At 36.1% G+C, this 144,179-nt stretch overlaps 2 protein-coding genes and 1 long non-coding RNA gene across 8 annotated transcripts in view; 1 reads left to right on the plus strand and 2 right to left on the minus strand.

Annotated features, from left to right (window-relative positions):
* Positions 1-39,743: 39,743 nt before the first annotated feature.
* Positions 39,744-72,846, minus strand: rdh8a (retinol dehydrogenase 8a). Of its 2 annotated transcripts, NM_200707.1 has the most exons (6): positions 72,526-72,713; positions 59,221-59,382; positions 49,439-49,618; positions 49,180-49,273; positions 44,704-44,887; positions 39,745-40,517 (listed from the first exon to the last, which is right to left on the minus strand). In NM_200707.1, the coding sequence occupies exons 1-6, from the start codon at positions 72,632-72,634 to the stop codon at positions 40,290-40,292; spliced, it is 957 nt and encodes a 318-aa protein (NP_957001.1). In that variant the 5' UTR covers positions 72,635-72,713; the 3' UTR covers positions 39,745-40,289. The 2 variants fall into 2 exon arrangements, with proteins under 2 accessions (XP_021324955.2, NP_957001.1); XM_021469280.3 differs by lacking the exon at positions 59,221-59,382 and having other exon boundaries at positions 39,744-40,517; positions 72,526-72,846.
* A 24,064-nt stretch (positions 72,847-96,910) lies between these two features.
* LOC141381298 (uncharacterized) lies at positions 96,911-99,749 on the minus strand. Its single transcript, XR_012401243.1, has 6 exons — positions 99,690-99,749; positions 99,264-99,369; positions 98,174-98,303; positions 97,911-97,996; positions 97,569-97,611; positions 96,911-97,471 (listed from the first exon to the last, which is right to left on the minus strand). It is a non-coding gene; the product is annotated as an uncharacterized lncRNA (long non-coding RNA).
* A 34,769-nt stretch (positions 99,750-134,518) lies between these two features.
* The window catches only part of col5a3a (collagen, type V, alpha 3a), a 148,082-nt gene continuing 138,421 nt past the window's right edge, over positions 134,519-144,179 (plus strand). For 4 of the 5 annotated variants that reach the window (XM_068215533.2, XM_068215535.2, XM_021469216.3 and 1 more), the window contains exon 1: positions 134,519-134,800. In XM_068215533.2, coding sequence (XP_068071634.2) covers positions 134,722-134,800 — 79 coding nt within the window. In that variant the 5' untranslated portion in view covers positions 134,519-134,721. 5 annotated transcript variants of the gene reach the window in all.

Consider the following 144,179-nt stretch of genomic DNA (forward strand, 5'->3'; position numbering starts at 1 on the left):
TGGCACAAGACCCTCTTACTGTTTATGACTAATAATATTGGTCACACTCATTTTTATGGTCTCTAATTCAGTGCATATGCCTGTTCACATCAGTCAAATCCATTCCACTTGAGGAAATGAAATACTCAATTGCTGCAGCCTTGATTTCCACACCACTTCTTCCTCAAATCCTTTTTCAGTTGGCTCATTCAGAATCCAAATAAATCAAACTTCACTCTACTCCTTCAACACAAGCTAAACAAATGAATTTGGGAGGCACATATGCAAACTGTTGTAAATCCTACAGCGTTGGTTGATTTGGGTGTAAATACCTTCAAATTAAAGCTGACTGTCTGCAGTTAAAGCACATGTTGTTTGTTTCATTTTTGAATGCATTGTGTTGTATTAGAGCCAAAATGTTAGAATTGTGTCTATGGACCTACTGCTGTAACTAAATATTTATATATACATCAATCAGTATATACATTGCTCAGCATATATAAGTACATCCCTAACAAATCTATCTTTTAAATTCATATTTTGAATGGGAAGTTATATAATAATATTCATTTTCAAAATGGGCTGTACGTAGTATGTTCTTGACCCTTACTTAAACTTGAAAAAATGGTGTCAGTGTCGCTTTAAATTACAACTGCAACTTCAGTTTCTTTTTCTAAAGCAGTTTTCCCATGTTTCCACTTTTATTTGCAGATGTTAGACTTTGACGAAATGAACTTGAGATTAACATGTCAAAGAAGGCGGAGCTTCAGAGCCACACTTACCTATGACATAATCAGCATGGATCAACGGTAGTTCGAAGGTGTTTACCAGCTGGAGTGAACTTTTCCGGTAAGAGCGCTCCCGAAGTCAACTGCGTTTTTAGGTGTAAATGACGTCACTCATGTTTCGTTTTTGCTTATTCAAGGGTCTTTAATGCAAGCCATGGTGGTGGCTAAAAGACTAGTGCTTGACAATTGGAAAGCACCATTATACCTCTCATTCCAGAACTAGATTTCTGACAAGATTTATGTTATTCAGATGGAAAGACTCAGGTTCTTAAGGACTAGCTCCATAAGAAAATATTTGGCTACTTGGGGTTGTTTCTTGATTTATTTGACAAATCCAAATCTCAAGAGCATTCCAGGGACCCCTCTGAGGTTTAAGATGTATATCGCCTCTAGTTTTGATCGTATGTTTTGTGACTGATGCGTTTTTGTCGTTGTTGTTGTTTCTTTTCTTTTTTGTTTTCTTTTATATTGTCCTTTGCATGTCTAAAGTGCAAGCAAATATATATATATATATGTGTGTGTGTGTGTGTGTGTGTGTGTGTGTGTGTGTGTGTGTGTGTGTGTGTGTGTGTGTGTGTATCTATATATGTATGTATATATTTGTATGTATATATATATATATGTATATATGTATGTATATATATTGTTACGACCCCTTCGCTTCAATCGCAACTTAAAAGAGCTCAGACAACAAAAGGATATATATGCAACTTATTTATTATACAACTAATGGAACAACAAATCACGAAACAAACAAATGTCTAGGGATAAATAAAGAAGATAACTAACTTTAACTACATGTATGAATAATGCCAAACGAAACCATAAGGTTAAAGAGATGGTCTTGATATGAGGACGGCCAAGTAGCCACACCATCCCCCAGAAGCCAGCACATCACTCTTATTTATATTATCTAAACCAATTGGTGAGCAAGCAGGCAACCAATCAGGATCTGCCACATCCAAACTGGAATCCTGGGGTCGTCACTATATATATATATATATATATATATATATATATATATATATATATATATATATATATATATATATTTATATATATATATTTTTATATATATATATATATATATATATATATATATATATATATATATATATATATATATATATATATATATATATATATGTATGTATGTATGTATGAAGCCAAATCTGGAGCTTTTCTAACAAAATACTTTACAATAACGGTCCAAAAATTTGTACAGCCAAATTTATATGTCATAGAAAAAATAAAGAGAAGCAGAAAAGTAAAAAAAAAAATGTAGTTAAAATTTTATTGGTTGTATTTTATTTGTGCAATATTTTGCCAAAATTGTTAATTGTATTATCTTTAAATTTTCAAATGTATTTGGTGACCTAAATATTATTTTAATAAATATATCTGTTTAATAAATATGGTTTGTTTAAACGCACCATGTACGTAGTATGTTCTTGACCCTTATTTAAACTTGAACAAATAGTGTCTGTGTCACTTTAAATTACAACTGCAACTTCAGTTTCTTTTTCTTTCCCATGTTTACATTTTTATTTTCAGACGTCAGACTTCGACAAAATGAACCAGAGATTAACACGTCAAAGAAGGCGGAGCTTCAGAGCCACACCTACCTATGACATAATCAGCATGGATCAACGGTAGTTTGAAGATGTTTACCAGCTGGAGTGAACTTTTCCGGTAAGAGCGCTCCCGAAGTCAACTTCGTTTTGAGTTGTAAATGACGTCACACGTTTCGATTTTGCTTTTCATTTATCCAATGTATACCAGGAGCCTGTAGGTTACTTTAAATGTGCTGTTTAAACATTGATGACAGTACATAGGTGTAGATATTTCACATGCTAGTACAATGATGTTACACTTCGTCATCAACATATTAGTGAAGTGAGTTGATATGCGCCATGTTGACGGTTTGCATCATTCAATCGTGCACTGATTTGATTGAGAACCTGTTGGTATTGTGGATGTGTGAAGTACACTCCCAGACTCTGGAAAACTCACTCAACCTGATCTGTGTTTGTCAAGCCTCCAGATTGTGGAAAACGATTACGAAAACATACTTGTTTATAGGCCACCATGTCTACCCACAGACATAAAGCAAACAAAATGATTGTATATGTCTGTAACAAATACGCTTCTCACACTCTCTTCACAGCTTCTGGCACTTTCCATGAATACAGTGCACTTCGGTGTCTCGTTTCAGTTTGTTTTTAGACCGTTAAGGGGCATACCTTTTTTTGTTGTTGTGAGAACTATTTAATAATTTTGATATATTATCTAGCACTGCTTTAAATGCTGGTTTTGGCCCGTGTCCACCGATTGCAGTGATAATTTTAACATTGAAAATTGGTTAATATTTTAAAAATCTGATTAAATATATATATATTTTAAATAATCAAAATACATTTTGGAAGTAATTTGATTTGATTTATTTATTTATTTTGAAAAGACAAATCATACACAAAACAATTCTTTTAACAAATTATATTTCAACATGGTTGAAACGGAGCGGGATAAAGCACAAGCGTATTATTTTCCCCACCCCATTACTACACACTTCATTCGCCTATTACTTGTCTTTTTTTGTTCTTATCTCTTATTTTTACATGAGACCCATTTTATCCTTTTAGCATCTTTAACATATTATATATTTGATTCCATTTGTACATTTACATTTAGAACATAGACCCAAACAATACATAGTATTGCAAACAGCCATTAATTATATTTTTATCATACCTTTCTCATTTTGGTCTTTTAAATATCCTCTATTAATCATTATATTAATTTAATAATATATATTTATACAAGTTTTTGAATTGATTAATATCCTGACATTGAGAATGTGACTTTTCCATAATTTCACACCATATGCAGACATACACAAATTTTTTTAAAAAGTTTTCCTTGTTTTCAACCTCTTAAGATTTCTTCTCTCAGATTATATCCTCCTTGTTTTTCTTCAAAACACTTTTGTATGTGTTTCAGAAGTAATTTATTCCTAGCTTTAAACATGAATTTTGCTGTTTTAAATTTAACCAAATTATTGAACTTGAGTATCTGAATGCTTCAGATACCCCACTTTTATATTATTCTAAATACTTTTTTTTTCTGTATTGTACATAGGGATCATAAGCTAGATTTACATGTATTCCCCCAAATTTTCACACAATAACTGATATATGACAACATAAGTGTGTTATATAAAATCTTGCTTTATACCCTATTGCTACAGTTTTGAGTAATTTTGATATCACATTATTTATTTGTGATTTTCAACTAATTTTGTGATCCAATGCAACACCAAGAAACTTAATTGCATATATTCTTTCTATAACTTCACTATTAATATTTAAATCTATATTATGACTACTTTTTTATTTTCCAAATAACATGACCTTTGTTTTACTTAAATTTAATGAAAATTTGTTTACCACAATTTCAATTTATTAATTTCTGTTTTAATTAACTCCATAAGTTTTAGTTAATTACTATTGAGTCAGATCAGTCTTAATAATAATAAATTTTGTAAATAATAATTAATTCGTCCACAACACAATTCACGTTTACAAAATCAAATTTGTAAATTTAAAACACAATTCGTAAATACACAAATCCAATTAATCAATTCAGAACATGATTTGTAATTACATATACAGTATATCCAATACGTCAATTTAAAACACGATTTGTAAATACACTAATCTAACTCGTAAATTCAAAACATGATTTGTAAATACACAAATCCAATTTATCAATTCAAAACGCGATTTGTAAATACACATTCAGTTTGTCAGTTCAAAACACGATTCGTAAATACACATGCAAATCGTTAATTCAAAACATGATTCATAAATGCACAAATCCAATTCGTCAGTTCAAAGCACGATTTGTAAATATCAAGTCAATTTGTAAATTTAAAACACATTTGTAAATGCTCAAATCCAACTCGTAAATTCAAGACATGATTTGTAAATACACAAAGCCAGTTCGTAAATTTAAAACACAATTTAAAAGTACACAAATACAATTCATAAATTCAAAATAAGATTTAAAAATTCACAAATCCAATTCATAAATTCAAAACACGATCCGTAAATACACAAATCCAATTTGTGAATTAAAAACATGATTCAAAAACAGACAAATCAAATTCATAAAATCAAAGATGATTAAAAAATACACAAATCTAATTCGTAAACTCAAAACACAACTTGTAAATGCACAAATCCAATTTATTAAATCAAACACAGTTCAAAAATATACAATTCCAATTCATAGATTCAAAACAAGATTCATAAATACACAAATCTAATTCAGAAAATTCAAAACGTGATTCGTAAATACACAAATCCAATTTGTAAATTCAAAACAATTCATAATATGCACAAAACCAATTCATTTGGTGAAAATATCCCTGCTTTTTACTTGTGAATTCATAAATTGTGTGTTGTATTCATGAATTGAATTTACAAATTGGTTTTGTGTATTTACGAGTCGTGTTTAAATGTACAAATTCTGGAAACGTGAATCGTTCTGTGCATTTAGGACTTTCATTTTGTAAATGTATTATTTTTGAGACAGATCTGGCTCCATAAATTATCCCCAGAACAAAAGATTCTTGCATCATCCGCAAATAAAATAATCTTAAACAACTTTGTTATCTCACACAAATCATTAATGTAAATCATAAACAATATTGAGCCTAAAACTGATCCTTTTGGTGTGCCACACTCAACCTTAAGCTCAAATTTAGTAGCTTATCCTCTTGGCTACTTTTAAAGAGTTTGTTGTTATTTGACTTTCATCTGAAAGTAAAAACGTAAAGACTCTCCATTCCCAAGCAGGTCCTCTTTCAGATAGGATTCAGGTCCATGACTCACCGAGGAAGGCTTTACATCATGGGCCCCAGCACTGTTAGCCGGCTGCTTTAATTGCTTCTCTTGTGTGCCACTGCCAAGTTGGATCCCTACAGTGTGAAAAAAGAGGCCAGAACAGCATCAGTCCCGAAGGCTTGTTTGACTGTTCTTAGCCAGTTGGGCTAATCCCGTGTTCTTGGCTTATGGGACCTTTAGAAGGTTTAAGAGTGCTGGCATGTAGCGAGATCTGTCAGTCTGCTGGACTATAGGAGAGCTGTGGTTAATTTGTTTGAGAGGAACGGACCGCTGCAGAGGGAGGACAGCCTTTTGTGGCTGTTTTAAAGCTGAGTATGGTTGGTTGTTTTAATAGAAGGAGGGGGGGGGGGGGGGTAAAACTTGTACAACTCTCCTACAGTTAAACAGATGAGTTTTATAATTTTTTAATCCATTTATCCAACGTCCGGGTCTGTCTTTTAGCTTAGCTTTGCATACATCATTAACCAGATTAGACTATTAGCATCTTACCCAAATATTAAAAAAATAAAAAAAGTTGACTTGACTGGTACATTGTGTACCAAGTCTGGCAGAAAATAAAATAAAAAAAAGTTTCCATTTTCTAGTTATTTTCGTAAACAGTATATTGGGAATGATATGCATTCAGGCGTAATAATCAAGGAGCTTCGCTGCAGCAGGCGCAACGATATTATGCAGCCCCTAAAAAATAGTGCATAGCTAGATTGTCTGAATGGATTAAAAAATTGTATTTTATTTACAATTACAAGAAACCGATAGCAACAATCCGTTTAAGTTCAAAAACTAATCCTAATGAGTATTGTGAACTTAATCCATTTGAGTAAACAAAGCGATTTGAGCACAGTAAAAGCCAATAAATGAAGAGAACTAAAACCAACTGAGGACTATAAAACCCAATACGTTAAGGCAACTCAAACCATTTGAGTTAAAAAACCTAATCAATATGAGTACTGTGAACTCCATTTAGGTTAAAGTAATGAGGTATTTAATGAACTCATTACCCTCAACACTGAGTGCAAAACTCTTTTCAAATAAGTAGAATTAACCTTCAGTCAATTTTGAGTGAGCTACACTCATCTCAGTTGATAAAGTTGACTGTTGGGTTTTACAGTGTATGAAAGCACTGATGCATTGTATGTTCTCTAAAGCTCTCGTCAGAGTGTTTTTGCAGTATTTGCACACAGTTTGTGTTTGGCGCACTTCACAGCTGTCATTTCACTCTGGCTCACCGCTGATGTGCAGGTAAAGCGAGTTTGCGTCTGTAAACACAGCGCCCCCTCTGTTCAAAACATGTATCGCAAATGTGTTTAACATGATTTTCAACCGGCTCACGGTGAAACGTTACATGCCTTACTGTAAAAGTCTTCCTAACAGTTAAACTCCAGTGGAGTAGTAAATCAAGCTTATTTCCAAAGAAAGTGGAGTGTTGCTTTAAAGTTGTGAGTCATTGAAAAGAAGAAGAGGAAGCTGTGTGGTTGATTGTAATTACAAACTTATATCTAACAGTTTCATGTGGGTGAGTAGTGAAGCGGCACTGAGCTGTTGTATTGCGGTTGATCTGTGATATATGGTTTAATTTGTGTGTGTGTGTGTGCTATCCTGCAGTTTTTTGGCTTCATCCATAGCCCACAACCCTGGGAGAGTCTACCTCTCGTTCCAAGATTACTCAACTGTGCCAGAGCATGTCAAAGCATAAACTGCTACAGTAATGGCCCATGGATGAGCGTATTATTGAGCAAGCAAACTTCACTCTTTCACAACTGCTTGTGTGTGTGTGTGTGTGTGAACATTCAGGTTTCATGGTCGCCGTGCTCTTTCCAAACACCCTGTAAAGTCAGTATGGAGTGATGAGTGTGTCGGTGTGTGTACAGACTTGTAAGTATCATGTGCTCGCGTGTTGTGATTAAAGGTGCCGGTAAAGTGATGGAGGACGGATGACGGATAACGGTGAGGCCCGGCCAGTTTTTCTGGTTCCCTGTTTGGGACTCAGGCAGTCAAGCGACGGCTTGCCCTCTGCGCTCCTCCCAGAGCCTGGGAACGAGCTCACCGCTGTGCCTCTGCCTCTCCACTCACACTTGGGAGCCTTTCCCATCCATTTCATGTTTGTTATTTTCCTGTGTGGACTTGTGTGTTGCAAAGAAAGAAAAAAGGGGGAAAAAAAGCAGGGGGGGCGGGCGAGGGAAAGGAAGGGGGTTGTAAAAAAAGATGAAGTGCTCTTATATTTCCTAAACAATATTCTGAGAAAAAAGCTTTTTAAGATGCATGAATATTCGTCTTTTCTGTGGTAAAGGGAACTGACGTGAAGTATTTGTTTAATGTCACTGGAACAAACTCTGACATTGTGCTTCTGCTACACAGGCCTTTGCCAGGACATGCAGTGCTTGGCTTTTTGTTTTGTCACTGTCCTTGAGGCCGTTCATCACATTTAGATTTATATTTTCAGGGAAAAGTTCGGCCGTAAATGAATATTCTGTCATCGTTTATGCGCCCTCATGTTGTTCCAGACCCGTATATATGGCTTTCTTTGTTCGCTGAAACACAAAAGGAGACATTCTGGAGAATGTTTCGGTCTTTGTTTATAATGCAGTTACGATTATTAGGAACTGGAAATTTCACGCTTCAAAGAACAGCCAAAAAACACCCATGCTGTATATCAGATATACAGATGAAGTCAGAATTATTAACCCCCTGTTTATTTTTTTCCCCAATTTCTGTTTATCGGAGAGAAGATTTTTTTCAGCTAATTTCCAAACATAATAGTTTTAATAACTTATTTCTAATAACTGATTTATTTTATCTTTGCCATGATGACAGTACATAATATTTGACTAGATGTTTTTCAAGAGACTTCTATACAGCTTAAAGTGTCATTTAAAGGCTTCACAGGGTTAATTGGGTTAACTATTCAGGTTAGGATAATTAGGCAAGTTATTGTATAACGATAATTTTTTTTGTAGACTATCGAAAATATATATAGCTTAAAGGGGCTAGTAATTTTGTCCTTAAAATGGTGCTTAAAAAATTTAAAACTACTTTAATTCAAGCCAAAATAAAACAAATAAGACTTTCTCCAGAAGAAAAAATATTTTCAGACATACTGTGAAAATTTCCTTGCTCTGTTAAACTGAATTTGGGAAATATAAAAAAAAAAATCAAAAATCAAAGGGGGGCTAATAATTCTGGCTTTAACTGTATGTATGGGTTTTATAAGGAATGATATGAACCTGTCTGTGACCTGTAATCCAAGTTTAATATCTTTATCTTTTTGGTTTGTAGAGCTGTATGCTTTTATTTTGTATGCAAATTAATAAATATGGTAACACTTTAGTTTAAGTATACCAAATCTCACTATTAATAAGTGGCTTGCAGGGGCAGACTTCGTGACTATAGATTTTTTCTCTGTATTTTTTAAAAATAATGTCCATGTTAAAAAGTATTTAAATACAGCTGAAGTCAGAATTATTAGCCCCCCTGTTTATTCCCCCCAATTTCTGTTTAACAGAGAGATTTTTTTCAACACATTTCTAAACATGATAGTTTTAATAACTCATTTCTAATAACTGAATTATTTAATTTTTTCCATGATGACAGTAAATAATATTTGACTTAATATTTTTCAAGGTACTAGTATTCAGCTTAAAGTGACATTTAAAGGCTTAACTGGGTTAATTATATATGCTGCCCTTAGGAACTATAATGAGAAAGTTTAGAATTAGATGTCATTGCTATGCAGATGACACACAGCTTAACATACCTATCCAAAACAATGATAGCTCAAGCCTCAAGAGATTAGAAGATTGTCTTCGCAAAATCAAACTCTGGCTCATCGACAAATTTATGCTTTTGAAGATAAAACCCGAGATAATCTTTTTGGTCCTCCACAGCATTCTAGCAAACCACCTACTGATCTTGGTGTATTAAACTGTTACCTCGCCTCAGAAGTTAAAAACCTTGAGTTTCTACTAGACAGTAGTCTAAAACTTGACAAACTAATCAGTAAGTTCAAGTTAAAAGTTTACTTGAAATCCTAAAAATAAACTAAATATAAGTTTGTCTATCACTCAGGACCATTTAAGCACACGTTCAGAAGCCTGAGAACACAGTGCAAAAGTCAAATAAGCTTGAGGATCTTTGCATACTTTTTGAAGCTCAGTCCATTTATTTTACTTGGATAGTACAGTCATTACATTCCTCATGACTTTCAGAAAGTTCATAAAGATTTATAGTTTGTGGAAGCTCCTCTTTATATTTATATAAACTGAGTTTGTTTCAGGTAAAAACTCCTCTTTTTCTCCAAAATTACAATGTATCTCACAACTGTAAATTTATAACTCAGAATAAAGTTATACAAGATATTATGTCAGTGATTTTACAATTAAGAAACTTTCTTTGTATTGTGAAAAGCCTAAATTCACAAGTATGAGACATTTAGTCACAATTCAAAAAAGAAACTTTATAATTACTATAATAACTATGTAAAGAATTTTTCAAAAAGTTTACCTTGCAATTCTGAGAAGAAAAAAAAAAACTCACATTTTAGAGAAAAGGGTCTCTTTTTAGGCTAGCAATATTTCTGATTTAAAATTATCTTTTTTTTTGCAAAAACATAAATAAAAAACAGATTTGAATACAATATTTATTTTAGATCAAAATATTTATGATCCCTTTTGTTTTCACACCTCTAGTTTGAAAAAAGTCAGGAAAGTGGGGGAGTCCAGCTTTGTTTAGGTGAGAGTGTTGAGTGGCGAAAGAGGGAAGGGTTTGCATAAGAAGGGGAGTTCCATTACTTGCATTGGCTGATTTTCATGGAGGCAACACCAACACAGACTCAGGGGAGATAGAGAGTGACTAGGTTTACATGGACATCAGTAATCAAATTATTTGCCTTAACCTGAATAAGACAATAATATGATTAATGTTTACATGAGTTGCTTATTGGATGTTCCTTTCATGATCACGTTTTACATGTTATAGCACACAGATCGATTAACATCACTCCGTCACCACACTATTCATATTTACTCCAGAGTTTCGCGTAATTTCGAGTTCCATTCTTTATTTGTCAACTTTAAATGCAGTTTGGCACTTTCATTCAGGAACATTGTATGCATGCCCTTGTGACAAACAAGATAACGGGGAACTGCTGGAAGAGTGTATTTTTAATGTAATTTTTGATACAGCACACCGAATGGGAGAAACAAAAACCCTCCGCGATTTTACAGTAACTTAGATGCAGAGACTCAATAGGTGCAGATAATAGCGTCAAACAGCCATGTGTGTTTAGACTATCCTGTCACAAAATGCGGCAAAAACCATGCGCTGCGAAAATACTACATGACGGTAATAGTTAGATTAAGGTGTTTACATTTGGAGAGCAGCATTTAAAGCACATCCTTCAGTCCAAAATATTGTAGTGAAATTAACGTACTGTTAACTTTTGATTAGGTGTAATGTGAAGTGAACGCTGACAATAGGGTGCGGATCCAAAAGCAGGTTTATTATGCCGAGAATGGTCAGGCAGGCAACAGTAAATACAGGAGAAAACAAATGTACAGAATCATAGCCAGTAAACAGGCATCATACAGGAATAAACAAACAAAACTAAGCTATGGTCTTACACGGCAGGGCAAAACAAGGAAAATGCATCGTAATATTTACTATACAGTTCAACACAGGGATGGGCAAACTTGATCCTCGAGGGCCGGTGTCCCTGCAGAGTTTTGTTCCAACACTAGTCAAACACACCTGAACAAACTAATCAGTGTCTTCAAGATCACTTGAACTCTATAGGGAGGTCTGTTTGAATAGGGTTGCAGCTAAACTATGCAGGACACTGGCCCTCCAGGATCAAGTTTGCCCACACCAGGTTTAACAAGACTCAGCAACATCTTTGTGTTTGTGTGTTGACTTTATAGTCCATATAATCAGTTTGTGAGTGGCTTCAGCTGTGTGTGTTTGCAATCAGAGAGGATCCAGGCCAGGTGTGTGAGTGGTGCATGACTGGATAATGTAGTTCTTTTGCTGGCAGATTTGTAGTTCTCCAGAGATCTGCACTGGCTGGATCGCTGGTTATTGTGACACTAAGGTATGCCTTTAAAAATGAAAGAGTACTGCTGAGAATACTAACCAACTTTGCCATCTGAATTTTGACCGCACACCTACCAAATCTGTAGAGACAGAACAATCAACACAATTTGGATCTGCATCTTTTCATAAAAGAAGACGATAGGCAAATCTGGATTTCACCATTTCTAGATGTGGAAAGCTCTCAGGTTAAAAAAGTTCCTTACAAACATATTTTTATTGCATGTTAGCAGACCACTGTAATCCACACATGTGAGTACAGCTGTGCTCTCAAAGCAGGGAAATGGAAACTAATCCTTTGTTTCAGCACTTTTATAAACGCAACACTGACAACCCATGTCTCCAAACTATTTTTCTTCCACTTGGTTTAATTACGGTTGGCAACACAATGTGGCGTCTCTTAGCCATCTTCGTCTTCAAAGCTATTATGCATATTAATAAATTGCACATCATTCACAATAGAGCGGGCTGATTGGTTCGAACGTAGTCTTTCTCATGAACTAATGACAAAAACTCAAAGGCATCACATTCTACTGGCTGGTTTAGACATCCTGTTTCCACGCTAGAATTTTACTTTTTTTTATAATTTATATTTTAGGGGTTTTCACCTTTTTATTGGACAGGACAGTAGAGAGAATTGACAGGAAAATCTGGAGAGCAGAGAGAGGGGAAGATTAGCATAGGACCCTAAAGCGGGAATTGAACATGACTAAAATGTAAACTCGGGTTACCATGAACACCGGAGTACATGTGTCGGTGCACTTTTCACTACGCCATGGCTGTGACTGTAATGCCTCGAGTTCACTTAAGGAAGGCACAGGCTCGCAAGATTATCAGATATATAAATTTATTTTAATTAATCAGAAGGAAGAACACTGGAAGGACACGGGGTGAAGACAAGCAACAAACGAGACATCAACAGAGAGAATACCGGACAATGAATAAACTAAATGAAGGGGTATATATATACAGGAACATAATGGCACTTATTGTACACAGGGAATAAACACAGGTGAAGGTGATGAACTTTTACAAGTGGCGGGAACTGGAACAAAGGAGCACATGTGAAAGGTCACATGATGAAAACAAACGCTTAAGGAAGACTGGGTGTGAGTGACGTAGCTTTAAAATTTCTTTTCAAACTGGAAGAACAAATTTGTTCAAAATAACAAAAAATAACCAATTTTCACTTTTTTGTGTAAAATATATGTGTCCTAATAGTGTTTTTAGCAATGTGGGACACATGTATGACTGTCAACATCTCAAAAAAAAAAAAAAAAAGAAAGTGTTTTGTGACCGTTTAAACTATTAAATCTGAAACTTTATATTGTTGCCCTTGTGTTGGTTTAATTGCTTCTAAGACACTGTGATCAAGCACATTTGCTGGATGATTCAACATAAATAACTGCACAACGAAGCCAAAAAGCCACTATATTTCTACACTTGATATAGTTTAGTTATCTGATGACACTTTGTTCCAGTCACTGAACGGAAGGGTGAGTCTCAGGACTTCTCAGCAGGCAGATTTGTCATCTGGAGGTGTGACATTGAACCAGAAAGCATCTGTTGTCCAACCCGTGAAATGCCAGCGTGGAGTGTTTGTGAGGGGGAAATCGATGGAGCTGAGTGGCCTCTCTGTGTGTTCACGCTGCGCCCGAGGGCTCGGTCTGCACGTACAGTATGTGTTGTGTCAGCAGTGGGTTTTGTATGTTTGAGAGAGTGGGCATGCGTTGGAGAGAGTGGGGCTTGACCCCTGACCCCCCCGGATTATGCTTTAGCCTCAGGAGATGAGGAATACAGGGTCTTCTTGCCAGCCTCCCCACGCCCTGCACCGAGCCACATTCCGAGGGACACTTTTCCCACCAAAACTCGAACACACAACTCTATTCTTTCCTGGCAGAAGACCAGGAAAAGTGGGTGTTCACATGAGAGGATTCAGCATTCTGCTCATGCTGCTGGTGACCCCACATGTGAGGCCACAAGCCAGTTCACCCAGCAGGCCCACTGCCAGGGAACACACACTGGACTCTGTCACACACCAATCAGACCCACATCTGTGTGTATAATATATATATATATATATATATATATATATATATATATATATATATATATATATATATATATATATATATATATATATATATATGTGTGTGTGTAATGTTAGATAACTAAATTAGCATATTAGAAAACTAAATTATCTAATATGCAAATTTTATTTTTTTCATGGTGATTGATTGATCATAATTATGTGTTGACAGTGTGTGTATAATGAAAAATATCCAAACATGATCGTAAATCATGAGCAATGTCACAGAACAAGCAGAATCTGTACAATCAGACATCAGGCCACGCCCACACATGCTGCTGTATTTGCAAATTAAGACATTGCTCTGAGCGAGTTCTACTCAGACCTGTAAACAGGTAGAACCAAAAATAAGGTATAGTCAAAATATCAGATCTGTGCTTTAAGACTTGCAGTGTAAGCACAGCCGCGTGTTTTAATCATATGTAAATGGTCTTTATTCAATCTTTATAAATCTTTCCATGGGAGATATTCAACTTCACATTCATGTTCATCAAACCACTCTACCAGTCTTGCTGCGTGTATTGGTGCATTATCCTCCTGATACACAACACTGTCTGTTTGAACCAATAGGTGCATATGAAGAGTTCAGATGCAAAATCAAAAAATCAGACCTCTTTTCTTGTAAATGAGCATTTTCTATTAGGCTCCTGTAATTAGGTTTAGAGGTTTCATTTTATATTCAATGATAAGATTATTAGCTACACTTTAGACAATTCTTTGGTTTTTAACAAGGTAGATTTTCTTTTGCATCAAAACCAGCTAAATCCACTTGTGCTTTTATGCAAAAACCTCTAAACCCACCTATTGGGATGAGACAGTGTAATTAGCTGAAAAATCGCTAAAACATTACACCACCTAAAATTTAAAATGTAAAATCTGTCAAGTAAGTGGCGGTTCTTCCGCTATGATAAACCAGGAAAAAAAACAGAAGGAAAATAAATAAATGAAATCTGTCAAGTAAGTGCATTAATAAATAACATTGAAACTGACATTAAATCTTAACATTCTGTTGTCATTTCTGATATTTGAGATTATTACACACAATTTTCTATAATAACAATGTGATTTTTTTGTTTGTTTAATTGTTGCAAATTTATTACAAATAAAAAAAGCTGAAAATCACATGTACATAAGTATTCATATGAATGTCGTGAAGCTCTAAATTGAGCTCGGGTACATTCTGTTTCCACTGATAATTCTTGAGATGTTTCAGAAGCTTAATTGGAGTTCACCTGTGGTAAATTCAGTTGATTGGACATGATTTGAAAGGGCATACACCTGTCTATATAAGGTCCCAGGGTTGACGGTGCATGTCAAAGCACAAACCAAGCATGAAGACAAAGGAATTGTCTGTAGACCCCAGAGAGAGGATTGTCTCGAGGCACAAGGCTGGGGAAGGTTAAAAAAAAAATTTCTGCTGCTTTTAAAGTGTCAATGAAAGATGTTTGGAACCACCAGGACTCTTTCTAGGGCTGGCCGGCCAACCTAAGCTGAGTGATCGAGGGAGAAGAACCTTAGTCAAGGAAGTGATCAATAACCCAATGGTCACTCTGTCTGAGCTCCAGCGTTCTACTGTGCAGAGGAGAACCTTAAGGACAAGAGAAGGATCAACAATCTGTCAGCAATCCAGCAATCAGGCTTTTGTGGTAGAGTGGCCACTCTCGCCTGAAATTTACTAAAAGGCAGTTGAAGGACTCTCAGACGATAAGAAACTAAATTCTCTGGTCTGATGAGACTAAAATTGAACTCTTTGGAATGAATGCCTTGAATGAGTTACTTTTAGAGAAAACCAGGCACGGCTCATCATCAGGCTAATACTATCCCATGACCCACAGCACACTGTCAAAATGTCAAAGGAGTGGCTTCACAACAACTCCGTGAATGTCTTTAAGGGGTCCAGCCAGAGCCCAGACCTAAATTCTATTGAACACCTTTAGCGAGATCTAAAAATGACTTTACACCATCGCCTTCCATCTAACCTGATAGAGCTTGAGAGGTATTGCAAAGATGAATGGATAAATATTCCCAAAGACAGGTGTGGCAAGCTTGTGGCATCATATTCTAAAAGACTTGAGGCTGTAATTGCTGGCAAAAGTGCATCAACAAAGTATTGAGCAAAGGCTGTGTATACTTGTGTACATGTGATTTTTCAGGTTTGTTTTATTTTTTATAAATTTTCACACACACACACACACACACACACACACACACACACACACACACACACACACACACACACACACACACACACACACACACACACACACACACACATATATATATATGTATATATATATATATATATATATATATATATATATATATATTTATATATGTATATATATATATATATATATATATATATTTTTTTTTTTTCAATTTAATAAAATTTAAAATGTTTACATAAATCTTTCTAACATACATTTATTTTAAGAGTAAAACATGTTTTGTTTAGACAGCTTTTTTGCAGTGTTAAAACCTTTCCAAATCTCAGATATCTGATAGTCAGACTCTATCTTGTGAACTGAGAACCAGTTTGAAACGTCGCATTACAGTGGAAATTTACTGCAAAGAAGCAGGAAACTTTCTCAACACTGTCTAGCAAAAACAAGATATAAAAGATATGCCATTCGTGATCGTTTCTTTCCAGTGGAAACACCCACACATGGATTTTGGACTTAATGTGGTATGTCTACAAACGAGAGAAGATTTCCTGTTGTCATTCATATATTTGTGAGAGATATGTTTTTGCTTTTGTAGGTTTTGTAAGATAAGACTTAAGCCGGATTGAGACTACTCAATATCTTTTGACTCAGATGATGCAATTTTGGCTCGTTTTATTGTGCCATGGACAAGAAACACACACTGCTGCCTTATTAATCACCACTTGATGTCTTTATTGACATACATGATGTCATTAAGAAGTCAGAACTACTGACTGTTTCCGAAACAAGAGTGTAAACAACAAATGGCTTGTTTCTGTGCTCCTATTGGTCAAGATTACACGTGTGGCTATGGAGGATTGAAAAATGAAGCATGCTAATATTTTTGTTGGTACGTTGTGGAGCATAGAAACAGCTCTGGTTGTCAGAAAACTATTGATTCTTCCATCCCTATGCCCATTGTCGTTTATGAGTCACTGTGTTACTCTATGCCAAATGGATTGTGCCAAAAATGAGGCTGATATCATGTATTCCGAACCTGGCAGATGTTTGGCTTTCTGTTGTTCTTCAACAAAGGCAGGAAATGACCTTCACAGATAAATGGCTCTGGTCCCTGTAGAACAGCTGTAAGAGTTTCTGGACAAAATAAATAAGACAGAGTGTTGTTTAGATCACTAACAGAATGACAACACCGTCTGCAGCGCACAGAGAAGATGATAGAATGGAGGGGAATCTGAGAAGGCAAAAATCAAGCTAGTAAGTGGAAAAATAGGGGATTTTATGAGGCAAGATGTAATGGTGATATATTTAACCCTTGTGCTTTAACATGGAAGATGATACAAAGACAATAATGTCCATATACAAAATGAAAAAGAACAGAAAACTATCCTATCATATTTGTACTTTTGAGTCTACTAGCATCAGCGATTCAGTTTATTTCCAAAGTTTTATTCTTCTTCGTAATTTAATACTTTTTAAAATTACTTTTTACTTAATGCCACTGTTGTTGTTGTTTTTTTAAAACAAGTCCCACTTTATATTAATATGCCTTAATTACTGTGTACTTACATTAAAACTAATCATTTGGTACATTCTGTACTTACTTACTTTCTGTACAGGTTCTTAAATGGTACATCTGTAATTACATTTATAATTACGTTGTTGACTAGGGATGTAACGGTATCAGAATTTCACGGTACGATAATACCTCGGTATGGATGGCACGGTACAGTATTTATTGAATAATTAACAGGAAAAACAAAACTAATGAAAAGACTCGAAAAAAATGTCAAAAGTGTTTATTTACCTTAGCACTGAACATATCAATGACATACATATTAGCCATCTATCTGTAAGTTTCGAACAGGAACTTCAATTTTTCAATTTTAATAACAAAAAACTATTAAACCGTATAAAAAAAAAGTTTCGATTTAGTATTGTTGAAAACTCATCACATTCAACATTTAATCACTCACTCACTTAGATAGAGATGGGTTTAAAGGAAAATTATCATATAACTATAATCTGGTAAAAGCTGGGATCTCTGGGCATGTCCCCTGCAACAGAAAAAAAAACCTCTCATTTGGGACTGAGGTTTCTGGGACAGAGAGATATGATTTAACCAAGGTTGACAGCAGTGGGTAATGTTGTGCATTGTCTTTCCACCACTTGAGAGGACAAGCCATGAGTGAGATAGAGGTCTCTTTGCGGTACAAGTCAATGTCTGCATCAATCTAACAAGTGTGCTGTGTTCTGCAGTCCCCATGACTGTTTTTAGTCGTATTCCCCGACTTATATTTCACCACAGTCTGGCAGTGCCTGCATACTGTTTTTTTTCTTTGTCTGTAACCTTTTCTCCTTTTTCGTATCTTTTTAGAAAGAAACCAACAAGCTTCCACACATCCGATTTAAAACTCACTTTAGGTTCGATCATTTCCAGCTCTTTTTCTTCCCCGTTACTAGCAACACACTCCATTTCCGCATTACTAGATCTGTAGTGACAACAGACCGCAAAGGATGATGGCCACGCCTAGGCTGATGGGAATTGTAGTTCCCGCTACCTTCCGTTCACTTCATTTGCTTTAAGCAAATTTTTCTCAGAAATATAGTTTTATTGAGTCATGCGCCTACGGTAATATTGAAACAAATTACTATTGCGGTATGATATATTTACAATATTTTACAATATTGTTACATCCCTATTGTTGACCCGTCTTAACCCACGTAAACCCATATCACCCATAAACCAGATCCCACCTTAATAGAATCGTAAGTGTTGTTAAAAAAATATAAACAAAGTAAGCATAATGTAGTTATATGTTATAATAGAGTGGAAAACTATGACATCACCTTGTAGGCGAATCGGCAGCTAGCATAAAACTGGTTCCCTCGATAAAATCCCTATGGGATTTTCCCATAGGCTTTTCGAAGATTCAAATTAAGCTCTGTGTTCAAACACTTGATTACGCTTACACGTTTTGTCCAGCCGGATAATCCTCACATGAAAATACAACTTGAGCACTTTTTTTGGATCTTTAATGCAAACCAAGAATTGAAAAGCTAACATTAGGCTGTAAATGGACTACAGAGCCCTCGGCGCGCTCGCCTGTGACGTCAGCACCACCCTGCTACAGACAACTTATCAAGCTTATTTTTAGAAATATGGTCCATGACAAAGATTTAATCTCTCTGTTTATTATATTAAAATGCACTCTATATATTATAAACAAATAAATATGCAAAAACACATAGACCTACGTGCATTTTGGACCGTTTTTATGTAGGAAATACATCTGTTATGCTTTACGGTTGTTGTAAAAGTTGTATAAACTGTATGTATAAATGTGCATAGTATTATCATCAGATATATTTAAATAAGTGTATCGCTCGCGTGCACAACGCCTGCTTATCTTAACAGACGACAGAAATGAGGCGTGAGGAACAAGTCTATCAAATTCCTGCAAGTTCCATCACGGACACAGAGTATGTACACAATATATCTTTTCATGTCAAGAAGTACAGCGAAAAGCAGCCCATACAGTTACATCTGCTATACATTTTATGGAGGAGTGTAAATATTGCAGTTAAAATAGAGTTACATGTGTTCAGATGTAGAAATAAATGAAGAAAAATCACTTGATCTCCTTAAAATGACAGTATTTTTACACATTTATTCACACGTTTGCATTACTGAGAGCAGGAAAGAGACAGGCTGCACTGGTAAGTACTATCTTCTTAATATCGTTTAATAAAATAAATGATCAACAAATTAATCTGTCTTGACAGTCTCTACATGTGAAGGCATTATCTATACACAATATAAATTCCCAATTAGAAAAACACTACAAACTATAAATAGACTATTTATGAAAATACTTAAATCACAGACAAATTTAAATGTCTAACACAAGCAAGCTGCGGTCCAGACTAGCTAAGCTTGATGACGTGTAATGTCTCCGACACTGCTTGCAGTCCCATTTAGCAACTTCATAGCATCTGTCTTTTTAAAGAAGCATAACCAATTTAAAAACTCAAGAGTCTGATGTAACTGACATGTTTTATGTCGTAGAACAAAACGTGAAAGTATCTTGAGTTTGTGTTTGCCACAAACCTTATGTAAGCAATTTTACTTAAGCGATTTTAAACCCCATAAAAAAAAAAACATTTATTTTGGGACGAGGGAACCGGAACTGCTAAAATGTTAACTCGCTTTCAAGTTTTTGCATACAAATTTACGTCATAGTTCCTCCACTCTATTAAATACCACCTGTGCTTCATTTGTGAATTACGAGGTCCCGAAACAGATTGGGCTAGTGAATCCGACATGTTACCTGAGGATGGAGACGTGTCGCGCATGAAAGTGGAAGAGGAGGGTGAGGCATAGGATTGCGGAGGGGTGTCGCGGACGAAAATGAACAGGGTTGGGGAGTCGGGGAAGAAAGTGATCGGTAAAATGAGGTGCCAGACCAGATTTCTGAGGTGTCGGTGTTTGTGTTTCGGCACAAATAAGCCCTGGATACCACTTAATACATAGTGGAACCAAAAAAAAAAAATCAATAAAATAAATAATTTTCCAAATACTAAAGGCTTAAATATTTGGAAGCTAATACTCTCTTTGATAAGAAACAACATAAATTTTCATTAATATTGGGATTATTATGTTTTTTGTGTGGGCAGACTATTCATAAACAAACTTCTTCTTGCTTTTTGTTATTTAAAAGCATAAATAGAAATACAAAATCAAAACATGAATCTCATAATATGGAAAACTTCTAATTTACGGATGTTTTTTTGCACTGTAGCACTGAAATGTAATCCACCTCCAGTACACCGACAACAGGATCATCCTCTTAGATGATCAAGGATCTCTGAACACTGAAGAGTGTCAGGCTACAAAGGGCCCAAACAAATCATATATACTTTGGGCCCTATCATACACCCAACACAATAAGGTACAAGATGTGTTTGGTGCGATTTGTTGCTAATTTTAGACCCGTGCAACCCAAATTTTTACATTTAGCACCATGTTGTTTAGATGGCAAATCTATTTCTAGAAAGGAGGTGTGTCTAGGCGTAATGTTGGCGCATTGTGTAACTGAAATAGACCGAGCCATTGACCAAAGAAAAGCTGGTCTAAAGAGCAGCGCAGAGCATGTTAGTTATGCACCTATGCATGTGTAAGTGCGTACACATTGCTTAATACACACAGGATGTACAGCAATACACAAATATCTTTACATATGAAAAACAATGGAATAAAGGAGTAAAAAGTAAAAGTAAAGAGTAAGTAAAGAGGCCGAATGGAAGAGGCTCGTTCTTGGCTCGCGTGCTGCAGATGGTCTGTTTAACTGTTTTCTCGCTAGTGAAGCAGTCAGCTTTCCCACTTAAAAGTCCGCCATGTACAGTAAATAGAAAATGTGCCATGGCACAACGCAACTGAGTCGTAAAGGGAATGGGAGATGATTGGTTTAATGCACATTAGGCTCCAACCACAGCCAAACCTGTGTGTGCGTGTATATCTACAGTATGTCTGAAAGTCAAGATCAGCTCACTGAGGCATGTTTGTGTTCTGATTAGGCCAGTTTTATGTGGCAAAGACATAAAAAACAATCTGGAAAGAGAAAATGAATAATGTCTGTTCACATTGTAGTGATAGTGCTTTTAAAATCTGAATGGAGCTATACTCTGTGTGTAAAAAAGTATTTTAATGCAAACTTTTTTTGCTTAAAAAATGTATCTTGGTAAAGCTTAAATGTTGGTTCCCCAGCCTGTTTATAGATTCTGAGTGAGGAATATTGGATTGATTTTAAGAATCCACTGGCAATAAATGGATGCACTGAAATTAAAGAAGCAATGATGGGAGTTGAGAGAAAGAGAGAGAGAGACTTTGAGAGAGAAAAGAGAGAGAGAGACTTTGAGCTTAGAGTTTTGGCACATGTTCACATAGACTCTGGATGTTTGCCTGCACAGCCTTGGAAAATGTCAAAGACACACCTAAAAGAATTAATGTGCTGTCCAGGGAAATTATTCTCTACATCAGTAGACCTCTTTTTCCTATTACAAATATCTGGATAGCTTTACAACACAATGCATGGAGTTGAAAACCAACATTTTCCACATTCCACAGAATGTCATACATGTTTTTGTGGACGTTTTATGTAAACATTTACTTATTTTTTATCGTAAGATTAAAATAACTTTAACACCAAACTGGTTTGAGTTACTTTTTTTTTTTTGTTGAACATAAAAGAAGATATTTTGAACAATGTTAGAACCTGGTAACCACTTGAAAAACAAGTATACCATGAAATAAGTGGTTGTTTTTTCCAGCATTCTTCAGTAAATCTTTCGTTGTGTTCAATAGAAAAGAAACTCAACACAAAATAGGTCTTTGACAGCTGATGTGTGAGAAAATGTCCATTGTTGTTGAACTATCCTTTTAAATGTAATAAAATCAGCTGTCAGTCAATTAATATTATGCTTCTTGATGTCGTGAATTGGTCACATGATCCTCCATCATTCTATTCTTCATTTTTTAAATATTATTTCTGTTATTATATAACCATCAATTTGATTTAAAAGAACAGAACTTTGAATTCGTTTGAAAGAGTTGTAAGGAAAACTTTTTATAACCATAATAACAAACCTGGTGAAGCAGTGGCGCAGTAGGTAGTGCTGTTGCCTCACAGCAAGAAGTTCGCTGGGTCACTGGTTCGAGCCACGGCTTAGTTGGCGTTTCTGTGTGGAGTTTGCATGTTCTCCCTGCATTTGCGTGGGTTTCCTCCGGTCGCCCCGGTTTCCCCCACAGTCCAAAGACATGCGGTACAGGGGAATTGGATAGGCTAAATTGTCCATAGTGTATGAGTGTGTGTGTGTAAATGTGTGTGTGGGTGTTTCCCAGAGATGGGTTGCGGCTGGAAGGGCATCTGCTGTGTAAAAACTTGCTGGATAAGTTGGCGGTTCATTCCACTGTGGCAAACACAGATTAATAAAGGAACTTAGCCGACAAGAAAATGAAGGAATTAACAAACCTTGTACAAAGTTTTGTACCAAAGTGTAAACCTCACTATTTGGAAACAAGCCAAAAAAACAAACCTTGTCAAATCTCCCACATTGGCTCCACAAGTAAAATTAAAACTTGTTTCTGCTGTCCAAATACAGATAAAATATTTATGAATGGGGTTTCAAAGCTGTAATTATTTTCTACATTGTAAAAATTCCATTCAATGTATGGTAATAAGGCAGCTGTGCACGAATTTTATCTTTAAAATATGGTAGAAACCTTAAAAAGGTGTGTAAAATTTTTACATTTTATAGTAAACTACCATATTTATTTTATTTACAGTGTAATACACTAGTGCATGGCTATTTAATTAGTTTGGCATGGGGGCAGGTTCATGAAAAGCATCCCAAACGAAGGGCTGGAGAGATATGACTTGCTATATAAGTGATGACACTACATATAAGAGCCCATATGCTGTATTTGTGCTCATAAAGACACACACGTTGGCTTTTTCTACATTTAAATGTTAATATATTGTGTTTTAAAACAACTGCATTGTCCAATTGACTTTTTAATTTTTACAAACATTCAAAATGTTGTATTTCGCACAACAAAAGCAGTGCATTGCTGAAGTAGGCTTCTTCTACATTCAGACACATTCATACATTATGTTTTGAACAGCATAACATTAGTGATGCAACATTATAGATTTTGGTTGTACGATATAGTCTGAAGAATAATCGTGCTTTCATGGTTATCACGTCTAATGGAGTTTAGAACAACAAGCTTTATATTAGGGAAGTAGCTATTTATGGTTGTGTTTTTGTCTGTGTAGCAAAGATGCAGTGTGTAGATGTTAGTATTTCAAAACACTAGTGCAGGGCTATTCAATTGGCGGCCTGAAGCAGTTTGTTCCGGCCCTCCAAATAGTGTGACCAAGACATCAAAAATTAATTTAGTTCAGTCGAAAAACAGCCGCTGTGGTTATGAAGTGACGTGCGTCTGTTCAAATGAGCTGCAGAGGCTGCGCAGAGTGTTAGTCACCATAAGCGAGTGGTGCGGACAGCCGAAAACAATATGTTTTGTAGAAAATGCCTTTTGTACATTGCACTATAATCGTTAATAGGGATGCAACAATTAGCTGATTTCACTATTAACTGTGCTTTATTTCGTCACAGTTAATTAGTCGTAAGGCTTCTCTCAGCCGCATTTCTGTTGCACGGAAAAGTTATGACAAGTTGCCAACTGTGCGCTAGTTTAAAGTTCCAAGTATGTATGTACACCGAGGCTATTACACGCGCACACCGGATTAACTATAGCAGCGGCCGTTACCATATCACGTCTTTTCCGCTTGCAAGTTTGTTAATTCCAATGTAGGTGTTGATAAGAAAATCACAAGATGAACCAATGCTCATTACAAACATTTTTCCATGAGTAGAGACACATACTAATACACACTACCTGACAAAAGCCTTGTCGCCTATCCAAGTTTTAGGAACAGCAAATAATAACTTGACTTCTAGTTTTTTAGATCATTTAGATCAGAAATAATGTCCAGTATAGAATATAAGTCTTGGTGCAGGGGTAAAAGAATTAATATTGTGTATGACTCCCATGAGCTTGGAGGACTGCAGCCATACAGCTCTGCAATGACTCAAATAACTTAATAATAAAGTCATCTGGAATGGCATAGAAAGCGTTCTTGCAGGACTCCCAGAGTTCATCAAGACTCTTTGGATTCATCTTCAATGTCCCCTTCTTAATCTTACCCTGGACAAGCTCAATAATGTTTATATCTGGTGATTGGGCTGGCCAATCCTGGAGCACCTTGACCTTTTTTGCTTTCAGGAACTTTGATGTGGAGAAGTATGAGAAGGAACACTACCCTGCTGAAGAATTTGCCCTCTCCTGTGGTTTGTGATGTAATGGGCTGCACAAATGTCTTGGTACCTCAAACTGTTGATGTTGCCATCCACTCTGCAGATCTCTCGCATGCCCCCACACTGAATGTAACCCCAAACCATGACTTGTCCTTCACCAAACTTGACAGATTTCTGTGAGAATCTCAGGTCCATGCGGGATCCGATAGATCTTCTGCAGTATTTGTGATGATTGGGATGTAGTTCAACTCATTCATTTGAAAAATCTATCTTCTGCCACTTTTCCAAATGATGAATCAGAAGTCAAGTTATTATTTATTGCTTTTACTCCTGGGATCGACGACAAGACTTTTGTCAGTAGTGTATATATATATAAGGCTAGTGTCATTCACACAACTACTAAATTCCATTATGGAAGCACATGTGAAACTAACATAATGCTACAAACATTATTTAGCAAATTTAGATGTAACATAAAACTCGAAGGTAACACTTTACAATAAGGTTCATTAGTTATTGCATTTACTAACATGAACTTATCATGAACAACACTTGTACAGCATTTATTAATCATAATCGAACATTTACTAATGCATTATTAACATCCAAGTCCATGCTTGTTAACATTAGTTAATGAACCATGAGTTAACATGAACTAACAATGAACTACTGTATTTTCATTAACTAACGTTAACTAACATGAACAAATACAGTAGTAAATGTATTGTTCATTGTTTGCTCATTTTAGTAAATGCATTAGTTAACATTAACTAATGAACCTTATTGTAAAGTGTGACCAACTCGAATGTGCATCACTGACGAAAAACGACTAAAAAGAACCAAGTTTTTAAAAAAAAATCCTAAAAAGTAAAATGTCATGCAGGGAACTCTGAAAAGTCAATTGATTATTGATAAAAATTGATAAAAAACTGATTGAAAGTCAATCTGATTATTAATATGATATCAATTGTATCGATTAATATCAATATGATTATTATTTGATAAAAAGTCAATATTATTATTCACTGTACAGATTATAATGTTGAAATGCTGTGTTAACCAAATTACAAATTTTAACTGCAGCATTTCTTACAGTTTTCAAGATCCTGCTCTGTAAAAAAAACTAAAATCTGGTAATTAATAGTTCATTTTAATTTAATTTAATTTTTCTTAATTAATAATTAAAAACCCTGTCATATAAGTGTTTTCTGTTTATTTATGGTTGTGAATTGCATTATGGAACCTTGATCTCTGCTCTATTGACTCTTAATGTTGACAATTCAACTCTACAGTTACTTTTATTGATGCGTTATTTTACACTGACTTATTGAGCAATAACAGAAAATGAACTGGCAGTTTAATACAAGGTTTTTGTACCATAATATAGACCATCAACTCAGACAACATACCACTTTAAACTATTAAAAAAAAAGTAAAAGTCACTTTGTCAAACTTTTCAGCGTTTAAAGTTGTTGGAAGAAAGATCTAGGTCCTATAATGTTATTTAAAAGCATAAATAGAAAAACAAAATCAAAACATGAATCTCAAAATATGGAAAACTTCTAATTTACGGATGTTTTTTTGCACTGTAGCACTGAAATGTAATCCACCTCCAGTACACCGACAACAGGATCATCCTCTCAGATGATCAAGGATCTCTGAACTCTGAAGAGTGTCAGGCTACAAAGGGCCCAAAGCAGTTGGAACAACTAAAAGATTCTGTGAAACCTGCAAATTTGATAATCATGTGAAAAAACAACAATAACTGGCTTAATGCTCTACAAGAGAAAATCACAGAACATCCTGTCTTGTGTTTCCTCATATTTAGTTAAAAACTGACAGACAAACTAGTGCAACTAAGTGTGATGCTGGGCTGCTTTTATATGACATTTGTAAAGGGAGGATTAAAAACAAATTATACCATTCCCAGAGGGGGGAGCAGAGGAACAAGAAACTGTTTTTCACTAAAGAGTAGTTGTGGGATGAAGGAATGTGTCCCGTCTGAGAAAAGAAAAAAAACTACAGGTGAATAAAAGTGGGAAGAAAGAGCGAGGTGTTGAGTAGGGAGGGTTATTGGCAGAGCCTGTGGTTTGGATGATCACCAGGAGCAAGAAGAGAGCCAATAATTACCTTGAGTAGAAAAGACAGGAGAGAGAGAGAGATGTTGTGTCCCAATCAGCAGACTATCCTGATTTGTATTGGAAATTAGAATTAGTATATCCCAAATGAAAGTACATTCACCGGCCACTTTATTAGGTACACCTGTCCAACTGCTCGTTAGCACAAGTTTCTAATCAGAAAATTACTTGGCAGCAACTCAATTCATTTAGGCATGTAGACATGGTCAAGACGATCTGCTGCAGTTCAAACCGAGCATCAGAATGGGGAAGAAAGGTGATTTAAGTGACTTTGAATGTGGCATGGTTGTTGGTGCCAGATGGGCTGGTCTGAGTATTTCAGAAACTGCTGACCTACTGGGATTTTCACACACAACCATCTCTAGGGTTGACAGAGAATGGTCCGAAAAAAAAGAATATATCCAGTGAGCAATGAGTTGACTGGACTCAAATGGCCTCCACAGTCACCAGAACTCAATCCAATAGAGCGCATTTGGAAAGTGGTGAAACATCATCATACATGTGCAGCCGACAAATCTGCGGCAACTGCGTGATGCTATCATGTCAATATGGACCAAAATCTCTGAGGAATATTTCCAGTACCTTGTTGAATCTATGCCACGAAGGATTAAAGCAGTTCTGAGGGCAAAAGTGGGTCCAAGCCATTGCTAGTAAGGTGTACCTAATAAAGTGGCCGGTGAGTGTATGTATAATGTGTAAAATGAGTAGGCTATTCCATAGTTAGTTACCTGTAAGGTCAAAATCTCTGGTAGAAGTTTGAAGTGCAGATCTGTCCATACTCCAAACAGTATTGCCCACAATACATTGAGCGTTGAATGTGATTTAGAGGTCTAGAGGGGATACAGCTGCAGATATGGACATCAATATTGCATAATCTTTGTGACACTGTACAACAACAATTACTATTTTTTTGTTTCTATGAATGGGCTCTTTTCAAATTTCCAGGTTTCTTAGTATCGGAAGTCGTCATAGTTAAAGCACAGTGAATTGGAGAGTGCAACAAATTAGTTTTCACAATCCTATCTTCTAAAGTAATAAAAAAAAACTCCACAATTGTGTTATCAAGACTTTAAGAAAAAGAAAAAATTGTGTAAGACTGGTAACGGCAGCCAGAAGAGAGAACATCGTCAAATTTACTGTCCTTCCAATAGATGCTATGTTTAAAACACCTCGCACTAGTGGTAATTCGTTTTTTGTTATTCTTATATAATACATACAGACATACATACATACATAATTACATACAAAAATGTTCGTACATTTAAAAATGATATATAAAATAAAAACGTTCAAGGATTTGAAGTGCTTCATAACAGTCTTGTGAAAAGGGTCCATACATTGTGCCTTGAACTTGAATTCAATAAAACTACAAATATGAATATAAAAAGGGTGAACCGAAGGGATCCAACTGCAGATACACAAATTTTTATAACATAATCTTTGTGATACTTTACAACAATAATTACTATTTCTATCTTCCTATGAATTATACATTTAGTGTTGGGATCAGGGTAGACATTAATAAAACCAGGGCAACAACTGTGTTAAGAAACTACAAACATGGCGTGAAAAGCAGAGAAGCTTCGGTAAAGATGTTTGAATAACTTTAAAATAATACAGTGCCTAAAGAAAACTATTATGACCTGTGAAAATCTATACATTTACTCACATTATACCCTGGAAAAGAAATGAGATAAAGTTGTAGAAAGGCACAGGGTAGAGAAGGCTAAACTATTTAAAGGCTGGAAAAGTTATTTGGAATGTGCTTTGATTTCAAATAAAGTAACTACTTCAGTAAAGTGTATGATAATTGATATGATATGAAGTGAGGATTTTTTATGATATGAAGTGTATGATGACTGATATGTAGGGCCAGACGGAATCTGCTGACATTTTTTGCTATTTCAGCAACCTGCGGTCTGTGTGGGTCCTAATGCCCCAATATAGTGACGGGGACTCTATACTGCCCAGCGAGTGCCGTCTTTCGGATGAGACGTTAAACCAAGGTCCCGACTCTCTGAGGTCGTTAAAAATCCCAGGATGTCCTTCGAAAAAGAGTCATTGTTGTTAAACTATCCCCAATTTGGGCCAAATTTGCCCACTGGTCTCTGTCCATTATGGCCTCCTAACCCTCCCCATATCATAATTGGCTTCATCACTCTGTCTCCTCTCCACCAATCAGCTGGTGTGTGGTCTGGCACAAAATGGCTGCCGTCGTGTAATCCAGGTGGATGCTGCACACTGGTGGTGGATGAGAAGATCCCCCCATTGTGTAAAGCACTTTGAGTGCCCAGAAAAGCGCTATATAAATGTAAAGAATTATTAATTATTATTATTATATTTCATAAGCATTAGCAATGTGAACTTTTTTTTAAAAAGACCTGTTTGGCTTATGAATGCATAAAACACCTGCAGTGATTTCTCTGCCCACACATTGCAAATTAAAACCCAGTTAAATCTCTAATATGTAAGGAAATTAATTATAAAAGGAATTTGGAGAATGTGACAAGATGATTGACAGGGCGTGTAACTAAGCAACATAACGGTCCATTAATGTCGATTTCATGCTCTTCTGTTACACACTCAAAAAGTAGTTCTTTACAAAAAATACATACTTTTAGGATATAGTGTTAGTACAGTGTTAATGTTTTTGTATTTACACAGTACATTACCTGACAAATGTCTTGTTGTCGATCCCAGTTGTAAAAGCAACAAATAATAAGCTGACTTCTTGTTGATCATTTGGAAAAGTGTCAGAAGGTAGATTTTTCGGTTGCATCCCAATCATCACAAATACTGCAAAATTCCTATTGGAACCCACATGGACCCAAGATTTCTACAGAATTCAGTCAAGTTTGGTGAAGGAAAAATCATGGTTTGGGGTTATATTATTGCAAGAGATCTGCAGTGTGCACGGCAACATCAACAGCCGGAAGTATCAAGACATTTGTGCTGCCCATTACATTACAAACCACAGGAAAGGGCAAATTCTTCAGCAGGATAGCGCTCCTTCTCATACTTCAGCATCCACATCAAAGTTCCTAAGAGCAAAGAAGGTCAAGGTGCTCAAGGATTGGCCAGCCCAGTCACCAGAAATGAATTTTATTAAGCATGTCTGGGGTAAGATGGAGGAGGCATTAAAGATGAATGTAAAGAATCTTGATGAACTCTGGGAGTCCTGCAAGAATGCTTTCTTTGCCATTCCAGATGACTTTATGAAGTTGTTGGAGTCATTGCAGAAATGTTAGGATGCAGCCCTGCGAGCTCATAGGAGTCATACACCAAATTAATTCTTTTTGAACTGCAGCATGACTTTATCCTCTATATACTGTACATTATTTCTGTTAAGTGACAAGACTTTTGTTTAAGCAAAGTAAGATCTTACTGTCCTAATTAAATCATTAAAAATCAAGGCATGGTCATGCTTTATTTTAGTAAAATAAGTGTAATCTAGGGGCCTTTGCTTTTCAAATGAGCCACTTCTAATACCAAATGATCAACTAGAAGTCAAGTTATTATTTGTTGTTTCTAAATAAATTTTGTCAGGTAGTTTATTTAACTATAATACAAACAGTATTTTACTATTGTAGGAAAGCTATAGTGTTACTGTATTTTAAATTTGCTTTGTGAACATTACTGTATATTTTACAGAAAAGATAAACATACAATTCTGTAGCTACATATACAGCAAGATAAATGGGGCTGTAAATACAGTATTTTGCTGAAATTGATTTACAATAATTTACTGGCAAAGTGCTGGCAGTAAAATTACTGTAGATTGTACGGGAAAATGTTAATAGTGTAGGCAAATTGGGATGCAGCAAGAGAAACTTAAAATCCAGTGAAAACACAATCTCTGCCTGTTACCTGCATGCACAGTTGAGCCCAGCGGATTAGTGCAGTTTCGTTTTTTGACACCACTCTCCTCCTCTTCCTTTCATCCCGGGATTGGCCGTAAAAGCATAGGGGTTTATCGGAGTCTATGTTGTCTGTGGGTGGGTTGGGTTGAAGGCTTGGTTTTAGGGTCTGCATTAAATTCAGGGGTATCGTATGTCGTCTCGGCTGGGTGGCAGCGGTTTACTTGTACTCGTCACCCAAGCCTGGCACAATCACCGAGGTCTGATGAGGTTAATTGTAGAACAGAAGATGGAGTCTTTTTAATCAGGGTCATCTGAACCCCCGGAAGTTTTCGGTTTGCAGAAATCCCTGGGGAAGCGAAACGAACAACTGGTGTTTAATGACATTAAAACTTTTATACACACTTGCCAGATGAGACGGTTGGTAGCGGTAGATGAGGGATCGCACAGAAGGATCCAACAGTGAGCTCTGAAAACATGTTTGTTTATTTCTTGTTGATTTCTGTGTTGTTTAGCAGGCATGCGGAGAGAGAGACAAGAGATAGCTCTGGGTGCTTTACTAGCCCATTGTTTACACTGGCACAGGCTGTGCTTGAGCCAGCGGATACTCTGTAATGAGTGCCAGGTGTTGTGCTAACCTCAAAATAATCATTTTCCTAATCAAAAAATCATTTTCCTAATGTAGAGGAAATTTCTAAACATCCTAGAACAAGACCTGAAATTAAGGCTTAATTACAATTTAAGTGATGTCCATGCTTAAAGCACTAAAAAGCATTGGACCAATAGGGGCAGAAAAATAAACTTAGTTTTTCCCCTTTAAACTGTTTATTTTTCTTATTCTGCTGGCAAATTGTATCTTGTTTGAAGTATAGACCTCATTTTTATCACTTCTCTGAAGACAACACTTAAGGGAGGGAGTCAAGGCATGTTGTCATTCACTCATACTGATGTTGTTGTAAACTTATTAGACTTTTATTTATTATCTAAATATTCCAAAACATCTTCCATGTTTTGTTTTAGACCAAATGGTTCTAGGTGAAGGTTTACAAACTAATTTTGAGAGGAGCACATGATTTGATTGTGTGCTGGTTTTCAATCCGTAATTATTAGAAAGCCAATCGGATTAATCCAAACTCACTATAAATAGCCCATCTAGTATTACTACCTTATCTTTGTTTTTTGATCCCCCTATCCACCCCGTCTCCCCCTTTTCCTCCTTTACCAAGGGGAACTCTTGAGAACTACCTGATCTTTTACCCTCTTACTTGCTCATCGACTCTTGCTAACTTGCTAATATTATCAAGCAATATCTATGTGTGATCTTTAAAATGGTAAAAGGTTTCTTTAGCTTGTTAAAATCCCAGAACCCTAAAATAAAAACCAACTCCTCCTTTCCTGTTGTTAACAACAATTGTTAACAATCAACATTCATTCATTCATTTTCTTTTTGGCTTACTCCCGTTAATCTGGGGTCGCCACAGTGGAATGAATCGCTAACTTATGTTTTACGCAGCAGATGCCCTTCCAGCTGCAACCCATCACTGATTAACAGTCATACACCATGGACAAATTTAGCTTACCCAATTCACCTGTACTTCATGTCTTTGGACTTTCCCGGAGGAAACCCACACGAACGCTGGGAGAACATGCAAACTCCAAACAGAAATCCCTACTGACCCAGCCGAGGATCAAACCAGTGACCCTCTTGCTGTGAGGCGACAGCACTACCTACTGCGCCATTGCATCACCCGTCAAATTAACATAAAATGCATAACAAAATTACCCAACAGTATGTGCCAATTTGGGTACTTTATTTATTTTTTATTTATGTTAACTTAGTTTAAAAGTCTTTGCAAGTGTAGATATTCAACAACAATTGTGGAAAAATCCATCTAGATTCTAGAAGAACAACCATATTAGTAGCACGGCCAGTATGGTCGAGTGTAAAGATGGACAAAACACATGGAGTTTGATAAAAGGCACCTGAAGGACTCTCAGACCATGAGAATTCTCTGGACTGATGAAACGGAGATTTAACTTTCTCTAGACAAAACCAAGCACCACTCACCACCTGGCCAATGCCATCTCCACGGTAAAGTATGGAGGATCAGCATCAGCTGTGAGGATGCTGAAAAAAGTGTTGAATGCAGAACTCATTCATTCATTTTCTTGTCGGCTTAGTCCCTTTATTAATCCGGGGTCGCCACAGCGGAATGAACTGCCAACTTATCCAGCAAGTTTTTATGCAGCGGATGCCCTCCCAGCCGCAACCCATCTCTGGGAAACATCCACACACATTCACACACACACACACACACACACACAACGGACAATTGAACCTACCCAATTCACTAGTATGGCATGTCTTTGGACTTTGGGGGAAAACCGGAGCACCCGGAGGAAACCCACGCGAAGGCAGGGAGAACATGCAAACTCCACATAGAAACACCTACTGAGCCAAGGTTCGAACCAGCGACCCTGCGACCTTCTTGCTGTGAGGCGTCAGCACTACCTACTGCGCCACTGCATCGCCTGAATGTAGAACTGTTGCAAACAATTTATTTGTGTTGAATTAAAACAAATTAAATTTAATAATGTTTAACTTGATGTGTCTGTTTAAATTCAGCCCAAATAATATGTTATAATAAAATCAACAACCTTGTAAATCCAAGGAATCATCTTTGAATAATTTTTTCCAGTGTGCGAGCCCAGCCCTAACTCCATGAACATCTCTGGAGAGATCGTAAAATGGTTGTGCACCAACACTCCATCCATCCAACCTGCTGGAGTTTGAGAGGTACTGCAAGAGAAATGGGAGAAACTGGACAAACTTGGTGTGCAAATATTGTAGCATATTTAAGAAGACTCGAGACTGTAATTAGTGCCAAAGGTGCTTCAACAAAGTATTATACATACTATGTTGAAGCACCTTTAGCACCAATTAAAGTAGCAAAGTCTGCGTATATATTTTCAAAATTGACATTTTTTATAAATTTGCAAAGATATTAAACAAACATCTTTCACATTTTCACATTGAAAAATGATTAATCTACCAATCTACTGCAGCACAAAAGTTTTAAAAAAGAAAGAAAAGAGAGGGTTGTGAATTTCTGGGTGCACTGTCTTACTAAGATAAGGGTTTATCAATTTGCCTGACTTTAAAAGTATAACTGGAAAAAAAATCCAGGTGTTATTTTCAAATGGAAGATGTAACTGTCTAAAACGTCTTGGAGGGATGGTGTCCTGCATAGTTTAGCTCCAACTTTCTTCAATACACCTGCCTAAAAGTTTCTGTTATACCAAGAAAGAGCTTGATTAGCTGGTTTAAGTGTGTCTGAATGGGGTTGGAACTAAAGTCTCCAGGTCACTGGCTCTCCAGGACTAAATTTGGGCACCCCTGGTCTAAAATGTAACATCAAGACCATTAGGGATTAGTGTGCCTTTTGGAAATGTGTCATACATGTAAAGAATTAGGTATACATTGAGGTTTAAAACTCCCAAGATGTATAACGATTCTTTACAGTGTTTAATACAATAAAACCAACATTTGATAAAATATTTTAAAAAATATTACAATTTGGAAAAAAACAACATAAGGTTAGCACTGTCGCCTTACAGCAAAAAGTTCGCTGCTTTGAGTCCCGGCTGGGTCAGTTGGCATTTCTGTTTGGAGTTTGCATGTACTCCTCATGTTGGCATGGGTTTCCTCGGGGGCTCTGGTTACCCCACAGTCCAAAGACATGCGGTATAGGTGAATTGGTAGACAAACATGGCCGTGTGTGTGTGGTTGTTTCTCAATTCCAAGAACGCGAAGAACGGACTTGTGTTCTTGTGAAGACCAGTCTTGCCAAATGTCCTCGGAAGAACGAACTTGGGAGACCATGACAACAGAGAACGTGTTCTGTGAAAAATGAGATGCTGTGTTGTTCCTGAGGGTTACATGACCTTCACATGTTTTAAATGAAAAATTATATAAACATTACAGCATTCATACAACCATTTTTTGTTTTCCCCTTTTCAAAATATATATTATGCATAAAAACATTATAAATATACGTTGCACAATATAAATAAAACAGATGAATTTCAGCAAACAAACACCCTTAATGTGTTTATTCCGTTATTAAGATGTCCATAGTAATGTTTATATTCACTTAGGGAAGAGATTCAGAGGGAATATTCATTTAGGGAAACTCCTGAGATAAATAAGTGATATCTCTGAACTTTAACAATAAATCTAAATAAAATGCTGCGATTCCCACCTCCAGTCGCAATGACTTCTGGGACTTCTAGAGCGAGATCGGAGCTCAAGTCTGCATCGGTGCGTCCTCAATACCAAGAACACATCCGGGAAGTTTCACGCATCCTCCGTTCTTGCGGTCTTAAGTATTTAAACTGAACCTTGGCAGCTGATGATGAAGTTACACAAGAACACGAGGACGCAAGACCCCTGAAGAACGTATATTGAGAAACAGCCTGTCTGAGAGTGTTTGAATGTTTCCTAGTACTGGGTTGCAGCTAGAAGGCCATCTGCTTTGTAAAACACATGCTGGATAAGTTGGCCGAATAAAGGGACTAAGCCGAAGGAAAATGAATGAATGATAAAGCTGTAATGGTGGTAATTTTGAACACCTTTGAAACTCAAGTTACCCTAGGAATCATTCTCAAATTATGCTATAACTCAACCGTCAGGTTTTACTCCAACATTAGAGTTACAGTATTGCCATCATTAAATCAAGAGGAGATTAAACCAAATACAAATTCTGACATGTATAGTAATATTTTAGTTTTTAGCACAATAGAATACATTTTTAAAAGAGAAAATAGTGTATCTTATTAGTAGTCTCAAACTTTAAGACCTCAAAGTACTCCAATATGCAACATGTCATCCCCCTCCTATTTTTTTTAAATGAAAACGCCAACTTTAGCCTACTTTTTGGTATAATGACTGAATAGAGACAGCCGCATCACAATAGCAGCATCAGGAAACCACCTGTAAGACAACCTTAACGAAAACATGAACTGGTTATTGATCCGTCAGCATCTGGGCACAGCCCACACCACACTGGCGGCCTTTCATTTCTCCAGCGGCCCTTCAAAAGAGCAGCTCTCTTGAGATGAGCATGATGAGAGCGTCTAGACGACTGCTGTTCTTGCAGAGCTCCTGAGGCCAGAGACTTGCAGACGACCTTCAGACAATTTGTGCCTCTCCCCGGCAGGCTGAGCTTGTTTTAGGGCTGAACCAGAGACGACCGAGGCTATGGACAGACCAGATGTTGCCGGAATGTGTCAGACAACCAGCACGCCAAAGATAATAGCCTACGCACTCTCACTGTTCCAAGTCTCAAACATCTCAGGCATACAAACGACGCCTGCTCTGAAATATGTATGATTGAACTTGCTGTTGTTTTGCTCATGTGAAAGTTGCGAGCTGTTCCCATAGCTCAGTCCGAACCCTTGCAAGACAATACTGCAGCTGATTATGTCATAACTGCTTTGCGACTCCACAATAGCCCGATAAGAATAAAGGTCTTGTTTAACGAGATTTGTAACTCTTGCAATCGCTCAATTAGTAAAGAGGTCCCCTATTGAATGCTCTCGTTTTCCAAAATCAGACACATCCCACAAGTCCGCAGCACTCCCCAACCCCCTGCGCTCCATGGCCCACATCCCGTCCAAAGATTCGGGACACACAGCGGCTCCTTCCTCCCCCTCTGGACTGCCTTCCATTTCCCTTTTGATTGTGATTGACAGATTCTTTGTCCCATTGTACTGAGCTGTCGCCTCTGATGAAGACACACAAGCACACATATGCATGTATTGGAACGCACGCTCCCGCTTGCGCACCTTGGACTTGTTGCATGGGACGGCATTGGTTCTACATGAATGTCCTTGCATTTGTCTGTGATGGGTATGTTTGCCGCCATGTGGAAAAGCAAGGACCTGTTTGCACGATTCCGGAGGATGGCTGGACGGACTCTGCGCAGCCCATCTGCAGGCTGCGCCTTGCTGAGGTGGTGCGGCTGAGAGGGACAGCTGGTGGGGGAGGCGAAAGGGATGCTCAATGTTGTCTGGAGAGGTTGTCATTAACACAGCTCCTCAGGGATGGGAACCAGGTCACATTCTCTCACTCCGCACAAAGCAGTGTGTGTGTGAGAGGGCTGGGGGTGCGAAGGGAGGGTGGCGGATGGGGACTAGGCCATGACCTCTTTATATCCATCAACATATCATTGGCCGGTTGTGCGCTGTCCAATCTGCAGTGCGTCGGAATGTACTCATGCACTCGTTTGGCCCCTCTTGCTGTCTCCGTCACTACTATCTCCTTCAAGTATTGCTCGTCTTTTTCAGGTTCTGGGTTTTGCCATTTCTTAGTTTTTGTTTGTGTAAAAATAGCTTGGCTATATAACTAAAACAGCACACATGGCCAAGGGTGTCTGGTACTCTGTATAATAATGAATAAACATGCTTAGTGGTTCTGTCTTATTTCGAAGGCTGTGACCTTCGGAGGTTGCATTTGTTGGCTTCATACATGTACTGTATACATGTGAGATTGTCTCATTTCAGAAAAGTAATCATTATAGAATGCACTTTTATTACCTTGTGAAATTATTGTATGCTTTTTTTCCTGATTCTTTGGAATAAGCCTTTAAAGATAGACACAGCAAATGTTATCCACATGGACTTTAACTCTGCTGACTTTGGGACCTAACTTGATTTACTTCTACCCAACAAACACTTGTTGCATCTAAATTCATACATCAATAAGAGGAAGTCAGGGGTGCAATGTCCAGATCAGAGCTGATCTCCATTGTGCAGGTTTCAAAAAAGCCTTTTCTAGGACAGAGGTGAGTCCAGAATGGGTAATAACCTTTATTTACTAAACTCAGCAAGTTTTGACACCCCTGATTAAGCGGTTTAGCCCTAATCGAACTATCTTGTGTGTCTATACTTGTAAATCAATCTTAAAAGCAAATGTTATATATATTTTAAGTGTGTTTGGTTAGAAATTGAGCTGAGCTCTGCAGGACAGTGGCCCTAGGGTCAGAGTTGCCCACTCCTGCTGTGGGACTTGATTAGGTTGATCGTATGCATTTAATTAGGTTTGAGACTAAACTCTATTGGGCAGTGGCCCTCCAGGTGCATCCCTGGGTTAAGTACTTTAAGTGCCAGGAAAAAAAGTGGTGTGCCCAACAGAGCCTGCTTTCTTTTGAGTTTCTTTTCCTTCACTTTGTCAGTTGGCGAAGGTTTTTTCCTTGCCACTGTCACCACTGGTTTGCTTGGTTTGGGACTTGTAGAGCTGCACATTAATGGATTTGCTCTCCAGTGTTTGAACATTCAGCAATGAAATTTAAACCACACTGAACTGAACTAAACTAAACTCTGAAAACTGGATTTTCATAGAACTTCTATGTTAGCAGGTTAGACACAGTCCACATTGTAAAAGCGCTATAAACCTGAATTCACTTAATACTTACTATAAAAAATTATTAAGGATCATGGGTTCTCAACTTGTACCTTCCCAATTTAGCTACAACCCTAATCAAACATACTCGATCCAGTTCAAGTAATCTTTAGAATTACTATAAATTTAATTGGAGCAAAACTCTTCAGAAAAGCAGACTTAAAGTTGAAAACGGCTGCTCTGTAGAGTATGAATGTTTAATATGAATTTGGTCCAAAAGTACATTTGCCATGTTACCTACAGTACCAGTGTTGTGCTGTGCTATGCTGTGTACTGTGTTCTCGTGTACTGTATTTCACTTACAAGGGACACATATTTGTATATAGCCATGGTTATTTTCTCAAATGTAAGTCTACAGATCTAGGCAGCCACACAACGTCATATGACATTAATAATAGGTTAGATTTAGGTTGCCAGCGTCTAAGGAATATGTTATTTTGGCATCCAAATTTGACATGAAATGACATTGATCTTTGGTTGATTTTAGGTAGGGTTGGAAATTGACCAAAATCCAACATTAGATCAACATCTTAACCAAGGGTGTTAAATCCAGTTCCTGGAGGGCTGCAGCTCTGCACAATTTAGCTTAAACTCTAATTAAACACACCCGATCAAACTAATTGAGTCCTTCAAGCGTGTTTGGAACCTACAGGTAAGTGTGTTGAAGCAGGGTTGGAACTAAACTCTGCAGAGCTGCGGCCCTCCAGGAACTGGAAATGACACCTGTGTCTTAAACCAATGTCAGATTGACTTCAAAAACTGACAATAATTCCTTAGGTATGGCAATCAAAATCCAATGTCTGATAGACGTCATGTTGGTAACGTCCACACATAATCAAGCTGTAACATTATTAGAGGTTGATATTTGTGTTGAAACTAAAATGCAACGTCTGTCGGATGTCGGACATTGACATCAGCCTGACGTTGGGTTCTGACGTCAACCTGATTTTCATTTTTAAACAACGTAAGGGGGACAACGTCAATCTGACGTCATGTTGATGTCCTGTGCCTGCTGGGATGAATCAAGTATCCTTGAAAGCAGCCTTTGATTCTCACCCTATCTGCTTTGAAAGCATCAAGTTTAGACTAACCTCCAGTTACCCACAAATCATTGTGCAAAAATTGAGAGCAAAAGAAATGTCCAGCATAAAAAAAAAAACATATCCAGCCTTCCAGTTGTGAAACACCCATTGTAATAAACGAGACCAGAGATCCCATATTATTCCTGTGTGCCAATGCATTAATCTGCTGATGTATTCTGTCGCCCTCTGGTGGTTACCGGTGGTAACAAATTTTTCAGTTTCTTTCTAAACTTAAGACTCCCAAGGAGCTAATAAATTATTTCAAAACAAGAAAATGAAACCACAATTAGAATATGAGTCATATAATCAATAAAAAAATGTCAAACTATACTTTAATACACACCCAGGCTTCAGCAAATTGATCGCATGAGTTATTCAGTTTCCGAATCAACACTTCTTTAAATAGAGCTTCGAGACCACCTAAAATGTTCAAGTTAATATTAAAAAAAGACTTAAAAAGAAAAACAAAATAACCAAATAAAACATCAGATGCATTCCAATGTGAATCATTAGTACAAAAAAGGCAGCTATGTGATTACTTCTCACTTAAATCATGAACATCATAAGCATCACAATTAGCTTTTGAACTGGTCTGTCATTTTGCACTGTTTGATTCCATTTATCATTGTTAAGCACATGTAAAATATTTCATCATGATAATAACTTAACCAGCCTACTGGTTTTACAGTAACTGAGATGTTTAGATGAACAGCGGCATTCACACTAACACAATACATGCACGCTGTCCTTCTGAAAAGAGATATTGTGTGTTAATGGTGGAAAACTCTGTTGAGGTTTTGCGTTCTCCAGTTTGTAGAGTCCTGATTTAACTGAGGGAAATTTGACTCGCTGCTGCCCTCTTCAGTCTGGAGATATGGTGCGTCTGCGCAGGCAGTTGCATGTCAGGCATTTGAGGATGCTCATGGATATGTGCATCAGTGAGCCGAAGTTAAAGAGCAGGTTGTAGAAGGTTTGCACTGACAGACCTCCAGTTTCATCCGCATATTTCATTGCTACAATAGGCGTGTAGAGGCTGTTGGTCAGGTTGCGGAATCTTGGCTGGCTGGTTTCAATCACTTTCTTGGTGCACTGGTGAATAATGGCAACAGATTTAGTGTTTACACACACTCACAAAATGTACAGATATTTAAATAGATTTAAGACTAGAAGCACAGAGTGGGACATGTTTCTGGATCAACATCTACAGTTTGTTGATCCTGGAACAACATTTCAATCAGCCGATCAGAATTAAAAAATAAGATTATGTTCAGTTTAGGCTTACAATTAAGGTCAGACCCGTAGCCAGGAGGGGTTCGAGTGGTTCAAAAGAACCAAAATTTGTGCCATTCATGAGCTTATTTGTCCTATTTTGACTGCTATGTCATCCCAAAAGTGAAAATAACCCATCGCAAAGGCTTTAAGACCAAGCCGAATTCTGTGTTGGCTATCATGACTTAAGTTAATCTGTTTTGACCAATGCAAACAAGTATTTTCAACATCCAGCTGTGCAAGAAAACACACAATCTTTCATAAGTGGGTCATCTATTACTACTATATTGTTTAAAAATAGAGAAAACAGTTTACAAGTAACATTTATTTCTAAATCTTGGACCTTATTCATATAACAAAAAGATTATTAGATGATTTTGCAGCCATTTTGCACCAGACCACACACCAGCTGATTGGTGTGGAGGAGACAGAGTGATAAAGCCATTTATGATATGGGGAGGATTAGGAGGCCATGATGGACAGAGACCGGTGGGTAGATTTGGCCAGGATGCCAGGGTTAAACCCCTACTCTTTTTGTAGGACATCCTGGGAGTTTTAACGACAGAGAGTCGGGACCTCGGTTTAACGTCTCATCCGAAAGACGGCGCTCACTGAGCAGTATAGAGTCCCCGTCACTATACTGGGGCATTAGGACCCACACAGACTGCAGGTTGGGCGCCCCCTGCTGGCCTCACTGACACCACTTTTGGCAGCAGCCTAGCTTTTCCCATGTGGTCTCCCATCCAGTTACTGACCGGGCGCAGCCCTGCTTAGCGTCAGTGGGTGACCATGTGAGAGATGCAGAGAGCTAGCTGCCGGCAAAATGACAGAATAAAAAAATTCTGACTGAATAAAGTTTAATGTGCTGGCCAATTTGTTATTTATAATTTGCCTAATAATTAACAATAGGCTTGTTTTTAATAAAAAATGGGTTACTTTTTTTAATGATATAAGATTTAATAAATTTGTATTTTAAAAATAAATATTTCTTTATTATAAATCTTAAGGAAATTTTTTTGGTGCATCAAAAAGTGTGGTTATGATGACCATCCGACAAGCTAATTCAGATAAAAATAGTGTTTAAAATCTATTTAAATCTCATAATTAAATATAAAATAAGGTTTGTAAGGTCCATATTTTGAGAAAAAAGAACCACCCCTTTGACCAGGCTGGCAACGGGTCTAAGGGTTATGTACTTCTACACAGGGGTGTAGATTTGGCATGGACGGAGGGGATGTGTCCCCACCAATATTCAGCAATTACTGAACTGTCCCCACTATTTATGCTGTAATTACAGCAAAACAAGGAGATTTTCCAGTCTTCCTTTACTGTACAAGACGTGGACATAAGTAGCTAGTTTTCAAAGAGTCACGTTTACTTGGAGTCCAACATAATGATATTAACCAAGGCTGTGCAGTTAATCGAAATTCAGTTTTGATTTTGTCTTTGTGATTCTGAAAAATAATAATCAGGATAAAACTCTCTATTCCCTATATTCTATACTCTACATTCATACCTCCTCAAAGCCAGATTCTCCAATCACGTGATTTGACTTTTGCAGCGTGGGATGGGTTTAATTAATTGTTATTTATATTATTAAGTGTTTAAAGCTTTTTAAAAAAGCATGAAAGAGAATTTGTTCTGTTCTATCCATTCGCTATAGGGATGTACAGTGCTCAGCATAACTGAGTACACCCAATTTTAGGAAATGAATATTTGTAGCCATTTCTCAGTGAAAATAGGTCATATATTTTGGAGCATTTGAACAAAACAGATTTATTAAACAGATTTATTTATTAAAACAATGTTTTAAGTCACTGATCGTCTTTAGAAATAGGAAGATAATTCATTTAAATTCAAGCAAAATATTGGGGGGAAATTATAAACTACAAAATTTCAACAAAATCTTTGTTTCTCTTCAATTTTTTTAACCCTAACACTAGTTTTTGGACTATTGGCATAAGTTATTTTTGTTAGATAAGCTTCAGATTTGGCTTCAGTACTGGCTAATCTCATGCATATGCACAAATATTCCTATAAAAATAGGAATTAAAATGAGAAATTTGTGAGGGGTGTACTTTTATATGTTGAGCACTGTATGTCCCCACCCATGTCGAGAGCAAATCTACACCCTTGCTTCTACATCATTGTTTTCGAACTATTATTTGATTTTGGGAATAATTTACAGTTAGGGTTGGGTTTAAGGTTAGGTATTGATTATATTCTAGGATCAACATACAGTAGATCCAATATCACATCCTACTTTGCAAAATTACACCCACCAGAACCACAAGGAGTCACTGTATGGGTAAACTTAACCTATTTGCATGCTGTTTAGATGTTGCTAAAGCATATTACATAATAGTTTAATGTAAGTGTCTTCACTAGCTTTTAATGCTGGTTTCTGGTTTAAGTTTGTTCTTGCTGGTCTTAAAATGATTATCTTTAGTCTCAGGCCCTGATTGGCTAATCGGGAGGACTGGGAGAATTTTTTTGGCCGCAAGGGCCGGTGTCCTTAGCTGCTTGCACTCTTAGCAGTCACACTTTTTCATTTATTTATTTATTTGACCAAAGCCTCACTTTTTTATTCATCATTTTGCCGCAGCTCCGCTCTTTTTTTATTTATTTTCTCGCAGCCCCGAGAGCAAAATAAAGCCTTCAGGTTAATGATGACCCCAAACAGCGCCACCTTAGTAAATATAAGAATTCGAATAATTAATGTTAATGAATATTTCACCTGCTCAATGAAAATCAGACGATTAACTACATTAATAAATCTGACATAACTTGATCAGAAATTTGAAAAGGGGAGAAAAAGATTAAGTCATCAAACACAGCATAATAGCACCATAGTGGTCCAGTGGTCAATACGATATGTTACGATGGTGCAGACCCGAGTTCGAACCTCACTTCAGTATTTTTATTTTATTTTTATTTTTAGCGTTAAGACATATAATACTATTTGGGTTACTTTAAGAGGTGTACATATTTAATTTTTTCTGTAACCACCGTTGAAAAGTACGGGATATTTATAAGGAATTTTGCACAGAATATATATTCAGATATTGCAGGAAAGGACATTGTGATGTTTTAAAGCAGGGGTGTCAAACTCAATTCCTGGAGGGCCGAAGCCCTGCACAGTTTAGTTCCAACCCTGCTCCAACACACTTACCTGTAGGTTTCAAACAATCCTGAAGGACTCAATTAGTTTGATCAGGTGTGTTTAATTAGGGTTGGAACTAAACTGTGCAGAGCTGCGGCCCTTTTGGAACTGAGTTTGACACCTGTGTTTTAAAGAATAATGTTGGAATAATGTTAGCTACCCTTTAATGTTCTCATATTTATGAAAAACATTTGAAGTTCTAAAGCAGCTGTTTCCTTGAAAAAGACGTGATAGTGTCATTAGAAACTGAATTGGAAATGACGTTATTTTTAATGTCAGCATTTAAGAGGTGGGCTGGTCTAAAGCTTGAAATTCCAGGGCTAAAAAAGAAGTCCCACTCTGGCCCTGTTTAGTCTGTAATTTCTGTAATTTGGATCACTCACCCCTTATATCAACTCATGGCATTTATAGCCTCTAATACCTGTTTGCCATCCTTATTTATTCGATTGAGAGTAAAACTGATTGCTGTTATCTCAGTGGGTGAAAGGCTTTGCCTAGCAACATAAAACACTAAAACATAAGTAGCTATAAAAAACAGCAATAACGAAGGCATTATAGGTTCATTTGACCTTATAAAGGCTCAGTTTTTAATATATATTTACACTGTACAAAGTGATTTGTTACTTAATGGACCAAAGAAGTACTTAGAAATATGCATTTTTATTTGATGTTTGATGTATTCTCAACAGTGTTGCCAGATATAGCTGACTTTTTCCATCCCAAATGCTGTTTTTAAATTATTGTAAATCGGAAAAACAGCCACAGAAAAACGTTACCCTGGTGGTTCTAGTGTTAAATGTTTAAAGTGCAGTGTAAAGTTTACTGTTAAATTGTGGCACATACTTTAGCAATGTCATCTGGTGTTTGTCCCATTGCCTCAAAGATGTCAATGGATGACGGGACGTACACATCCTTGAAGTATCTGACTGTGTCTGGATCTGCTCCAGGATACTCCATCTTGGCTACTTCTTCCATCATCTTGGTTTCAAACTCTGTGTGCACCGGGCCTGGCTCTATCAGAGACAATCTGGAGGAGAGAGATGGAATGTTACGTTAGCACTGCCAGAAAGACTATAAAAACTTGTTTACGCCGAGTGCAGAGTGTTTTAGTGCCTTGTAAATAAAAAAAGAAATTAATAAAAGGGGATAGTTCACTGCAGTTGTACATTTCTGCATTTACTTTAACACTTATATGAGTTTCTTTCTTCTGTTGAACACAAAGGAAGATATACTGAGAAATGTTGAACTATCACTTTAACCCTTGCGTGCTGTTGGGGGTGTTTCCATCCACTCTGGGGTGGATGAATACAGTATATGTTACATATAATTTTTTTTTCAGAATGGTATTGTTTAAAAAAGACAATAGTAATGTAGGAATAAAAAAAATAATGTGATGACTAAAAAATTGGTTAGACAAATTATAAATATACTGAAGACATTTTACAATAAAATTATTTTATTTATTATTTATAATTCGTTATAATTTGTTATTTATTGCTATAAATGATTCAATATATAAAAAAATTACTTAACATGAATTAACAATAAACAATGTGTCTACAGTTTATATTATATTATATTATATTATATTATATTATATTATATTATATTATAATATTAACCACATTTACAAATGGATTTTAAGATTAAAGGTGGAATCTGTTAATAGTTCATATAAAGTGAATGTGAACACCTACACCAAAAAAGGTTAATAAATATAAAAATGTATTTTCTAACTGTTAGTTGAATTAACAACTAAAGAGACCTTGCTGGCTATTATATAACCCTAACCCTTTATTAACAATGCATTAATTTACATATCTTTATGTAATCTAGTGACCACCTAGAAGCTTTCTTTGGCCCTCTGCTGGAGAACCACTGCAATTTGTCTTTATATTCATAATGCTATTTCTTTGAAAACAATTGTAATGACTTAAATATATAAATCTAAACCTCTAAATGCAACTTTAATGTAAAAAACATATATATACTGATCAAAAAATAAAGGGAACACTTTGTGTTGTTTAAGTGTTTATTTTTTGACCAGTGAACATTTATACATTCTGTTTTAATCAGTCACAGTTTTTATTTTGGTAATTTGCTGTAAAAATAATAAAATAACATCAGTTTATATATATATTTTAAATAAATGTCAGTATTTGTTGTCAACATGAGTTTAGGATGTATGCTCAATGTTGATTTTGGCCACTTTGGTCACCTAAAATCAACATAATATTAATGTCATTTGACATTGTTATTGGTTGTCAAAATAACATTGTCCTTAGATGTTGACTAGACCTTGAATTTTGGTCACCCGAAATCACAACCTAAATCTAATCTAATGTTAACATCTTATGATGTTGGCTGCCTGCTGGGCAATAACTAAATGCACTACAGAATGTAACACTTACACACATCCACAAATGACATGTAAATGCATCAGCTTTTTTACAGCGTAATACTCACTATTCTATACTCTTGAGTACTTTTAAAAGGGCTACATTTTAGTCATACTTTGAGTAATATTTACAACAGATACTTTTACTTGCAATACATTTTTGGGCAAGTTATGGTACTTTTACTTAAGTAGGATTTTCAGTACTCTTTCCACCATTGGTTGTGACCCTGGACCACAAAACCAGTCTTAAGTTAGACAGGGATGGAGCTCTTACCCTAAAAGCCAAAAATACATTGTATGGGTCAAAATGATCTAATGATTTTCAAAAAATCATCGGAACATTAAGTAAAAATCAAGTTCCATGAAGATATTTTGTAAATTTCTAACTGTAAATATATCAAAAACTCAATTTTTGATATATGCATTGCTAAGAATAAAATTTTGACAAAATTCTAAGCGATTTTCTCAATATTTAGACTTTTTTAAAACTTCAGATTCCAAATATTTAAATAATATCTCAGCCAAATATTGCCTGATACTAACAATCCATACACCAATGAAAATATTCTTTATTTAACTCTTGTGTCATGTATAAATATCAGCTTCAATTTTTTTTTTTTTTGTTTAAACAGTCATTGTTGACTGTTTCAAGGTCTGAACACAAAATCATGAGGACTGTGAATTTGCTGTGGTTGGACCAAAATTATGGAATGGTCGTCTTCTGTACATTCCAGATACATCATCTTTAGAGGATTTTTAGGTCACAGCTGAAGAAACATTTGGTCAGTTTAGCATTTGACATTCTCTAAAAAATGCTTGTCGTGGAATGTTCTTAATTTAATGTTTGTACTTGTCAATTGAATATTGTACATTTCTATGTGTTAAGTAAAGCACTATGGGCAATTTAACCTGCAGTTAAATGTGCTATATAAATTAAGAAATTGAAGTTAGACTTAGATATACAATTGAAGTCAGAATTATTAGCCTCCTGAATTATTAGCCCCCCTCTATATTTCTTTTCCCAAATTTCTCTTTAATGCAAATAAGATTTTGTAAAACACGATTCTAAATAATCGTTTTAACAACTAATTTATAATACCTAATTCTTTTATCTTTGCCATGATGACAACAGTGGCGTTGCAAGGGTCGTAAGGGATAAGGGGCTTTGTCCCAAACAAGTTGAATAAAAATAGAAAGGCTTTAACTGATCATTTACATGACTGTTACAATAAATGGTCTATATGTGTTCTTCCAGCCATCTTAGGTGTTTTCATTAGAATAAAGTCGTTTTATAATCCGATGCTAACTGACATAGCATGTTACCATAGAATATAGCTATAAAGATTAAACTATCACAGAAAGAGATGTGACTGGCTATATCATATCAAGAAAAATATGTCTAAATATCTATTTGTAGAGATAATTTGTATTTAAATGTATGTATTTAAATTGATATTATGCACATTTTATTGATCACAGTTATTTTATTTCCCTAAAACTACACACATTTTTTACTGTGAAAACAAATATTAAGCTTCATCATTAGATAGAAGTGTTCAGTTTCACAAAACAGGTGTATAATCTGCTTGTTATGTGATGTTTCCGGGTCCAAGCTGCCTCTTATTTGAATAGAGAAAATATTTGTTTATGGCCACTTTTTAGTCATGTCACACATTAAAGTGAATTTTTAAAGTGAAATTTTTGTATATAAAATCATGGTGGACACAACAGTCTCTGGGCTTGCTGCATCACAAATACCAAAATTGTAAATAATTGTGTGTGTGTGTGTGTGTGTGTGTGTGTGTGTGTGTATATATATATATATATATATATATATATATATATATATATATATATATATATATATATATATATCTATATATATCTATATATATCTATCTATATATATATATATATATATATATATATATATATATATATATATATATATATATATATATATATATATAGTGATCGTGATTTTTAAAATTAATACATCAGTTTGTAAATGTTTATTATTACCATTTGATGAGTGCCCCCATACAGTTTGATATAGCGGTTGGACCCGGAAGCCGCTTTGCATGATGTCACACTTAACAAGCAACAAACAACAGTGCAGTGGTGTTTTTTTTTTTTTTTTTTAAACATTTGCCGTGTAACAACAATCCCACTCCCACCTGCTGGTAGAAACAGGTACTGCTGAACAGCCAACTATTTAAATACCCGACACAAAAACTGCGTTAAGTTGAATGCGTATGATGTATGTGGTAACTTTAAGTACTTAGATAATAAATAAAATTTATACAACCAATTTACTTTTTTGAAGTGCAACATTTTCCAAAAGATCATCTTTTGACAATACTTAAGCCGGCTTAATACAGGCTTAAGCCCCCTGAGCACCCCTTGGAACATCACTGGATGACAGTACATAAAATTTTATTAGTTTTCAAGATACTAGTATATATCTTAAGTGGCATTTAAAAGCTTAACTTGATTAATTAGGTAAGTTAGGTTAATTAGGCAAATCATTGTGTAATGTGGTTTGTTCTGTAGACAATTGGGGGAAAAAATGCTTAAGGGGACTAATAATATAGACCTTAAACTGGTTTTTAAAAAAAATTGCTTTTATTCTAGCTGAAATACAACAAACAAGACTTTCTGCAGAAGGAAAAATATTATAGAAAATACTGTAAAAAATTGCTTGCTCTGTTAAACATCATTTAGGAAATATCTGAAAAAGAAAATTCACAGAAGGGCTTATAATTTTTACTTTACCTGTATGTATGTATGTATGTATGTATGTGTGTGTGTGTATATATATATATATATATATATATATATATATATATATATATATATATATATATATATATATATATATATTCATTTTTTAACTTTCCATACATCCCAAAACTACTTACTTGACATTAAACTTGAGCAGCTGAACAGCCATGCTCTCGCAGAAGCCCTCTATGGCGAACTTCGAGGCGGTGTAGACGTCATTGAACACCACACCTGCAGAAGAGTTCAACAAACAAAACATTCAAGCCAACAGTACTGCCCTCCTACAGTCACCCAAACCATATGTGCCATATCTGCTCCACAGCTCAATGCCTCTATTGTCCCATTGGACACAGAAGGTTTCAGTCAGCCTTTAAAAGCCTGGCATGTCCGGCTTACCCTGCAGGCCCATGACGCTGCTCATGATGATAATGTGTCCCGCTTGGCGCTTCTTCATGTCCGGCATGACCTCTTTTATCATGCGCACAGTGCCGAAAAAGTTGGTTTCAAACACTCGCTTCATCTCGTCCATGCTGATGCTCTCCACAGGGCCCAGCAAACCCACGCCGGCGTTATTTACTGGAAAGTCAGACAGGAAACACGGTTGGTTACATGGATGTGAAGGTTTCCTGAGGCACTTGGCTGGTATTGATGTATGGCCAGCACAAAACATTTAGTTATAATCAGTCGGGACATCATTCTTAAAGCGATAGTTCACCCAAAAACAAAAGTTTACACATCGTTTACAAACCGCTAAGGGTTTAAACTTACAAATGTCTTTCTTCTGTTGAATACAAAACAAGATATTCTGAAAAATGTTCACATGCTATGAAAAAACATAGGTAAAACATATACTATGGAAGTCAGTGTTAATATTGTTGACGAAAAATTTCCGTCATAAGTTTCTACCAATGAAAATTAGACAAAAACTAAATAAAAATTAATGAATGATGTCTACAACTATAATAAAAAAATACTGACATTTTGTAGACTAATAAAAATGAGATGTGAATGTGATTGGGGATTTTTTTTGGAAAAATTTCTAATAAGAATTTATCTTGTTGTGTGATTTGAGAAGTAACTGATCCACATTAGACATTGGCTGCAATTACATCAACATTTGAGCAGAATAGATTTAGAGGACTAAAATTGTATGAAATTTAGTCAACTGAAACTAGACTAAAACTAAAATGATTCAGAAGACTAAAATATGACTAAAACTAAAATGGATTTTTAGTCAAAAGACTACGACTAAAACTAAATCAAAATTTGATGTCAAAATTAACACTGATGGAAGTCAATGGCTTTCACTGCTTTCACTCAAAAATAAATAAATGAATACATAAATAACATATTTAAAATGAGTCGAATCAATTAGATTTTTTTGGGGGGGAGGACAATTAAATTATTTTATTTAAATTTGTAAAATAATAATAATAATAATTAATTAATTAATCAATTTGTGTTGGAACAACATAAAGGAATTGTGTGGGACCAAGCATTGTCAGCATTGTCAGCATTTTTCAAAATATCTTCTTTTGTGCTCAACAGAAGATAGAGGGCCCTATTGTACACCCGGCGCAAGGTTAGACGCAATTGTTGTTTGCTAGTTTCAGCTTGGCGCAAGAGTCGCTTTGACGTTTTTCACCACACTGTTTGAATAGCAAATGCATTTGCGCTCATATGTGCGCCCATAGGCGTTCTGGTTTAAAAAAGGAGGCGTGTTGAGGCGCACTGCTGGTGCGTTGCTATTTTGAGAAACTTTAATAGATTGTTATATAGACCAAAACAAAGCCGGTCTTAAGTCTAGCGCAGAGCGGGTTAGTTGTGCGCCTCGATTACAAACTGCTTAATACATACAGGATGTTGAGCAATATGCAAATATCTTTACAAATGAAAAAGAATTAAAATATTAAGGATACATAGGATATAATAATTATATATAGCCTATAGACCAATTACCAACCTACGTCACACATGATGTTACACGGGCCCCCGGTTGCAAAAAAAGGACAGGCTGCAATGGGAAAAATGTTGTTTTGTGTGGTAGGATGCCGAATTTGAGTCCAAAAATAGAAAACTTAACTTTTACAATACACCAAACACTGCTTTAATACTGACTGCAGAAGTCTTTGGCTAAATGGGAGCTGAATGAAGTGAGGAGCTAATTAGAAATGCTGGACTCTGCAGTTCTCATGTCATATCAGGTCAGTTCACGCTATGCTGAATCATACACATCACTCGTTTTTTGAATGAAAATGATTTCAGCAAAAACAGTTACATATGGTGAATTAAACTGCGGACACTGAATGCTAAGAATGAAACGTGACAGTTATGTTTATTAAGGTAAACTTGGTTTTATATTCACACATTCATTCAGTGACAACTTGTGACAAACTCCCTATATTGTTTACCACGGCACTTTGAATATTCGGTCTGAAAAAACCTGCAGGTGTGACTTGAAAACAACATTAGCACTGTTTATTTGACTGTGAACAATGTTGTACTTTGATAGTCATTGGCTGTTGCTAATATGATTTCGCTATTTAGAGTTTGCAAATAATATTATTTTGGAATTATATTATTAAGGAGAAAGTCTGAATGTGCGAATATAAAACCAACTTTACCTCTATGTGTAGGTTCACATACCCTGCCGTACAGGTGAAGTTCTCTGTTAGAATGCAGTCGTTTTGCGTGTTGGTGATTAATTACCCTGGGCTTGTATAACGTTAGCTCTGTCTTGTTTCCCTGTCTTTGGCTAGGTGGAATCTCTGTGTTTAGCTCTGGTCATCATGGAGCATTATTTCTTGCACATGACCACAAAGAACAAAATTGTTGGCATATAAAGACTTGTAGACCTTTAACTTCTCTCTTGTAAAATCACTCGGAGCTTCAATGAGATTGTATATTTCGGGCTGGATGCTTGATCATTTCGTCTTATCCAATATTTATTGGGAGGGAGCTATCACAAATGGAGCTGTCAGATGAACGCCGCTCACTTTAATTTTAATTTTGCTGAATCACTGTGCTTGTCACTGGGCGACGAGCTGTTATAATATGCTGTAAGCATTATGTAAATAATATATATAATATGTAAGTAATATATCTTATTTCTAATACAACAACAAACTCTGCACCGCATCTGATGTCATTCCCTCACTGTAAATGCTGGGGCTCCCGGTTGCTGAATGTTTACAAACATGGTAATTGGTCTATAGAATATAAATCTAAAGGATTAAAATATTACAAAACATATTATTTTCTAGCCTACATAAATATAAAAAACAAACTTTCATGCCTTGTTTATCTCGGGAGGCTTTTTCAGTTATTCATAACAATTTGCTTTGGTATAATGTTAATATTATTAGAAGTATTATTTATTATATGCATATTTTTTTTTTATTAAAAACAAGCTTAGATTTGTCCACCTGTCAGGTTTTAGACCATATAGGGCAAAGCATGTGTATTAGGATATAACCTTTTAAGTGTGTTTTTGAACACACTTCGTTATTTTTGTTCATTTATTCATTTTCTGGAAATTGGAACTGAATTTAGAAATAGTTTTGAAACAGATCTTTGCGCTTAACAGTCTAAATTTATTATGTATATGCTAATGGGTGTGTGTGTACAAAACGTTTCCCTATCCACAGGAGTGAAAGTGAAAGTAAATAATGAGGAGGCTCATTTCTCATTCTCACGCTGTAGATGCTCTTTAACTGTTTTCTTGCTAGTGAAGTGTTCAGTTTTTCCACTTATAAAATCCTAAAGTCATGTAAATAGCAAATGCACCATGGCGCAACACATCTGACTCTTAAAGGGAATGGGAGATGATACTCTGATTGGTTTATTCTCAAAATACACCCATAACTCATTAAGAGAAAAAGCTCAACCCTGTTAGACCATGCGCCAAGGTGCAAAGCGTATTTTTCCATCAATAAAATAGCAAAAGTGGACACGGCCTTATTGCTTTAGCGCTCTGCGCTTTGCACTTTGCGAATGGATCATCAAAATAGAGCCCAAAAAGTCAAACAAGTTTAAAACAATTAAAGGGAGAATAAATGATGACAGAGTTTTACTTTTTTGGGCGAACTGTCGTTTTATTTGGCCACAATTGTAAGTCTGAACAGGAAAATCAATTCAAATCAAATCAAAAAGGTAATTTCACTCAAATATTTATATAGTTCATTGTAGTAAATGAGTCCCCCTAATTAAGCCTTGATCCCCCTGAAAGATGGCAAAAGGTGTGGGGTTCATCTTTTTAAAAAGTAAGAAATAGTTTGCTTAATCACTATTAATAGATGAGATGAAACAAAAAAATAATAGATGATATAGATATACATTTAACCAACCCTACAACAGTTCATGCAGCACTGTCGCCTCCCACCAAGAAGTTCGCTGGTTCGAGTGTGCCGGTTTCTTTTACAGTCTAAAGACATGCGCTATAGGTGAATTGGGTTTCCCAGTACTGGGTTGCAGCTGGAAGGCATCTGCTGTATAAAACATATACCAGAAATGTTGGTGGTTCATTCCGCTATGGCGACCTCTGATAAATAAGGAATAAAATCGAAAGAAAATAAAAGAATGAATAGCAGCTGATACCATTGTGAATGCATTAATCACTTCGATGCAGGAAAATATTCATTTAGCTGTGTAAAGCCAGCATATCTAGAGCACTGATTTATGCAGTAAGTGTTCACCGGAAATTTTTTTGTATAAAATAGGTGTGTGAATATACATATAATGTAAAAGTAAAGTAAAATTAGATGCATAGTTTGTATTTCAGGTCTGTGGCTAGCCTGGTAAGGGATAGTTCTTTTTTCTTAAAAAGTGGACATTTTTTCGCGTTCATTCGCCTTATTTTCAATTTAATTTTGAGATTTACTGTAAATGCTGCATTTAGAGTAATTTTAAGCACTATTTTTAGCTGAATTAGCTAGTCGGGTGGTCATCATAACCACACTTTTGATATACCAAAATATTTCATTTATTCTAAGATTTAAAATACAGAATACCATTAGAAAAAAAAAAATAGGAATCTGGTTAAGTTTCAAAATAAAAACTGTAATCTATTTTCATTTGTAAGGAAAATAACAAACTGGTCAGCACATTCAACTTTCCTCAGTCAGAATTTGGCCATTTGAATAATACAAATTTATAGCAATAACAATGTGGAACTTTTTTTAGCCTCTCTTGTAAAACAAATATAAATGAAAATTCATGGATAACAACAATAACAAAAATACTATTTAAATTAACCTTAATATGGCCGCTTTTGGTGCTTCACACCTTTTTATCTGTAATTTTTTTGTTTCAGGAATGTTCTCCAATTTTGAACAAAAGTTACATGTGAAACGTTTCTTTATTTAACAATAATACAGTAGCGAAATAATACTTCACTGAGGTCAGATATGTTTTCTTACACAGCTGGATGAAAAATAATAGCATTGGAATTAACTGATCAGCCGACGTCACACTAAAGTGACACCCAGCAGATTATTTGCTTGGTCTTAAAGCCCAGTCCAGGGGTGGCCAACCATGTTCCTGGACAGCCACCTTCCTGCAGATTTCAGTTGCTACCCATATCAAACACACCTGAACCAATTAATTAGGACCTGAACACCACGTGATAATTACAGGCAGGTGTGTTTGATATGGGTTGCAACTGAAATCTGCAGTAAGGTGGCACTCGATAGGTGTAGTCGATAGGTTATTTTTACAATTTATTATGAAAAAGCAGTCAAAACAGGACAAATGAGCTCATGTATGGGGCAAATTTTGGACCTTCCCAGTGAGAGAACCACCCCCCGGGCTACAGGGCTATTTAATTAGACACCTGCTAAAACATGGGAGTTAAACAGTAATAAAAGCAACCTTTCGTGGTCATCCATTTATTGGTCCAGGAATGCAAACTTTCCCGTTTTGTTTTACATCAAAATCGATCACCTTCGAGAATCACACCTCTGCTGCAACAGCCAATCAGAGGTTACCGTGGTCTCATCTAATCGAAAACTTAAGTAATTTTGAATAACAAATTATAGTTAAATGTAACAGAATTATTAGTCCTGAGTATTTTTCTCCCAATTTCTGTTTTGAGGAAAGATTTAATCAACACATTTCTAAACAATAGTTTTAATAACTCAGTTCTAATAACTTTGTTATGATGACAGTAAATAATATTTGACTAGATATTTTTCAAGACACTTAAAGTTACATTTAAAGGCTTAGCTAGATTATGTCAGTTAGGCAAAGTAGAGTAATTAGGCAAATCAACGTTGGTTTGTTTTGTAGATAATCAAAAAATATATAAAGGGCTAATAATATTGATTTTATAAAAAAAAAATGTTTTTATTTTTGCTGAAATAAAACAAATAAGAATTCTCTAGAAGAAAAAAATATTACTGCAAATACTGTGAAAACAGTATTACTAATAATAGTGATAGGCTAATAATATTGACTTTAACTGTGCGTTTAATTTACAGAAAGATGCATTACACAAACTAACATTACTGAAAAGGCTCAATCCAAATGTCAATTTATAACTCTTCAATTCAATTCGTGCACCAATCCAAGGCTTCGAATGTGGTTTGAAATCCTATTATAGACTTTTGTTAATGCGTCTCAGTCTTAACAGTCCAATAGGATTTGATTAGATGTGTGTGGGGGTTTCCAGGACATCATGTGGCGTGATAATACAACAGGCATTTAGTCAAGAAGGACCACAGGTAGTGAACTTAATTAAACCTGGTGTTAACATGTGTTTAATTGTGCCCCTTGTAACCATCTGTGATCGGATTTCGTCAAGATCTCTTATTTCGTCACGCTCTGCATCACTTTCAGTTGGAGAGCTCAGTGTGAAACAGAAGTACTATTGATTAAATGAAACAATGCTACTGTATGTGGCTTACGAGCAGTGAGTAAGCAAGAAAATGGAAAGGATACTGGCAGCTCGAATTCTGTCATAATCCATGTGTTACAACACAATGATGCATGAAAGTTTTGTGCTTTAGTGCACAACATGTGCTGTAATGATCATGTTAGTCAACTGAGATCTTTTGTGACTCCTTGAATACATTTGACCAGATGAAAATGTGTAATCAAGAAATTAAATAAAATACATTTTGGGTTATCTTTGGACATGGAGGAAAGTGTTGTGTATGAACTGATGTCAGATCCTAATATATATATATATATTCGTATATTTCGTGTATATATATATATATATATATATATATATATATATATATATATATATACATATTAGGGCTGTCAAAATTAGCACGTTAACGCACGTGATTAATTTGAAATATTTAATGCGTAAATAAAATAACACAAAAAACGCAGTTGCAGTTTTCCTGTTGTGGCCGACATGTGTTCAGGGCCGGCGCGTCCATAGAGGCGACCTAGGCGGCCCTAGCGAGCAAACTCCCCGGTCTTCACATCTATCCGCTACACCCACCCTCTCCCTCACAGTCCTCGGCCTTCCATAGGAATAAAACGGCGTGATTGCCGTTTGCCTAGAGTGCCAGTTCTGCTTGCTCCAGCCCTACGTAGGACGCCCTTTTAGAAGGAAAGTTTCAGTATAAAACAATTAATGTCGCATCATGCAATTTTGGGTGTTTCATTTTTAATCTTTAGACTTAAACTGCTGTTTAGCAGTTCACTCCCATTCAGCATATTTTCATTCAGGATGTTTTAATGGAATTTGATACTGCATGGCGAACGAAAAGAAAAACCTCCACATTTCGGGACTCGCGTGGTCATTTAAGATAATCAAAAATCGCTTGATCAGTATAATGAAATAATGAAAAATCTTTATCAGTATTATCCTAATCAAAACAAAGAGTATTGGTTTCCATGTGAATGAAAGTGCCAGATGAATTCGGAAGCTTTCAAAGACATTTCTCTGCCCTTAACCTGCGTCCCTCAAATGTTTCATTTGTCGTGTTTCCCCCCTTTTGTAAAGCGTCTGTTTCACGTTCCTCAGCCATAATTTAGAATGCTTAGTTTAAGGAGATTTGATGGACGCAATCGTGCATGAATCTGAAGGGATCCCTCTCGCTCACCGGCACTGCCCGCGTTGTCTCTCTCCCTCTGTGTGTGTGTGTGTGTGTGTGTGTGTGTGTGTGTGTGTGTGTGTGTGTGTGTGTGGGTATGTGTGTGTGTGTGTGTGTGTGTGTGTGTGTGTGTGTGTGCGTGCGTGCGTGCGTGCGTGTGCGTGCGTGCGTTGGTATGTGTGTGTGCGCGTGTGTGTGTTTGTAGTCCACTTAGAATCCAACATGGAAAGCATTTTTGTTTGTTTTTGGCATGGATTGTTTTTTTTTATTTAAATGGCACTTACATGCCTGTGTTTTTACTTTTGTAATAAATACGGGATTTCGTGATTAATCATGATTAATTACAAATAAGTGTGATTAATCACGTTATTTTTATAATCATTTGACAGCCGTCTAGAAAGAAGGTGTGTTAAGGCGAATTGTTGGCACTTTGTTATTTTAAAGAACTAAAATAGTGCGCAATTGACCAACTGAAAGCTGGTTTAAATTCAGCACAGAGCTTGTTAGTTATGCGCCTATGCAGGTTTAAATGCTTAATACACACAGGATGTACAGCAATACACAAATATCATTACAAATGAAAAAAATTAAAGGAATAAAATAATATTATAGCAGAGTGTGTATAACACCATTTCCTCATCCATGAAAGTAAAGGAGTAAAGAGTAAAAGTAAAGTAAAGAGGCTGAATGGAGGAGGCTCATTCTTTATTCTTGCGCTGCAGATGCTCTGTTTAACTGTTTTCTCACTAGTTCAGTTTTTCCACTACCAAAGTCTGCCATGTAAATAGCAAATGATGATGCAACTGACTTTTAAAGGGAATGGGAGATGAGATTATGATTGGTTTAGTGCACGTTATGCTCAAAACACCTATAACTCCTATAACAACTAGCAAAAGTGGATTCGGACATGTCCTTAATGCTTTCGCGCCATATGCTCTAGACTTTGCGCTTAGATTGGTAAAATAGAGCCCATAGTGTATCCAAATGGATTAAAAGTGTATAACTGCTGTTTAATATACTTAAAAATGCCGTAGAATGTAAATGTGTTGTATAGGTGAATAATATTAGTTCAGTACATGAGTGTAAAATCTTGGTGAAAAACAGGCCATTTGGAAAGAAATTATTTGAATGATTTGAAAAATGTATTTGATTTTATCAGCTCTGCCAATTAGAGTGGTTGAGCTCAAGTGCAACAAGCAGTAATGTTTTAAATCTGTTGTGATATGTCAGATAGTTGAGAGCTGATCAGAAGATTTGATGAGATACTGAAGTATAGATGACGTTGAAAAATTGTAGGTCCATTTAGACGGAAGGGACAAACTGCAAGCTTTGGATGTTTATTTATTCTTGATTTGAATTTGTCAGAGCAGAGCTCATTGATTTTTCACATTCCAAATATGGTCAAAACCAAGTTTTTCATTCATTTGTTCATTTTTCTTCAGCTTGGTCTCTTTATTTATCAGGGGGTCGCCACAGTGGAATGAACCTCCAACTTATCCAGCATATGTTTTACACAGCAGATGCACTTCCAGCTGCAACCCAGTACATACACTACGGCCAATTAAGCTTATTCAATTCACCTGTCTTTGGACTGTGGGGCAAACTGGATCACCCAGAGAAAACCCAAGTGAACATGGGGAGAACATGCAAACTCCACAACGAAATGCCAACTGACCCAGCTGGGACTCAAACCAGTGACCTTCTTGCTGTGAGGGGACAGTGCTAACCACTGAGCCACCGTGATGCACCGGTACGTTCATATCACATTTACCATAAACATTTTCATTTCTGCAGTGCCTAAAAGCATTGACCTCAGCTCTGGTGTGTATTAGTTTTAAGTGTATCATTTCCATAATAAGTTCCCTATTAAGAAGTATGTCAAAGAGCATTACACAAGAGCTTTACACAAGGGAATGTGTTGAATGGGCAAGTTTAGGATGTAAAAGGCCACGAAGCATGTCAAGTGTCATTCTCTCAGAAAACAACTTGCACATACTCATCAGACTTTCCTCTCTTACTTGATTCTGCTGCTCAGAACTTGATCAGCCCATGTTAAAAAAATAAGTACTGTATTTTTCCCCTAGTTCATGAACAAATTCTCTGAGTTGTTTGGCACTGAGCACTCACTGAGTACGTCGATGTGTCTGTCCTTTACACTGTTGACACACTGCCTGACCGATTCATCGCTGCAGATGTCCAGAGGCAGCAGAGTCAGGGTCTGACCATACACTTCACCCGCTGCCTCCACCAGACGGTCCTTCTTCTTCAGGTCTCTCATAGTGGCAATCACTTCAACACAAACCAGACACAAATATTTCATCAGCAACAAAAAAAAAAAAAATGACACAATTAGATCCATTTGTCCTAAAATCACTACAGGATAATGTGGTGTAATTGAGTTTGTGTGTTTTTAGCATTGACACACATTTGCTGAGCCAAAACAGCAGTGTAATCAGTGATCAGTGTTGCTAAAAGAAAAGATAAACTCAACAGATTAAGATTTTTGCGCACTTTGCACTTTGAGCAGCTGAGGGACAGTGACCTAAATCAAGAGCCCATCCCAGATTTAATAATAACTCAACTCATTTGTTTCACAAACTCTACATTGCATGTTTAAATCTACTGTGACTAAATAAATAATTACAATGAATAAAAAAATTAGACATACTTTGTACATGCTATTTTATCAAACCTTCTATTCATTGGAAAATTCCAAAATACTATACACAGTAACTGAAAAAACAACAACTAAGTAAACTATTATAATGGTAAATATCTGTTGACAATAATAAAAAAACTACTACTACTACTAATAATAATAATGTATTTTATAGCATCAAATCAGCATGATAAACAGATTTCTGAAGGAGGGACTGGAATAATAATGCTAAAATTCAGATTTGACAATAAAATTAAATAGCTTTTCAACAGAGAATTCCAAAAAAAACTATTAACAATAATTGAAAAAATACTAAAATAAGTAATTATTACAGATTTTAAATATGTTTAATAATAATAATAATAATAATAATAATAATAATAATAATAATAATAATAATAATGATTATTACAGATTTTAAATATCTGCTGATAATGATAATAATAGCAATAATAATAATAATGATTATTACAGCTTTTAAATATCTGTTGTTGATAATAATAATAATAATAGCAATAATAATAATAATAATAATATAAATAATAATAATAATGTATTTTATAGCATCAAATCAGCATAATATAATGATTTCTGATGCATCATGTCTGATAAAATGATGCTAAAATTCAGGTTTGACATTAAGATCAAATGACATTTTAAAAGCAAACAACATTGTACTATTAAAAGTATAGTATTTATGTTATTGTAGTCTTATTTTTTTTTACTACTCTGGAGACATTTAAGAGATTTCAAAGTTAATGGTTCTCTGGGTTTGCCATTAATAGGTATATGTTTATTTTAGTTTGACTGGAATGAAAAAAAAATACAGTTTTAGGGGTAACGCATTACAAGTTACCCGAGTTACGTAATAGTAACAAGTAAATTAATGCATTACTTGAAAAAATAAAGTAATAATATTTGGGCTACTTTTTAAAAAAATGTGATTCAAGTGTGCAAGTGACTTTTTAGTTCAACTAATTAACTTTTAAAAAATAAAATTGCTGAATTAAAATGATCGTAGTCATGTTGAATCCCGCACGCAATGAGAGAATGCAGGAACAGAAAGAAAGGAAGATGGCATAAGAAGGAAAAGGAAGAGGAAGGAAAAAGGAAGAAGAAAAAAAAAAACCCCCTGCAAGTTCCGACTCAGCCAGGACAGAAAAAGTAATGCAAATGTATCTCCAAAGTAACGTAATGCATTATTTAAAATAAAAACTAACTAAGTAATATATATATACACGCGTGCACTCAGACAACGCGTGCAGTACAGCGCACCCGCTGAGTGACTCACTTCAGATTCATCAACACGCACGATCCAGGGCCAGCCTGTGGCATAGGCAGTATAGGCAAATGCTAAGGGCGCTGTACATCCAGGGGGGCGCCAGAAATGAGCGCGGTTAAGTTGGTTTTGTTTTCGATATTCCTGACACATTCAGTTATAGATGGCAATAACTAAAAAAACCTCTTACCCTAAAAAGATCTAAAGTGTGTTTCCTACAAAAAAAGACAAAGCTGGTTAAGTTTCACAGCTGTCTTTTTCTTTTTTTTTTTTTTGCTTGACATTACGACCACTGCTCTCTTTAACCACTCGCAATATGCGTTTAGCCGGGAGATCTATAAGCATATTACGAGGGCTTAAACGAAGCAGTGGTCATAATGTTGAGTGAAAAAAAGAAAAAGACAGCTGTGAAACATAACCAGCTTTGTCTTTTTTGTAGGAAACACAGTTTAGATCATTATAGGGTAAGAGGTTTTTGAATTATTGCCGTTTATCACTGAATGTGTCAGGAATATAAAAAAAACAAAACCAACTTAACTGCGCTGAGTTAGCGATACTTTGGTGATTCGAGCGTGTGTTTAAACAGACAAATACACTTAAAAATATGTAAACATGTCCCTTCTGCGTGTTTTATTTTATACACAACTAATTTTCTCTTAAATGAGCACAAACAGTTACTAAAGTAGTCAAATGTTTCATTACAGATCAGTGCATTCTTACATGAACACCTCTGTTATCAAACAAAACACAATGAGAGATTCATTTGCTGCTCTTCACTAAATAACTATAGTAACTTTGCAAATCAATTTGCAAATACAATTAAAAGTGAAGTAGATTTTATAGCTTTATTTAATTTCTGTATAGGCCATTGATTTTAATAGGCTAAACCTTTTATTTTATTGTCAATATTTTCTAAAGTTTGCTATGTATTATTTCATTTGAAGCTATTTGTTGTCCCATATTTTTTACATCCCAACGTTGACAGATTGCTTATTAATAAATAGCTATAGGGCTATCTGTTAGTTTTAACGTCACCTAATGTTATGGAAGGGCATAGATGTTATGGAAAATAGTAATATTAATGTAACTACCAACATCATTCCTTCAATAAGCAAATGTTTAAATGTTGGATCTATTCAGCAATGACGTTAATTCCATTGGCATATTTATCTGACGTTTTCCCAGTTTTAGTAGTTGATCAAACAGCTATTTAGTTTCTTATGACTAAATGTATCAGTGGAGTTTACTGCAATGTGGCGGGGCGCCACCTGAAATCTTGCCTAGGGTGCTAAATTGGTTAGGGCCGGGTCTGCACATAAGCAGCGATTTTGGATTACCAAAAGACTACCCGAGTCACAAAATGCGGAGGTTTTTCTTTCCGTTCGCCATCCGGTATAAGTAGTCCTTTATATTTTTATCCAATAATTGTCACGGGGCATGAACAATATGTTGCTGAATGAAAGTGAATTGCTGAACTTCAGTTAAAGTCCTAAAATTCAAATTCAAAAATTCAAATTGAAATTACATGAATCTTTTAAGGAAATGCTGGATAGCCTAGTGATGGAAGATTAAAATATATTGGGGGCTGACTCAACATGAATTCTGTTTTTTAAAAGGATGCAGAACATAAAAACATACAGACGCCCTTAACATCTCATCCGTCAACACACGAGAACAGTACAAACAATCACCAAACATACAAAATGAAGAGAGACAGGCTACTATCTCAGTGGCTACAGCGATAGTTGATCATCAGATGACGACTACGAGATTTTTTTTTTAAGGTGTCAGTGTTGGTATTGTTATTAGATATTGTGGGATCCTCTTCAAGGCTTTTGTGAACCCAGAAAAGAAAGATCTCTGTCCATAAAAGTATTCAGACTGTAGCCGGTAACAGCAAACATCAATTTGTTGCAGATCTGGTGGAACGATCAGTCCTTATATTTAGTTTTGATTTAGGGCTGCTGAGGTAGCACTATTTAAAATAAGAAAATACAGTTTAATCCCTGTGTTCATGTAATTTTGAAATGATAAAGCATTAGAGAGTGATAAAACAAAACAATGATATGTCCATCCAGAAAGTCTATAGTGGATCTTTTAGGCCCGATTGTACAGTCTAGCTATTGGATTCACGATATCATTTGTTGTGAGTGACCAAACAGGCAAACAATATGACAACCCAGCAGGCACACAACATCATAAGATGTTAATATTAGGTTAGATTTAGGTCATGACGTCAGGTGACAAAAAATCGATGTCTAGTCAACGTCTTAAGGACAACGTTGTTTTGATGTCCAATAGCGACATTTTTACAAATTACGTTGATATTTGGTTGATTTTAGGTTGTGTTGGAAAGTTGATAGATGTCATAGTGGTAATGTCCACACAATGTCAAGGTGTAACATGATTAGACGTTGATTTTTGGTTGTATTGGAAAGTGACCACAATCCAACATCTGATAGATGCCATAGTGGTAATGTCCATACAATGTCAAGGTGTAGCATGATTAGACGTTGATATTTGGTTGATTTTAGGTAGGACATTAATGTTAACCTGATGTTGGGTTCTGACGTCCACCCAATTTTATTTTCCAAACAAAATCCAACATCCCCATAAAAAAAATGGGGTACAACGTCAATATGACATCATGCTGATGTCCTGTGCCTGCAGGAAGGGGACAAAGATATGGCATGAAGATAAGATTCAGAAACAGAAAGAGACAAATTTGTCCTAATTTTCCTATAAACCAATAGCCTTTGTTTATAGACATTGTGAACATGTTCACAATAAGTAAGCTGAGAATCCAGACTGATTCTCAAATATTGATATTAGCTATATTGAAATATTTAATAGATATAGAAATATTGAATGTAGATACAATGGTTTTTGATTTGAAAAAAATGATGGGATTGGAAATGGATAATGTTTGCCTAGATGAGTAAAAGTACATACATTCTGTTTTCTTAACATTAATATTCAAATGATTGTCTTGCAGCCATTGATGTAAATGCTGAAGATCTGTATTTAATTTATTGTAAGTTGTGTCTGTTTGATCCAGACACAAAGTACAGTGTCATCAGCGTACAATAAAAAAACATGAATTATTTTACTGTATTCCATCATGGATAAAAGTGTTAACTAAATGCAGACACACATATTTAACTTGGACTTCAATGTTTACATAATAGTTTGCATTGGCTTACTTCAGCTATTAATTTGCTGTGTCTTTCTCTATGGCCCTATCTGACCTTGAGCATGTTGTGGCTTGACTGTCTTATCACATCCTCCACAGTGTCAAGCTCCATTCATTGTGCAGATTATCACAGTCTGTCAACAGTCTGCATCCATCATCAGTCACCGTGCAGCTGCTGCTGGAAAGAGCATGAGAGTGTAATGCATCTGTAAGGTGACGATGGAGACGCAGCTGCTAGCAGATCTGCATTCCTGACGTCTCGGGCTAGATTTCACTCGCATACTAAAGCTCTACTTGAAGAAATTAATTCTTACAACACACAAGCCCTGTGTGGCCAAACTAGGCCACAGAATAAATGCGTTTGCGAGAACAACCGCCTCATTGTTGATGCTGTTGTTTTAGAGTAAGACTTGAGGCAGATTAAACATTCTTGAATGAGCCACTCTCTCTTGTAATTGGATTTTTTTTCCCTTTGGCTTCTTTGAAGTTGGCATATATCACTGCTCCTCATTATGAGCAGAACCAATGAAATGTTTAATCTCAGAGGATTTTGTTTTCCACTGTTGCAATGCTCTGAAAATGAGAACAAAGTTCAAACCGGTTTCATTTAAAAGATGAGATAGAATAAACGAAATTTGGTAGATGGAAAAGCTACTATCATGAGAGTTTTATTTATGCATTTTATTTGTTAAAATCAGTTATTTATTTTATTATTATTATTAACAGCGTAGAGGCTGAAAAACAATATTATGAAACATATCAATTCAACCACCTCCTCTCCATTGTCTGTCACAACCATTGCAGGTCTTTCAGTCTCTGCTAATGAGCTGATGATCTGAATCAGGTGTGTTTGGTTAAGGAGACATGGAAATGTGCAGAGCTGGTAGTCATCCAGGAATGTGGTTGAGAAACACTGATGTAGACAAACAAATAAATAAATAAAAGTCTCATTCATTCATTAATTTTCTTGTCGACTTAGTCTCTTTATTAATCCGGGGTCGCCACAGTGGAATGAACCGCCAACTTATCCAGCACATTTTTATGCAGCGGATGCCCTTCCAGCCGCAACCCATCTCTGGGAAACATCCACACACACTCATTCACACACACACTCATACACTACAGACAATTTAGCCTACTCAATTCACCTGTACCGCATGTCTTTGGACTGTGGGGGAAACCGGAGCACCCGATAGAAACCCATGCGAACGCAGGGAGAACATGCAAACTCCACATAGAAACGCCAACTGAGCTAAGACTCGAATCAGCAACCCAGAGACCTTCTTACTGTGAGTCGACAGCACTACCTACTGCGCCACTTCGTCGCCACTAAACCTACTCATTAATGGTCATTTCACACTGGGCTTTAGGCCCCGTTTACACTAGTGCGTTTAAGTTTTAAAATGGCGTTTTAGATCAAAAAACGATCTGCGTCCACACTAGCATTTCACCTAGCGTTTCTGAACATATCTCCGTCCACACAACGCCACCAAAAACGTTTATCACGTGACCATTCATGCACTCTCTGCATGCACGTTCTAGTATAAACAGGAAGCATGTGTCTCGCTCGGCATTTGGTTATTGTTGGTCAACAAACGCCGGTTGAACAATGAAAGCGATGGTAAAGAAAGCAGGGGAGGTATTTTTGTGGACAGACGACGAGGTCGAGTTATTACTAAACGTAACAAATGAATAACTGCACAATGGCACCTAAAACAGACAATAGTGCAAACAACGCTCCCATTTCTATGTCCATGTTGTTGTTTACAGTGAAGGCTGGTCTGCTGTCTTCTGGTAGCATTAAAGCCATGTGTTATAGTCATGTGATAGGGGCTTGACGAATAAGGGAAGGATACACAATGACACCAAAGCCTCAATCAGGTATCAAATCTCAGCAGCCCCGTCTTCGTTTTCAGATGTCTATGTTTTCCCCCATCCACACTGAGACGGAGCAGCAGCATTTTTGAATGAAAACGGGATCTCCAGGGTTTCCAAAATGCTCCGTTTTTGGTATTTGAAAACTCCGGCGTAGTGTGGACGGATTGCGTAACTTTAGCAAAACTTATGCGTTTTCAAACTAAAACGCATTAGTGTAAACGAGGCCTTGGTGTCAACCTTTTTTACGAAGGGCATGTCTGAAGTTGTGGCTAATGGGATCGTCAAAGCCTCAACAGTCAAAGAAATTAGAGTGCAATTGGCTACTCTCTGAGCTGGGGTATTTGCATAAAGCGATCTGATTGGCTGATGCATCCCTTGACGCTTGAAAAGTTAAGAAATTCACAACCTTTGCAGCGAACAACGCCGATGAAATGGCACAGACGAATCCACAACTCACTTTGGCAATGCTTGACATCATTCATTCAAAGTGAATGGAAAGCGTTAACACTGACACCCCATGTGAATTTGGCATAGGGGATATGTAACCAAAAATGAAAAGGGAAAGTTTAAAAACTGTATGATTGTCTTTCCTTCTCGAAAATGTAACAAGATATTTTGAAATATGTTAGCAATTACTTTGTTTACATTAGCCCTTGACGTACCTATAGTAGTTTATCAAAGAATCTCAAACAGGTTTGGAGGGTGACTAAACAATAACAGAATCTGTATTATGGGGTGAACTCTGCCCCTTTAAGTAAAATTAAAAGGCAATTTGACTTTGTATATCAATAGTAAAGACCATATTATAGGTCAAGCTTCATTTCCCAATCCATCCAGGCCCTATAAATCTCGAAGACCCCTTGTGTGAAGCATTTGATCGACATTAATGAGTCTTTGGATGAAGCCGAGTAGGAGATAACAAACCTTCAATGGTTTCACCCTGCTCAGTGTGCAGATGAAGTCTTCAGACGACCCTTGCTTTAGAGCCCTCACTTGTACAGGTCTCAAACTTTGTCCCTCTCCCAACACTCATTCCAGTGTGTGAACTATGGGCGCATTAGACACGGCACTAAACCAGGGCAGCGGTCTACAATTCACAGCAATAAAGGGAGCTTTGTACTGGAGAAGTCACTTGAAAGAGAACTGGCAGTCTCTTTATGATCTCCGCCTGGCAAGCTGTATCCTTGCGGAGCCGTACCCTGGAAACTGCGCTTTCACATGATAATAAAGAGCCTTTGGGTTCTACTGGAGGAAAGTGAACGTATGAGGGTCGTTCCACGAAATCTGGGCCTTCTGCGTCCATAAGAAATAGTCAGACATGGAAGTTTTTGACATCATAAAGTGAATTAAACACTATTTAAAATAATTAAATGGTAGGATGGCAGACACACAACATCATAGCACACTAATATTAGGTTAGATTTAGGTCACTAGCATCTTAGGACAATGTTATTTTGACGTTGATATTTTGTTGATATTAGGTTGTGTTGGAAAGTGACCAAAATCCAACATCGAGCCAACATCTTAAACCAACGTCATATTGATGTCAAATACTGACATTTATTCCTCAGGTATGGCAAAAAAAATAAAAATAATAAAAAATCCAACGTCTGATAGACGTCATATTGGAACGTAAACACAACGTCAAGCTGTAACATTATTAGACGTTGATATTTTGTTGTTTGTAGGTCATGCTGGAAAGTTACCAAAATGCAACAACTGTTTGACCTTAGACACTGACGTCAACCTGACGTTGGTTTCTGACTTCAGGCTGATTTTCATTTCCAGACAAAATGCAACATCCCACAACGTTGGGGTACAACGTTTATTTGATGTCATGTTGACATCCTGTGCCTGCTGGGATGTCAGTCCATTTCTATCATTTTTCCTTACCAGGACTTGTAATTTGCAAATCGAAGGCAAAATGTTAAAATTATTACATAAACAATGTTTTTGGCATACATATATAAATTTTTCTTTTTTTTATTGAGCTCATAATTTTATTAGTGTCCTCTGATTTCATTTTACCATATTACCATATTGCCATATTACCATTACAAAAAACTGTAATGACAATAGTGACATCACCTTCATAAAGTTGCATCATCTCTCAAACAGTATTCTAACAGTTAAACACATGTGGGCCTCTCTCCGTTTTGTAATGTTGTTTTTGATGATTTATGAGTCTGACTTAGGGGTATGGGGGGTATCATGCAATGTCAATACTGTTAATAGTTTTTAAAATCGAAATGTAAACAACTGTTTATTTACTTTTATGTAATTCATCACAGACTCTGGAAATGAAGGCTTCAGCCTACATTTTAGTGAAACCACAAAAACTTATTTTAACATACTATTGACTCCACATCCCGCTCTCCCTTGTGAAGCTAATAAGGAAGTAACTGAAACTGCAATTCATCAAAATTCCACTAGGCCAAAATAGAGCACATTTCTATTGACCCCAATGATAAAATGGCCAACTTTATAGCAGAATGAACGGGGTTTACCGGTTGGTACAAAAAATGATTATGGTGTATATAGCTATTATTACTTTAGCTAATTTTTTTCTATAACTCATCCATTTTTTTATCAATATTTTTTTCCATCATTTGTTTATATATATATATATATATATATATATATATATTATAATGTATTTATAAAATTTTTTAAGCAATACAGATACAACAACAAGCAAGTGAACAGAACATGGGGAGAAAGAAAAGAAAAAGAAAAAAAAGGGGGGATTGGGCATTAATTAAAGTAGCGATATTGCATATTCATGCACCACAAACCTTTACAAGATCTGACCTTGTTAAATCAACCCTCTGATGATTATGGAGGTTATGTTTAAACCCATATGTAACAAAAATGGATCATTTGTTTATATTAAGTTATATTAAATCTGCATATTTAAGTGCGGGGCCACTTGAGTGACAGCTAGGTCTCGCTACTTGCCGCCATGTCATTCCAACTAATTAGCAGCTGATCTTTTACTTTGTTTTATGTGTTTTATGTGACTTTACACTGTAAATTGCCTTTTGGAATTATTTCTTTCACTTATCATATAATATGGCATGCTGTGTGCACTTAATTATGCTCACAAACCATTTACCCGGCCTCCATTTCCCAGGGGCCTCATCTATCAACGCTGCGTACGCACAAAAACTTTGCGTACGGCAGATTTCAGGCTCACGTTTGGATTTACTAACGATGAAATGAACGTGAGAATGTGCGTTGGTCCACGCCAACTTCATGTCTGCCGTACGTGCATTTCTTGTGTGTTTGTTTTATTTCCATTGGCATTTCCTAGAGGCAATCATGTTAAATTGCACACTACAAAATATCTTTGAGCTGTGCAATGGCAGCTGTATAAGATGGGATCATCTGCATGTCTAGCAGGTATATAAGGTTTCCATGCCATGCAGTTGACCAGCCAAACATTAAAGCGCAACTTGCAGCGATCGCCGGTTTTCCCGATGTAATCGGAGTGATTACTGCATGCACATTGCTATGAAGGCGCCATCTGAAGAGGAATTTGCATAGGCTACATGAATCGGAAATATTTCCATTCAATACATGGGCAAAAAATATGTGATGCACAAATGTGCTTAACATAACACACACTTATTAATGATTCCTACTTGTCTTCCTCGTGATGAAGAGTAGGCAAAATCTGATATCTAATGGGGGAAAAAAAAAAAAAGTTCATCAGACGCTGGATTCGAAACGAGTTCATGAATGATAGCGTCAAAACATGTTGCCATGCGTTTTAAGAGCTATGCCACTTGTGCCGCTAATATCCGCTTGACTTTCACTTAATTACCTTATTCCAACGGAGTGTCCAACGAGACCCCACAACCAGCGTCAGCTCTCCCACTGTTTTTTTCTTTGGTTATTAATTACGGAGGACAAACTTGCAAATAACACAGTTTTTCTCCAGTCTACCTCTGATAGGCGCACCTCCAATTCACATTCTATTCGAAGTTTCTCATTTTGCTTGCTTTTGCCATTGCTTCTTCGTTTGGTTTTGCCAAAGTAGAGTCATTAGCATATTCATAAGGGGGAGGAGGCAGGGAGGAGTTTTGCGCTCGTTCACGTGCGCTCAGTTTCACGTTCATTTGGATGTACAAAGAGAATATGCGTGGGATTTGGGTTTCATACATTTGATTTTTTTACTGCGTACACACATTTACAGCTTTGTGCGTACGCAATGTTTTAGCATGATTTCAACGTCAAATATCATATCTGTAAATGTATTTGTTTTATTTATATCATTTATAATTTTATTTTTGAGTTTGACTACACTCCAGAAATTGACAGATTGATTAGCTGTAGGCTACATGACTGTTATGGCTGGATTTTTATAAATAGCCTTTCATTTACTAACACAGACTATATTTGAAGTATTTGAAAGTAATTCACGTTTTCCTTCTGTAGAAAAGCATCATAAGAACAATGCTTAGTAGCAGTACTGTATTACAACAGTGTTTTTAAAAGTCTAAACACTTTATTGATTTAGTAAACAACCAATTAAGTGAACATGCAAATGGTGGATCCGTGTGAACGGCTGCGCAGATGTGCAAATCTACATTTGTGGATTGACAGTTTGGGCTACTTATCAGAATTATGGGAATTATCGGCTCGACAAATTTGAATTGGACAAGCATTTGTTAGTCTTATATCTTACCCAGAAAATAAAATACATATAAATACATTTAGATCATTTACTTTAATCATTACTATTTGAATTTAAAGAGACTTTCAACCAGCACAACTAAAAATGTTTCTAAAGACAATCACCTACTGCATCTTTAAACAAAATAAAAAATATTAAATAAAATTGTAATAAACTGGAGAAATCAAGAGAAACATATATGATTTTTTTTATTTCAAAAATATCCAATTTAGCAGGAATTTTGCAGTTTGTAAATTTAATTGTATTGTCTTTCTATTGTTAGAGGGATTAGGTGACCAAGCTTGTTTTTTAAATGAATATAACTATGTAATAAAACCCATTAAAAATTTTTTTTTAAATAAATAAATAAATAAATAAATAATAAATAAATAGAATAAATAAATAGTTTTGTTTAAATTTACCGAAATATATTTGCTCACACTGTATGTTATAATAATTGAGTGCATGTTGTCATAATTGAGCATACCTAATTTTGAAAATAAATTTAAAAATTGGATTTCTATCCATTTCCAAGTGAATATAGGCAGTTTTTTTTTTTTCTGGTGCAGTTTTTGAACCGTTATCGAATGTTATTTCGTTATATAAGCTCAGATTTGGCTTCAGTACTGACTTATCTAATGTAAATGCACAAATATAATATTGCATAGCTTCCTATTAAAATATGAATTGAAAATAATGATTTGTGAGGGGTATACTTATATATGCTGAGCACTGTATGTATTTATATGAAAAAAAATAATTTATATATATTATTCACAGTATGTCATATTTTTTCTTCTGGAGAAAGTCTTATTTGTTTTATTTCAGCTAGAATAAAAGCAGTTTTAAACTTTTTTAAAAATCATTTTAAGGTAAAAATTATTAGCCCCTTTAAGCTGTATTTTTTTCGATAGTCTACAGAACAAACCATTGTTATACAATAAGTATAATAAGTTAACCTAATTAATCCCTTAAATGTCACTTTAAGCTGTATAGAAGTGTCCTGAAAAATATTAAGTGTTATTATAAATAGTTATTAAAACTATTACGTTAAGAAATGTGTTAAAAAATATTTTCTCTGTTAAACAAAAATTAAAAAAATAAAATGGAAAAAATAAACGGGGACTAATAATTCAATATAATATATTATATATATTGTTTCAATTTCCCAGAGATGGGTTGCGGCTGGAAGGGCATCCGCTGCGTACAATTTTGCTGGATAAATTGGCAAATTATTCCGCTGTGGCGACTCCGGATTAATAAAGGGCCTAAGCCGTCAAGAAAATGAATGAATGAATGAATAAATATAGTTTAAAATTATGACTTTGCTGAAAAGAGTGACAAAAATAGGCTACTCATTTGAAAAAAAAACGCCAGTAGCCTATATAGTATAATAAAACTATATTTAATTGCATATATAAAACTACAGTAATGCCTGTGTCTAATTAAAATAAGTAAATTATAGTCTTTCTTTAATAAACAGCCCATCAAGAAAACATATATTAACCTTTTGACATTACAAATTTGAAAGCAACCTGCTTAGTGGAGTGACTTACCAAGAAGTAGGCTATGTTAACCCATACTTACAGTAGCTATACAGCGTGTTATGCAATGAAAAGAGCATAACTTATATAAAACATATGTAAACTTCTAGAACACTTTAGAACGTTAATATGTATTCTAAAAGAACAATCAGAGCGTTCTACAGGCGCTGAAGGAATGAGAGCGCAGATGAGCGCGTTTACCATGGTAGCGCTTCTGCTCGTCTCTGGCCAGCAGCACGGCGATCCGCAGTCCGATCCCAGAGGAGCAGCCGGTGATCAGCACCACTTTCTGCCCGCCGCCGCTCGCCATGCCCACTCCTGTCTGCGTCCACTGCGAGCTGCTCCAACGGCGGACTTTTAAAACTTAAAGCGGATCATGCAAGTCGGTGCTCATGTGAGCGGGTTATGCGGTCACATGGCAGGCAGAATCGATTAGTAGTTGAAGGAAGACGTAAACACGCATGCTTGCTTGGGTGAGCATCAGCCTTTACTGTACTGCTTTGAAAAACAACAGATTAATGCGTTGTGAGCTGTGGGTGCAAAGGGGAGAGAGGTGTGTGTGTGTTTGGGGAAGGGGCGGGGGGTCTCGAGGCGAGGAAAAATAAATACAGCAGTGAAACAACAAACAATAACGAGTAAACAGGTTCAATTAATTGAGTGTTAATAGTTAATTACCTCTGAGGTTTCACGCCTTGAGGTCTGTTAGTTCAGTGTGATGAAGGAACGTGTTTTTATTTTAGAATGCTGCTGGGGTTGTGTAAATAGAGTAAACCAGGATTTACATAGATATTATTATATTATATTATATTATATTATATTATATTATATTATATTATATTATATTATATTATAATTTGTATCTTTACATGTACAAATCAAGAGTGACAAATCAAAACAAAAACAATTGGCTAATTTTCAATAGAAATATACAAATAATAATATAATATACTATACTATAATATAATATAATATAATATAATACCTCTGTTAAATACTGATTTACTCCCTATACTGAATTTGAATATTATTATTAGTGTTATTATGAATGTTATTCTTTTTTTTTGTTTGTTTGTTTGACATTGTACCTTAGCTCTACAAGTTGACTCATACTCGTATGACGACTTTTTTTGTTGTTATTATTATTTCATGTCATTACCTGAGACTATATGTTAGGTATCCTACATTGTTTACAGTCACACTATTAGGCTACAATATTTGCATGCTTAGTAATTACATTAATCTGTGCTGCCACCTGCTGGTTAATCGATGTAGCTACAGCAAACGCAGCTTTATGAGCACGCTCATTGAAGTGTGTGACTCTGGTGTGACCACATAAAAAATTGTCTTTGATGGTTAAAAATGAGTAGAGATGGTACACACATCCTTTATTTAAGTAGAGGTATAGATACTCATGTTGCTGGAGTACTGACTACACTTCAAGTAAGTAGTTAAAGAAGTACGGCCTGAAATATGTACTTAAGTAAAAATAATTCTATGGCTGTTTTAGTTTCACAGTAACTACACTGCACATCATGTAAACCAGGGGTGTCCAAACTTTTTGGGCCGAGGGCCAGATGCAAAAAAACAAACGTTGTCGCGGGCCAAATTTTACATACATCACACAGACACGCATATATATATATATATATATATATATATATATATATAATATATATATATATATATATATATAAATACAGTTGAAGTCAGAATTGTTAGCCCCCCTAAATTATTAGCCCCCGTTTATTTTTTCCCCAATTTCTGTTTAACGGAGAGAAGATTTTTTTCCACACATTTCTAAACATATTAGTTTTAGTAACTCATTTATAATAACTGATTTATTTTATCTTTGCCATGATGACAGTAAATAATATTTGACTAGATATTTTTAAGACACTTCTATGTAGCTTAAAGTGACATTTAAAGGCTTAACTAGGTTAAGCAAGTTAACTTGTTAAGTTAAGGTAATTAGGCAAGTTATTTTATAACAATGGTTTGTTCTGAAGACTTAAGGGGCTAATAATTTTGACCTTAAAATGGTTCATAAAAAAAATTTAAACTGCTTTTTATTCTAGCCGAAATAAAACAAAAGTCTTTCTCCAAAAGAAAAAATATTATCAGACATACTGTAAAAATGTCCTTGCTCTGTTAAACATCATTTGGGAAATATTTAAAAAAGAAGAAATAAATCAAAGAGGGGCTAATAATTCAGACTTCAACTGTGTGTAGATAGATAGATAGATAGATAGATAGATAGATAGATAGATAGATAGATAGATAGATAGATAGATAGATAGATAGATAGATAGACAGACAGACAGACAGAGAGACAGACAGACAGACAGACAGACAGACAGACAGACAGGCAGTCAGACAGACAGACAGACAGACAGGCAGTCAGATAGATAGATCATAACAAGAACTGCTGCTTAATTGAATGCATGTAATAGCGACACCCGGTGGTTATTTTTTGAATTACGTTCATTTTTGTATAGCGGGCCAGATTCTATTGATATTTATAAAAAGCCTCGCGGGCCGCCAAAAAACTGATTGCGGGCCGCAGATGGCCCGCGGGCCGTAGTTTGGACATGCCTGATGTAAACATCTATTTTCAGCAGCAAATTAGCCAATTAGCATCGGTTAACAGTATTGTTCAACAACGATACTCAAATAGTTGCCCTTTGTGTATCGTAACCTAAAATGTAACTATATGACTGTAAAAACAACAGCTGCTATAATGGTTCAGATATTCTAAAACGTAATTCATTTGGCTGCCTGTATTTTCATAATTAGGCGTAATAAATGTCTCAAATTTAACACTTCATTTTCTCTAAAACATATTTCATTTTTTTCTTTCAATAAAATAAAAACTTAAAAATGCATTTAAATTGCGCAATGACAAGAAATAATATAGATCACACCACCAAACACATGAAAGCGAAAGTAACGAGCCGTTTTTTTAAATGTAAGGAGCAGAAAGTACAGATATTTATTTAAAAATGTCAGAAAAATAAACAGTGGAAGTACCAGAAGAAGCTACTTAAGTACACTAAAAATGTATTTGTACTTCGATACTTCCCTTTTCTCCAAATTGGATGTTAAAAGGCAAATCAATATTTTATTTTATTGTTTTATTTTCAGATTAAGGGTTTCCAAAATTGGGGTCCGAGAACCTGCAGAATCGGCAAGGGAGTGTAATTAGTTTAGATTGTATTGCTAATGACAACCAATAGATTGCTTTATCTGATAAAAAATGTAAATAATTAAATAAAGTCTAAGATTATTATTTTTTTTGTATAAATATTATTTTCTTTATAAAGATTTATACATTAGTGGTGGAAAGAATACTGAAAAATCATACTAAAGTGCTTGCCTAAAAATGTGCAAGAAGAGTAAAAGTATCTGTTGTATTACTCAAGACATGAGTAAACGTAACATTCTGTAGTGCATTTAGTTATTGTCCAGCAGGCAACCAATGTTAAAAGACGTTAATGTGAAGTTAAGATTTACTGTTGGTTGTGACGTCATGTCACCAAAATTCATTGTTTAGCTTATTTTGATCTCCAATAACGACGTCAAATGATGTTGACATTTGCTTGATTTTAGATTGAGTTGGAAAGTGACCAAAATCCAATGTCAAGCCAACATCTAAAACCAACGTTATAATAATATCAAATGCTGACATTTAATCGGTAGGTATGGCAACCAAAATCCAACGTCTGATAGACATCATGTTGACGTCTAGTGCCCGCTGGGTGTTTAAGGCCATTTCGGTCATCATAGAGTAAACATGCTTCATTTTCTCATTATAGTGAATGCATCTAAACAGTCTCTGGGTCAATGTGTCTAAAGATTCTTTTAATGCTTCCAAACAGTTTGCTGCAATTATAAATTGCACATGTCTTGAGGTAGTTCATTATGATGCGATTTACCTTCTATGTGTGATTTGATTGGACAGGAATCACAGGACTTACTTGTTTAATCCTCATAGACAGGAAAAATAAAGTAGTGACTGCAGGTTGAAGGAAAATAGCGGAGTAAAAGTACCGATACTACACTAAAAATGTACTCAAGGGAAAGTAAAAGTGTACACATTTATAAAACTACATTTTACAATTACTTTTCAAATCACAAGTCTTTTTTTAAGGCTAGAATAAAAGCAATTTTTATGTTTTTAAAAACCCTTTTAAGGTCAAAATTATTAGGCCCTTTAAGCTAGATTTTTTTTCCGATAGTCTACAGAACAAACCATCGTTATACAATAACTTGCATAGTTACTCTAACCTGCCTAGTTAACCTAATGAACCTAGTTAATCCTATAAATGTCACTTGAAGCTGTATAGAAGTGTCCTAAAAATATCTATTCAAATATTATTTACTGTCATCATGGCAAAGATAAAATAAATCAGTTATCAGAATTGAATTATTACAACTATTATGTTTAGAAATGTGTGAAAAATCTCTCTGTTAAACAAAAATTGGGGAAAAAAATAGACACGGGGCCAATAATTCTGACTTTAACTGTAGTTCACCTAGAATGAATAAACAAATTCAAGTGCATAGAGTTGGCATGGACGTAGGGGACTGTCATGATCACCAGCAATGTAACCACCAGAGATCGCTGAAACACATTCACACTCGCATAGGACTACAAATCGGCTGCTAAATGGACTACAAGGACCAGTCAAGCACTACAAACACACAAACACACACACACACACACACACACACACACACACACAACCGGTTCATGATCCAGACTGATTGCATACACACAGGTGATGCTGCCCAAGTACTGATTACGCACACATACATACAGCTCACTTTGAGACACTCATGGCTGAGTCTCCTGTAACCAGGGGAGTGACACCGACAACAGAGGTGAGGATCCACATGCAGGTTTATTAGCGAGGTCAGGCCAGTAATTGTGAACAAAGGGACAAACGAATGTATACGGGCAGGTCAGAATCGTAGTCAATTGGCAGGCAGAAAACAGGAGCAAACAAAAAAACAAGGCAAGGATCAAAAACACGGTAAAGGCAGACAAAGGAAATACATTGTAATGTCACTATAGCAGATAACAAGACTCCGCAACAGTTTTTGTGTCTGAGCAGTACTTATAGTCCATAAATCAGACCTTGAGCTGCTTCAGCTGTGCGAGTGTAATCAGTCAGGATCTAGAACATGTGTGTGAACGGAGTGCATGTATGAAGTTGTGGTCCTTGAACTGGCGGATTTGTAGTTTGTGAGTGTGAATGTTTTCCAGCGATCTCTGGTAGTTAGATCGCTGGTGATCATGACAGGGACGTTTCCCCACCAATATCCACCAATTACTAAAATGTCCCACTACCAAAAATGTTATCGACTTCAAAATAAAATGAAGCTCCGTCAGCCCTAAACCTACTTTTGCACTAAAGGTTAAAGTCAAGTTTGCTGTGAGTTCACTATAACACCAACGCAATCTCATGACAATTCGTAACTTTTTGATTTAGTGGCTAATTCGTATAATTTGTACGATCAAATTTGTACAATTTAGTATAATTTGCTCATCACCCAATGACGGTTGGGGTTAGGGGTAGGGTTGGGTGTCACACCCCTTTTTTAAAGTCGTACATTTTCATACGACTGAACTTGTACAAATTTGTACGAATTACCCACTGAACTGACAAAACATAAAATACTTTCGTTTCCTTGTGAGATCAGGCTGATAACACTGTTAACCAAGACTGTGCAATTAATCGAAATTCAGTTTCAAATTTAGCCTCCATGACTATGAAAAACAATATTGGGGATAAAACTGTTAAATTGCATCACACACCTCTTTAAATTTCTCTAGGCCTACTTTCATACCTCCTCAAAGCAAGATGCATAAAATTATGTAAATTGACTTTTGCAGCATAGAACGTGTTTTACTAATTGTTATTTGTATAGTCACTTGTTTATTTTGTAGTAATAAGTACTTTATACATGATTTTAAAAGCGCGAAAACAATGCATGCGCTCTAGTAATGTATGTCCCCACCAATGTCAAGAACGAATCTACGCCCTTGATTGAATTAACTCTTGACTTGTTTTAAACCTGTTGACTTGATCCAATCTTGATTTTTTTTTTCATCTGTTAAAAAAAAGAAGATATTTAAAAAGAAAGCTGGAAACCTGCAACCATGCACCGACTTTAAGAGGGAGTAAATTTGGGTAATTTATTTTTGGGGGCGAACTATTCCTTTAAATCTCTCCTTCAGGACAAATCTGTGTCATTTTATATCATTATATCATTAAGAGTAGACCCTTCTTAATCAACCACAAGATCTGAGGTATGATTTATCTCCAGTAGTGTGAGCGAAATCAATTCGTTTCGAGGTCTGTGTGACTGCAGTTATTCAGGAACCACATCAAATCCGCACAGAAGCTGCTTTATATTCTCCTGGTCTCTCATCGAGTATTCTGACATCATTTGCCGGAGGCTGGAACTGGAATCAGGTCTTCAGGAATAGATCTGTTCCTCTCTAACCAAAGTCTGGGATGTTTTGGCAGCTCAGTGATTTACAGTGATTGGAGTGCTTCAGGGTAGAACAGCTCCCATACTAGACTAGGCTGTGATGCAGTCGAGATGCTTTGAATAAGTATAATGTTGTTCCAAACCTTTAAAATAGGCCCCTCAAGAATAATTAGACATTTGTGTTGTTTGTATAACAATGCCCATGTGATGTCCCGGTTGAGCATAATCTACGATCATCTCCTTAAACTTAATCTCCTTAAGCATATAACCAGGCTTTCAGGCTTTCTATATGCAGCCTCCTGTTTGTGATGCAACTATCATTATGTCAGTGGTATAGTTTTAAGGCTGTTTTTACAATCAGTGTCAATTGTTAGGATAGAAAAGCGCTTACATATTTCCCAAATGATGTTTAACAGAGATTTTCACAGTATGTCTGATCTTTTTTTTTTCTGAAGAAAGTCTGATTTGTTTTTTATTTCGGCTAGAATAAAAGCAGTTTTTAATTTTTAAAAATACATTTTACTGTCAAAATTATGATTATAATAATATTAGTGGGCCAAGCAGTGGTGCAGTAGGTAGTGCTGTCGCCTCACAGCAAGAAGGTCGCTGGTTCGAGCTTTAGCTCAGTTGGCGTTTCTGTGTGGAGTTTGCATGCTCTCCCTGCGTTCGTGTGGGTTTCCTCCGGGTGCTCCAGTTTCCCCTACAGTCCAAAGACATGTGGTACAGGTGCTCTGGGTAGGCTAAATTGTCGGTAGTGTATGAGTGTGTGTGTGTGAATATGTGTGTGGATGTTTCCCAGAGATGGGTTGCAGCTGGAAGGGCATCCGTTCTGTAAAAACTTGCTGGATAAGTTGGCGGTTCATTCTGCTGTGGTGACCCCGGATTAATAAAGGGACTAAGCCGACAAGAAAATAAATGAATGAACATACTATACAGAACAAACCATCGTTATACAATAACTTGGCTAATTACCCTAACCTGCCTAGTTAACCTAAAAAATCTAGTTAAGCCTTTAAATGTCACTTGAGGCTGTATAGAAGTGTCTTGAAAAAGATCTTGTCAAACATTATTTACTGTCATCATGGCAAAGATAAAATAAATCAGGTCTAAGAAATGAGTTATTAAAACTTTTATGTTTAGAGATGTGTTGAAAAAATCCGCTCTCTATTAGACAGAAATTGGGGAAATAAACAAGTGCCAAATAATTCTGATTGCAACTTTTTATATACACTTTAAACAAGATGTATTCATTTATTCACTAAACTTAGTTAGGTCATCTTGTTGCATTGTCCAGATAAGTTGACTTCTCAAAGTTTTCTCAACTTAAAAAGTTCACTCGGCAAAGTTAAATACCCAACTACTTATTTCAAGTTAACAAAACTTGCAAAGTTTAGTTTTAATAGGTTAACTTACATTATCAAGTCAGCAGACCTAGCCAAGTTTAGTTTTAATCAACTTACATTTTCAAGTTCACTGAACTTAATCTAGCAAATTTTCAAACCCAGGCTCATTCTGAAAAAGTAGTCCCGTGGACGTTTCTGGAGACCGGGAAATACGTCCAGGGAGGTACGTATTTTTGCAGTTTTTGGTTTACGCAAATCCATGAGAGGCCGCTGTGAGTGCTTTTTTTGTATCTCAAATGTCTCTCGCAAGTGCTTCAACTTTTAGTGTCATAGAACAATTGGCTTTATGCACAACTAGAGATTTTAAAGGTAACGATAAATTTCCGAACATGAAAGCTTAATATGACTATTTTCAGTTTCACAAGGTTGTTTTTACAGCATCAGTGTTGTAATGTAATTACAATACATTCAGTTAAATAGACTTAAGCAATCATTTAGTTGTTCAAGCATAAAATGGGATGAAAGACTGCTGTAACCACTAGCGCCATCAGTAGCAACAGGTAGCAATTTCATTGGAAATACCAAGGTAAAATAAACTGTCATGTTATAAAGATATGGTAAGGGACATGCAATTTAATGCAGTGCTTCTAGTCCGATCTGAGACCCTTTTCATATCGTATATCTAACATTCAGTGTGTAACGAAGGGTCTGACACAGAGGGATCCATTTGCAGTATATTTATTAAACAGAGTTTAATAACAATAAGCACACAGATGTTGTTTGTGTGCGAACTCACATAAAACACAGTAGTATCAAGTCGAAGGGCAGGCAAACACAGGGTGAGTAAGCAGGGATGGGTCAGAGGCTGGCGGCAAGAATCAAAGTCGATATTCAGGCTAGGGTTCAAGGCAGGCGGCAGGCAAGACAAGGTCAATAATCAGTCCAGGTAAGCAATGGGAAAGCAGGCAAGGATATGGACCGCTCAGTAGTGTTAGCCGGGGCAGACCAAGACTTCGCAAAGAGGTGAGTGTGTGTGCTGCTTATATGTGTGAGCATGGTGATTAGGAGATGTGCTAAAGGTGTGTGTGTGTGACAATCAATGTCAAATCAATGTCCCCTTGTTAATGTCAAAAGTCCGGTGATGAAGACCTCTGCTGGCCAGCTAGGGGAATGACTGGGGAATGACCGAGTCGGTGACACAGTGAAGATTGCTGATTTTGTTCTTAAACGTGACAATTTTGTAATAGAAAGACAGTTCACTAGATGCCGTTGGGCTGCCTGGCAAAAATTTAAAGTCCCAGAAGGTGAAAGGGGAAATTTGTTGTTTTATTGCCCATAAGGTTGCCTTCACACCTAGACTTTTGTTTCAGTACCTGGCACGTTACCCCAGTTAGTGCGGTTCATTTGGCATATGTGAATCCAGCAATTGCGTTCAAATTCGCGTTAAATAATCAGTCCAAAATCACCTAAAAGAGGTGTATGAGAAAGTCTTACCTCTGATTTATATTTAGCGACGATGTCTGTGGATGTCACCATTCAAAATTAAAGTGCTCCTTTTCTAATGTCATTGCTTATTGCCCTAAATTAAAATAAGGACGCATGACAGCTGAGCGGGACTCTGCAAAATAAACCCTGAAACTCTGACCAATGTGAGGAGAGTTTACCTGCACGTGAGTTGAGAAGTTAAGAAACTTTGACGTGTGAAAATGAACAATTTTAATCCCTGTTTCAGAACAAAACAATTGATCTACAGGTGTGAAAGCATCCTAAAAAGCACTTATTTTGAAGCAGTAATCACAATACTGCGATACCGTGAAAGCATGATATTTTTATCCATGGTTATCATACCGTCATAATGTTATACTGGTCTATGCCTAATTATAACAGAACTTTAAAATGTATTCAGTATGATAAAACAGCACTGCTACTTTCATGAGCTAAAGAACCAGAACCAGCGGCATAATAAAAGCTCCACTGATTTTTCGCTTGTCTCTCATCAGCAATTGCTTCAGAGTTTGTCTTAGTTTGCTTCACAACTTCATACTACCATAATAAATAGTGCTGAATACTTTCACTCTTAATGAATACTTTAATCTCATTCCTGATTTCTGTCCTGTAGGACAGTGGTTCTCAGTGAGAGGGAGTCGCTTGGTACAATAAAAAATACAATATCCAAACAAAAAGTTATCAGCCTTTCATTTTTGTTGTTTTTTTCATTTTTAGGGTTTTTACATTAGATAAACGACAATAGCTTCAGTTGCACCAGAATGATTTTACGGCACTAGCTAAACTTTCTAACACCTTTACAGCACTCACGTACATTTAAAATAAATACAGGCCACGACCGAACATAGAGGATGATCTTTAAGTGGCAGTCTCCAAAATGAAACCAAGAAAAGACTTGTGATCTAACTTAAATATTGTGCCCACCAGTCTTGAGAGTGATTTGGTGAGGTTAATATTAAATAATTATAAAAAATGTAACATTTTGTGGTTGTTAGACTGTTGCACTTTTTTGTGTTGCCTGTATGCTTGTGTTTATATAGGCCTATTGGCAGGGCCGGAGCAAGCTGAACTGCCGCTCTAGGCAGAGGACGATCATGCCGCCCTCAACCCCAATGTGAAAATGAAAGTCACCGGTTATGAAAATGAAGTGAGGTGTCGCGGACCTCTTTTCCAGCCCACTATGCGCGGATATAACTGACGACGCGCGGGTGCTGAGCGAGGGGGGGAGGGAGGTGTCGCGGACACTGCGCTCTCTATTCTGCCGCCCTATGCGCGGATATAACTGAGGACGCGCGGGTGTCATGGCCCTCAATTCTGCCGCCCTATCCGCGGATATAACTGAGGACACGCGGGTGCTGATGGAGGTGTCGCTGACGCCGCCCTCTCTATTCTGTCGTCTATGCGCGAGTATATTTGAGGACGCGGGTGGTGAGGGAGGTGTCGCAGACATAACTGAGGACGCGGGTGGTAAGGGAGGTGCCGCCCTCTCTATACTGCCGCCTAGGTCGCCTCTATGGACTCGCCGGCCCTGCCTATTGGTTTGTGTGAGTGTTGTGTGCAACATGTGTATGATTATAACCACTTCCGAAAATAGTGGGGGTTGCAAGTCATTGGCATTGCTATTTTGGTGGTCCCGGGCTGAAAAGTTTGAGAACCCCTGCTGTAGGATGTAACAAAGATAACTCCCATGATATCATACTCAGTCTTAGAGTGATCAAAATGCACCTTTGTTTGTTTGGACCCTCTGGTGCATAATATGCGCTGTACCTTTTAAAAAAAATCTTGAAAGCAATTTGTTTTTAAAGTATGCCAAAGTGCAGAAAACAGGGTCAGACCCCTTCAGAGTTTGACCTCGATGTCTACCTGAGCAGTCTGTAGTAACAAGTGACTAGAGAACAAACTCAACTATCATGGAAACACTGAACTTGAAGCTCTAACAGTTTAGTCTTTCACACATTTAATGATTACCTCTCACAACTGACAAGGAAAGTGAAAATGTCCTTTTTTTTGCAGTTATCTGTGGTTGAGTTGAAACTTGGATATGATTGAGAGGTGTCAAAGTGCAGATGACAACAACAAAACACGCTAATGCAGAGGTCAGACATGTTTGGGCATGTTGACTGTGTTTTGACCACAGCTGCAGAGCCCTAAAGCAGGAAAATAAGTGAAGTATAAGATAAACAAACAAAGCTATACATTTCAAAATCTCAAATCCATCGAGAAGATAAAATTAAGAGACACTTAGCATGAGGGTTGATGGGAAGGATCAAGTTCTGTGGATCTGCTCTGTGGAAGCTCAGTTTGTTTACAGAATGATCTGATACACCACAGGCCTCACTGTTTGTAGTTATTGATTTCCGTCAGGCCATTGAAAGTTTCTTCCTGAGGGCAGGCGTAGTTTTCCCAGCATAGATTCTTGTCCTGCTCCGGCCCTCTCAGGAGCAGCTCTCATCCAACATACTGACAGAGTTACACACTGGACATGAGTTTAGCCTTGCTGTCAGAACGGAGCCACAAAACCCACATGTCCATGACAGAGGAGAATGGTTGGAGAAGTTCAGGGAGAGGAGAAATAGATCAGAATTCATCTTTCAAACCACAGCACATCCATTAAAGCAGAGTTTGTTGTGAATCATCCTACGCATGGAAATAAGCTAATGGTGAATTAATCTCAAGAAGTTAGCTTTGGAAGTGCTCAACAGTGCTGTTATTGTTAACTAGACTTATTAAACATTCCTTTTGGTTATTAAAAAAAGGTGATGAAAATGTAAAAAAGAAAACAGAAAATATACAATACTATCTGAAAAAAGTTGAAGAACTAAAATCAAAGTTGTATTAGAAATCAATAAAAATAATAAGGGTTGTATTAGTTAAAGGTGCAGTAGGTGATCTTCCACAATGCTAACAGCTTAGCATAAATCTCTGAATCACAGTCCCTCCCCTGCCTTCCAAAGTCACGCCTTCAGAAACATGAGCACATGCACCCTAACAATATAGGTGGAAACTAGGTGAAATAGCGCTATCTACTTGTGTTTTGTTGTTAAACTAGTTACAATCTACATTTTCAATGCTGCAAACGGTCTTTTATCCAGCGTGCAAAGGTAGCTCCAATATTGATTCAGGATTTTAAAAAGTTTTAATTCAGCATGTTTTTACCGATCGTAAGCACGCTCTATCTCGTGAGCGCACAGCTCGTCTATGCACAAATGGCGGTTGGCTGAGCTGAGTGCAAACGGCTGCGCATTTGTTCAAATCTGCATTTGCTGACAGACAGTTTGAGCTGCTTGTCAGAATTACGAGAAATGTCGGCCCGACTATTTAATTCCATGAACATTTTTTACTTTTATGCCCAAAATATAAAAATACATATTAACACATTTACTTTAATCAAAACTATTGGAATGTTAAGAGACTTTCAACCAGCACAACAACAAATGTTTCTGAAGACAATTACCTACTGCACCTTTAATGTTAGTTAATGCATTTACTGACAAAAACAAACACTGAACAACACATTTATTACAGTATTTGTTCATGTTAGTTAATGAAAATACGGTTGTTTATTGTTAGTTCATGTTAACTCTCTGTGCAATAACTAATGTTAACAACCATGAAGTCGGATAATGCATTATGTAGATTAATCAAGTGAACTGATACTTGTACTAAATGCTGTGCAAGTTTTGTTCATAATTAGTTCATGTTAGTAAATACATTCATTTTCTTATAACTTAGTCTCTTTATTCATCAGGGGTCGCCACAGCGGAATGAACCGCCAACTTATCCAGCATATGTTTTACGTAGTGAATGCCTTTCCAGCTGCAACCCATCACTGGGAAACACTTATACACTCACGCCAATATGAGGAGAACATGCAAACTTCACACAGAAATGCTAACTGACCCAGTCGGGGCTCGAACCAGTGACTTTCTTGCTGTGGGGCGACATCGCTACCCACTACACCACGCGCCGCCCTTAGTAAATACATTAGCTAATGAAACCTTATTGTAAAGTGTGACCATAGCAAGAAACTAATGTATATTAAAATACTAAATTTTATGAAGTAAATAAATAAATAAAATGATAAAAAAGCACAATGAAAGGACCATAGACTAAAAATGTGTTCTAGCATCAAAATCAAAAGGCTTCCTTACAAAATCAATAAATACAATAGACTTTAAAATGTTTTTACGTAGTAATAAAATATATTCTTGTGGTATATTTTACAATGTACAAACTTGTGTATGTTTTTAAAAATGTCTTGAGTGCACATTTATGGTTATTATCTTTTGCTACTGCTTTACAAGATTAATATAAAACTAATAATAAATATAGCTGCAAGCAGCAATTATCGGGGCAAGCAGACCAGTGGCCACATCATAAACAAGCACAACAACAAGCTACAGAGCAACTGGAAAATTCTATAACTTTTTTGCGGCATATTCTAAGTCAAATTTAGTGGAAATTGGGCTAACGATCTATAGAGAGTTCAAAACAACTGATTTTCAAACTAAATAAAGACAGTGGAAAGGAAGTCAATTAGAGAATAAACTACATCAATGTTCTCTGTTTGATACAAGCAATCTGCAAGACCAGTTCCATGACAATAGACAAAACTATTCAAAAAGATTTGTATGATTTCTATTGATAGAATTTAATTGTCATCACATATGTTGGTGCTTTAAACAAAAACCGTAACACCTATCGAAACACGTTCTATAACTTTTTGCCAGCACAGTCTGAAGAGTCAAATTTGGTGCGAATCAGCCAAACGACGTAGACAGGAAGTTATATGAGTTAATTATAGGGCACCTATGGTGAAAAATCTACTTTTCAAACTGTTTGGACAGACATGTGTGTAGGTACAGTGTATAGACTGTCATATTGGGGTAATATAAACACACCCAGTCCTTTTTTTCAATTTAACAACATAAAAACGGTGGATCAATTGGAGCGTTTTTAGATCGACTGCAACTTCCCTGCCCACCAATATTGATTGACAGGCATACATCACCATATCCTCAGTTTGTTGTTTCACGTCTGCCATTTTCAGCGTGTGAGTTAAAGCGATGTTACCAAAGTAACGCCTTTGCTCTATCTCCCTTAAACTTCAGCCGTTTGCCGATCACAGAAGCTCCGTCATCTTAACTAGGTGCAGCTGGAAAGTGCGAACGCACTGCCTCACATTCTCATCCCTCCATTGGAAATAACGAACTTGCCTTAAGCAGGTTGCACACCAGAAGCTGGTCAGGATCCTATTAGGGTACACACACTGGCGCCGTAAGTCGGCGACTGTCCACGGTGCCCAGCCACAACTCAGGACACTGTTCATATTTCTGTGCCATGTCACGGCTCTGAATGACGCATCCGGTGTGTGACACCCTTTAGTTATAGCCTCAGTCAAAGATAATTTAGTGTGTGTGGTTATTAGTCTCGGTGTACAAGCTCGGCACTTTAAACTAGCACACAGTCGGCTGTAAAACTATACAAAGACATAAATAATTTTGTAACTACCACTCTGACATTGGGTGGAGTGGGGGAGCTCTTGGCTCTGTCCCCTTGTTAAGTTGGGCAGGAAGTCGAAACTAATTTTCATGTGGAGCAGCACGCCCCTAAAACAGCGAGCTGTGTACACGCCCCCAAAAAGACACTTTTTAACACATTATAATAAAAAAAATCAGATTTGTGATTTGAACAGAACCTAAACTGGCACACTCAGAAGAACCATAATATTAATTTTAAAATTATAAAAAGGGGTAAACTAGGTGCCCTTGAGGGCATAGATGGTATCAATATTGTAAGGACAACCCAATGAATGTATCAAGACACATTTCATAACAGTATGCAAAATTAGTCAAAAGTTGTTAGCATTTTTAGAAATATCATTATAATGTTTGACCAAAAGGTGGGACTGCAACAAAACTTTTGAGATCCTTCAGGGCAGTGTCCCGAAAACACATACTGACTTTAATAACAATTTGCCAATGCATCTGTAAAGTATAGCAATTTTTGACAATTCAAAGTGGCCGATGGCCATAATGGCTGACCTGGGATCAGACATCATTCAACTTGCATGCTCCACTGGATGTAAAGAGACAAATTTTATGAATTTTGGACAAAGGGTTGAGAAGTTACAAGCAAAAAAGCTTTTTTTTTTTTTTTTTGTATCTCTGAACTACTAGAGGGCAGTGCTTTGAAATGCTGCAGCTCATTTTTGTGATAACACACACCAAGTTTGGTGTGAATGTGTCAATATGTTACAGAGATACCCTAAGTCAGTTTTTGCAAGCTCTATGTTAAATTTGTTTGCAAATTTGTTTGAAAACGGTTCATCTAATTAACTTGAATTCCACAACTTTTAGTCAGCATGGTCTGTAGATCATGTGATTTAATTTTGGTAAAAACTGGACAAACGGCCAAGCACAAGTTCATTCAAAAAATGTTTTTGAAATAGCGAAAAAAAAAAAATTATAATGGAAACGTTTGAGCCAAGGAATTGGCTTGAGCCAAGGAATCAGAGGAAAAAAAAATATTATGGTAGCCCTTTCAGTTCAAAAGTTATAAAGATAAACATAAGTGAAACTTTGGACAAGTGGTCCAAGAGAGTCCAAATTTGTTGTTGTTGAAGATCAGACCATCAGTGTACCAAAGTTTGCACAAATGCCACAAATGGTTATAGGGCTGCCGTAGACTGCCAGAGTGGGAGAAAAAATTAAAGAAAAAGAATCCTGAAGAATAATAAGAACCGTAACGGATACAATAGGTGCCCTATGCACCTTTGTTGCTTGGCCCCTAATAAAAAAAGATCAGCTTCCTCTTCATATTACTTTATGCACTGTGCATTATAACTAAAACGTACAGGACAAACAATTTGATTGACAATACATTTTAGCCTATTGCAATTACATTTATCTTTTAAATACCTTTAGTAATTGCACTGTTATTTTACTCATCATAATTGTAACCCAAAAACCATTACCCTCAAACCTAGTCATATTGTAGTGCTTTACATTTTATGAACCATACCCATTAATGTTCAGTTTGTTCAGTAAAAAAAAGGAAAAAAAAAGAAAGATTGAATTACCTACACTGTAAAAATGCAGGGTTCCACACAATTCAGTCATGTTGTCACTATAGAAATCGATTTAGTTAGCTTTCCAAAATTAAGTTGATTGAAGATAAAACAATTAAGTTGTCTGCCAAAATCTAACAGCAAGTAATTGTGTACACCAGGGGTGGCCAACCATGTTTCTGGAGATCTACCTTCCTGCAGATTTCAGTTGCAACCCATATCAAACACACCTGCCTGTAATTATCACTTGGTGTTCAAGTCCTAATTAATTGGTTCAGGTGTGTTTGATATGGATAGCAACTGAAATCTGCAGGAAGATGGCTGTCCAGGAACAGGGTTGGCCACCCCTGGTGTACACTGTAAGAAATGCTGGGTTTCACACAATTTTTCCACATTATCTTAAAACAAATCAATTAACTTAATTGTTTTGACAAATTTAAGTGGATTAAACAAACAAAAATGTTACCAAATTTTATTTATTTAAAATAAGTTAAAGCAACAACACAATTACTAAGTGGTTAAAACAAGCATCAAAAGTTTCAGTCCACGTCATTCTCGAAATGTCAAAGCAAAGCATACGGGTCATTCAGATATCACTTGAGAAGTATTAAAAAGATGCTTTATACACATAAATACTTGTCTATAAATGTTTATTACTAACCTTTCTATGAACATGAATTAACTATAACTGCAGATCAATGATACTGTAACGTCTGCAATTATATAAAATACATAAATAAATGCAACATATATGAACACATACAGCCTCTTACAGTCGCCGATATGTTACCAACTACAGAAGAACTACACACAGCAAAAATTAAGGGCTCTATTTTGACGGTCCATGTGCAGAGCGCAAAACGCAGGGCGCAAACGCTTTCAGGGCGTGTCAGAATGTGTTTTTGCTAATGTAAGGACGGAAAAATCAGCTTTGCGCCGTGGCGCATGGTCTAAAAGGGTTGAGTTTATTTTCTTAATGAGTTATAGGTGTGTTTTGAGAATAAAACCAATCAGAGTCTCATCTCCCATTCCCTTTAAGAGCCAGCTGTGTCGCGCCATAAGCGCATTTGCTATTTACATGACGTAAAGTAGGTTCACTTTCGCTTTTGCTCTCATAGGGAAACCTTTATGCACAGACATCAATTAGCCTATAAATAATTAATTTCGTTTGTTAAGGGCAAAGATTTGTTTCAAAACTTTTTCTAAATTCAGTTCTAATTTCCAGCAAAAGTGTGGTCAAAAAAGGTGAACAAATCTAAACTTGTTTTAATTAAAACAAATATAAATATGGATATAATAAATAATACTGCTAATAATAATTTATTATAATTAATTTATAATTTTGTATAATAACATTATACAAAAGCAAATTGAATGAACTGAAAAAGCCTCTCGAGATGAAGGATTTAAGGCCATGGTTTTTAAATTCATGTTGGCTAGAAAATAATATTTTAATCCTTTATATTTATGTCCTATATATATATATATATATATATATATATATATATATATATATATATATATATATATATATATATATATATATATATCCTTAATATTTTAATTCTTTTTTTATATGTAAAGATATTTGCGTATTGCTCCACATCTTGTGTATTAAGCAGTGTGTAAGCGAGGGGCACTCTGCGCCGAACCTTAGACCGGGTTTGTTCTGGTCTAAAGAAAAGACTATTACAGTTTCTCAAAATAGCAACGAGCCAGCAACGAGCCCAAAAATTGCATTCTTTTTTTAGACCAGAACACCTATGGGCGCACATATGAGCGCAAATGCATTTGCTATTTCAACAGCTTGGTGCAAAATGTCAAAACGACTCTTGCGCCGAGCTGAAACTAGCAAAAAACAATTGCGTCATGCCTTGCACCATATTGCGCCGGATGTATGATAGGGTCTTTATATAGCCCACTTCACTCTCTCGTCTGTCCTTTTCTGAAAGGATTGGATGTAGTGATGGGTTATTCTTGAGCGATTTGTTAATTTTAAACGAATCTTTAATATGACTCGGCAACTACGAGTCCTTTCAGGGAGTGATTCGTTCATCCGTGCGTGCACACATTTGTGCAGGTGGTATCGTTCATTTCAAGTCTTTTGAGTCGTCCATCGTGGAAAGACAGAAGACAATCATTTGCATTTAGAGCCAGAAAGAGAATTGATCTGTTCATCTTTCGAGTCCTCTATCAAGTCTCAGTCGTTCATTCACCACGGGCCAATCACATGCTTTTAGAGCCGGAAAAATAATTGATCCGTTCATCTCTTGTGTTTTCGAGTTTGAGTCATTCTGTCACGTGATGAACAATCGACTCCATAACCAGAAGACTCGAAAGGTGAACTAATTATCTTGGCTCCTATCGGCTTAGACTGTGTACATTGGTTAAAAGTATACTGCATGTAACGTGTCAGTGTAACGTGAACAAACCACTGACATTTGAAGACATGAAGAGGTGAGCTGAGAAGACAACAATACCTTTATAGACAAAAGAGCAGGTAAACATTGAATTAATATTTTCTCCTTCTTATAGTTTTCTATTTATGACTTATTTGTCGTATGATCAACCCTTTGGTCTAGTTTAAGATGTATTCGGAAGCAATTCGGAACATTTTAATAATATTTTGGCAAATTAAACCAAATGAACAAAATGATTTGAAAAAAGATTCGTTCATCTCGATGAACGAGACTCAAAGATCCGAGTCAGTAAAATGATCTGAACTTCCCATCACTAATTGGATGTCAGAAGCCCAACTAAACTTCTCTGACCACATTTCTAGAACTGCTCGATCGTGCAGATTCGCACTCTATAACATCAGAAAGATCCGACACTTCTCATCTGAACATGCAGCTCAACTCTTTGTTTAAGCTCTTGTTCTCTCCAAACTGGATTACTGCAACTCTCTACTAGCAGGGCTTCCAGCTAACTCTATCAAGCCTCTTCAGCTGCTCCAGAATGCAGCAGCACGAGTTGTCTTCAATGAACCTAAACGAGCACATGTCACTCCGCTGCTAGTCCGTTTGCACTGGCTGCCAGTTGCTGCTCGCATCAAATTCAAAGCTCTGATGTTTGCCTACAAAGTGACCTCTGGCCTTGCTCCTTCTTATCTGCTCTCACTTCTGCAGATCTATGTGCCCTCCAGAAACTTGCGTTCTGTGAATGAACGTCGCCTCGTGGTTCCATCCCAAAGAGGGAAGAAATCACTTTCACGAACGCTCACGCTCAATCTGCCCAGTTGGTGGAATGAACTCCCTAATTGCATCAGAACAGCCACTCGCAACTTTCAAGAAACGACTAAAAACTCAACTATTTAGTCTCCACTTCACTTCCTAATCTGCAATTGCCTCTTTGAATATCACACTAACTGTACAAAAAAAAAAAAAAAAAAAAAAAAAAACTAATACTACTAATACTTCCCTTCTTAGACTTTACAGACCTGAAACTTGCCTATAGCACTTATTCATTGTTGCTCTTGGTTGTGTAAATTGCTTCCTTGTCCTCATTTGTAAGTCGCTTTGGATAAAAGCGTCTGCTAAATGACTAAATGTAAATGTAAAATATGTAAATGCCCTTCAATAATCACTTGCACATTATTTTCATCAGCTCAAGAAGTTTATTATTTCAAATATAGATGCGAGGCAAATGAGAAAGCAAAAAATAGCCTTGTAAACAACTACAGGGCACAAGGTAGATTCTGCTCTTCCTCTTGGCTTTGTGGCTGTTGTTGTGAGGATGACAAGGTTTGTTTGAGCTCAGGTCAACCATGGCTTGTTATTATGTGTATATATTATTACGGTCTAATGTCTCGGCTGTGTATTTAAAAATGGCAGTTCCTTTGTTTTTATTCTGCTTGTGTACGCGTTGGTGACGTTTCTCTGTATACCAATAGCGTTTAGCTGTTTGCCTTGCTCTGCCTTTTAACAACTTAATATGATGTGTGATAAGATATCATATACAGCATTAGGTTTGCTATTATAGTTCAATTCATGCAATTGTAGAAATTGCTGATTTTTTTGGCCCATCAACATGGGTTTAAGTGAAGTTTATTCATAAACTAATTTCGAGAGGAGCACGTGATTATGATTGAACACGGCTGGTTCTGCATTAGCATGCATGATCCACCAATCAGGCCACTCCTAACCCACTATAAAGAGCCAGGGTTTTTCACTACAGTCATCATCGATTTGAAGAATCCCCCCTTCCACCCCTACCTTCTCACCTTTCCCTCCATAGGGCAGCACGATGGCCCAGTGACTAGCACTGTCGCCTCACAGCAAGAACGTCACCGCTTCTAGTCCTTCAACAGGCCGGTGGTCGTTTCTGTGTGTAGTTTGCATGTTCTACCCGTGCCTGCGTGGGTTTTCCCCGGGTCCTCCGGTTTCCTCCCACATTCCAAAAACATGCACAATAAGCAAATTGATAAATCTAAATTTGCAATTCAGGTAGTCTTATAACGCAGCATATCTTGTAATAGCATTAAATTTTTAGTCATCAGCTCTTATCAAGGGGGAGTTGTCGAGATCTACCTGAGCTCAAGGCTCCCCTCTCTTCCTCCAAACGGGAGGGAGCCCAGGGCTCAAGAACCTTCGAGCTCAGGGCTCTCTCCCGGGACAGCATGCCAAACTTGCTTATAATCAATCATCAGCTAAGTGTGAACTCTTGAATTGGTGATTGTGGAAAAAAGTTGTTAATTGTTTTGGTGATTTATCCTTTATCCCTGTTTAAATTTATCCATTTGCATCTAAATCTGCATTTGGTAAATGGAGTGAGGTTTGTTGCAGTGCATTTGCCCTGCTTTTAGAGAAAGCAGACAGGTGTGTATGAGTGTGTTATGCAGAAGGCCTAAATGCATGAGGGTGAGTGCTGAAGAGGGAATTTTAGCCTTTAAGCTATCACTCTGGCATCTTACACAGGTTTAGAGGAGGATAAAAAGAAAAGGAGAGCGTGCGTTGAATAAATAAGCAGCGGTGTACAGGCCTCTGCTTGCTGTCTTCTTCTCATGCTTTCATCTGCACATTTCTTTCTGTCATCCACGTCAGCTTCTCTACATGCAGAATTTACTCTGAGAATACTTTATTTTACATTTGACATGTGGATGTGACTCTTAACCTTTCATGACTTATCTATGACTGCACTTCATTTGGGTGCAGAGGCTCTACTTGTTGCCATAGATCTTGATTTAAAGGTGCCATATAATGGAAATCTGAATATACTCCTTTAAAGCAAAACAATAAGAGTTCTGTACATGGAATGTACATAACACGAGCCTCACACTCCATTGTTTCATAACTCAACCTTATTTAAGGGGGCGAGGAACTCAATTGGTCCAAGTGTGCTTTCAATAGTTAATGGTTGTTTGTCTACTGGTGTTGTCCCTAATAGTTTTAAACATGCTGTTATTCAGCCCCGAATAAAGAAAGTGAATCTTGATATTAGAGAAGATTGTGTCTGTACAGCTGATTGATTTCCTGGTTAATATTTTTGATAAACTTCAATTAGGTTTTAGAGCTGGTTATAGCAAAGAGTTCGCTCTATTGTACTTTCAAATGATGTCTTGATGTTAGAGAATGATTGAGGTAGCCCTGTTGTTCTTCTATTATTGGATCCCATTGGTGCTTTTGATACAGTCGATCATGACATTCTCATTGATCAGCTTAGAGAACACGCTGGTTTTCAGGGTCTAGCCTTGGACTGTTTTTTTTTTTTTTTTTTTTTTTTTCATATCTGAAGGATAAAATTATATCAGTCAGTTTGGGCAACGCTTGTTTTTATGTCACTTAATTAATGTGTGGGGTTCCGCAGGGCTCGATATTGGGTCTGGTTTTGTTTTTCCATTTACTTGCATTGGGAAAATGTTTTGAAAAGCATGGCAGAAACTATCATCCATATGCTGATGACTCTCAAATCTACTTCGCCATAAAATTAAAGTTAAATTGTTTGTCTGATGTGAAGTGTTGGTTAGCGAATAACTTTCTCCAACTGAACGAGGACAAGTGTGAATTGCTTATTTTTTGGTCAAAAAGGTTCAGATTCTAAAGGCAATCTGTCTTTGCTTCCTGGAAAATAACATTCCTCCGTAAAATGTCTTAATGTTATCTTTGACTCTGAGCTTAAATTTGATCGCCAAATTAATGCAGTTGTCAAAAATATTTTTTTCTATTTTAGATAGAGTTGAAATTATTAGCCCCCTATTGAATTTTATTTTCTTTTTAAATGTTTCCCAAATGGTGTTTAACAGAGCAAGGACATTTTCACAGTATGTCTGATAATATTTTTTCTTTTGGAGAAAGTCTTATTTGTTTTTTTTCCCAGCTAGAATAAAAGCAGTTTTACATTTTTTGAACAACATTTTAAGGTCAAAATTATTAGCCCCTTTAAGCTATATTTTTTCGATAGTCTACAGAACAAACCATCGTTATACTTGCCTAATTCCCCTAACCAGCCTAGTTAACCTAATTAACCTAGTTAAGCCTTTAAATATCACTTTAAGCTGTCTAAAAGTGTCTTGAAAAATATCTAGTCAAATAGTATTTACTATCATCATTTAAGATAAAATAAATCAGTTATTAAAAATGAGTTATTAAAACTATTATATTAGAAATGTGTTGAAAAAAATCTACCGTTAAACAGAAATTAGGAAAAAAATTAACAGGGGGCTAATAATTCTGACTTCAACTGTATATTGCCAAGCTGAAGTCTGTCCTCTCTTTCAGTGATTTAGAGAAGGTTGCATAGTACATTTTTACCTGCTTTTTTTGCTTAGATATTTTTTTTTTATATAGTTTAATTATCTTATTTTACAATAGTTTTAATAATTTAATAGGGGATTTCCTCTCCATTGACGTGTAGTTAACTGATGATCTGGGACCTTTAGCCAGGACAGATTACTGTGCACATTTTAGATACATGACATTAAGTATTTTTTTAAATGTCACAAAAAAAAAAAAAAAAAAATTAAATGAATGAGGACTCATGTGGACATATCACAAAATCTAAATCAAGTAATTTTAGCATGTCAAAGTCAAATATATGAATATAAAATATATTTACTGAACAACAAAATTGTTGCTAGTGAAAATAGCAAATGGCTTGTAATGTTGGAACTTTACTAGCCAAAGTGGCTAGTAGATAATGTCAAGCCCTGATTAGAATAGTCAGCACTGAAGCCAAATCTGCGGCTTATCTAACAAAATAACTTACGATAACAGTCCAAAAACTGGTACAGCCAAATTTATATTATAGAAAAATATTAAATACAATTAAAATAAAATAAAGTAAAAATCAAGAAAAGCCAAAAAATAAAATAAATAAATAAATAAATAAAAAATGAAAAACTTGTTTGAAATTTTGTTGAAACTTGATTTCAATTGTATATCTTTCACCTTCTAAATATGTTTGGTGACTAAAATATGATTTTAATAAAAGTAAAAGTAAAAATAAAAGTAAATCTGTTTAATATATCTGTTTTGTTTAAATGCACCAAAATACATTGCCCATATTCACTGAGAAATTGATACAATCATTCATTTTTAAAATGGGGTGTACTCAATTATGCTGAGCTCTGTAGATAGATAAATACATACATCAATAAATAAATAAATAAATAAATAAAATAATAAATAAATAAATAAGGGCGACGCAGTGGCGCAGTAGGCCAGCAAGAAGGTCGCTGGGTCGAGCCTCGGCTGGGTCAGTTGGCATTTCTGTGTAGAGTTTGCATGTTCTCCCTGCATTCACGCGGGTTTCCTCCGGGTGCTCCGGTTTCCCCCACAGTCCAAAGACATGCGGTCACAGTCCAAAGACATGCGGCCAGCTAAAATTATTCTTAGCGTACTGTATGAGTGATGTGTTGTAGCTGGAAGGGCATCCGCTGCGTAAAACGTATGCTGTACACAGCAAAATATGGGGACCCAAAACAACTCTATGGGTGTTAATTTTAACACTTTGAAAGTGTCTCATGGGGTCCACTCAAAACAGAGTTAAATCAACACTTTCAAAAGGGTTGGCACATTGACACCGAAGTAAGGGTTAATTTTAACTCTGGGCAGAGTTAAAAATGTAACTATATTTAACACCGCCTGGTAGTAATTTTTTTACTACAATATATTGTTATTTTATTCAACTCTCTTGAGTGTAAATATGGTAAAAAGGTAAAATAGACTGTAAATTACAAAAGAAAAAACATTTTATTTGAAAACATTCACCACTTCAACAATTCATTCAGTTTTTAAAATGCAACAATGTCAAATATGCTTTAAATGTTTTATTAGTACAGACAGTATCAACAAAATATGTATGACCAGTGCTCAAAAAGGCTGTTTCAGTCCTTTGGTCCAAACTTGATGTGTTATCAGAGCAATTTGAAAGTTCAATATAGCGTCACTCATAGTTTTCTCTGAACTCATAGTTTTCTTCTGAGCGCATAGTTTTCTTGTAAAATTACATTTTAAACAACTTGGTGTGCAAATCTTTCACTTCGGGTGTTTCCTTGGTCCTCCATATCAAACACAGCAGTTTAAATGAAGGTATAAATGCTGTAAACTTGTGTGAAAACAAACTGGAGCTAGGAAATTTCATCAAGCATGTCCTGTGAATGAAGTGCTTCCCAGCCACAGGATGACCTTTATATCCATGACGATGTAGCAGCTGCTGATCGCTAGTCTGGTGGTTCCTGATGCACGGATACAGGGCGATGCTCATTTAAGAACTCTTCAAGACTCCAGCATGACTAAGAAAAATGTTTGAAAACAAATTGCAATCAAATTCTATGATATATTTAAAAGAACATTTAAAGTAAATAAAACATTCAAGAAATCTAAACTCACCTTTTGAAAATCTTCATGATGATCCACAACTTGACTGACCCAGCTGGTTGAGGTGACAGGATATGGAAAAGTAGAAAAAACACATACATCACTGTTGGATCTCCAAAAACAATTAGGTTAACCACTATGACTAGAACTGGAAAAACAGGCAGCTGTCTGTCCAGAATCCTCAATTTAACACAACACTTGGAGCAAAATTTAAAGGAGCTTAAAATCTTTTATATCATTTAGTGATGCTGACTTCCCCAAAATATTGGCCACAGTGTAAAAAATATTCATAAACAACACTTTTCTGTAAGCGTGTGCGTGCGTGCGTGTGTGCGCGCGTGCATGTTTCTTTACCAGATTCAACTTGTTAGGCCCTTTCAGGTCCAGTATTGACGCCAACTTTCCTGGAGTCTAGCAGATGTTTCAGGTCCAAATATAATCTAAAATATTAGGATAAGCAGAAGAGGAAAAGTGCAAAGTAAAGAGCAAAACATTATTTAAGTAACAGTTCACCCACAATACAAAACTTATCACCTTCATGTCATTTGTTATTCTCTAATGCTCTAATACCCTCTCAGGTTATTGTGAAAATAAATACAGAACTTTATCAAACATACCTTAATTATTATTATTACCACATATGACCAAGAAGGTGTGCTTGGTCATTTCACCAACTCTGGAAATACACCATCCATCTCTAATCAGCCACCGTCACAGGGTCTTGTGTTATTGTATAGAGAACTGTGGCTGTTAAAAAAACAACAAAAAATTAGTATCCACACATATGCATAACATTCACATAAAAAGGAGAGATGAACATCACAAAGTATGCCTCACACTTTTTCAGATATCTTTTGATTCAGATGTTGATTATTGATAATAAATCTACAAATCAAACCTGTATCATCATTAGGCTGCTCAAATATGAATCAGTTGATTAATTTTACAGACAGGTGGCTGTTTACAACGCACTAAATTGTCTTTAATAAAACGGAAATGTTGTGTACAGTGCATGCTAAGTTTAGCCTATAGTTTTAAGCACAATATCATGCGGGAGAAAAAGCTTGACTAAGATGTTCCTGACTACATAAATAGCCTAACTTACTAACGTCAGACATCCCGAGTTGGGAAAAGTAATTTTCGGGGGATACAGAGTTGATTTGCGGGAGGTAGCGGGAGAGATGAGAACCTGAAGAGCAATGGGATGAGTTGCGCGCGACGTACCTGAAGAGCGGTGGGGGTGACGCGCGACGTACCTGAAGAGCTGGGAGGGATGCGGTGGAGAGGGGTGTGCAAAGTGTTTAATGACCGGGCGGGAGACGCGCGATTTCCGGGAGATTATCATTCATTTGCGGGCATCTACTTGGGCATCTGGGAGTCTCAGTGCATTTGCGGGATAACGTTAACGTTAGTCCCGCAACTTCCGGGAGACTTCTGTAACCTTAAATGTCTGAGAAAGTGCAAACGCGGTCATTTAAAGACATTAATGTTAACATTCCGACTTTAATGGTTGTCAACACTTAATATAATTCAAGCGTACGTTATCACGCGAGTCTATGGACTAACGGTATATGGACGGCCACGAATGAACCAGTTTAAAAGGGCCGCGGTGTTTAAAATAACTAAATTAACGTACACGAATAACAAAAAAATCATATGTTTTAGTCAGGAAGCCTTTTACAAGTAAGCATATGTTCATTTACTCACCAGATATGTTTTAGAAACTCTCCAGAGCATATGGAAACCGTCCTGTGTTGCCATTAGAATCCGGGCAGAGTAGGCTAGGCTGCTCCGGGGATTCCCTGCTAGTTTGCTTCGAATTAAAGGAGAAGTGTCGATTTTATTTTACAGATGGGTAACAACGCACAAAATGGCATTAAGCGTGACAGAAATGTGTTGAACATGTACATTTGATGTTTTTATGCACTATGTATGCGTGAGCATATATAAAAACATTCTTGAAAAGAAGTGAATAGTAATGCAGTTAAGCTAGATACACAAACGACCATGAATAAACCGCAGAAGATTAAAATTGTCACTCCATTCTAAAGTTATTAATTTAACAATATGTTTACAACTGTATTTCCTTAAAGAAAGTCAGTAAAATACCAACATTTACGTAGTTTGACTCACCAGTTGCTGTTCTAAACCTCAGATGGAAAATGGCGTCTGGAAAATTCTTTAGTGACTGGGGCTGCATGAATTCCCGGATGTTGGAAATAACACCACCAAGTGTAGAAAAGATAACTCCTTGATTTCGCACTGAATAAAATCAATTCTAACTCTTATTATATTCATTTATCAAAATCTAACTCTTTAACGTCAACACTTTACTCTGAAATGCTTCAACACCGAGAATTTAACTCAGATGAATTTGCTGTGTATAAGCTAGCTCTCAGCTGTGGTGACGCCAGATTAATAAAGGGACTAAGCCAAAAAGAAAATGGATAACCGAATAAAATAAAATACAGACAATTACAAGTAAAATAGCATTTATTTTTAAACAGTGTAAATTAATTTATATTGAAGTAAATTTCTTCAACAACATAAAAACAACTAAAACATCAAGAGGCATGACTAAATTAATACCCTTAGCTCCTAATGAAACATTGAGATTTTATGAAGCATAAAATCAATCTTCATTTATAACACTAGTACTTTAATGCTGTTTGCTTTAGCTCACATGAGAATTTTAAATGATTTTGGGCAAACTATCCTTTTAAATTGATGATTACTACAGTTACATTTATTTATTTATTTTTTAAAAACAACCATCCAACAGTAACTCTAATCAATTTCTACATATAATTTGCTATAAAATTATATAATCTGTCCACCATTTATGTTGCATTTATAAAGGAATTATCGTGAATCCCTATATTTATGTCAACTAGGTTTGTGCTTCTACCACACAATGCAAATGGAGAAGCCGTCATATTCATTTGCCATCTTTCTTGGTTAGATAATTGTGATACAAGTTACAGTGTTAACTTCACCAATAACTCATTAAACTCATAGCCTATTTAAACGGTCACACTTTACAATAAGGTTCATTAGTTAATGTTTATTAATGCATTTACTAACATGAACAAATAATGAACAATACATCTACTACTGTATTTGTTCATGTTAGTTAACATTAGTTAATGAAAATTCATTGTTAGTTCATGTTAACTCATGGTGCATTAACTAATGTTAACAAGCATGGACTTGGATGTTAATAATGCATTAGGATATGTTCAATTATGATTAATAAATGCTGTACATGTGTTGTTCATGATTAGTTTATGTTAGTAAACGCATTAACTAATGAACTTTATTGTAAAGTGTTACCATTTAAACTAATAGTGAATGTGGGAATACTGCAGAATTGCATGTAGTTAGTAATAGTATAGTAATTGTAAGTAATAGTACTTGTGATATAAATTAAGGCTCAATTTTATAAAGTGTGAGCAAATAATTATACAGACTCTCTCACTTTAAATGTACCTCCTCGACACCTAATTAACACAACAAGATTATATAAATTAGCCAGACACATGGCAGCCAGCAACTCATTTGCATTTTGGCATGCAGACATGATTATCTGCTGAAGGTCAAACCAAGCATCAGAATGGGGAAGATTGATGTGGTTTAAGTGACTTTACCGTGGAATAGTTGTTGGATCCTGATGTGCTGGATTCACAAACTGTTGTTAGGTGAGTGAAAATGCCTTGTTGGTGCTTTCAGAGGAGATCAGACTGTTCTGAGCTGATGGAAAGATGAAAGAAATTCAATAAGAGCATATCTGAACAATACACAGCACATCGAACCTTGAAGACCAACAACTGCAGCAGTAGAATAAGAGCACAGCAGTGATGATAATAACAACAAAAACAGCAAATGAGCCAACAAACTAGTCTAATGTGTCTAATTATCTGAAAATAAAAAGATAATAGAACACTGGATTGATGATACTCAATTCTCGAGACTCAAGTCGTAATTTGGAGTGGTGTTTCAGGCTGAAGGTCATGCATTAGTATTTTTCGTGCATTAGGATATTTTCTTGGTATACTTTGGTCCCGTTAGTACCAATTAAGCATCAAAAACATTAAATTATTGCAAATAAATACTACATTTAAGCCAATTAGGCAATATTTTGGCAATAGCCAAGTGGTTAGCGCGTCGACACAGTGCAGTAGCACATCAGGGCGTCCCGAGTTCAAATCCCGGTTCGAGGACATTTCCCAACCCTACCCCACCTCTCTCTCTCCCACTTCGCTTCTATCTAATAATGTCCTATCTAATAAGGGCAAAAGGCCAAAAAATAATTCTTAAAAAAAAAAGTTAAATAAAACTAAAGTGATTTGCCTTCATATCTATGAAAATAATAAAACAATACAATAATATTTTAATATTTTACATAAAATATGTTTTATAAAACCTGTTTTAGCCAAAAATGTACAGAAAATCTAAGCAAAATATCTGAACAGATTATATTCCAAATTTAAAGTTAATATCTCCAAAGCATTAGCTTTGAGTAAGATATAGTTTGGCCAACCAACTTTCATTAGTGACCATACAAAATCTTCACCTATGTTTTGAAAAATAGGAACAGTATCCATACATACTTCTGACCATATTTGTAAAGTAGACATCAAATTCCAAAGTAGTAAAGGAAGGTTTGGTACACTGTTAGACCTTACCGGGGTTTTTTACAGTAGAACACTGGCAACACTGTTGCCAGCCACTCACTGTAAAAGTTTGGTTACAGTAGGTAACTGGCAACAGTGTTGCCAGTTAATTACTGTAACTGAACCATTACGGTGAGTGGCTGGCAACAGTGTTGCCAGTTATTTACTGTAACTGAACCGATACAGGGAGTAGCTGGCAACAGTGTTGCCAGTTAATTACTGTAATAGAGCAGCAGTGGTAACTAACTGGAAACTGTGTACAGTTAATTACTGTATTGTAGTGTTACGAATAACAGCATTATACTGCATACACATTAATAGTATGTCATATATAGTTATTGTAGTGTTACTAAAATTAATCAGTATTCTTAGCTGTTATTTAAAAATAGAAGGCATAAAATTTTTCAGACAAATTTATTTTATTGTTTTGGCACGAAACAAATAAATAACAGAAAAAGTATAACAAAATTAAGAAATCAGCAGATATAAATATTGTCTTGCATATTACAGGTCTGCACAGTAAGGCTGCGGTCACACTAACATTTGAGCAAGCAAAATTCTGTCATACTACACAGCGAAGTGGAATTAAACAAAGTGAGTAGTGGAATTAAACAAAATAATTAGAGATTGAAAAAGCAAGCCAGAGAGGTCATGTTCTGATCTTTGATTGGTCTCAAGCAATCACATGATGTGATTTCGCATGTCAGCGTTCTCCAAGCTTGAACTTTCCAATGCTGCGAATTATGAAATTTGTCGCATGAGCTATCATTCCAGGTCTGCAGTACTCACATGCGTATGAATGGAAGTCTATAGGGAGAAAAGTGCAGTGTGACCGGGACTTTAAGCTGTAACTCTAATTAAACACACCTGATCAAACTAATTAAGGCTTGTTAGAAATCTACAGGTAATGTTGAAGCAGGGTGGGTACTAAACTCTGCTGCGCTGCAGTTCTCCAGGAACTTGGAGTTTGACCCCCATGGTATACAGCAGGGGTGCTCAATCCTGTTCCTGGAGATCTACCTTCCTGCAGATTTCAGTTGCTACCCATATCAAACACACCTGCCTGTAATTATCAAGTGGTGTTCAGGTCCTAATTAATTGGTTCAGGTGTGTTTGAAATGAATAGCAACTGAAATCTGCAGGAAGGTAGATCAGCAAATGAACAGCAAAAAACACAACATAATTATTTTAAAGTTTAAAGTTTTAAATAATTAAAAACTGTGTTAAATCTCAATAAAAAGTTTAAAGTAATTGTAAAAAATAAAGTTGGCAACACAGAAAAACCAAAGAATCCAATCTTTTATTGTTATAATTATCTCATGACAACAAACTTTATTGTTGTTTCTAATATAAATTCATAAGTGGAAACACTGCTCTGAAAAATACTTAGCAACAAACCCACAACCTGGGACCGGACAGGGGAGCTTTTGTGTGTGGATGGCTATGTGTATCATGTTTTTGTGATTCCCTGTGATGATGTGCACATGTTACCTTACTGAGATGAAGGAATTTAATTTTGGCTTAGTTGCCAGAAAGATACATACAACTGTTAGCATCTGTACATTATGGCAGTATGCAATATTCAATAAATACTTAAACAAAAGTAATGTAAGAAGTTATATGAGGAGAGGCTAACTAGCTAACAATGTAGCTTTCAAGTACACAGTTCAAGATAACAACAATATAACTTAAAACACAGCCTTATTTTATAAACCCTCAAAAACATTTTAACACATTTTACTTACTCATTGTAGATTCTTATTTAAAGCCTAAAACATATCAGACTCTACATCTGAATTAATGGACAGAGAATAGAGCGCACTCAGCAGTAAACAAATCAAACACCTGGCTCCCTTAAAGGGCCAGCATTTTCTGAAAACTATTTCTAACACCTTTGTGTTTAGAATAAGACAGACAGCCAGTGGGAGTGTATGGTGATGCCTAAATCATTATTTTCTGCCTTTAAAATGCATGTCTCTATAAATAGCAACATAAACCATCAGAGAATTTATTGGAATTAATTCTTTGCACTACACAATTTCATACAAAGTCTATTCCTTTCACAGTAAAATAATGTGTTAATAAATAATAAATGTTTTCTTTTATTACAGCAAAACACTGGCTATTTTGCAGTTATTTACTGCACAATCTACAGAGTAACAGTGCAGTTATACTAATTAAACACACCTGATCAAACTAAATCTAAAGGTAGTGTGTTGAAGCAGGGCTGGAACTAAATTCGGCTGGGCTGCGGCCCTCCAGGAGTTTGACATCCCTGGTACATAGCATATTTTCAAAGGAATTGCCTACATTTATCACAATCATGCACATATCATTGAATAAAAACAATAATATACAAACAATATACAAACGTCATCCAAAGCAAAAAAATAAAAAATAAATAAATAATCTGATTCTCATGTTGTTCCAAACCTGTAGTAATAATAATAATAAAAAACAAATAACCTGATTAATACATTTATTTAGGAAAGTCTTTATACTATACTGTTAATGCCATTTTTACCAACTTCATTTGAAGTTTTCCAAACAAATTCATTGAGTCTCTGCGAAAATGTATGTACGTGATGTTTAACATATTTTTTAAATAACACATTTTTACTAGTTAATTAGCAAAATACTAATATTCAGCTTAAAGTGCAATTCAAAAGCTTAACTATTGGCTAAACTTGGCAAATTAAATTAATTATAGAAAAGTAAACAAAGTTATAAAAATGATTGTGATAATTTGGTTGCTCTGTGTGAATATTTTTGCCTTTAAATGCATCTCGTCGATATCTTTACCTTTTAATTAGCTCTGTGACTTTGACATTGGTTGACTCCTGATACTCAATGTTAAAAACATAAAAGGAACCAAAGAAAACACAGAGATCGCTGCAGAGAAATTTAGCTTATCATCAATGCATTGTCTCACTTTCTCCTCAATACTGACCATACACATACCAAAACTGAACAGTATATATATATATATATATATATATATATATATATATATATATATATATATATATATATATATATATATATATATATATATATATATATATATAGCAACATAAAGCAGTACATGGGGTAATAATGGTTGAGCAGTAATTTACCATTTATTATCACAGTAACTATCTGTAATGGGTACATAAAGTAAATTACTGTAATTTATTCTTTGCACTACAAAATTTCATACAAATCCTGCTCCTTTTACAGTAAAATACTGTTTCCTTTTAATACAGCAAAACACTGGCTATTTTACAGTTATTTACTGCATAATCTACAGTAAGGGTTAACAGTGTAGTATTTGAGTTGAATTTAGATAAAAAAAAAATCTAAATCATTTTACATGTGAAGTGCTGTAGCAAAGTAATGCTTTACGACTCAGCACGACTTAGTATCCTTGTTGCATATTAATAAATAACTGTTACTCATTAAAATTGATCAAAAATCAATCATCATATATGGAAACTTGACATTTTAAGCCTTCAAATTATATGTAGTTTGCCATGATTTCTTTATGATTATACTATAATGTTATGGTTTAAATATGTAACCGTAAATGCTCCCACAGGTTGTAGGGTGACAGTAAATAAGCTTTAACCGATTACCCTTCTGATGGAAAAAAAAAAAAAAAAGTGGTAAAATATGTATTCAGAATTCTTAGAAGTTTCCAAAGATATATTAGTTTGTCATGATTATATTAGGATTTAATTGCAATAAAATGATAAAAGTCTTGGGTTAACAAAGTGCCTTAACTGACATTTTAGTCGTTTGAAATTCAGTGTATTACAATTAATATATAGAAAAATAAGTGTGTAAAATAACAGTAAAATAATGTACTGGTAGTTTATTGCAAGGTGTACCTAATATCCGCCTAAGACTCAAATAATTGATTTTTCTTTTTTTTCTGTGATTTCTCACATCCTTTTTTTTTTTTTTTGACAATTTAGATTTTTTACATTTTGTTTTTAGTTTTAATTTTACAGCATGTCTTCTGTAGTGGACCACAGGACAGTTTTAGTTTGAAACGACCGCCAAACTCAGATAACAAAAGGATATGGCTGTAAAGGGATATTGATCCAATATTGATATAACAAAAACAAAACAAAAGCCATTTTTCCTTTTGTATTGAAAATCCTGAAACAGTTTAGTCTGAAAGAGAGTCAAATTAAAAAACAAAAGAAGTGATGTTAATCCAAAACAAATTTAACATAAAAGCGATTTAAAACTGATAGTTATTCTCTTATTGTCTCTAATTCTCTAATTACATGATTGTCAGACTTTAAATTAGAGTCTCCCTCAACTACTTTATAAATAATCCTCTCTGCTTCAGTGCTGCATCCTACAACATGCAGTCATTAATTGAATTAAGATGTCTTGGTGTCCACTATAGTGGACATTTAAAAAAAGATATTTTGAATCGCAAATAAGTTAGTAGCTTTGAAAGCTAAATGTGTTGTTCCTGACACTTTAACAAACAAATATATATGTAATAATAATAAACATTTTAAAAGCTCTATTTTACATACCTCTCTCCTTCCCATGAAATGTGCTTTTTTGTTTGTCAGCCAGGGTGAAGCAGTGGCGCAGTAGGTAGTGCTGTCACGGCAAGAAGGTCACTGGGTCGCTGGTTCGAGCCTTGGCTCAGTTGGCGTTTCTGTGTGGAGTTTGCATGTTCTCTCTGAGTGGGTTTCCTCCGGGTGCTCCGGTTTTCCCCCACAGTCCAAAGACATGCAGTACAGGTCAGTTGGGTAGGCTAAATTGTCTGTAGTGTATGAGTGTGTGTGTGAATGTGTGTGTGGATGTTTCCCAGAGATGGGTTGCGGCTGGAAGGGCATCCGCTGCATAAAAACTTGCTGGATAAGTTGGCGGTTCATTCCGCTGTGGCGACCCCGGATTAATAAAGGGACTAAGCCGACAAGAAAATGAATAAATGAATGTTTGTCAGCCATTATGGATCCAGTGTAAGAAGTGTTTCTTAGCATGCTAGCCAATCAAATGAAATATCACTAGAAAGCCGAGGATGTCCCCTGAACAGTACAACAGGACTAGAGTAGCTAAAAAAAAATTCAAAGAAAATTCATAAAAACACAATGTCCACTACAGAGGACAAAAGTCAATGGGTGGGGTCTCAGGAGGATATACAGCACCAACCCAGTCAATATATCACTTTAAACTATTAAAAATGTTAATAAAAGACACTTTTTCAAACTCTTTTCAAAGTTAAAAGTTGCTGGAAGAAAGATTAAGGTTCAATGCAATTTAAAAACATAAATAAACAGGGGAAATTATAAAATAAAATGTGAATCACAAAATAGGGGAAACTGCTAATTAAATTGTAGTTTGATTTTCAACATCAAAAGTCAATAGAGCAGAGATCAACATCCCATAATTCACAACCATTAATAAACAAAAAACACTTGTCGATCACAAAATATGGAAACTGTTAATTAACAGATATTTTTTTTTACAGTGTAGTGAGTTAATTCAGATACACGTGACAAAGTTTTAAGAGTGAGAACTAGTTGACCACAGTATATTTAAAGCACAGCACACTGCCATCTCTTTCTCTCACACACTCTCTGTGCAGCTGGAGAGACGTTCACAAGAATGTTTGCTGCAGGTCAAGAGTGCTGCTTTCTGCTCTTTTGTTTGCTGTCTGCTGAGGAGGTGTGGAATGCAAACTTCACAAAAGCAGGGGGAAGAAAAGGGAAGGACGACGAGAAAGAAAGAGAAATACGTGCCTTTTAAATAAAGGGAGACGAGCTCCCAGTGAACGACAGACGAAAGGAAGACAATGGAAAGGGAAGTGGGCAGACAGATGAGGAGAAGCGAAACACTGGACGGGAGACAACACTGGGAATCTGGAGTGTTCATTGATTTAGCGGCTCATTAAAAAAATTGATCCTCCTTGCTAATTGTTTGAGGCATCGCCACACTGCTAATCATCAAAATAAACACCACACTGAGAAATCCTCCAGCGAACTCAGCAAACCAGACCCGAACCCAGGGCATTTTCCACATTAACAATGAGTCGTTGCTGCATTACTGGTGGTCTGGCCCTCCTTTGGTTTAAGGAGTCTTGTTTTATTCGTCTTTTAAGAGGAATTAAGTGCTTTTTTATGAGGTCACTGCAATTACACAGAGATGCTGACTGTTTTTCCCCCTGCACAGAGTTTATAAGTGCGCAGATTTGTGCCTTGAGTCGGAAATGGAAATGGAAAATAATAAAATGAAGGTTAAGGAGAAGATTTAGGTGTTTTCTGAACTTGTGAATCAGTTATAACACTGAATTAGGATCAAACTTATACATATGTAGTAGAGATGCGCGGATCAGCTGAAATAACACCCGAATCCGCGGCTTCATACTAATCATCCACCTGCCCGCACATATTTTTTATCTGATATACAGGTATCCACACCCGACCCGCACATCATCACTTTAATAATTTAAAGCTGCAGTAGGTGATTGTCTTTAGAAACATGTTTTGTTGTGCTGGTTGAAAGTTTCTTCACAGTTTCTTCACAGTTCAATAGTAATAATAAATTATCTAAATGTGTTTATATGTTTTTATATTCTGCATAAAACTAAAAAATGTTCATCCAATTAAACATTGTCAGGCCGACATCTCCCATAATTCCAATAAGTAGCTCAAACTGTCTGTCAGCAAATGTAGATTCAGACTTCTGCGCATCTCTTTTCACGCAGTGCCCGCCTGCATGAGCGCCGCGCATTCACGACACGTGCTGCACTCACGAGACAATCACAGACGTGGTGCAATCAAATACTGAATTAAAACTTTTGCAAATCCCGAATCAATATTGGAGTTAATTTTGCACACTGGAGGAAGGACGACACCATGGCTGAAGTATTACTGTTAGGTAATGTTCTGTTTTAAAACTATTTTAGTCAGGCTAAGCTTATGTTAGATTGCGTTGTGTTATGAATGGCTTATATGCACCTATATTTTACAGTCTATGATATGCATAGGCGTGTTGTTCAGCTACTGAAATCTCCCAGCGAAAGATTGAACTATTTTCAGTTTAATAAGGGACCATTTACAGCATTGATAATGTATATTTCTATTTAGTTTAACAACAAAACATCAGTAAATAGCGCTATTCTGCCTATCCTGCTTTATTAAGCTGAAGTTGCTTATATATTTGCATTGGTTCATTTTTGAACAAGGACAGCCTGCCTATACTGGTTACAATGCTACTCTGAATATTCGCTCTGAAAAAGCATGTAAGTATGGCATAGTAATAAATGTAATTCCTGCACGCCGCCGGCCAAACACTAACTAACTGGCAAATGACATAAACTAATGGATTGTCTGCTGTTGTGACGTGGTGCGCGCATTTGTGATTTGTGGCTTTGAATCACAGTCCCTCCCCACCATCCAAAGATAATACGCCAAGCGGTTAGCATTTTGGTAGATCACCTATTGCACCTTTAATTCTTTGTTTTAGGCCTGATGATAGGTCACCGTGGATATTAAATGTAACGAATATGGCAGCTTACCATTCATCCGCCCATCAGAGGGAGCTCTCTCCCGAATATTGACTGGGTACTTCCTCTGTGGTACTTCCTGGTAGCCACCATATATAAGCACACTGCATAAGTGTGTTTATTGCGAAGTATTGCCAGTTTCACTGCCTACTAAGCGTTTTCCTACTGCTGTTTCTGCCATTGTGTTATGACCTGTTTGTCTGCTCTTTTGACTACTGTTTTTTGGATTTTGGACTCTGCCTTGTTTGCGTTTTTGGACTGCCTCTTTGTTTGCTTGTCATTGCCTGGTTCATGATCAAGATTTTGCCTTTGTTTGATGCTAGCTGTTTGTTCAAATAAACCTCCAGCTTTTGGATTAAATCCGCCTCCATGTCTTCACCTACGGCTCCCTCACATTAAAAGCAGATTCAGTGAGCTATAATCTGCGCATCTCTGATAGTAAAATAATACGTTAATCGTAAACATTTTTAAATGAACATTTATTTAAAACAAAACAAAAGTTTGTCTTTAGACGACATTTTCTTCATTTTCATGTAGACAGAAAGTAAAAATAAGACATTTTAGCTTAAACGGCCTAAACGGCAGCTATGTTATGTTTACTTGGCCTTTTTCTTCGCACTGTACAAAAACAGAATTGCATCTACTGTGCCTGGATTCCGGCGATTCCGCCTTTATCGATCATTTCTTCCGCAATTGACATCAAGAATGAATGTGTAAGTCTTGTCATGTTGACAAGCAGTACCTGAATGTGTTTAAAAGAATTAAAAAAGAAAAAATGGGACAAATTTATACCGCATTTCGAAAGTGAAACCACCTCATATTCACTGATTATAAGTTCAGGATTTATTACACGACGGTCTCTTCTTTTCATTTACGTTATAACACATTTAGCTCTGTATTCTGCTCTGTTATAATGATATAATAATTTGCATTTATATGCTTAACCAGCATTTTATCACAGTACTCTGAAACAATTTTGTTAATTCTCATATCTATAGTCTATTCATTTTGATCTTTTTATTTAATATTTAGTAAAACAAGTTTAGTCAAAACAAAACAAAAAGTGTAGGATTTTATACATGGAGTGCAAGACTTCTCTTCAGATATCTTGGATATGTGCACTGTTTAATAATTATGCACAATACATGTAAATGTGTAACTAAAACATATACAGCTGATGTAATTGTTGTTTGTAAATTACACAACTGTGGTTTACAGGATTACTTTTAACAACACTGTAATTGTGACAAAATACTGTGCATTTCATATTTACATCCAATGTGGTTCTTTTCTATCCTACAATATTTTTTGTTGTGTTAGTGTTGCTTTTTTGCTCTGACAATGTAGCTCTGTTTTCTATGGCTATGTTTACTTTGCTTTTTGCACAACAGCACAGTAAAGCTGAGTATAGTGTTAAGCAGGAAAAAACCCTGTACTGTATTTATTTTATTTTTTAAATAATTTTGTGCAGCTGTTATTTTTTGTGCAGCTGTTTGTTTGTAAACAGGGAGAGAACCCCCTGTGTTTGAATAAAGTTTTAATAAAGGTTTTTACTCTCAATTAACCATTTATGGGAAAATACCAGATATATATTGTATACCGTTATTCTCAACACAATCTCACAGCAATTCGTAACTTTTTGATTTAGTGGCTAATTCGTATGAATTCATACAATCTAATTCGTACAATTTAGTATGATTTGCTCATCACTCAATGACGGTTGGGGTTAGGGGTGGGGTATGGTGCCACGCCTCCTTTTTAAAATCATACATTTTTGCACGACTGAACTCAAACGAATTCCTACGAATTAGCCACTAAACTGACAAAAAATTAAATACTTATGTTTCCTCGTGAGATCAGGCTGTTATTCCTCCTAAAAAAACGGGATACATTTTGCCCGAATTGCCCAGCCCTAGTAACTTTAGGGTATCATTGTGGAATTTTTAAGTACAAAAGTGTGCCGTTTAGGTACAAAAATGCACCTTAAAATGAACCACCACAGGGACAACTTTTGTACCTTTATTTTTGAAAGTGTATTATACAAATTTCTACCTAAACCAACACACACACACACACTCACACACACTCATCCTGAAGATGACCCCTCAATAGCTGTGACATTTTTTCTTCTCAGACACTTGACGAATGATCGTGAGAAAAGCTGTGTGGGAACATACCCAGGAATTAAGAAGCACGCTGATCTAATGGCTCTTTTAAAACAGATTACGTCACTGTAGGATATTATTCAGATAATTAAGGGATAAAGTACAGTACTGGTGACTGTTGTAGATTTTGTTATTGTTCGCCAATAAGAAGCAGAACGTTCTTACCCCATAATTAGATTATAGATTTATGTACTTGTGTTTTTTTAAAATTCAGTTTATGGCAAGATAACAGTCTCTTTTAGTCACATATCACATAGTAAATGTATGATCACACACATTAGTCAAATATATTGTTTTCAGTCACATACTGATTGCCTTAAAACAGCTTGCAAAACTTATTTTAGAATTAGAAACTACAATAGAAATTATGTTAGAAACATGATTAACTTCGTTTAATAAGTTATAATTAGCATAAATGCATACATTGTCATGGTTTATTGATCACATTTTTTTTTTTTTTTACAGTGAACAGACCTGTCATATCTTCCGCTGTGTAAAACATATGCCAGAGTAGTTGGCAGTTCATTCCCCTCAGGCGACCCCTGATGAATCAGGCACTAAGCTGAAAAAAAAAAAGATTGAATGAAGACCGGTCACAGACCTATTTCCATTTGTTCCAAGCCACAAATATTTAGTATATATAATCGCTTACAAAAGATAAACAATAAATGCAAAAACAGCAAGTTTGAGGCACTTGTGATGCATATACATTGCTGCAGTATGTTAGTTGATATAACTTCTAGTTAATGGGGTTAAATAAAGATATTTTATTAATGCTTTTTTTAAATAACAGCTTCTCTGAAAGCCCTCACTCAAAATTAAAATTCAATTTGAAATAAAATTACATATATCAACCCCAGAACATTTAAATTCCGCAACAGATTCTTCAGATTACCTGTGTTCTTCAAACTAAATTGCTCTCTATAAAACTCTTAAATTGTTAATTGTGGAGACAGAATGTTCTACTTTGCTCTCTACTAACTACTCTGCTAATTTTCTAAGTGTGTTTTTTTTCAAACCATCTCTCAGTCTTTGGTCTTTCCTCTTGTCATGCATAGAGCATGAGTCTCATATGTACCATAGGCAGAGGCAGATTGGCCATCTCGCAAATGGCAGAAGGGCCGGACCATTTTTTAAATATGGGCCGGTCAGTTGTTTATTTATTTATTATTTTTATATGTGTTGTTTTTATATGCAGGCAGCTGTTATCTCTTGCAAAATGTGAATATTATGATGATGGTGATAATAGTAATAATAATAATAATAATAATAATAATAATAATAATAATAATAAATGTTAAGCATTTGGTCCAATTGGCCACGGCTGGCTGGTTTCAAGACACAATCAGAGGTTATGTGGACGTAATCAAAGTTTGGCAAGAATGTCAAACAAACAGTAAGTGCAACACAAGCTAATTGTCAGAGATGGACTGTTAAAAAGGAAAGGCGGTGCTGAAAAGCTCAGAGAAACGGCTACGCAGTGGCGCAGTGGGTAGCAAGGTCGCCTCACATCAAGGTCGCTGATTCCAGCCTTGGCCAGTTGGCATTTCTGTGTGGAGTTTTTATGTTCTCCCCATGTTCATGTGGGTTTCCTCCAGGTTTCCCCTTAATAGTCAACGTGCTATAGGTGAATTGGGTAGGCTAAAATGTCCGTAGTGCATGTGTGTGTGGGTCTTTCCCAGTGTTTGGTTGCAGCTGGAAGGGCATCTGCAACGTAGAACAAATGCTGTAAAAGATTCGGTTCATTCCGCTCTGGCAATTATAGATTAATAAAGAGAACTAGGCCAAAAACAAAATGAATGAATGAAATGAATAAATATATAAATTTGTTAAAAACGAGTTGTTTTTGTTCCAGTCACATACATTAAATGTTTAAATATCTATTACATATGTGGTTATTCTTGTATTATTTCACCATCTGTACACCAATATAAGTAGTGAATGTGCGTGTCCGTGGGTGGGGCTGTGTCAGTGTGGTAATGTGGGCTGATTTTTAGTCTCAGTCTGCCCCTGAACACTGGACACCTATCCCACATTCACATGCAGACACTTTGACAGCTCTGCCCTCAAGGACACTGGCTGTGCTTGTCAAATCAACACTTTTGTGACTGGAAGAAAAATCAATAAGATATTATCCTGATTCACACATTTCCATATTGCTAAAATACAAACTCTACCTATATAGTGAAAAAGTGCGCTTTGTATGTGACATGACAGAAGCATTAAAATACAGTAGCAGACTCCCAACAAACTCATGAAGTTTATCTTTTAGTTAATACATAATAAACCCCTTTAACATGCTGAGTGACTGAGTTTCCACTAAGTCACAATCAGTGTTGAGCATGTTTCTTTAAAAAAGTAACTAGTTATAGTTACTAGTTACTCCTCACAAATAGTTACATAATCATACAAAAGTAACTAATTACCATGGAAAGTAACTATTGCGTTACTTAAAAAAAATCTAATTTTTGACTATAATGACTACAAAATAAATATGAAACATTGTACACTGATTCAGGAGTTTTCAGGGGGTGTGAGAATTTGAGGCGTGCACTCGAGTAAATTATTAAGATGGCTTTTATGTGTTCACTAGAGTGAATCTGATTAACGTTAATCCCACAGCTAACTATCAGGCACCTTTAGAGTTAATGCGTTTCAGTAATTATTCACCCCTGTTAAATTTTTTCCCCAAGTTCTGTTTAGCGGAGAGAAGACTTTTTCAACACATTTCTAAACATAATAGTTTTAATAACTCATTTCTAATAACTGATTTTATTTTACCTTTAAGCTATATTTTTTTTCTTGATAATCTACAGAACAAACCATCGTTATACAATAACTTGCCTAATTACCTTAACCTGCCTAGTTAACCTAATTAACCTAGTTAAGCCTTTAAATGTCCTTTTAAGCTGCAAAGAAGTGTCTTGAAAAAATGTAGTCAAATATTATTTATTGTCATTAGGGCAAAGATAAAATAAATCAGTTATTAGAAATGTGTTGAAAAAATATACTCTCTGTTAAAGAAAAAAATGGGGAAAAAATTAAACGGGGGTGGGGGGTTGGGGGGTGGGTATAATTCTGACTTCAACTGTATATAATAACGAGTAACAAGTGGTCGGGGTGACAACAGAGTTAAGGGTCCAAACTCACTTTTTTTACAGTTTAAGGTTATTGCACTGAAGTTTTCATCCGTAATTTTCACATTTTAAAAAATGAATCTGACCTGACGTTGTGTGAATCATATTAACACACTGCCTCCGAAACTGTTGTCTGTCATAAAAAAATTCAAACCGGGTTAGATTTTTTCCACTTTTCGCATCCGAAAAAATGCTTTGAGAGGTGTTTTGACAGTTCAGAGCCACCGTACAAGCAAAAATCTAAATGCAGACTGTCATCATTTGAGCTACAGATAACTTTATGACAAACATTCTGCATTAAAAAAAGACAGAATGTGGTGGACAGTAAAGAATCTATATGCTGGATTCAGTGACAGACGTGCCTCTTCTCTGCTGATGCTTGGTGAGTGTATATATGTGTGTCCATACATTTGAAATACTGCCCATAGACAATCGAAAGCATGGTTCGCTTTCGAATACAAAATTCGAATACGAAATTCGAATACGAATACAAATTTCAGTGGGCAAAGACTTTTAGTCAGTCAGGCAATACTCAAACAGGAACAAACGGTATCATGAGGATAATCCAAAGAGTAGTCAAGGTCACAGGCAAAGAGATCAGTGCAGGCGCCAAGCAGGATAAACAACAAACAAAACAAGGGTCAAGAAACATGGCAAGGCTAGACTAGAAAAATGCTTTTTAAAGTTACAGACAAACAAGACTCAGCACTGTGTGTGAATGCGAGGTGTATATATATATAGTATTTGTAATGAGTCTTCATACAGCTGTGTGCAAGTAATCAGTGTTGATCCAGAACTGGTGTGTGAGTGAGGTGCCTGATGAGAAATGTAGTGCAGTTCAGTGGCAGAATTCGGGGATTCAGAGGGATCTGGCGCCTGCTTTTTTGAGAAATTCAGATAGATGTGGTGGTGTTGATGGCTCTAGCTGCTCTGGCAGATTAATAAAGAAAAGCTTTTACATGAATTTTGACCCATTCAGTGTATTTTTGTCTATTCCTACAGGTATTTATGTGCAACTGTTTTTCTGATCAAGGGTGACACATTAAGTGCACTTTAAATAATTTAACTTTGTTTATTTACTGTAGATACCATCTTGACATTGATATTTTGGTTATTATGGTTGATTCAGAGTAAAGCTACAATATTTATTTCAGGATATGTCTGTTACTTCCTTCATAAACCTAACCTTTAGTCTCTCCAACTTCATTTGGATTTATAAGTATTGAAATTAGCCAAAACATTGTATTGCATTGTTAAAATGTATCACAGTTTACATTATGTTCGCTATGGTTAAAAACAGATTAATATCAAACACATTTTTTTTCTCCTCAAAATCCCTCAAGTTATGTTTTGGCAGTAGCGGAGACTCACTCACTTTATTACTCCAAAACATCAGATGCATATTTTCCTCTTATGGACAGATTGAAGTTCTGCCCCAGCATGTCACAGCTTTGTGAAGCTGTTGTTACTCCCAGATGTTTTGATCACCCTCACTTTCTATTTTTTGTAATCATTAAAAATATTATCCGTTATCCACCTTCTTCTCACAGCCTATAATGTTGAATCTGTGATCTTAAAAACACAGCATGGAATTTGTGAATAACTCTGTTAAACTGAAAAGAGTTAGTGAAACGATGTACAATGAGATGTCATTACTCTCGTCCTCACATTTCATCAATCCAATATTAGAAACTTATTAGAATTAACTGATCACTTTTAGCAGACCAATATTAACCCCCTAAATTTCTGTTACAATATCATTAACTTGTTGAATATTACTGTACTCTTTGGAATATGACCATAATCTGAAAGAACAAAACACAGTGAGCCTTTTAATGTCATAAAATAATATACTGTACCAATATATTTAAAATACAGATCACAACACTATTTTAGCTCAGACTTATTTGAAATCTGTGCTTCTTTTACACTTTTTTTGGCACTCCATGTTGCTCCTGGTACATTTTGTCACACATTTTAGGTGACAAATCCACTAGAGGATGATGTCTACATTTTTACTAATCTAAAATGCATTACTTACAGAGTGCGTTTTGTTGTAAGTTTCAGATATCTTTCGTGGGCTGTGTTTCACTCCACTTTTACAAACACACTCAGAAGCATCACTTCCCTTGTTCCCTCAGGGCAATCCCTGCCATTATTTTAAAGTCCATTCCATTTCATCAGGGGAATGAGAGAAGCTTACATTGACATACCCTCGATCACTGGATTTCGAACAAAAAAGCAAGTCGGCTTCATATGCTTATATACAACCTCAAATAAGAAAACGTTGGTACAGTGTGGAAAACGCAAATAAAAATGAAAGAAGACATTTCTAAATGTACTTTTTTTTACGCGTATTCCAATTTTGTGTTAGATCAAAAAGAGTTAGAAGAATTATTAAGTTAGAACAGTTAAGCATTTATCAGCTGTAATTTTGTCCCATTTTTCCTACAATTTTTCCTGTAAATGTGCGTCTTATGGTGGGCAACAGTACATGGTCTTTGTTGTTGCATTTTGAGCTTCAAAATCTACCACACGTTCTCTAATGGAGGGAGGTCGGGACTGCAGGCAGGCCAGTCAAGTACCTGAAACATATTCCTCCGCAGCCAGGACTTTGTAATGTGTGCAGAATCTGCTTTTGCATTGTCTTGTTAAAATATGCATAGATGTCCCTTGAAAAGAAGGCAACCTATTGTGCTCAAAAATATATGCGCTTTTTAGCATTAATGGTGCCTTTACTGAATTGCAAGTTACCTTTGCCAAAAGCACTGACTCAACCCCATACCATGGCAGACCCTGTTTTTTGGACTTGTTGCTGGTAACAATCTGCATGATCTTTTTCTTCTTTGTTCCGGAGCACATGGCTTCCATTTTACCCCAAAAATACCTGACATACTGATTCATCTGACCACAGTACACATTTCCACTGTGTGATGGTCCATCCCAGATGCCCCTGAGCCTGGAGAAGTCAACCCCGCTTCTGGACACTGTGAACATAGGGCTTCCTTTTGGCACAGTAGATTTTTTCACTGACATTTGTGGATGTACCCACAGATTGTGGTACTTGACAAAGGTATGCCAATGTAGTCCTGAGCCCATGTGGTGATATCGCTCAAAGATGAATGACGGTTTGAGCCCTTGTCCTTTACGCACAAAAATTCCTCCAGATTCCTTGAACCTTTTAATGATGTTGTGCACTGTTGAAGTTGAACTAACCAAATGTCTTCCTATTTTTTATTTCGAGGAACATTGTTTTTAAACATTTCAATACTTTTCTTGTGTATTTGTTGGCAAACAGGGAATCCTCTACCCATCTTTGCATTTTTACTTCTACTTGTTTAGAATTACTACTATTTTGTGTACATGTTTGACAAATCACACAACCATGCTTACCTGACAAGATGTTCATGACAAACACATTCATTATAATTAATCAATTTGTTTTTATATTTACTAGCTGATTAAAAAAATAAAGCATAAAATCCCTCTTACTCATTTTCACTAAGTAATATATCTAGTGCAACCTTAGGTCCCACTTTATATTAAGTGGCCTTAACCAATATGTATTTACACTGAAATTAATCATTTCTAACTTTTTGTGTAAATACATGTTTTTACATTGTACTTGAGAATGATTAAATATCAGCATAATTTCATCTGTAAACATTTCTGTAATTACAGTTATAATAACACTGTTGAGCATCCCTTAGACCTTAACCCAACCTTAAACCTACACAGACCACTAAACTGGTCCCTAACCCTACCCGTATATCACCTCAAGAGCACCAGAAATGTTGTGGAATACATTATGAGCACAGTAAGTAAATTGTATTTAGTTTTTAAAAGTACAGTATTGTTCAAAATAATAGCAGTACAACGTAATCCAGTATTTTTTAGTATATTTTATTGATACATGGCAAACAGGTTACCAGTAGATAAAATAGATTCTCAGAAAATCAACAAGACTCAGCGTTCATGATATGCACGCTCTTAAGGCTGTGCAATCGGGCAATTAGTTGAAAGGTGTGAATCAGGTGGCTCCTATTTAAAAATGACTACAGCACTTGTTGAACATGCAATTGAAATCCTGAGACAAATGGGTCATTTAAGACATTGTTCAGAAGAACAGCGTACTTTGATTATAAAGTTGATTGGAGAGGGGAAAACCTATAAAGAATGTGGAAGAAACAAAAGGCAATCCCTAAAAATGAATCGAATAATAAACAGAATGGCAAAGGCTCAGCCAATGATCACCTCCAGGATGATCAAAGACAGATTGTGCAAGCATCATCGTATGGGCATATTTTTCTTACTATGGTGTTGGGCCTATTTATTGCAAACCAGGGATCATGGACCAGTTTGAATATTTCAAAAAACTCTAAAATGTCATGTTGCCTTATGCTGAAGAGGACATGCCCATGAAATGGGTTTCAACAAGACAATGACCCCAAACACACTAGTAAATGAGCAAATTCTTTGTTCCAAACCAACAAAATTAATATTATGGAATGGCCAGCCCAATCTCTGGACATTAATCCAACCGAGGACCGGGTGGGGTGATATCAGAAATGCTGTTTCTGAAGCAAAGTCAAGAAATGTAAATTAAATGTGTAATGTTGTTAATGAATCATGGAGTGGAATAAGAGCTGACATTTGCCACAAGTTGGTTGACTCAACTTGGTTGAACAATACTGTAAGTACGTAGTAGTTAAGGCCGTACCCCTTTTTGGTAACCCTTTGCAAAGGGTACCAAGCAGGCTTAAAGGGTACCAAAAGACGGAGCTAGCCACACAGCTAAACGTCATTGGTTTACAGAGATACGTCACTCGCAGAGGCAGAAAAATGAAAACAAATGAACCACCATGTTTTAAAAACACAGCCGAGACATTACATTGTAATACTATATGCATTTAATAACGAGCCATGGTTGACCCAAGCTCAAGCAAACCTTGTCTGTGTCTTGAAGTACAGCCCCAAAGCCAAGAAAAACAAAACCTGCCGTGTCCTGTTTTTGTTTTACAAGCCTGTCTAAAACCACATCTATATTTGAAATAATGAACTTCTTGAGCTGATGATTATAACGTTCGTATGATTACTGATGTGCTTTCGACATCTGATCCTGTCAGAAAAGAAAAGGACAAACGCGAGAGTGAAGCCCGACAAAACAAAGGAGCTAATTTTTTCAGCAAACTGAATAATGAACAAACCGCCTCTCCCAATTTTCTAAAAATAATATTCTCTTTGGTTTATTAGGGAAAGATGTTAATATTCAATTTGTATTAAACAATTTTCTAATTCTTTCATTCATAAATGCAAGTGCTTTAAAACAAAACCACTGTAAAATCAAGTCAATTCACGAGAGGCCACTGTCGGTTGACTGACTGACCAATCGACTGACCCACCCTCCTCCTTTTCTACACCCAACTGATATTTGTTATTATTCACTGGACTCATACCCAGTTGTCCTGGTCCACTCCTCTTTGCATTAAACTGTGAGCTAACTGAACAAACCAGTAACATTAGGAAAGCTGTCCAGCTGCATAAATGCAATGTTTGTAAATTCACTGTTTTTAGCTTAATTTTGGTTATACTGTAAATCTTTAAAGTTGCTAAAGTCAAAATGTGGAAGAAGACTGTTTAGTGTATTGAAAGAAATTCAATTAATATAAGACCCGGTAGTAGTGCTGAAGATCTTTGCCCGAACCCAACGGGATCCGTCAAAAAAAGTGAATTTTGACTGCGTTCAGGCTAGCCGCCAGCTCAAACAGAACAGTCATTCTAGCCGCCAAGGTGTTTCAGCAGTTGCGCATACACTGCATATTATGGTTGAGCGCTAAACAGCAATTTACAGCAAGTTGACAGGGAAGATGACGAGATCACTCCCTACATTGAAACCGCTGTCTTGGAAAATGAATGGATGTTCTTGGCGGGTGGAAGATGAACAAGCAATCCTACACAAAACAAGCTAAATTAGCCAGATAAGTACTATGCATCTTGGCCAGTAGCATCAGCAGTGAAAGGGTGTTTGGTGCTGCTCAGTGAGTGCAGAACTGCGCTAAAGACATTCACTGTGGATTTAATAATTTTCCTCCACAAGAACACATAGCCTAATCTTGGTGAGTAAAGGATTTTTAAATGATAACTTAATATTAATAAAATCAAAAAAATCATAATGTAGACTGAGTATATAGGCTAATGTTGGCATTATTATATTAATATTCAGCTTAGCGAAAATGGTGAAACAAATCCCGCAGAGCTTGGATTTATTTGTATCTTAATCTTAATTTCATTATTGCCAAATACCTGTCATAATTTATAATTTATTTTACTTTAATTTGTTAAGAAAGTATTCTTTTAACTGGTGTGTTGGCCAATTTAAAGATATGTCTATAGCTGAGATGTAACGATGTTACAGAGGACTTATTTTATTTCTTTGTTCCAACTTCCAAGTGGCCTATAGCCTACGTTTGTTATGAATAAAATTTGTTAAAACAAACAACAACTCATTCCTGAAAAAAGGCAAAAGAGCTGTGTGCATATGCACATTTGAATAATGTCTGGCTATAAATGGGTTCAGACTTTTAAAAAGCTGTCGATCAAAATGTACTTGTCGGGCTCTGGTCGAATTCTGTCGGGCTCGAACCCTTTTATGGCCCAAATTACAGCTCTATCTGGTAGTGTAAATGTTTTTTTTTTTTTTCTATCTTTTAGTTGTTTTTGTGTGTCTATTACAGAGTTTAAGTGTATATATTTGCATTATTATTTTATTGATTTAAATATTATTTGTGCTTTGTTCTATAAATGTAGATAAAAGTTGTTAATCGATTTTTGCCTTATTGTAATTGTGTTATAATGCAATAAAAAAATCAACTAACTGCTTAACTGTTTATCATCACCTTTATGAACTCGTAATGATCTAATTACTCTCCAACAGATGTTACATATGCTGGTGAAGATTAAAATATGAGAGGTTTGCACTGACTGTGGGCTATAGTTTCTGTTGTCTTTGAACCCAAATAAGGACTAAATGTATGCTGTGTGTAGTTTTGTCTGTAATTGGTAACATTTCGGAGATTGTAAGGGTCTGTATGTGTCCATAGATGGTTGCATTTATTAATTTTATGTAATTGCAAACATTACAGTAGGTTATTTGGTCCCACTTTATATTAAGTGGCCTTAACTAATATGTACTTACACAGGAATTAATAGTTGTTACAATGTACTTATTGTATAAATACATGTATTTACTGTGTACTTATGCTTGGTTGACATGTAATTACATCTGTAATTAACTTTTGTAACTACATTTGTAAATACACTGTTGACCATCCCTTCCACCTTAGCCCACCCTTAAACCTACCCATACCACCAAACCTGTCCATAACGCAACCTCTATCCCAACTCAAAAGCACCAAAAGTGTTCTCAAATACATTATAAACACAGTAAGTACTTTGTATTTATTTTTTATGTAAGTACATAGTAGTTAAGGACACTTAATATAAAGTGGGACCGGTTATTTTTTACCGTCATTGATCTGCAGTTATAATCAAATCATGTTCATAGAAAGGTTGGTAATGAACATTTATACACAAGTAGTTATATGTATAAAGCATCTGTTTTTTGAGAAGTGCTTCTCATATGACATGTGAACGACCCGCACAGCTTTATTGTGACATTTCCTTGAACGAGAATGACGTCGACTGCAACTTTGTCGCACATCAAAAGGGTACCCTTTAGGCAGTGGAAATGCAAGCCTAATAAAGGTGACCTGTACCGTACTGTACTGTACCAGTCAGTGGAAATGGGCCATTAATATAAACTTGGACCCGACCATATTATTGAAAATGATTAGTTCCAGTTCATTTTAAATGAAAGCTCCTCAAACCATAAATGCAACCCATAATTTAAAGCTCTGTTGTCATCTGTGGAGAAAGGTGGATATTGGTATTTTCCCCTCACACATGGCAGATATGTCTGACCTACGTCACTTCGCAAGTTCTTCACTAATCTCAGTTTTTTTTTCCTAAATCGTACGTAGATGAATGCAGCAGATACACAAAAGCCCTTTACTTCAGACAAATGTCACTGACCTCAAGATGAAGAAAGACGGAGCGTCACAGAGACCTTTTTATCACTCTCTATGGGTGGCTGTTCTGTTGTTCCTCTTCAATGAGATCTAAAACGGCTTCATTCCCTGCCAGCTCTTATATCTCCAGTATACATTTCTGAACTGTTCCACAAGACTAATTTGTGTCGAGTCACAGATGTGCTTTAATGTAACGGCGTTGTGTGCCATATGTTTCCATGAACACCCTGGGTAGACAAAAGAAGCTGTCGCTTTTCAAAGATTTATGCAAACAGAGAAAGTGCCAAACGCAACATGGAGCCTATAAACACAATATAAGTGCAAAGCTCTCTATTTATGAAATTAGAACACCACATGCCTTTAGTGGATGAATTATGTGTTGATCAACAGTCTTATTCTCAGCAAGGTCTTTTCACAACTTAACCATTAACACATGGCTCGAAGAAACATCGGTTTTGATGACTTTCAGCTTCCACACAATTACTCAAATTCGATATAAACAGCTATTTCAAAGTCATTGTTGCAAAGTTGAGATGTTTTGTTAAAAATTGATACATTTTCCAAAGATGTTTGTTTGAGCAGTCAATACAGATTGAGTGGAATTTTGTGCCAATCAAAGGGAACGAGAACTGTGAGCTAACAATTCCCTGAGAAAAAGATTCAATTCAATTTCAATTCAAGTTTATTTGTTTATAGCGCTTTTCACCATAATTGAGAAAGAGATATACGCTATAGCACATTTATAGAAATAATATCTTTCAAATAATAATCACTGAAGCTAATGCTTCTGGACACTTTTTGCATCTTAATCCCAATTCTAGGATGCAAAATGTAGTTTTTAGTTGATACATACAGTGGTGTGAAAAAGTATTTGCCCCCTTTACTCTTTTCTTTATTTTTACATGTTTGTCACACTTTAATGTTTCAGATCATCAAACAAATTTAAATATTAGTCAAAGATAACACGTAAATAGGGCCAGACAGAATCTGCGAACATTTTGTGCTATTTCTGCACAAAATTTGGGTAAAAATCTGTGGATTTATGTGGAATTATTTTGGTAGTATAATAACTAAAACCTTAATATAGGAAATAAAAGTAATACCTTTTTAACTTGTATTTAATGTTCAGAATGCAAATCCAGTTATATCCAAAACAACAAGTCTCCCATATAATACTTTACTAAAAGACAGAAGATATTACTGCACAAACTATATTGTAAATAAACCATATAAATGTTTTAATATTAGTCAAAAATATTACTGAAATTAATTTAAAAACTGAAAAAATAGGAATTTACAAACATTTACACAAGTAAATAAACCAAATCAATGAATTCTGTGGAAATCTGTGGAATTCTGTACGCGCTGATTCCGTGTAGGCCTACACCTAAGTAAATACATTATGTTTTCTATATGAAGGTTTTCATTCAAGGGAAAACAAAATCCAAAACTGAGTATATCCCTGTTTGGAAAAAAAAATGTTTGCTGACTTGTTTAAAGATAACTTAAGTCTGGTTCATCACACCGGACTGCAACACCTGTTCACAACCATAAAATCAATTAAATAAGACCTGCCTGACAGTTAGTTAAGTAAAGTAGACCAAAAGATCCTCAAAAGCATGACATTAGGCCGAGATAAAAAAAAAAGATAAATAAAAAATCCATAAGAAATTATATTACATATTTTAACACATATTTATACAACCAAGGCTCATTCTGAAAACATACCACTATATATATTTCTGGAGAGCACCAAATACATCCCAGGACCTATGTTTTTTTTTTTTTTTTTTTTTGCAGTTTTTGTTTTCGCAAATCCACCAGTGGCCGCTGTGTGTGTTTTTTGAGATCTCATCTCATCTCAGCTGCATCTCACACTATAGCAATGTCTTTAATATAATGTATTTACCCCACGGGTCACAATCTAATAGAACTAGTAACTATAAGCAACTATAGTAAATATATACAGTAGTATATAGTAACTATAAATGACACTTTTTTTTCTCTTCAGTATTCAGTAGGTTAGTTAATAAACATAAATAGATTTTTGGAAATCACCAAGCACTTTGAGAACCATTGCTTTAGTGTGTGTGTGTGTGTGTGTGTGTGTGTGTGTGTGTGTGTATATATATATATATATATATATATATATATATATATATATATATATATATATATATATATATATATATATATATATATATATATATATATGAGCAATATCACACAAGTAGCAGTGTGATATGGCTGTATATCGGCACTGGTGGGAGGCGTGCGTTGCCTTAGTGCCCCAACCAGTGCTGATATACAGCCATATCACACTGCTACGAGTGTGATATTGCGTTTATACAACAGTTTGATGGCATAATTGTGTATATACAAAATCAAACATGGAGAGTCTCAAAAACCCTTTTGTATGAGGAACGACTTCATTCCGCGTTGGATTCAAATCATAAGCTGACAGTTAAACAGCTGAGCAAGTATCTTTTAAACTTTAGATCTGTAGTGTCTGCTTTTTGCTGGTTGTATGTGTGCGGAGTAATACAAAAAGGGTAACGAGGCTGTACGGGTGCTAATATTACTTAAATATATCACGGCTATCAGCCAATCAGATTCGAGAACCAGACAGAACTGTTGTATAAATATATATATATATATATTATATTAAATATATATATATAAATTGTCTGAGGATCTAGCATCTGAACCAGTCTGACTGAAACTCACTGCAAGAACTGGGAATTTCTCACTTTCTCCTTAAATGTCTGTCTTCATTCTTAGTAACTATCTGCTAAATCCACAAGAATGCAGCTCTGACTTATATGAGAGCCGGACAAAATTGAGGTGAAAGTGTGTGTGAAGGTACAAAGTTTACACAAAGGATCAGATGAGATCTGTAAAGATATCTGAATATCTTAAAGTCTCTTATGTCTTTTGTTCTCCTTTGTGCACTTCCTAAATCCGTCCCATGTTTATCTTTACACCCACAGGGCGGATTATCGCTAGAATCTGGGAAAGGCTCTTTTTCACTGAAGCTCTTCTTAGTGCTGCATGATGTTTTGTAATTTAGCTTGGTTCCCCGTGTCAATCAAAAGCCACATTAACTACACTCCTAAAACAAAGGTTGCCATTTTAACGAATAGGATTATTCCATATAGCATGTTTAAGTTTTTTAAGAAAGTTAGTTTTTTTTTTTAAATAAGTTAGATTAAAACAAACTGGTGTAATTGTTCAGTAGTCTAATTGATTTAGATAAGTGAATGCACATTCTGGTGTGGTTTGCTTGAAGGATTAGTTCACCCAAAAATGCTATTAATTACCCTTATGTTGTTTCAATTCAATTAAAGTCATCTTTATTTCTGTAGCGCTTTAACACTGTAGATTGTATCAAAGCAGCTAAACATAGAAGTTCTAGTAAATTAAATCTATGTCAGTCCAGTTTTCAGTGTTGAAGTTCAGTTTAGTTCAGTTCAGTGGTTTAATTTTCACTGCTGAAAGTCCAATTCCCTGAGTCCTTCTTCTGATTTTGGAATCAAAATGAAGATACAGTATTTTAGACAAAATCCAAGACCTCTCCGAGAGTTCTCTGATCCTGAAGTCCAGAAAAAGAACACAAAACATTGCCAAAACATTCAATGTTCAATTCAATTCAAGTTTATTTGTATAAAATACAATATTTCATAATAATTATCAATCCATAACAGTAATACAAAAGGATTACAATATTCCATTATGATCAAATCAGAAAGAGGTGTTGTGTATAGGGTGGACAATGTATATGTAAGGGATAAAGTACATCCAGGTGGTTGTTATTGCAGATTATTACACGGCTGTCTGGAATACTCAGTTCTGATTAGCCAGTCACAACATTCCAATGTGTTAAATAACACCAGCTCATTTGAAAACTTAAAAAAATCTTGACCGTCAGTGAATACATTCAAACCAATATACTTGCATCCATATTTATATGCATCTTCTTGTCTGTCATGCAGTGCTTTTGACTGTTTAGCACCATCTTATGAATGAATAATATGTAGGTTAGTATACTGACCTTATTCTTCCATACGGATGTGCGTGCGTTTTTGCGATTGTTTTAGAACTTTCGATTTAGTTTCCAATGGGAGAAATGACTAGGAATAATAAACAACAAAAAAAAGGTCAAACTACTCACTCTACAAACAAATGTGTTCATGACTATTCAGACAAAGCAGAATAATATAATAAGAAAATTTCAGTTTGCAACATCAAGCAGCGTAACGAGCGTTTTTTTAACGTTCAAAAATTAAAGGAAGTGAATGAGACCCAAAGTCCCAAAGTCGCCTGCTCATATGCAAAGATTAAGGTCAATAAGACTGAAAGGCATTATTCTGCTAAAACATAACTACTTGCTACAAAATGTAAAAAATAGACACAAAACATTGTTCTGATAGTAGTTTACTAGTTCTTTAATTAAAGGCAAAGCTGACAGAAATTAAAATGGCTGAATAAAGCTGATGGAGCATACACTAACCTATGTACTATTCAGTCACAAGGCAGCAGAGGCAGATAAGCAAATAATATGGATGTGAATGTATTCACTGATGCTCAAGATGATTCAAAGTACTCAGATGAGCCTGTGTTTATTCAGCAGTTGTTATCTGGGAAAAACATACAATAGAATGTCACGACTGATCAATCAGAATCAAGTATTCCAGACTGCTGCATAATAAACATAATTAGCTAGCTATTATACAATACTTTTTTTGCAAAAGGTGATGTCTATGTATATGAAATGTTTTCAATTAAGTGATCTGATCATCACAGTAATTAAGGACCGCTAGTGCATTGTGTATTGTTTAAGACTTTGTACTACCCTCTAATGGCGAGTTCAGACTGCATGATTGTAGCGCCAATTTTGACTCGCCGACAGGTTTTGAGAAATCGCAGACAAATGCATGAAATCACATGCAAATTGGTGCTCGTGCACGTGAGTGGCAATCACACGTGCGTGAACTATCAAAGACGCGATCTGAGAGAATCGCCGATGAGTTGCCGATGCCTGTAAGATATTTGGTGTGCTAAATATCTGGAGTTGTCGGTGATTCAAATCATGCCGTGTGAATTGACTTTTGACTGAAGATAACATTAGTGATCGCCTACGGCCAATGAGAGAGCAGCTTTCACTAGTGTGTGTACCTGCATGCCAGCAGGAGGTTTGGGGAGAAGTTACAAGCACTCATTTTTAGTTTATTTGGACCCAAGAAATGGAAGAAAATCTAGTGGAGGTTTGGCAGGAGCACCTGTGTCTGTTTGACGTTTCATACAGAAAGTTAAAAAAGAAAGTTGAGGAGAAATTGCTAATTCCCTTCAAACACAGGTGAGCAAATATGTACATGTTCTACCCCATTAAAGGCTTCTTTCTTGTTATCTAGTTAATAACAAAAGTTATACTACGTGTTTTTGGCTGTGAGACGTAGTTTGGACGAAGTTGTCGGTGATTCTTCTTATTGTAAAGTCATGCAATGTGAAAGCCCTTGTCGCCGATCCATCTTGCAGTGTAAACAAAGCAGCGACAAAACGCTATACAGTCATGCAGTGTGAAAAACATTTGTGACACGACTACTTTGAAAGTCATGCAGTCTGAACTCGGCATAAGAGTGTACTCACACTATGTTATCCAAACAGTGCGCAGACACGTTTCCCGGTTAGTTTGACAAGTGTGAGTGCTCCTTATCGGCCCACCATGCGGTTCAGTTGGCCGGCCCTGAATCGGTTGAAAGAGGTGTGCCAGAGCTCAGTTCAGTTGGGCTTCTGTCCCGGTACGCTTGTAGCATGAGAGCAAAGCATACCTGAGCCCAAAACTGAAGACAAGGCGTCACTTTTTTTAGGGACTGTTTTATAAAGATTTATTAATCATTCTTAATTTTCAATGAATGCAAACTGTTGTAGTTTACTAAAGACGCAAACCCCTCACTGAACATCAGCTGCACCTTAAGCAGACCTCCTCACACCTGCAGCACGAGGGCTTTTATGAAAGTTTATGAGCGTCAAAATTTGTGGATCTGTTCGGCAAAATATTTGACTGCGTGTCAGGATCTTAAACAACTTAACGATATAGCTAAAGCAATGTCCACTAAGCGAGAGCGCTTCTCTTCTTGTTAAACTGAACAGTCGCATCATCGATGACGTAAGCGTGCTCCGGATCGGAAGGCAAAAAGCTGTGTGAGTGCAGGTCGTTGAGGGAGAATGGAGGGTGGAACAAGCGCTGTTCAAAGCCACTGTACCTACACTCTCAGAAATAAAGGTACGAGAGCTGTCACTGGGGTAGTACCTTTTTAAAAGGTACATATTTGTACCTGAAGAGTCCATTTCGGTACCTTAAAGGTACATTTTAGGTGCATTTGGGTACTGATATGTACCTTTGAGGTACCACTAAGGAATCTTTAGGTACAAATATGTACCTTTTGAAAAAGTAATACCCCAGTGACAGCTCTTGTACCTTTATTTCTGAGAGTGTAGTGTGAGTATGCCCCAAGTCCTCCCAGGGTTGGAATCATTTCTTGAAGTTTAGAAAGCATCAACAGCAACTGTAAAATCTCCACATGCCCCATGAAAGGCATCGTGATTTCAATGGTTTTGATGTAATTATACGAAGACTTTCAAGACCTTCAAGAGTTCACATTTAGCTGATGATTGATTATAAAGCTTGTTTGGCATGCTATTCTGGGAGAGAGCCCTAAGCTCATAAGATCCTCGAGCCCGGGGGTCCCTCCCGTTTGCAAGGCGAGAGGGGAATTTGAACTCGGGTAGATCTTGAGAACTCCCCTGCTGTAGTAGCTAATGAAAAAATAAAGATTGCTCTTAAGAGATAACTACTTACTAGGACCCTGTCTATGGTGACAATTTGGATTAGTCAATTAACTTAAGATGCATGTTTTTGGACGGTGGGAGGAAACTGGGGAACCCAGGGGAAACCCACGTGAGCATGTGGAGAACGTGTAAACTTTGCACAGAAACGTCAGCTGGCTTGGTAAGGACTGAAACAGTGACATTCTTGCTGTGAGGCAACAGTGCTAACCACTGGGCCACCGTGCCACCCATCTAGGAAAGAAGGAGTAGGGGTGGAAGGAGGGATTCTTTAAAATGAAGATGGCCGTCATATGGACATTAGGGTATTTAAAGTGGCTTAGCAATTGTCTGATTGGTGAATTATAAATTACATAATGCGGGGCCAGCTGCAAGCAATCATAAGCACGTGATCCTCTTGAATTTAGTTCATAAATAAACTTCACAATAAACTACAAAAACAACTTTGTTCACATATCTACTGCATCAAGTCAGAGTGTGCGTTTACTAAGCGCAATATGGGGCTTGTGTGTTGCCCTGCTGACTCAAACTCAATTCCTGGAGGGCCACAGCTCTGATGAACTGTGTGCTTGTATACTCACCTATGAGTTATCTTTATGTGCTTACTGATCCTTCTCGCCCATCTAGTGGAAAGCTTACACTTGTGTAGAGTTTACCAGAAGATTCACCACCAACTAGATGAACTGTGTATCTGAGTAAACACCTACAGTGGGTAATGAGAGTGAACACCTTGTGAGATCGAATGCTTACACTTGAGTTGGGTTTCCCAAAAGATTGACTACCAACAAAATTAACTGCACATCTGTATACTCTCCCACAGTGTGTACAGAGAGCGAACTTCATGTGAGATCGAATGCTACACTGTTGATACTCTCATTGCTGTGTATGAAGATCACAACAGCACATATATATCAACCCTTGAACTCCCTTCGTGATTAGTGACTGTTTTGAATAAAAGTTGTGAAAAGAGAACCACCTCTGTCTTCCTTGTCTACCAGCGTGACACAACCAGCCTTTAATCCCACCTACTTAATAGTCTCTAGTAGTCTTGAACACCTTGATTAGTTTTATTAGCTGTGTTTGATTTGGATTGGAGCAAAACTGTGCAGAGCTGTGGCCCTCCAGGAATCCAGTTTTAGACCAGTGATCTAAAATATTTGTGTTGCGAAGATGTAGGAAGTTCCCACAAGTTTACAACAACATGGGGGTGAATAATTAATAACAGAACTTTCATTTTTGCATGAACTAATTATTTAAATATGAGCACACTAAAAACCTGTCATGGTTTTGGCTCCTTTACATACTTTAAAAGCTCTTCATTAAAAAAAGACTCCTGTTTTGGAGTAGGTATATCAGTAAAACTCACTTTGTAAAACTTTGTCAAAGCAAGGTCCAATTATTGTGCGATGGAAAAGATTTCATGAATGATGAAGAATCGTCACTGAACCACAAATGACCAGAAAGCAACAAGCATTTCCTGTGAAAAGACAAATATGTACAAGGCCATGCTGTGAAGGAGAATGAAGAAAGGAGAGCTTATTATGTTTCCCTGGGTGTCCCACGCTTCCTCAGTCTTGTTTTCTGTGTTTTTCCCCCAAGGAGGATGGCTGTCAGAGCATCTCCTACTTTCTTGTCTTTCTCTCTAAACTTTATAAGCGCTGGCTCATCCACAAAGGTCTGTCAGAGCCAGGGTTATGGTGATGTCAGCTCCATTAATTACTGTCAATCGGAGGAATCCATCTCATAAAGGCTTGTCAGTCTGCGAGCCCAAACCAAAGCCGCAGTAGAATTTTTGGCCAAAGTGCTTCAGCGGCCTTGCGAACTCTGCAAGGCGATGTAAAAAAGGATATTGTGTCAAAGGGAGAAAGTCCCAGTGGGCTTTCCATTTTATGCAAAACATCTCAGCCTTGACATGCAAAAAAAACATTTATCACACTCCACTTAGACATGATTTGCTACAGTTTGGAAACTATTTTGTTGGTTGCTTAATAGGAGAATGATGCATTTAACACCATGTCATCTAATGATATGTTAAGCTGAATACTAGGGTCACTGGGAGGGGCCCAGGGCCACTGTCCACCTGTGGAGTCATGATCTGGTTGCAGTATTTGCTGGAGGTGAATTGTTGGTCTCAGAGAAGCGAGATGAGCAGATAACCTTCCCACTTTTCCTGCTACGCTTCATTAACTGACCAAAGCTGTTCAAGTTCTCATTCTGTCTTTACAATGAAGTTCAAGGCTTGGACAGCTACACTTTAAGATTTTTGTGAAGTTGAAATTAAAACAAAGATTATTAGAGTGTATTTTATATATAGTGATCAGCATATATAAGTTGACCGCTCACAAATCTGTCTTTTAAATAAAATTTTTTTAAAAAAGGAAGTTATACAATATTACATATACAGTTGAAGTCAGAATTATTAGCCCCTTCAATTTTTTTCTTCTTTTTAAAAATGTTTTTCAAATGATATTTAACAGAGCAAGGACGTTTTCACAGTATGCCTGATAATATTTTTGCCGGCAATTTTCCGGAAAGGTTGTATGTGTGAACAGGTCCTTTTTGAAAATACCGGTAAATTCGTTCTGGCTATTTTCCGGAAAGAGAAGTTGTAACATTACCGGCAATTTGCCGGAATGCTGCGCTGTGTGAATGCAGAAGGAAGATTCCCGTAATAAGCGCGTGCACGTCTAGAACGTGCTGACGTGAGACGTCTGCTTTAGCCAATCACAACAGTCAGACGCATTTACGTCCGCGCGGTTTGTGAGGATAAAAGCCTTTGAATATTTTTCCAGACACATTTAGCTGCTAGAAGTTAGTCAGATCACGTTTACATGTTCTTCTTAATGCCAACTGTGTAAATAATCATCGATGAGATGCTTATGATAAGCCGTTGTTTACTTTCAAGCTTTACGTGCGCCTATGAGCGCCTGCACACGCAAATATTATGAACATCTCGACATGCGAAAGTGATCCTGCGAAAGTTGTTCACAATATTGATCATCCACAGAGTTTGTAATTTAGTCAAATGTTTACAAATACAAGCGCAGCCGTTTAAAGCTCATTTGTGGTGAATGATGTCAGAATTTACCGGTATTTTGGAATGGATGTGTGAATGCTCTTTTCCGGAAAATTTCTGTAACGTCCTCGCCTGTGTGAACAGCGCTTTTTTGAATATACCGGTAAAGTCTAAATTTTACAGAAATTTACCGGTATCACTGTGTGAAAGGGGCTTGTCCTTTCGAGTGGTGTTTTTTTTTTTACATGGTTTAATATTTTTTGTTATTAAAATTTAATAATTTAAGTTCCTGTTTGAAAGTTTACAGATAGATAGTTTGTATGTCATTGATCTGTTCAGTTTTGAGGTAATCTGAACATTCTAGCACCTTTTTTGAGTCTCTTCAATAGTTTTGTTTTTCCTTTTAAATGATTCATTAAATACCATACCGTGCCATTCATACCGAGGTATTACCGTATTGTGAAATTTTGATACCGTTACATCTCTACAAGGTTAGGAAATTGTAACCAAAAAAAAAAAAAATTGTTGAACATTTAACCCAGTGCGACACATTTTGGGTAAAACATTTTAAACATAAAAGCCCTATTATGTGATTCTCTTATTTTATTATAGTTATAATGCAAAGAATAATAATAAAAAAGATTATTAATATTTTTAGAGTATGCCATGCAAAGCAATGCATCTATCTATGTCTTTACATTGTAGTTAAATACTTAAAAAAATGATGTTTTTTTTTTTCCTGTAGAATAACTGGCTTATTTAGTTATTTAAATGAGTATCCCACAATAATTAATGTTTCAAACTTATATAAACCAATGAAAAGAGAAAATCAATATAGGCTAGTTTAGAATGTTTTTACTTTAAAACTCACTTTATTAAGATGTAGTAGAAGTAAACATTATACTCTGCATACCTACAGAAGAACTTTGAGTAACACTTTAATTTGGGTCACAATTTGAGGTATTAACAAACGGTAATAATGGCTAATTAGCTGTTTAGTAATAGTTAGAAAGGTAGAAGTTAGGTTCAGGTTTTGGGTAGGGATGCAGAATTAAAAATAACATCATATTTTATAACTAACAGACTGTTAATATCTTAATAAAAGGCACACAATATGCCAGTAGTTAAGAACTTGCACTGTTAAATATGTTGAGTTCCCAAACTTTCTACAAACTGTCTTAATACAAATCAGTTAAGTTAATTTAATAGTTTTTACAAGTTTAAGTCTATTGAACATAAAACAATTAAGTTATCCCTAAAGAGAATTTAAGAACTGTGTTATTTAAACTTATTAAAAAAGTAGTTTAAACAAGCAGCAAAAGTCATATTTTTAAATGTGAATTAACCTAAACTAACATGTTAACGAACTTCAGTCAATTAATAAAAGCAACGTCACATCACGTCCAGTTTCTGACACGTGGCCTCTTGAGTCTCCGTGAAGCATCTCAGTGTGGAGATAAACGCATCATCACTGAGGGAGAGGAGGGACGGGGAGAAAGTTTGGAAACGAGTGAGAGGAGGCAGAAACTGAATGAGAGGGACAGAGCTCAGCGGTCTTGGAGAACAGAAGGATACTCAGAGGGGGAAAAAATCTCCATCTTGTTCTACTACCGACCGGGGACCGCAGCACTTGCCTGTTTCTCTTCGCATGTATGGCTTGTGGTGTTTGTGAGTGGTAATCTGCTGCTCGTGTGTGTGAGTGTGTGGAGGTGACGGGTCCTGAACATGCGGCGGCTGAAGGAGACAGTGTTCTGCGCGGCACTTCTGCTGCTTCTCTCTATGTGCACCCCAAAGACACATGCAGGTAAAGCAGTCTTAATGAAAACTTAGAAAAAATGGTTTTAAAGCAGTTTTTCCTCTCAATTAAGTAGCTTATTGGTGCAAATTTGAATCTGAGGTACAAACTTATTTCCTGTGCACTTGTTACAGATGCAGACTCGAGTCAGTACCCTGTATTTAATTAAATGTTTTGTTTTAGTGTGAATCTTGTCGAGTTTTTACAACAAGCTTTTAAAACTTGGGGAAGCTTAAGATAAACTTTGAAATTTCATTGTCCTGCTGGTTTGAACTTGTTCGTTGAGTTCAGGATGACTGACAGATGCTAATGCGCTTTATGTTTGCTAAAAACCCGATTTCCAACTCACTCTACTTACAGTTAAGATTGTATGTTTGTTTTGAACGATTTCCTTCGGTGCTTTGCAGCCGCCTTTAGTTTATGATAATAGATTACATCTTATCTAAACAATGCGCATTAGCAAATTATATTGAAATTAGATTTCCTTTAATGTTTTTTTTTTTTTAATATTGATTTTGGATTTTTGGTTATCAGTTTATTCCTGTTTGTTTTATTCAGGAACAATTTTCTTGTTAAAAAATGCCATCCCCTCTCATGACCCTACTTAGCCCCACCCTTTGCTCATTCATGTGTCAAATGTTGGTCTGCACTTTGTCTGTGCAATCTTTTGTATGTCCAGCAGAAGTCATGTAACATCCATTAAACTAAACCTTAAAGGGATAGTTCACCCAAAAACGAAAAGTTGTTGTTGATTTACTCACCCTTAGGTCCTCTGAGATGTAGACCATTTCAAGATGTTACTTTTTGACTTCTTTTTTCTTGAGTGAAGCGTTAAAGAGACAGGACCCCCCCCCCCCCCCCTAATATTTACTCAATATTTACTCACTCTCAAGTGGTTCCAAACCTTCCAAAACACAAAAGGAAATTATTATCAATAAATGAAGACATTTTGAAGAAAGATGGAAACCTGTAACCTTTGATATCCATAGTAGAAAAAAAAAAAATAAATACAACGGAAGTCAATGGTTACAGGTTTTCAACATTCAATATCTTCTTTTGAGTTCAGCTTCTTTTGAGTTCAAAGAAAGAAGCTCAAAAATATTTGTGACAAGTGAAGGGTGAGTAAAATAATGACATAATCTTTATTTTTGGGTGAATTATCCCTTTAAACTAGATTTTTTTTGCCAACACATTGTGGAAGAGGAGATTCCTCCCAATGTATAATACGCTATATAAATGTAAGGAATTAATATGAATTATTATTATTTTCCTAGGTGGTTCTTAAAGTCAACTGGTAAAACAAAATAATACCTGTAGCTCTTGGTAAATCATTCATGTCTTATAAAGCAAAACAACTGAAATTTATTTACTGCATTATTACTTTGATCCACATCCTCCAAAAAAAAAGGTCCAAAAGCTGAATATTCCTGTCACAAAACAGCATATGCACTTGATGTCGTTTGTTTAGGATTGATAGGGAGGAAATGTGTTGTATTTTTCTTTGAAATTCTACTTGTGCCTTTTTTTTGATGGTATTAATTTTGTTTTATTTTGATTGGATATGTTTGTTTCGCTCTCAGAGAGCCAGTACCTATTGACCTGCATTTTATGAATCACCAAGGACCACAGTTTCAGCTAAAAATCTTTTGTAATGTTCTTCTGAAGAAAACAAATGTCACTAACATCTTGGATGCCCATAGATAGGGTTACCCATGGGCATCCAAGATGTTGGTGACTTTTTTTTTTCTAAAACCACTAAACCACAGGCACTAAAACCTGGTACCAATACAGCACTATTAACTATAAAATCAGAATGTACCAAACTGAATGAGAACATGAATTTCAGTGCTTAATTTCAGTACCACTTAAATGCTTGGACATGCATGACCACTGCATTGAAGGCTTTCTAAACGATCTGGAATTTTTTTTTTTCATCATTGAGAAAATCCAAGACATCTTTGTAATAATGTTTGTGTCCAATTTGTTTCACATTTTGAATAAAAAAAGGCAAAAATGAAAGCATTTCCAAAAGCGTATGACTGCAGCCACCACACATTCTCTTATGATAACAGGTCGTCCAACATTAGCTTAGCAGCTAGCTACATAAATTGCATTTAAAGTATAGTCATCGCTTTATGTATTTGAAAGTTTATCAGAGAGCAATCCTTTTGTAGCTTTATAAAAAATAACACCAGTTCAGGCATCATACTATTTTAAAAGTATGGATTCGACAGCAATATCGGAAAAAAAAACTAAATAATACCCAACCTTACCCATGAACGAGTAAATTACAAGCAAAAATAAATTTGTCATTTATCAGGTAGGCTTAAGCTATAGTTAACAGGCTAACATTGTTTGATTAATCAAGGAAGGGAATCCTCCAGCAGACTGTCGCTTCATGTTTGAGTTTGCTCGTGACTCATGTCGGTTTGCTGTGAAACTGTTTAACGTTGGCTTGAGACATAGGTGAATGAGTGCTTACTGACCTGCTCCAGTAGATTAAAATTCCTCTTGGGCAGTTGGCCAAATCTGCTATTGTACAGGGTAATGTGTATGTCAACATCAAGACCCCAGAATATGGGCAACAACTTAATGTTCTTTATTGGCATTTATGGTTTCTGTTGAAAAACATCAACATTCATGAAACCTTTTCAATGCATAAGTATTCTTTCTTAATGTTGAAAAAAGAAAAATATAAGTATAGTTTAAATATTTGTTCACTGAAATTTTGGGGGACCAAAATGGATTTCTAATACGCTTTTTTTGGAGACTATTTTAAGTGTAGTAATGGTGCATGGTGCAGTGCATCTAAAATATTTAAGTGAGGCTTGAATGTCTATAAGCATATACTCTTTGTAAACCTGTATAGCTTGAGATTAGCCTAGATAAAAGTATAATATTTCTTGGTCACTAACCAAGCAAGCAATTTAATTATTAATGAAATCTGATCATTTGTCCTCTTAGATGGTCTGGCTTAAGTTGAAGCTCCAGATGCTCTCTATTATGTCAAATCTTTCCGGAAAACATGATCTCCAGGTTTTAAACAAACTTGAACAGTTCGTGATCGATCTGTCTGTCTGTCTGTCTGTCTGTCCGTCCGTCCATCTGTCCGTCCATCCGTCCGTCCAAGGTGTTCATTAGTTGATTGATGATTTAATTTTATAAATAAATGAAGCAAATACTAAAAAGCAAAGGAAAAAAAAGTTCTTTGGTATATTCTACATTATTTTGTAAAAAAATCCTCTATGATCAGTCTTGCATCTTATAAACGAAATTAATTCTTGGTATTTATCAGGGCTACAACAAAGGTTTAATGATTCAGTGTTTTCTAAATCCATAGTCCCAAAAACATTTGCAGACAGTATCGCAAACTTGTGTAGTTGCACTACAGCTCACGACTTGTTGTAAGAGGCAAGGATGCTTCCTAATGTATAATATGGATTTACAGTATTTCTCAGTCACTTTGGTGCATTTTTCACAACACTATTTACATTTGCACAACAGTTAATGCATTTCTCAAAACATTTAGTACAACCTGCAAAACCTAGTTAATATCCCGCAAAAGCGTGTCACTTGCTCAAAATCGATAGCTCATTCCTCGAAAGCAAGTATCAGTGTCATCAAGATGAAAAGTCCTGACACCATTGTTTATGAACAAGATAGTCAAATGGCTTTGTCATGATTTCATTATGAGTTTACTCTATAATTTTGTCTATTGCAAAAAAAGTCAGATTTTGGTGAAACTTCCTCAATGCTCAGGAAAAAAGTATATACTATTTGCTCAACCTTTTGAAAACTACAGTAAAATTAGACATCACTGCATTTAGTGAGGTATCTGATTACAAGACACTGAATATGTATGTTTCACATTTTTACTGCATTTGCTCTTTGCAATTCTAATTTATTCACAGCATTGTGCAAAAGATTAAAGTTTTTCTCAGTTGCTTTGGTGCGTTTCTCACAACACTAGTGCATTTCTGCATAACAGTTAATGCATTTTTCAAAATAATTAGTACAAACTGCAAAACCTAGCTGATAACCTGCAAAAGTGCATCACATGCTCATTATAAAATTAGCTTGACAGATTTTGACAGCTAGTTCAACATTTTTTTAACGCAATGACTCAAGTAATGAAATGAGGACTATTAGTTTTTTCTGGAATGACTATTCAGCATTTACAAGTTTAGTTAATTTTGACTGACATGACATAAGCAATTGATAATGTTATAAATAGCAGAGAGTTGTATTAAACCAATTAATGCATGTCCAGAAGCATTTGCAATTTGTTGAAAGGAATGAGAAACTGCTACTAGGATGTGCACAAATGACTAATTGTTTTGAGAAATGCAATAATTGTTGTGCAAATGTAAACAGTGTTGTGAGAAATGCACCAAAGCCACTGAGAAAAGCTGTAAATACTGTGAATCATGCACTTGAGAAAAAGAACAATGGCAGAGCTTGCAGTCAAATCTGTATCTTTCATTTCATACACCAATAACAAAGAGCAAATAACAAAGAGAATTGATGTTGATACCAGACGTTTTTGCAGCCTGTTACATTGTAAAAAATTTGGTTCCACACAATTCCTTTATGTTGTCCTGCACAATGCGATTAACACAACCGTTTTTGTAGAAATTTAAATGGATTGAACATAAAACAATTAACTTGTCCCCCCCAAAAAAACTCACATTGGGTCAACTAATATTAAATAAGTAGTCTGAACAAGCAGCAAAAGTGTTTTTTGAGTGTAGTTTTTCCAAAAATTCATGGTAGTTAAGCAGTGAATTGTTCAAGAAAGACATTTGGTCAGAAAAATCAAACTTCATGTCAGTTTGAAGGATGTTCTTAGAGATCTAGTAAGATAGAAGATGCACAGCCGTGGTGATAGTGCTGTCCTGGTTGCAGTGGTGGATCCTGATATGACAGAGCAGGATGTGGTTAGTTGAGTCAACTGTTAACTATTTGCATGGTTGCCCTGTGAAAGTCTAGCTTGAGATTCATGCGTTTAACTGTAGGATGTTGGAGCCACAGTTTGTTGTCTTGTCTGACATGGAGAACAAAGGAAGTTTTTCAGTTTGTGATGCTTCTGTCTCTCTTCCCCTCCATATTAATATTCAGCCCTATCTTCTTCAAAGGCCCTGACTTCTTAGGATTGTGGGTGGATGTTGCATCTTTATGGTTGTCTAGTCCATGCCGGTTTGTGCTCGCTCCATCTTCATCTTTCACACGGCCTGTTCTGGAACTCCTGCAGGAGAGCGGCCACGCATGTCCCTTTTGATCCCACTGAACAAACAAATACATGAAACAGTATGGATGAGAATATTGAAAGAGTAGAGGCCAATGGGGATGGGAGCTTCTACTCAAAAGAGCCTTTTCCTTGTCTAAACAGACATGCTTCCCTGCTGCTGAGGAGCTCGGGCCATCAATGCTGCTGTGTAAAATGTGTCATCCATCCAGTAACAATACAAGCATCTGGCTCACAGGAGCAGAGCTCCATCCTCTTTCTTTTTATGGCCGTACAGTATGTTCTATTTTGCATCAAAAGCATGTGGAAGAGCGATGTGCTCATTTACATCACGATGCCCATGTAAACTTCCCCTATCCTGCTGTTTTCTACAAGTCACTTCACTTTGCAAACATGTTCATAACTACATAGGCAACTATTTTGAGTCATGCATGTTTCTAGTCAACTCCAAATTCAAAGACGTTATCAAAATTGCTGGTTTTAAGGGCTTGATAAGGATCAAATGACATGGTAAAAAGCTTTCCCAGATGATAATTGCTGTGAAGTAAAGAGACTGGGACTTCGACTGCAGCTGTATTTTTGATCCTATTCATATACGTTTGAGTGGCATTTCATTGATTTAATATTTTAATAATTTACTCTTTTGATGGTCAGTAGTGATACTGCACTGCAAACCCTAATACGTTGAGACTACTCAATTGATTTGAGGAAAGTGATTCCCTCAGTTGGTTCAAAGACTTTAAAATACACAAATCATGTCACATATAGTTTTGAATGGGAAAAGTGTAACGGTCAATATGGTGAATGAAGCCCCGCCTACTAGTGCAAGAGCCAATCATCAATCGCTATAGACTGACGCTTCTCCGGGGGACAAGATGTGTGCTTTTACGACAGTTTGGTGGTCAACAAACACACTGGGATCTCAGCGAATACTTGCTTCACATAAAGATGAGAAGTATTTCCACATAAAGCTTGGAATCAGTACTTTTAAATGAACCAAGTGCACTTAAAAGCACTTTTTTTTTTTGGTTTCGCGAGGTATAGTCCATCCTGTCAAACGCACATCACATGACAGCAACCACTCAAACGCCCACAGACTTATAAACAAAGAATCGCTGTCATTTCTGGAGGAGATTCGCCATCAAGACCAAGTCAAGACGCAATCAGGCGATCATTATCCAGAGGATGATAATGTCTAACGCTGCCGTAAATGAGTTTGGTGTCTTGATCTCATTCCTTTCGAGTGCTCATGCGCATTAGCTTCGGCAACCTGAAAATATGCTGATTTTTTTTGATGCAGTTTAGAAATGAAACTTATGAGAGGTATTGTTTAATTTTATTGTTGATTCCAAATCGGTAATGTAATCGTAAACTTGGCTAGCAATTTCAAAGAATTTAATGTTTCCACATTCAGACTGAATGGCCAAGCATACTGCCCGAGAGGCATTTTAAAGATGGCGGCTGAGTGAAATCACTTGCCTTAAAGGGACTTCGATTGGTGTGAGTACTGGGAAATCGACTACTTGATTAATTGAGCTGACCTAATGTGGTCTCTTTATTGAATTAACTTAAATGTTTAAGTACAGATAACTTAAAATAGACTAAACGTTTACAATTTTCAGCTTTTATTTTCTTTATTTCCTTTAAATAATTTATAAATTATGAATGTTTTTTTATGTTTTTCACCTACATAAACCACTTTATAAGGCTTATACTGCATTAACATAACGCTTAAAGGATTCTGGAATGTCAGCTTTTTAATGAAATATGCAAATTTTGCTAGTTTTTAAAAATCTTTTTTATTTTGATATGGCTCACTTTTTGGGGGTTTCATTGTATTATTATTACTGTAGTACCACCTTGGATGCAATTCTAAGTGAGATTACCAAAATGTGATGTGTAAACACTGCACGCAAATTAACATGGCTGAGTAGTGATCAACAGACAAGTTGCAGACTTTCCATTTGCTGTGAAATGTCTGTCCGAATGTTTATAATCTGCTCAGGAAAGATGAAGTGTGCAAGGCAAGCAGAGAAGTCTCAAAGGCATAGTTAACCCAAAAAAATTCTGTCATCATTTACTTTCTATTCACTTGTTCCAAACTTGTTTGAGTTTCTTTCTTTCGTTGAACACGAGTTGAGACATTTTGAAGAAAGCTGGATACTTGTAGCCATTGACTTCCATAGTATTTCTTTTTCCTACTATTGAAGGTAATGATTACAGGTTTTCAGCTTTCCTCAAAATATCTTCTTCTTCCCCAACATTGCCATCATGAAATTTTAGAGTCAGAGGGGCATCCAGCCAGTGCTCAGCAAAAGTTTGTTACATGTTTGTCACCTGTCCATGCGGTATAGGTGAATTGGGTAGGTTAAATTGCCTGTAGTGTGTGTGTGTGTGTGTGTGTGTGAATGAGATTGAGTGGACTTACTATTTTTAAAGTTTTCAATGTGAACACACTACTTAAACTATTTATACTACAAAATTACATAGAATAGAGCATAGGTATGCGATTTGGGACGCAGCTATTGTTTACTGGAAACTCTTAATGGAGCTTTGAATCAATGAATTAATTACTAGAGATTCAGTCTGAATGGATAAGTTGAATCAGTGAGTTGTTTACAGGAGAGTCACTGTGAATAGATTGTTTGAATCAGTGATGAGTTGTTTACTGGAGACTCTTAATCGATCATTGAATCAGTTACTGGGAACTAACTCGGAATGGATCATTTGAATCACTGAGTTGTTTACCATTTCCCAGAGATGGGTTGTGGCTGAAAGGGCATCCCACTGTGTAAAAACTTGCTGGATAAGTTGGCGGTTCATTCCGCTGTGGTGAACCTGGAATAATAAAGGGACTAAGCCGACAAGAAAATGAATGAATATACATATATTGGTGAAGTATTGGTCAAGTTTGTTCCGCTGTCACCACTGGTTTGATTGGTTTGGGACTTGTGGAGCTGTGCAAAAATGGATTTGCTCTTTAGTGTTTGGACTTTCAGCAGTGAAATTAAACCACACTGAACTGAACTAAATTGAACTTCAACTCTGAAAACTAGACAGACACAGTTTCTATTCACTAGAACTTCTATGTTAAGCTGCTTTAACACAATCTACATTGTAAAAGTGCTACAGAAATAAACATGAAATGATTAGCTCTGAAAACTTTCACTTTAGCATCTGATAGCCTCGTCAAAGTATGTGCAGAGCTCAGTTGGTAGATGCGATGAAGAGCGTGAATAGAATTCATTTTAGCCAATCACAGACATTTCTGTTGAGCACTTGCTGTCTTATTATCTAAAGCCCATCCCAGCGCCTAACAGGATGTGCTGTCAAGTCAGCTGTCTGGTCCAGATATTTGACGTGCAAGATTTTTGTTTTGCTTTTATTGCCTCACTGACTACGTTTACATAGACATCAGTGATCAAAATTTAGCTTGAATCTGAATAAGACAATACTATGATTAAGGTGTTTTCATCAGTTGCTTTTTGAATGTTTCCTTCATGATCCCGTTTTACATGTTACAGCACATAATTCGACCAACGTCATTGCATCATCGCACTATCCACGTTTTCTCCAGAGTTTCATGTACTTTCGTATGTTTAATTTTTAATTTGTCAACTTTAACTGCAGTTTGGCACTTTCACTTTCACTTAGGAATATTTCATGCATGCCCCCATGACAAACAGGATGTTGGATGCGAGGAACACTGCTGGAAGAGAGTTGTTTTAATGTAAATTGATACCGCACGTCGTATGGGAAAAAAACCTGAGCATTTTACGATGCAGTTGTCTGTGGTCCTTCAATGACTCGGTACAGTATGTGCAGAGAATAGTGTCAAACAGCCATGTGTGTACAGACTATCCTGTTGCAAAATGAATTGAAAATCCTACACAATGGTAGTAGTTTGATTGCGGTGTTTACATGTCTGTACTGCACGTCAATAATGCGACTAAAATCAGCATACTCCACATTTCCTAATTACATTTCTGTTTAGTTCAATTATGACCTTAATCGGGCTAAATTAATCAAAAATCAGTGTTTACTTGGTAGACTCTTAATCAGAATATTGCATTAATCATTTTTTTGGCTTCCAAATGTAAATGATTATTGGCTTCCATGTAAATGTACTCACTGAGTGGTTCA

Source organism: Danio rerio, chromosome 3 (genome assembly GCF_049306965.1).
Source record: "Danio rerio strain Tuebingen ecotype United States chromosome 3, GRCz12tu, whole genome shotgun sequence".
Classification (NCBI taxonomy): Eukaryota; Metazoa; Chordata; class Actinopteri; order Cypriniformes; family Danionidae; genus Danio; species Danio rerio.

What these genes read in the sequence shown, in the direction of transcription:
- rdh8a (NM_200707.1), bottom strand. Translation starts at nt 72,634, where the DNA reads ATGGCGAGCGGCGGCGGGCAGAAAGTGGTGCTGATCACCGGCTGCTCC. An exon ending in CGAGCAGAAGCGCTACCATG is followed by an intron (nt 59,383 to 72,525) that starts GTAAACGCGCTC and finishes TTTGTGTTGAAG; the next exon opens with TGATTGCCACTATGAGAGAC. An exon ending in CAGCGTCATGGGCCTGCAGG is followed by an intron (nt 49,274 to 49,438) that starts GTAAGCCGGACA and finishes ACTCTTCTGCAG; the next exon opens with GTGTGGTGTTCAATGACGTC.